The sequence below is a fragment of the Sebastes fasciatus genome, chromosome 8 (assembly GCF_043250625.1).
Source record: "Sebastes fasciatus isolate fSebFas1 chromosome 8, fSebFas1.pri, whole genome shotgun sequence".
Taxonomy (NCBI): Eukaryota; Metazoa; Chordata; class Actinopteri; order Perciformes; family Sebastidae; genus Sebastes; species Sebastes fasciatus.
The window spans coordinates 6452207-6593925 of record NC_133802.1 but is presented as its reverse complement, the minus strand read 5'-3'; the positions used below and the strand labels follow the sequence as shown (position 1 = coordinate 6593925).

The 141719-nt window shown below is 41.1% G+C and overlaps 3 protein-coding genes across 5 annotated transcripts; 1 reads left to right on the top strand and 2 right to left on the bottom strand.

The window, feature by feature from the left end:
* Window positions 1–4986: 4986 nt before the first annotated feature.
* LOC141771952 (SRSF protein kinase 3) lies at window positions 4987–16934 on the bottom strand. Its single transcript, XM_074642501.1, has 12 exons — window positions 16843–16934; window positions 16411–16502; window positions 14253–14361; window positions 13068–13155; window positions 12714–12801; window positions 12236–12342; window positions 11053–11215; window positions 10395–10471; window positions 8240–8347; window positions 6878–6947; window positions 6627–6719; window positions 4987–5654 (listed from the first exon to the last, which is right to left on the bottom strand). The coding sequence occupies exons 1-12, from the start codon at window positions 16932–16934 to the stop codon at window positions 5470–5472; spliced, it is 1272 nt and encodes a 423-aa protein (XP_074498602.1). The 3' UTR covers window positions 4987–5469.
* Window positions 16935–33014: 16080 nt separating this feature from the next.
* plxnb1a (plexin b1a) lies at window positions 33015–123059 on the bottom strand. Of its 3 annotated transcripts, XM_074642990.1 has the most exons (40): window positions 122732–123059; window positions 101554–101641; window positions 85235–85325; window positions 83693–84563; window positions 83271–83513; window positions 81240–81422; window positions 75691–75819; window positions 73613–73713; window positions 72709–72841; window positions 72379–72535; window positions 70976–71084; window positions 70102–70210; window positions 66780–67571; window positions 64593–64691; window positions 64107–64229; window positions 62259–62352; window positions 61127–61296; window positions 60580–60731; window positions 60380–60485; window positions 58749–58888; window positions 56859–57032; window positions 55251–55488; window positions 54894–55133; window positions 53289–53465; window positions 52054–52202; window positions 50408–50508; window positions 50081–50298; window positions 48665–48843; window positions 48500–48566; window positions 46864–47010; window positions 46272–46446; window positions 44666–44769; window positions 44475–44559; window positions 42545–42717; window positions 40618–40778; window positions 39393–39540; window positions 38016–38080; window positions 36690–36765; window positions 36389–36463; window positions 33015–35915 (listed from the first exon to the last, which is right to left on the bottom strand). In XM_074642990.1, exons 3-40 carry the CDS (start codon window positions 85267–85269, stop codon window positions 35811–35813), a joined length of 6603 nt encoding a protein of 2200 aa, XP_074499091.1. In that variant the 5' UTR covers window positions 85270–85325; window positions 101554–101641; window positions 122732–123059; the 3' UTR covers window positions 33015–35810. The 3 variants fall into 3 exon arrangements, with proteins under 3 accessions (XP_074499091.1, XP_074499093.1, XP_074499092.1); XM_074642992.1 differs by lacking the exon at window positions 85235–85325; XM_074642991.1 differs by lacking the exons at window positions 85235–85325; window positions 101554–101641 and having other exon boundaries at window positions 122732–123058.
* A 5181-nt stretch (window positions 123060–128240) lies between these two features.
* On the top strand, window positions 128241–140883 carry LOC141772218 (mitogen-activated protein kinase 14A). The gene is made up of 12 exons (XM_074642989.1): window positions 128241–128501; window positions 130299–130428; window positions 132764–132822; window positions 133100–133211; window positions 134800–134829; window positions 136708–136755; window positions 137004–137118; window positions 137247–137318; window positions 137968–138047; window positions 138262–138340; window positions 139628–139801; window positions 139938–140883. The coding sequence occupies exons 1-12, from the start codon at window positions 128368–128370 to the stop codon at window positions 139997–139999; spliced, it is 1095 nt and encodes a 364-aa protein (XP_074499090.1). The 5' UTR covers window positions 128241–128367; the 3' UTR covers window positions 140000–140883.
* The last annotated feature ends 836 nt before the right edge of the window (window positions 140884–141719 follow it).

The window sequence follows — 141719 nt, the reverse complement described above, 5'->3', positions numbered from 1 at the left end:
GCCTGTGTGTGTGTGTGTATGTGTGTGTGTGTGTGACAGAGACCCAGAGAGCTACAGCAGCTTTCCCCTATGGGTCTATCATTTTGACCCTCAAAACTAGGAACTTTCTGACTTTGCCCTTAAATATTTGAGCCATTTTTTCCAGATGTCAGACTCTTCAAAGTATATACAGCAAAAAAAAAGAAATATTTTACATACTTTCTTGGTAATATTGCGGTCTTTACTTCATGCTATATGTACTGCAGCATATGTAAACAGTTTAAAGCAGAACATGTTTGTGCAAACCATGACACACTCGTCATTTTCTTACTCTGTCTGAATATCCACTGACTGCAGTGTAAATGTATCTGCATGAATATGCTACGCTCAGAGCTAGTGATGCAGAATAAAAAGTGAGAGAGATTCTGCTTACGGTGCTGCCTAGATTGGCCGTTTGATCAGAGTTCGCGAGTGATTGACAACTGCTCAGAGATGGCAAGGCTCCAGCTCGGCTCTGACTGGTTGTTTTCCTCTGGTTTGTGCAATCTGGAAGAGCTCTGTGCAAGATTGGAGGATGACGAATGACCTGCAGCTTCTACTATAGTCATATGTCATATTCACATTTTAACAACATCCTTTTTTTTTTTACTTTGAGCACAAAATTAAGATATTTATCCCCCCCCCAAAAAAATGGTCAAATAGTGTGGCTAATCAACTTAGTCAGGAAATGACTCAAATAAATATGAAATATCATGGAAAAAACAAAGTTTATTGTTATAAGAGAAAAATAGATTTTGAAGTTTGTAATGTTTTTCATGGATTTTTGATGTTCTAGAACGCAGTTTTGTGATCATTTGACTTGAACCAATTCCTTTCACACGAGGGACAATGTCAGCACAAAGAGTTGTTTTTCGACAATGTCAGCAGTCATAAAAATAGGTTTAACTTTAATAGTCAGCATCTTTGTATCGGGAGGTGGTGGTGGTGGGGGTGATAGAAAGAGGGGAAAGGAGAAATGTGTATGTTAAAGATAAATTGAGTGGTGTAGATGGTAAACACGCTGAGAAAAGATGTCGAGAGAAACCCGAAAAGCTGGTCAAACCACTGAACCACTGAACCGATTGACCATCCTGTTGGAGCGCCGGCCATCCTCTCACCCACGCAGGCTTACGCACCGAGCGAGAGCCAAAGGTAGTATTTATTTATACACACCTCGCTCCGAAACAAAAGTTGGACGCTGGGAAGAAACCAGGGAACTAAACATGTGGAGATGCTTTTTTCTCTCTCTCTTTCTCTCTCTCTCTGCCCAGTAGTGATGTGAGACTATAAATATTAGCCAGTGTCTACTATGCCATCACAAGGACTTTACTGGACTGACAATTGAACTAGTGAAAGTCAGGATTAGTTTTTACAAAAACAGGTTGGAAGACTAAATAAATAATATATTTTTTTTTACGATGTTACATTCAATAAGTAACATTCATGGATGCTCTCTATCCCTGGTGTTTGCTTTCTGCTTGTCCCTCATCCTCCTGTTGAGCACCGGATACTCCGAAGCCTCCTTGTACCACAAAAAAGGTAAGAACTACTTCTGCTTCCCTGTTTGTGTGCCCACAGCACAGTCCTAGGCGTTGCTACTTTCCGCCCGGGGGAGCATAATTCAACACTTGTGACTTACCTCTAGCCATTAAACCAACCCCAACTGGCTGACCGCAAACCATGTCCTCTATACCCTGACCTTGCATTCAGACCCATGGGGCTCTTCACAGCAGATCAGAGTGTTCCTATTGATCCCCCTCTGCAAGGTGACTGACTAACCCCCATGGGGATAGCACCCGCAGCCTGCAGGAATGGGAGGATGCTAGATTTAGACATTAATGTGCCTGACCTCTTGCAGCAGGGCTCTATTTATTTTGCCGCGACGGCAGACATTTATAGAATCTGCAAAGTTTTGAGGTAACCTCCTGTAAAAGATAAATGCTTTCACCTAGAAGGGTCATACCTGGAACTGGAAAGGAAAAAAATGTGGACCCAAAAGAGATGGATATGTCATTGTGGTGCTTATTTCTTCCACAGGCATCTGTTCATATAGAGACAAGCACTACAAACCAGGAGAATCTTTCCAGAGAGGCTGTGACAAGTGCTTCTGTCACGACTTTGGTTTCTACTGCTTCGCGTGAGTGTTGTTATTCACTTCAGGTCATATTAATTGATTTCAATTATGTAAAGCCTTGCTCATGGGAATTCTGTCATTGTGAATAGTTCTCATATTCTAACCTCTCCTATCATTGTCTTTTCTCTGTCCTTTACAGGCCAATGAAGCCCACTTCCTGGCCCAGGAAGTGTCGTCAGATCAGGACACAGTGTGGTTACACAGTGGTTTATAAAGAGAACCCACTGGTGGAGTGCCGAGCCTACAGCTGGATCGGTTGATATGCCGGAATTTATCATCAACTTAACTATTATCTAATTACTAATTAATAGAGCTGTCAATGGATTGAAATATTTAATTGTGATTAATTACGATTGTCCATGATTAATCGCAAATTAATTGCACATTCTTTTTCTGTTCAAAATGTACCTTAAAGGGTAATTTGTCAAGTATTTAATACTCTTATCAACATGAGAGCGGGCAATTATGCTTGCTTTATTCAAATACAAATAATATTTTTATTATTGGAAATCAATTAACAACACAAAACAATAACAAATATTGTCCAGAAACCCTCACAGGTACTGCATTTAGCATAACAAATATGCTCAAATCATAACACGGTAAACTGCAGCCCAACAGGCAACAACTTTAGTTCTGGACAGCATAACCTTGATGAGATTATTGTAATATTTTTTAATAAGGACAAGTCAAATCATACTTTGATGCTTAAGGTCTTCCTGGAAACAAGGAGAATGAAAGAGGGGTATCGTCTCCAGCTAAAGGTCAAGTCACCATTATTTGATTTCAACCTTGTCTGTTCCACTTAACAGTGTTATATGCAGTTATGTCTTCTGAGTGGTGTTCTTGGTAGTAATTCAAATGGGTAAAAATACAGCGTAGCATAACAAACATAGTGGTCACAGTTTATACTTATCAGGTGAATTTAGTCTGATGATGATCAATTTTATCTGATCTGAAATTTACACCTCAAAGGCTTTGCTTCAGAAGAGATTCAACATATAATATACAGTAGTAAAGTAGTTGTGTTTGAGAATATTTCATATACAGTACTGTATGGTGCATGAAAGTGGAATGAAATGAACTGTATCAGTAATAAAGGAGCTAATGTTACCAATAGTCTGAACTCTGATTGCCTGTTATAATAGGCTAATAGGACAAAATCACGGTCCTGAGAAAGTTGCTGTTATGTGAAGTATTTAGAGGAAGCTGAACTACAATAAAGGTAGCATGTGATAAATAAATGTGGTCATGAAACTAACAAAGACAAAAAAAGTCAAATAGCAATTTCAGGGTGCTTATAGCACAATAGTCAATCTATAAAGGATGGTTATAAGGGGGGTGGCAGTAGCTCAGTCCATAAGGACTTGACTTGGGAACCGTTCGAGTCCCCGAACGGATCAAGTACGGACTGTGGACTGGTAGCTGGAGAGATGCCCTTGAGCAAAGCACCAGATCCCCAAACTGCTCCTCGGCCGCTGTATATAGTAGCTGCCCACTGCTCCTAATATACCAGGATGGGTTAAATGCAGAGACTGAATTACACTATGTGCTGTGCTGTGTACAATACAATATGTGACAATAAAAGCTGATTTACATTAATATTTACATGGTTGGGTGTTTCACTAAGTTGCAGGATATTTTATTTTAATGTCAGTTGTCACTTGTTTCCATAGTAAATATTCATGTATTCTGCAGCCTGATGGAGACACCAGTGTCAACCCATTTGCCATTTTTTCCCACACTAACTGGCAACTCGATCACTGGCAACACAGAGATACCACACAATAATGTTGCTATACTATTGGCTCACAAGCCTTGTTAGAAGTAGGAACCAAACATTAGACATCTTCCACAAAGTTAAATAAAACATTCATTTTGAACACGTTAAAAGTTTTTTGAACAATAGCAATACTTTTATTCGGCACCTTTCTAGAAGCTTTGTGGATGTATTATTTTGTTTTTAATTATTTGTCTAAATGTTCTCAATAGAGTGCTACAGGAATGAGTCCTAAAACCCAGAAATGAGTTAGCATTTAAGCACTTCCGGTTCCCTCGTCTGGAAAGTCCATGCTTTTTTTTTAATGGATTTTTGGGTAGAAGCCTGAAATAAGGTTAGCACAAGCTGAAGAGATTTTAACATTTTGTTCTACGATATAAAATACATCAATAGATACCCAACTCATGAATTATGGAGCTTTTATGTGTCTTAAAAAAGGCGGCTGCTAACAAGAGGCTAAATGAGACTACTAAACGTCGTCACGGCAACTCGTCCGCCTTTACAGCCTCGTTGTGTATACTCAAGCTCGTGCGACCGTGGTGCAGTTTGTTTATAGACTAACGTTCGTTTTTTACTTATGTTGATTGCATTCACACTTCAAAAATCATAAAGTGGTGTTCATTTGTGAAAATTATCTTGCTGAACAAAACGTGTTTGTCACAGAGCTTATTTTCTGCAATAATCCAAAACCCAATGGAACAATCTCATTGTTTTTTTGTCGAGGGAACCCAGGGGGTCTCTAACTTCCTGGCTTACAAAATAAGTCATCCCTGGTGCACTCCATATAACCTTTAAATAAATCTTTAAAAAGCAGTGTGTCCCTAATAAGTTTATGGTTATGATTAAAGGGTTTTATGGGGTTTTCCATATCCAAATCTTGTGGGTCTTGTATATTGTACAGATGTTAATGTAGTTTTTGGGCTATATGAATAAAGTTGACTTAATGTGACTTACATTTCATTACACTGTTCAAAAAGAAAAGCAACATTAAAGTACATACAATATGAAAGATCATGAAATGTATACATTTTTTTAATCATTTTAATCACTAACATTCAATCACACAGAATAATAGCTGCACTCAAAGTTTGCGTCAGATTGACAACTTCACACTGGTTAGCAGTGTCAGGCCTCTCAGTGTAGCAAGAGATGATACAGAATCATATTCTGCAACTTATATGACTCATATAAGGTCTGGCAGTCAAAGACTTACAGTAGCTACACTAGAGAAGATCTATGTAAAAAAACAAAAGCCATAGCAGCATAAAGTGCGTAACGGGGCACCTCTATCTGGTGTTGAATAATGACAACACCACATTCCACAGGAATTCACAAATCAAAGTCAGTGAAATACAAACAGTCTTCTAAGTAGCTCTTTGGATTCCGCTAGTATAAAATACTCAAATATGCCCTGTGCTTTTTTTAACATCTCACATATTGAGGTTGTGGCTGGTATGTCCTGAAATCGGCCAGGTCGAGCTGCTGACAGCATCGGGCTGTGAGGACTGCAGATGGGGACGAAGCCTGTTGGAGGTTATCAGGAGGACAGCCAAGGGTGGTGGAGGCACTGTGCAGCCGTGGCCCTCCTCTCCGGATGGTAATCCAACATGCAAAGAAGGAAGTCTGAGAATCCAGTGGCCTCCTCCAACAGGAAGTGGTATTTCTCCACCAGAACGTCATAGAGGCTCCAGAGCCTCAGTGCACCGACACGACGCAGGTCACCTGAATGACATGCAACCAGTATTACACAAGGGTGCTCACAAATAGCAATTATGAAATGATTTACTAGGAAGATATCAATAAAAGTAAAATCATACTATCACAAGAGGTTGCGCTAACTGAATATTTTCCATCATTGACTGAATTTTCTTTATCAGTGACGGAAAAATCTGAAGACCGTCCGTCATTTTGACGAGGGAGTGTGTGTGAGTGACAGAGTGATGGTGAGATGGAGTCAGCCATAACTAATATAAATGTGAATGTGAATAAATGCTACAACTCCTCAAGACACAAGCCAAGTTCCAGTGTCTTGTAGGGTTTTTCCATACATGACTTGGCGTCAGCCTAACACAGCAGGGATTTACGTCTCCATTACAACAGAGATACCTGCTAGCTAGAGGGTGTGTATAATCATGGCTCTGTGTGGTCGAAGATGCGGCTATAAAACGGTGATAAACACATTTAATTTCCTACATTCTTCACAATAAAAGCCCCCCCGTTAATTTGGTATAATTTAACAAAAAGCGCATTGGATTAGAGTCATAGACTCTGCCTTTAAATTGGCCTGTGTATTATTGTCATTAAAAATTTTTTAATTTAAATGACGGGTAATAATAGATTACGACAGAATTTTTAAAAACCTGTCCCTCAAAATGACGGCCGACAACGAGAACAACCTGTCTCACTCCCAACCCGCCAAATACCGCCGTTTGGTCAGTGCCCCTTAGGATTGGAAACCGACGCATGGAGGTACCCTTTAGCAACAGTATGTGATGAACCAGGCTTTCAACTCACTCTAATGTAAACCCACCCGCGGTGTTATTCGACGGTCGGTCGAAGGTCCCGTCTGAAACTAAAAGTAACGTTGCGTCAGTCTTGAGTCACGTCGGTATCGTCAGTCCCGTGAGTCACTAGTCATGTGAGTCGTTGATCAGTGAAGCTAACGTCAACCATGAAGTGTGGTTGCAGACTTACCTCTGCGGCTGAAGTACTCTGCAGAGAATTTACCCGACAAGGCAACAACTGGTGGGATTTTACCAAGCAGCTCCATGATCTGAGCTATATGGTCTGAGGTGGATGGGAACACATACACACACACACACACACACATGCAAGCATGAGATATACAAATTTACAGTACACATTAGCATACATTGCATCATTACAATGCAGCCACACAGTGTAATCTCATTTAATCCGGTGTCAGCACATTGTACTAAACGTACCTTCCTCCAGGGAAATGGACTCGCCAGCTTTGGGTTCAAACAGGGAGTCTCCAGTGACCAACTCAAAGGCCTGAGAGAACGCAAGAGGAAATGAAATGGTGAGATGTGTGGCCAAGGAAGCATCTAAAAAGAGGACCAATATCAACCACACTAATTGGAGACTCCAGCCTTGTTTTTTTAATGTCTGCATCATAAAGGCTAGGCTACAGGTTTTTTTTTTTAGCCATGCTAGCGGCATGACTGAAATATCTCAACAACAGTTGGATGGATTGCCATACAATTTGGTGATCCACTGACTTTACACATACTTTTGTACAGACCGTAATAATTGTCAGAGGATGAATCCAAATGAGGATGTTGAACTTTGTACTTACAACACTCTCACAGGAATAAAGAATGTAATACCCCTTACCAAAAAGAAGTTTATTCAAGTGTGCTATTAGTATACTTCTTTTAAACTTAAAACTTAAGTATACTTGGCTTCTACTGACAAGTATACAGAAAAGTCTAAATATACTTGGCTTATGCTTACTTTTTGTAGCCTATTAGAGGGTGTGATAGTTTGCAAACGTATGTTTTGATGTTAATTTACTTTAAATCTTCAAGAATTTTCTACGTTTTCGCATTTTCCGTTCACCATGGAGGCGTGTGAGAAAAACTTTTTTTTTTTTTTTTAAATCTCATCACAAAATATCAAGTCAAGTATACTTGCAGTAAAAAGTAATAAAATTGTAATTTACTGAGAGTATACTTTAAAGTGTACTTTCATAAACTAAAAAGTTAGATAAAGTAGTTAGTAGTTGATAATAACTAGTAAACTAACAGCAAACCTATAAGTTCACTTGTAGTATAGTTCACTTGATAATATAGTTGCAGTACAAAATACAACTTAGATGTAAACTAGTTGTGTACTCAAAGTTTACTATTCTTACACTTAAAGTACACTTAAAAGTATACTTTTATAAACTAAAAAGTGGGCCAATTTAGTCCCAATAAGTATTGAAGTAGTACACTTACAAGTATACTACTAGTACATTGATATTAGTATACTTACTTCATAAAGTATACTTAAAATATACTTGAACTTTACTTAATTTGACTTCATAAAATAAACTTGAAGTATACTACTTTTTCCCCACATTATTCATGTTGATGAGACCGACAAGTTATATTCATTAAAGAAAGTTGATTTAATAAAAAAAAAAAATTTTAATTCACTTTATTCTAAATTCTAATGAATGTGTATGATATGATTCACAAGACTTTTATTTCTGTTTTATGGAATGGTGCTGCCAAAGAAACCATGGAGTCTTGGGTTTGAATAGTTCACACATTGTAAACATCGTATTGGTTTTCACTCACCATGCAGGCGACACTCCAGATGTCAGCAGGCGGGCCGTACTCAGATCCCAGTAAAACCTCCAGTGAGCGATACTGACGGGTCTGAATCTCCTCACAGAAATGTTTGTACTACAGGCCACGAAATAGAGAGAGACATAACAGACAGAACATTTTAAGTCTGTTGTTATGTGCAACAAATTTGGGTTTATTTCAGACTCGCAGGAGGGTCCATAGTAATAAAAGAAAAGAAAATATACAAGATAAAACCACAGCAATTCATCGTTCAATTAAAAAAAACATTCATATGTAGGCTATTTTGCCAGTGTTTTCTGAGCCTGGATGAGAACCGAGTGCAGCTCTTGGTTAAAACCTCTATGATGCTGTTCTCTGACTCATCCAAGCGACACACAAAATTGTACATCAGATGTCTGAGAAGTGTGTCACACATAGGAACACCAGAGGACACAACAGCATTGTAAGCCACCATGAGCCTCCGTATACTACTTTTCCTGTAGCTATACACCAAAGATGATCTGTGTATACATAGGTGTGCAGAATGTTATAGTGAATAATAAACATTTTACATTGACATAACATATACTAAACTTATGAAGCAACATATTTGCTTGAGCATATTGTTTACAGCACTGCCGATAGATATCTTTGTCATCATTCAAATATCAGTGGCCAGGTTATTTTATTTCCTTGCATGTCATGAAAGGAATATCGTACCGGTGAAACACCAGAAAAAAACTACTTTGTTATCCTCTCTTCTGACTATCATGACATTACAGTATTTGGTCATTAAATCTTTGCTTTAATGTGAGAACACCTTCAGTAATTGCTGCACCCCAGCACTATATGGACTGAGAATTACCAGGTCATCATCAGCATACATATGATGATTGATAACAGAGTTTCCAACAAGACGGCCTGTGTTACACCCATTCCATTGTTTCGATGTATCATCCATATACACACTGAACAAAATAGGAGACAGAATTCCACCTTGGCGAACACCATTGTTTACATGAAACGGGGCAGATTCAACATTGTCCCATTTTAACCTGCAGTGTCTGCAGGGAATACCGGAAGGCTGGTGTTTCTAAGTATATACTTCATCTTCAAATTCAGGAAAAAATTTTAATGATTCATTCTGTCAAAGGCCTTGGATACATGAATAAAACGCATAAATACAATGGAATTTTGGCTTCCATATTTAGCAACTATTTCCTTTAGAGCATATGTGTATTTATTAGGGCTGTCAAGTGATTCAAATAATTAAACGCGATTAATCGCATGATTGTCCATATTTAATCCAGATTAATCCCAAATTAATTGCACATTTTTTTATCTGTTCAAAATGTACCTTAAAGGGAGATTTGTCAAATATTTAACACTCTTGTCAATATGGGAGTGGGCAACTATGCTGCTTTATGCAAATGTATGTATATATTGATTTTTAGAAATCAAATAACAGTGTGCTGACTTGACTATGACTTGCCCCCAAACTGCATGTGATTATCATAAAGTGGGCATGTCTGTAAAGGGGAGACTCGTGGGTACCCATAGAACCCATTTACATTCACCGATCTTGAGGTCAGAGGTCAAGAGACCCCTTTGAAAATGGTCATGCCAGTATTTCCTCGCCAAAAATTTAGGGTGAGTTTGGAGCATTATTCAGCCTCCTTTGCGACAAGCTAGTAGTACATGTTCACCAGCTAGTCTCTAACTTTGTTTGTTTGCTGCTAAGCAGGTAGCGTACGGTGGGTTTTTAGAGCTTTTCACTGAAAACAGCTGACTACTGCAGCCAAAAACAATGCTATGAGAGAGAACCTCTGTAGATTCATCACTATGACTGAACCCTTTCACATTTCAATTGTTTTCACATTGTCATCTGATACATTGCTATTACAAAAATATTGATTATAGTCAATAAATACTATATTCTAAAAAATGAGTAAACTTTTAAACTTGAATTGTTGCTTGTGTTTTATTTCCAGAGACATACTTTGAAATCAGGTTTTCAGCGGCTTTGAGACCATATGAGACCAAATGTCTTGTAAAGAGGGAGCCTTCTTGTAGGTCTAGAAATTTAAAGCAATTTCAGAACTCGGCTAATGTAATATGTCCAACATTATAATGTCTGCGTGTAAAGTGTAGATTAACTACTCACGACCCAGCAGGAGCTGCCCAGGTCAGCAATCTTCACTCTGATTTCCTTTAAACTGTATGGGTTCACCTGCTCCCTCTCTGAAAGAAACAACAAGAAACCATGTATTAACATCTTATTCATTCCAAGAAACACATTTGTATAAGATATTCTAACTGTCCATGTCTGATATTTTGGTTAGGATGCATTTGCTTGATTACATGTCAAAGCAATACATTCTCATCCCAACTCGTCATGACGCTTTGTTATACCCCTTGGCGTCACTTTTCGGACGCAGTAAACACATGCTTAATGTTGTGAATTTAACAAATACACTTGCTTAGGTTTAGGCAACAAAACCACTTAGTTAGGTTTAGGAAAAAACATGTCTGGGCAGTAAATGAATCGTTACACCCCTAGATAATAAAATATGTATTTTTTAGATACCAATATAAAAAAGTCCTTAACATTTACAATATACTGTAGGCCTTACAGGTGTACAGAACAACTGTATATTAAAAGCCGAACATTAGCACACAAGTTGGCTCCAAGTACATCTGCTCTGTACACACATGTGATGAACCCTGCACGGCCGCTCAGACAGCTCAGCTGTAAACTGTCCAGCTTTGAGAGTCCACTCTTAAACAATCTCCAGCATCTGTAGCTGTAAAAAATACTGTGCCTGTGGACTTGGCCTCTCTCCCAGCCAGTAGAGAGGAGGAGCTGCTGCCCCCTGCTGGTACTTTGTGCAACTGCTCCTCCAGACACAGCAGGATGTTCTCAGGCTTGATGTCTGTGTGGATGATCTTACGCTGAGTGTGAAGGTAGTCCAGGCCCTGCAGAACCTAGAGAGAAAACAAACAAAAGAAAAACAGAATAATTGTGCAGTCTAACCACATATTTATCAGCTGCCTTTGGTTTCCAGTTGTGCAAAATCCACAATGTGGGAAACACTGAACGTTTTGGCAAAAGAGAAAATAAGCATGTTTCCCAAAATATTGAACTTTTTATTAATAAACCTCAAGGGAGACAATTGTTACTAAACTGGGCATAGATATTAATTTGAGTCTACAAACGGCATCTAAAGTGCACCAAATTGTTCCATTTAAAGTGGCAGAAGGCAGAATGCTTTTGGCATCATTGGGCAAAAATTCCATAATAACCTTTCAGCATATTTATATAGCATATTGAAAAAACTAAACTTCTGTACCTACTCATAGCCCTGATTTCGGGCTTTAAAAAATCTAGAGACTTTGGCCAATCACGGGTCATTTCAAAGAGAGAGCGTTCCTATTGGCTGTTAATTCAACAGAGGCAGCTGTCAATCACTCGCAAACTCCGATCAAACGGTCAAACTCTGAAGCCTATATCGCATAAAATGTTTTCAGAAACATCTTGTAGTGTACTGTTTAGCTGTAAAATGAGAAAGTGTGCTCTGGCTGGTGGGCGGTGCTTGGTATTTCCTCAACTGATCTCAACATGGCTGCCGGGTCGCAAAGTTTCTCATTTTACAGCTAAACAGTACACTATAAGATGATTCTGAAAACATTTGAGGAGAGAAATAGGCATTACAGTAACAGAACATTGATTCATATTTGATCAGCGCTGCCTAGTTTGACCGTTTGATCGGAGTTCGCGAGTGATTGAAAGCTGCTCATAGACGGCAAGATTCCAGCTCAGCTTTGATTGATTGTTTTCCTCGCGGTCAAATTACCTGTCTCATGCAGTACTGTCAGGATATAGCGACCGTTTTTATAAAACCAACTTTTTTAAAATCATATTTGCTCCATTTCTACCCACTGCTGCTTTAAATGAAGATATGTGTTTGCATGATCTTAATACCTTCGGTCTCCGCGGTTCTTTACCTGAGTAAGTATTTGTTTGGCCGAATGCGGCGTCAGTCCAGGATTCCCAAAACACAGCTGCCAGCCTCTCAGGTCAGGCCCCAACAGCTCCAGCACCAGACACATGTCTAACCACCAGGCATTAAGGTCAGTTACATGTCTGCAAGCTGTTGGCTATAGCAGTATTCACTGTATGATGCAATGCAATACTGTCTTCAGTGAGCCAACATAATGCTATCTACTGTTACATCTCTGAAAACAACGCTCTTTTTAGAGTTTGCAGAAGTAAATCATGTATGAGATGTATTCATCATAAAGTTAATATTGATGTCCGACCATTTGATATATATATACAGTATTTACTGTATGTATATATATACTATATATATATATATCTTTTAGACACACAAGCATAAACCTCCACACGTGAGAGCTTTCCAGTCTTCGGTGTCAGGTTTAGAACGCGTGCCCAAGATATTATAGTCTGTAAAAAGGATACGGACCCCATTGACCCCGGCCAGCTTGAACTCATCCAGCAGCTGAACGATCCTTTGACTGGAGGGATGACGGCTCGTAGGACCGCTAGCCTGATTAAAGAGAGAAGAGGAGGGGGGAGCGGTGAGAGTAAGAAGGCTGACAAAAAAAAGGACAGGGGGACAAATAAAGAGGGAAAGCATTTTTATAAATAGCTAATGTAGACAGAAAGGAGGTGGAAAGGGAGATGGTTGACAAGGGAATGTGAGAATGCATTACAATTTAGAATTGACCAAAGACAAAAATCAAGAGACATAACATTTGACAGACAGAGTAAGACATGTTAGAGAGGAGAAACACAAACAAACGGGTCACTGACGCATCGTAGGAGAGCGAGTTCATCTTGTCCTGCCTGGGTGAAGCTATCTCCGCTCTTCAGCACCTTCACGGCAACACGTCGACATAACCTGCCAACACAGACACCGGATCAGATCTGCTTGGATGCGATAATAACGCATTTATACAATCAATCTTTCTGAGGTTGTAGCGGGCTCAGTTTTAAAGCTAGTGAAGATACTGCTATCGAATGAAACTAGAAAACCTAAGGAATCCATTGGTATGTCACATTAGCTTGTTGCTTTGTATGGTTAAATAATGCTCCAAACTTCATTTTCAAAGAGGTCCCTTGACCTCTGACCTCAAGATATGTGAATGAAAATGGGTTCTCTGGGTACCCACGAGTCTCCCCTTTACAGACATGCCCACTTTACGATAATCACATGCAGTTTGGGGCAAGTCAGAGCATTTTGTTTTTTTACTAAATGCCATACCTTTGAGGGTTTCTGGACAATATTTGTCATTGTTTTGTGTTGTTAATTGATTTTCAATAAGCAAGCATATTTGCCAACTCCCATGTTGATAAGAGTTATAAATACTTGACGAATCTCCCTTTAAAGGTCCAGTGTTTAGGATCAGTGAGGTGAAGAGATCGCAACAGTGCTCAAAACAAGTGTGGATCAAAACAAAACACCTTAAGAATTAAACCAGTCAATTGTGGGTGCCAAGGAGGTTCTAAAAAACACTCTGTAGGTAATTTTGTGCCAAAGATTGTCTTTTTTAATCCGAATGTAATGAATGTGGTGTCAGGTTATATAACCTAGTCATAAATGTAGACATGTGTTCCCAACTTTGAGAAACATATAGCAGGCAATGTGAACCAATGAGAACCAAGACTTTTGAAAAACAAAACAGGAAGTGGAGCAAACAAAGAGCGCTTGGTCATTAATTCAAGCTCAGCCATTTTATTATTCAAAAATAGAGAATGGCTGAAATGTTCATAGTTTTGTTATGTTTGCAATCAATTTCTAATTCCAATTCTAATATACACACTGGTAATTGTGAATATACCATTAATATAATAACATTCAAATCAGATTACTTTTCTACGTCAAGAGGAGGGTCCAAAGAAAATGCTAATACTACCAAGGGTCTTGCTTTTTTACAAAGTGAAATAAAAGATTCTCCTCCCCACCTCAATTTTTGTATAGTCCCTAATTAAACCTACCTGAGGTCCAGACACAGCCAGACAGTGGAATAATATCCCCAGCCAAGTTTAGAAACCACCTGGTATCTTCTGTTGAAGGTGTCACCTATCTGGACAGGGTGGTACCCACCTAAGAAAGGACAAAGTCATCTATTATTTAACTGTCTATAATAGCCCACGACTGAAATGTGAAACCTTTTCATCATACAGTATACATTTTCCATCCGGTGTTTAGAGAGAGAGGACTAAAACGTGGCACTACAGCTATTTCTGGCATTACAACTTCCTCTCAGCTATAACATGTCCGCAGTGAGTAATACATTCATATCTCCCCTGCGGGCACTGAAACATTATGATGCATAAGCAGTTCTCTTTCAGCCAGCATGACACAAAGGTCTCGGACATTGTCAGAGATCTTGGAATCTCTATTTGGATTAAAAGTGAACATGATATATGGTGGTGTGTGATTTATTACTGTGTCAGGTATATGTGGAAACACATGCTCAGCAGTTTATCTGCTGTTAAGAGGTGCACTCAGAGAGCTGCACAGCTGGCAGGAAGGGAAAGAGGTCAGAATGGCAGGTTCAAAAAGACTTCAGGTCAAAGTGATATATAATAAGAGAGGAATAAAAGGTTGACTGGGCCGTGAGAAGGACTTACAGATCACAAAGGAAGCAATTAAGACTGTATTTTTAGACCATAAAATGTCCCGCTCAATACATCTTGGTTGCAATTCTTTAATCACCGATGGCAAAAAATGACCATCAGTACGTACAATGTCATGTGATTTTTCAGCCATGCTAGCGCTGTGGCTCTAGGGATAGCAAGATTGGTCAGTCCGCCATTCAGTTCAATTTATTTTTATATAGGGTCAAATCATAACAGAAGTTATCTCAAGACGCTTTTCATATAGAGCAGGTTTAGACCCAACAGGAAATCCCCCATGAGCATTCATTGTTATGCGACAAAAACTGCCCTTTAGCGGGTAGAAACCTTGGGCAGAATCAGGCTCTGGACCACTGGTCCAAACTGAAATATCTCAACAAATATTGAAATTTTGTCCTGACATTGATCATCTTTAATGACTTCAAACTAGGGCTGTCAATCAATTAAAATATTGAATTGCGATTAATCGATTGATTGCCTATGATTAATCGAAAATTAATTGCACATTTTTTATCTATTCTCAGTGTACCTTAAAGGGAGATTTGTCAAGTTTTTAATACTCTTATCAACATGGGAGTGAGCAAATATGCTGCTTTGTGCAAATGCATGTATATATTTATTATTGGAAATCAATTAACAACACAAAAAAATGACAAATATTGTCCAGAAACCCTCACAGGTACTGCATTTAGCATAAAAAAAATATGCTAAAATCATAACATGACAAACTGCAGCCCAACAGGCAACAACAGCTGTCAGTGTGTCAGTGTGCTGACTTGACTATGACTTACCCCAAACTGCATGTGATTATCATAAAGTGGGCATGTCTGCAAAGGGGAGACTCGTGGGTACCCATAGAACCCATTTTCATTCACATATCTTGAGGTCAGAGGTCAAGGGACCCCTTTGAAAAAGACAATGCCAGTTTTTCCTTGCTAAAATTTTGTGTAACTTCGGAGCGTTATTTAGCCTCTTTTGCGACAAGGGCAGATACCAATGGATTGTTTTGGTTTTCCTGTTTCATATGATACCAGTATCTTCACGCTAGCTTTAAAACTGAGCCCGCTAACACCTAAAAATCGCAAGTTGCGTTAAAGAAATTAGTGCCGTTAAAACAAATTTGCGTGAACGCGTTATTATTGCATTAACTTTGACAGCCCTACTTCAAACCAATCCAAATTTATCCAATTATTTTCAGACACATCTGGACAGTCTTGTCTTATTTGAAGCAATAAACTGTAGTAACAACTTGATCAAGAAAGAAAATAAATTGGCGTAGAAATTTAACAGCAACCTGTTCTCGTATAGATGAAAACCGTATAGAGGTTTCCAGCCATTTCCTGCCTGAGCCTGCTGATACCACAGTTTCTGCATTGTTGATGAACAAATTATTTAGCTCTATGCCTAGCAAGGGCTGCTCTTAGGGGACGGAGAGGCCTAGGATAAAAGTGTGGTGACATTGGCGGCGGTGAATGAGTACATCGGCAGATGATGGAGTGAGGCTCTGATGTACCGTAACAGTATTCTCCGGGGTCCTCGGAGTCCCGGCTGTCCTTCGAATCCAGCTGCTCGTGGCATCCCAGGGCCTCAAAGTTATCAGACGACCTACAACTACACACACACACATGTCACATAAAAACTTGATTCTATAATCTCACTGTGCATCCTCTGCATACAGTACGTGCATGTGTGTGTCAGTGTTGAGTTGCTGGGGGCAGCCGGGAGAGTTGAACTAATTTTAGAGTTTCACATGGACTCGTCTTGCCATGGAAACTTGTCCCACTGCCTGGTTCTAAGAGTGGACAAGCAGCATCGGAAGTTGCACTATTTCTGACTCAACTGAAAATCATTTTGCAGAATGTTCACACAACCTGATAACTCTGCATCCCAGCTGCTTTGGCTATCTACCGTAGTGGCGGTTGGGTCACGTCATGTCTGAGAATACCGAACACGGGTCAGATTTCTGGGTGGCTTGCCAGACATACAGTAGAGTTTGATGTGAGATATGGCACCCTTGTTCTTAGATTTACCGAACATAGTGGAATGTGCAGGATTTCAATTTTTTCAAACGATGATGATGATTGATGACTTTCTTTTTTCCTGTAAAATGTGTGATATTAAAGCAGCGGTAGGCAGAATTGGAGCAAATGTGATTTATTTTTATAAAACTGTCACTATATCCTGACAGTAGTGCATGTACGACGGAGTATTAGGGCCACATTGAGGAAAAAAATCAGAGATTTCAAGAATAAAGTCGTAATATTACGAGAATAAAGTCATAGGTTTACGAGAAAAAAAGTTGTAATATTATGACAATAAAGTCATAATATTATATTATTATACATAATTTTACGCGTTATTTTAGAGGGGAAATAGAGCAGCGTGCCGCCTGTGTGAAAATGAGGAACATGGAGCGTCTTGTGAAGTTATACTTTAGTAAAGGTTTCACAAATAACAAAATACTTCATCTTTTGGCTCAGTAGCACCACATTATCATCAGTATCAAGACCTTGAAAAGATTGTGCAAGAAACTGTGTTTATTCTGAAGAAAGAATCACACGGACCTGGGGGAAATTGCCTCTTTTGTGGAGAAGGAAATTACTTTTTGTTCTCGTAAAGTTATGACTCTATTCTCGAAATCTCAGATTTGTTTTCCCTCAATGTGGCCCTAATGCTCCATTGTATGCATGAGACAGGTAATCTATAAAAAATTATGTGCCTCGGTGTCCTCCGGTGCTCCTAATGTCATCTACCTTCAAACGGTCAAACTAGGCAGCGCTGATCAAATATGAATCAATATTCTGTTACTCTAATGCCTATTTCTCATGTAAAATGTTTTCAGAATCATCTTGTAGTGTACTGTTTAGCTGTAAAATGAGAAAGTTTGTGACCCAGCCGCCATGTTGAGATCAGTTGAGGAAATATCAATAGCTAAACAATACACTGAAATATGTTTCTGAAACATTGTAAGAGTGCTACAGGAATGAGTCCTAAAACCCGGAAATGAGTTAGGTCTTCCGATGCAAACTTCCGGGTTGGCCTCCAAAAATACATCATCCCTGCATCAGCACTCTATAGGCAATGCAGTAACAGAATCTTGATACACATTTGATCAGCACCGCCTAGTTTGACAGTTTGATCGGAGTTCACGTCCTTCGCGAGCAGTGATTGACAGCTCCGTTAGAGACTCCTCGGCTCGGATTGATTGCTTTTCTTCGGGGTGTGGTGGAAATACCATTAGGAGCACTAAAAAGGAGGCAGAGTTTATTATTAACTTTATAAAATGTATTGTAAGTAACTGTAGCTTTAAGGTCACCTCTGTGATGTCTAAAATAATGCCGGTATGCTTTATTTGTGGATGGCCAAACTTAACTGCTCCAAACTGCATTGCTGTGGCCGTGGAAAACAACGCTTATGAGCCGAGCTGCATTTTGATGAAATCAAACAAGAATTCAAGTTGGCATAAAAATATGAAAATGAAAATGCATCTACGGAAAGCTGTTTTCCACCCAAAAGTGAAACATACTGAAAATCTTGTTTACAGCTAAGAACATTTGTGCTGCATTTTGTGTATTTCAGGTTTAAAACACAAAGCTTTCTAGAGTTAAATTACCCATTTGCTTCCAGTGTCGAGTGCCATGAGAATAATTTCTACAGTATCCCAGATAAAAGAAGTCCCATACTTACGTAGGATTCTGCTGAGCAGCCATATTCACAGAGGGGGGACTCCTGTGCATGGTGTGGTTCAGACACAGCAGCCAGCGGAGCGATCAAAGAGAGCTGGTAGCTTCAGTTAAAAAGTGGTGAATATCTGAAGCCTGCAGAGGTCAAATCTTTGTCATAAAGCGAGAAGAGAGACAGATACAGTAGCAATAGCAAATGAAACTGCAACACCTTTAATGTTGCACCACAGTCGAGCTGCTGGGGGGTGGGGTTGGGGGGTTGGGAGGTGTGGGGGAGGGGGGTCCGGTAGATCTCTCAGGAGGCTGGGAACGCCAGCAGTAGTCAGCAGGGTCTAAACATGGAAATCCCCCAGCAGCCTCCTAATCCACTGCCTCTACCTGCTTCACTGTGTCACTTAAATCCGTCACTCTGTCCTGGTCTGCCTGTTTGTCCATCTCTGTATCTCTATGCCTCGACTTCTCTCTGTCCGCTACTGTGGGAAAGCCATAACAGAGATCAGAGGGGCTTTACCATGAGAGAATTGTAGCGTGAGGCCAAACACCAAGGGACGAGTGAGAGAGAGAGAGACAGCTGCTGATTTTTTCCCCCGTCTCAAGGGGAGTTTAACCTTTGGGCCATACAGGGATCACAGATTGCTAAACCTGGCTGGAGAATGGGATCCCCGTCCTCCAACAACATATAAAGTATCCCAATGAAGTCATGAGAACGAAGGTCAGCTGAGGAGGTTATTTTTTATTTATTTTTTTACTGGACATACATTACTGTCGTTTTCTTATCAGCGATGTTTACCTATTAGATATTGACACTTGAGGGGAATAGATCCAACACAGTCGCCAGAAAATAATGTTGGGATTGGACATTTCTGCAAACCACGGGATATGTTGAAAGTCAACGTTTCTGAATCGAAGATAAATAAGTTTCATATCAGCCTCATATCACGCTTCCAGAAACGCACAATGACTCGTGGTTAACGTTGTGAAACGATTGGTTAGATTTAGGCAAATATCATGGTTTGTGTTAAAATCATAATGGAACAATGTAACGGAACAACGGAACGGGACAGCGGAACGCAACAATGGAACGGAACAACATAACGGAAAGGAGTCAACGTTACGGAACAACATTACGGAACAACCATAATGGAACAACGTAAAGAAAACAACGTAAAGAAAATTACGTAACGGAGACAATTTAATGGAACAAGATAACAGAACAAAACAACGGAACAACGCAGTGGAACAACACTGCGGAACACGTACCTACGTAACTAGCATAAATACTTACCACCCGTAGCTGACTTTCTTATGTAACGTTACGTAACAAGCGTAACAACGTAATGTATCAAGTGTAAAATCAATGTTTACTTTTGGTTTCACACAGGACACAAACAGCGGTCTCCTGGGTGAAAGTCCTGTGTTTGTTTGACTCATCCACCACCTCTCCCTGACATCAGTGGACTTCCTCACTTGTTATGCTCGTTATTATACCACGTAACTTTCATACCAGGTGACTTTCATAATACATGACTTTCAATAACTGCCGCTCCCTATACTGTGTCACCTGCTCTGACCGAATGCAAAAACGTCTACATTCAACGTATACGGTTTTCAGAAACGTACAACATCAGCATTTTTTCCTGGTGACTGGGCTGGATAGATCACAGTTGTGAATGTGTGTGTTATCTAAATTATAATATAAACCACTTTGCTGCTAAATAATAGCATATGTACTGTACCCACAACACCCCTATATTTAACATGCAAACTATCAAAGAAGGTTTCTTTGGAAGTGGCATCCTGTGAAAAGACGTGGTGTAATCTTTCTAAATATACTTCCACTAGTTCCAGCCTTCATCACTGATGTGTGTGTGTATGTGTGTGCACATCTTCAGAAAACTTTCCACATCCCAAAGCCTGATTCCCTGCCCTCTGTTGTCAACACCACACTGACATGGCACAAGACTCCATGGCTGCTGGATAATAAAGCACAGAGAGAGAGAGAGAGAGAACTGATGGTGTTGAAAGGGAGAGAAATGAGAGGTGAGATGAGTGTTATGTGTATGTGTGGGGTGTGAAGGGACTTAAATGTGAGAACACTTGGCCTCCACCTCTCAGACACTGAGGGCCTCTCGACCTCACGTGAATAACTGTTCATAGTCAGATGACACGTTATCACAGGTCCTTATGTGGGCCTCTTAACAATTCGGACTATAGAGCACACTGTGGCTGAAGTGGTGTACTGGCATTGTACCAACATGGTTTGAATTTAAAAATAAATAAATAAATGTATCCCAAACTCAGCATTATGATTAAAAAAACTGACAAAACAAGTTTAAAAACAAGTTGATCAAACTGCTGAATCATTTTGAAGACCCGTTTAAAAGGCACATGTGCATTGTATATACTGTAACAGATAGTTCTGCTGGTCCAAAAATAAAATAATAAAAATGGCCATTGAGAATTTTGGCAGGCACTCGTATATTAGGGAGGTCATTCTTTAATCTAAGGGCCACAATAAAAACGGGACTCAGTCCCCTTTGTGTTTCAGCCAGAACAGCCAATAGCTTTATGTCAGTTGAAATTGTTAGATATTTCAGGAAATGTGCCTTTTCACGTTCTTGCCGAAAGTTAGGTGAGAAGATCATCATATCTGTCCGAAGATTTTACACATTACAATCTGTTTACAGGTGTTGCAGATTACTGCTGCATATGTGAAAAAAAAGTTGAATAAAGCCTTTTGCGGCTCCAGAGGGAGCTGTGTGAAAAATCCGATAAATTACCTCAAGTGATGTCACTTCAATCTGCGTCGGTTGTGTCTGAAGACTACAGGTTTGAAAATGAAAAAAAAATGCGGGGGTTGGAGTTAGAAGAAGCCTGCTCCTCATCTCTGTTTGAGGCTAGAGGCTACATTAGCCGCTAGGCCGTATCTCCAACTGAACTGTCGGCCATCAAGTTGCATTGTGGTTACGGTGACCAGACGTGGAACGTCTTCAAGCTGTCCCGGTTTCAAGCTGGGTGTCCAGAGTCCCGACAAACACTCAAATGTCCCGGTTTTCACTACTCTTAGCCATCGGAACTTTTTGTGTTGCAAAACTTTTTGACATAAATATTTCAGACCTGTTGGATAATGATAAACAGAAACATTTTTCAATTTGAATCATGTTAATACCAATGTCCTAATGAATCCACACATTTAAAATGACCAGTTTAATGCTGACTTTCAGTGAGTGCTTCAACTTTAAAACAATGAACATATTGCTCCTTAATCAAATAATTGTCAGAAAGCTCTGAAAAATCATAACAGAAGTTATCATGACAGTGTTGCAAAACACATCATAGTAATTAAGCCTATATTACTTCAGACAGAGTTTCTATCGGCCCAAAGCTAACATGGGTGGTAGTAATAGACACAGTGTGCTTGTTATGCTGAAAATGGTCCCAATCTGTAGATATGAACTTTTTAAATGATACAGCACAATTTATAGCAAATTATTTTGCGGACCCCCTGGCAGACTGCCATGGACCCCTGGGGGTCCCCAGACCCCACTTTGAGAATCAGTGGTGTAGAGACATGAGTGATATTGATTTTCTCATCTAACAATTGGCAAGAAAAAGGCATTACTTCCGAAAATGTCAAACTTATCTTTTAAAAACAACCAGTAAAACTTCAAAATCAACTTTATGCCACAGTGGGGGCCAGCGGGGCCGGCGGTCATCTGATCTCCCTTTTTGGTGTCAGGGGGAAGCCAAGTAGCAACATTTTGAACAAATCTTTGTGAGACAACAACTAGACTAGACGGAGCTCCTGAGGCGATGATACTTTCAAATGATGATAGCTTTCATACATCGTCGACCCTACCTTTAAGTGGTGGTAGGCCTACATTTGCACTGGACAACCTCGATGATACAAAGTTCCCAAAAGAGATAGATGCTAAAAGCTTCAACACAGTAGTATTTGCTGTTGTATTGCATTAGAGTGTGCAGTTTTTTTTTTTTTTGATCAATCCTCCTGTGTTCAGCTATTACTGTTTAATGTTTGTCCAGTCTTAAACTGAAAAACCTGTGCTGGCTGTAACTATTTTACATTTTCAGAGAGCTGTAATAAGACACTTCCCACAGGAGCAGGAAGTGTGTGTGTGTGCGTGTGTGTCTGTGCACGCGCTGAGAGACATCCAAACAGCACCTGCATGGATCTAGATCACTGGGTTAGTAGGGGATAAATATCAGGTGATAAGAGGTTTGCATTACAACATATCTCTGTTCCAGTTTTCCCTCTGAAACGTCACACTAAATTCATATTTCACCATATAACCAGACATTTATCATAAACACTAAAATGAAACCCAAGGCGGCTGGTTGATTCATCTTGTTGTTACTGTATTTATAAGTTCCTCAAACCACAAATAAATCATTAGTGTTGTTCGAAGAGCAACATTAGAGAACAGCCTCAGGCACACTTCAGGATACATAACCCAAGTTCACACACGTGTAGCCTACACATTTCCATATACATGCCAACACATACACACTGTCACAACCCTGACTCAGGGAAAGCAACATACAGTAGATGAGTTAAACAACACCTACAGTATGATTAGCAAAATATGGTTTAATGCAAACAAGGTAAACAAAATAAACAGAAAATGGGGACTGGTAGCAGGTGCCGGAAATCAGGAATCATGGAGAGTACCTCACCTTCAGTTTGGCCCCCCCCCCCCCCTCTGTGAAACGCGACCTGCATTCATTTGCTATGAAGTTGCTGCTAATTTAAGACACACACACACACTGATCCCACTTTAGCGCTTGAACATACACACACGCACACACTGACACACATTAAACACGTTCAAGGGTTGCCAGATTTGAGGTTTCATCACCCTCCAGCCACAAGAAAAACAAACACACAGTTGTCACCTGACATTCACACGTTGGATGGCAGATGAATCTTTAGCTGGTTTTACCGACAGTCTTCTGACATTTAAGACAACAGTTAAAAGTATCAGAAGTGTCAGAAGACTATCGGTAAAGATAGATTTCTGACACGTACGATACTTTTAACTGTTGTCTTTGCACAAAAGTTGACATGGGATTTGAATTGATTCACTCCATGCATGGTTTAGCATTACCAGCTCTGTGTGACAGGTGTTCATACTTTATTGGCCACTGAGAGAGAGGATGCACAAATATGGAGTTCCCAGTCTGGCTCATTAAAGTAGTGTCCTCTGGTGTCCTCTGGTTTCCTCAGGTACTCCTAACAGGATCTGCAAGATTTCACAGACCGGAGGAAAAACCAGTCCACTCAGAGCTGATCTGTAGTCTGCCGTCCAGCTGCCGTCTATGAGAGCTGGCTGTCAATCACTCATGAACTCCGATCAAACGGTCAAACTAGGCAGCGCTGATCAAATATGAATCAATATTCTGTTACTGTAATGCCCATTTCTCTCCTCAAATGTTTTCAGAAACATCTTGCAGTGCACTGTTTAGCTGTAAAATGAGAAAGTTTTTGACCCGGCAGCCATGATGAGACCAGTTGAGGAAATACCAAGCACCGCCCACCAGCCGGAGCACAGCCAATAGGAACGCTCTCTCTCTGAAATTACCTGTGATTGGTCAAAGTCTCCCGTCACAGGCTAGATTTTTTAAAGCCTGAAAACAGAGCCATGAGGAGGTGCAGAAGTCTAGTTTTCTCTCAGAACACTTGAATTACAATATGCTGAAAGGTTATTATGGAATTTGTGCCCAGTGATGCCAAAAACATACTGCCTACCCTCACATTAACACCTTGAAATATTGACTTGATTGTGCTTTGAAGTTGTTATGGTTGATACAGGCTGTGGATGTGATATCAGATAATCAAGATCCCAACACTCCCGCACTCAATAAATAGCCAATAACCCATTTACCCAGCTGAGTAGTGTATATCCTGATGAGCCAATTTCAATTAGTGGCCTATAAAAGTACAGCTGGGGAGTATCAGAAGTAGTCATTCAGAGGAGGAGGGTACGACTGCGGAGGCTCATAGCGTTGTGTGCACAAATGGTAAGAGGATGCTGATATGGGTAAACATAGATCACAGAGCATGCTTAAATTTAACACGCCATCAAAGCATTACTGAAATTGTTCCTGCATATCAAATGTGTTCCTATGTGCTGAAGTTCACCTTCAGGGCTTTCTGCCAGAAACTTGGTTAGGTTTTAGGTTAAGATCCCGATGTGGGTTAAAATAAACCCTTTCTGGTAGAATGCCCTGAAGGTGAACTTCTCCCATGCACTTGCCTTACATAACAATAATGCATGCATTAGATTAAAAAATTAAAAGACAGGAAATAACAACACAACCCTTGACATAGTTGCTCCTTTAATAACCAAACATAAAACCACCGCCTAAATGGATGAATGAGGACATCCGTAGCCTTAAAAGAACGTATAGAAAAGCTGAACGCCGGTGGAAGTCCAGTAAACTACAGGTTCATTACTTGCTGCTCAAAGACCTGCTGACATCACGCAAATGTAAGATAAAGGTAGCCAGGGACCAGTATTTCTCACAGCCAATCTCTACCAACCAACATAAGCCTGTTTAATACCATCAACCAGCTTGTAAAATCCTCCTCTTATTGCAATTTTTTTGTTTGAGTTGGGGAGTTTAGCTCTAAAACTGCACAGACTAATCATGGTATTCCTCAAGGATCAATCCTGGGATCTGTTCTTTTTTACCCTTTACATGTTGCCCTTAGGACACATAATCCGTCGACACAACATCTCCTTCCATAGATACGCAGATGATACACAGCTCTACCTGTCATTTAAACCTTCTGACACCAATAAATTAGCATCCCTACATAGCTGCCTACAAGACAGAACAGGTTGGATGTCCCAAAACGTCTTAAAACTTTACTCTGACAAAACTGAAGTACTCATCATTGGCCCGGACCACATCTCAAATCAAATACTGCCTCTCCTTGGCCCCCTTACTCCTAACGTAAAGGTCAGCCGCAAAAAATCTGGGTGTTGTCCTGGATAGTAACTTGAGCCTGGAGCAACATGTAAAGAAAGTAGTCCAGTCGTGCTTTTATAAACTCAAAAATATCTCTAAAATTAGAGCAGTTCTCTCTTTCAGTAACACAGAGAAAATTATACATGTTCTCACATCATCCCGTCTTGATATTGTAATTCTTTGTATACCTGCTTAAACAATCGAGCAACAGAGCAGCTCAAAATTGTTTGGAGCTCTGCAGCTAGACTACTGACAAACTAAGCGATTCTCTCACATTACACCAATTCTGGCCTCTCTATATTGGCTCCTAGTCTCTCTTAGATTTCATTTTAAAGTGATTTTAATCACATGTAAATCTCTGAATGACCTGGCACCGGAGTATATAACTGAGCTCCTCATATCTTACTGTCCGAACAGGCCCCTCAGGTCTGCCAGTCTGGGTCTTTTAACTGTTCCAAAGACCAGTTTGAAAACAAAGGGTGATCGAACCTTTGCAGTACTGGCTTCCCGACTCTGGAACATCTTCCACTGATCTGTCACCACTTTGAAATCCAGTCTTAAAGGGACTATTTGTAACTTTCAGAAATGCTTGTTAACAGCGACACCTGTGGCTTTGAAGTCAACGAAAGTCAGCGTCGGGCTCGCGCTTGCTCGCTCTAAAAAGACATGAACGAGCATCGCTCAAAACAGTGAGGTACAACACGTCAGCTAAAACCACAATATCACTCTGTATTTCACCTGCTTGGCAGTAATGTTGGCTGACCAGACGAAGGTCTCCATGAATCAATGCTGATCCTAGTGTTGGCTTTTCCTGCCTCAGTGCAGGCTGAGGCAGCGGGGCTCCGCAGGGTGTCTCCCTGCTCTCTCCGCCCGCAGTCGGAGAGAGCAGGGAGACACCGGCACCCGGTCGGTAACGAGACGACAACGTTTCTCGCTACGGAGCCCCGTCATTTCACAAGACACGGGAAACCTCTGTTGGTCTGGAGGAGCTGCAGCATTTATTTCTGCACAAACGTCCACTGTTTTCACTAGATATTCTCAGAGCTAAACGAACTCTCCTGCAGTGTGGAGTGAGCATGCGTTCACGTCTAGAGGTGGAGCGAGTACGCGAGAACATTTGCGCGCTCTGTATGAGTGCAGGCAAGCAGGCAGAGGAGATGAGGATCCGGACACACGCGAGCGCGCATTTGTCCCAACCCGGTACATTTATACGCTTAAAAAGTTACAAACAGTCCCTTTAAAACTCACTTTTGTTGAATGGCTTTTCCAATCGGCTGAATTTGGGTCTTGTGTATGCTTGTGTGCTGACGTACTGTGTATGTATGTGCATATGCAATTGTTTGAATATGTACAGTATATGCTTGTTTCTTTGCCTATGTAGCCCCAGGGCAATTTGTTCTGCCCCTGAGTGCCATTGTGGCTGGTTTCCTGGTCTACTACCAGTTTCCTGGTGGTTCTGCTCAGAATAAATATGTTTTGGTAAATATTTACATGTTCAGTTCAATATACACATACAGTATGTTGTGTCACTTTAAATAGGTTGGTTGCAGTGTACTTGGTGAGCATGTGGTTTACTTTGAGTACAACCTACGTTGTTTATTTTTATTACATGTAATTGGTTGTTTATGTGTCATGTCACTTTACCTGGTTGTGATTGGCTGTGGGGCGGGACAAGCGAGGAGCGGGTGGTCAAGCGAGAGAAGTGAGGGAGCGGCGCAATGGAGGAGTTGGAGAGAAGCGAGTGGAACGAAAAAGATGTCTGAGAGAAGTAGTAATTAGAGATTTACGGTGTAAAGTGTGTTTGCAAGTTATAGTGCTGTAGAAACTAGAGCATAGGACTGCAAGCCAGTGAAAAGCCGAATGTATACATTGCGAGTAATTAAGTGACTATCTACGCTGTAGCTGATATCGCGCTGTTAGCCTTTCCAGCTAACTAGTCAAGCTAACTACCGCCGAAGGACACTCTGGACTGCCCAGATAGCGCTCCAGACGACCTGGATAAAGCCTGGTAGCTCCTCTGGCAGCGAGGGAGGAAGAAGATTTCGCCCGTCGGACTGCCACGGTCAGCTATCAGCCTTTCTAGCTTTTTGCACCACTACTGGAGGTGCAACATTAGGACTCTGTGATACAAACTCTGCTACGCTACTGTGAGTACTCAGCTCTTATTGTTTTGGCCGGTTAGAGCGAAACGGTCTCAACCGTTTTTTGGCCACCAAGTTCCCAAGCATCGGCCAGGCCTGCAACGGGGGGTTGTCTTCACTAATCGTCCTTTTCTGTTTGCCGGCTTCTGTTTGTCTGTTTGTGTGTTTGTGTGTGTGTGTGTGTGTGTGTGTGTGTGTGTGTGGGCCCACCAGGTTATTTTTGGTGAAGTAAAAGAAACCATAAGAGTTCATTGCATATCCTTTGGTGTTGTTTTATGGTATTTTTGGCTAGACCAAGTACATTAAAGGGTGACATACATGCTAGTGACCCCAGAAGGTTAAAGAAACATAGAAGATTGATTTGGGTTTATACTGACTTGTTTATCTCTGTCAAAGGTCAAAGTACTATTTTCTTGGTATACTATTATTGAGAGTATTGTGAACCTTTTTTATTTTACATATTTTTGATATCATTCCCTTTTAGTTAATAAATTGAGTAAATTGTTGGGGACATATTTGTTCTGTGATTTTTATTAGGTATAAACATAGCCACAGTGCAGTCACATATAAGAAATAGGGAGGAAATAATTATGGGTTATTAAAATAAAGCAACAACAGGAATAAGGGTTTAACTAAAGCCAACCTGGGAATTAAGTTTGACGAACACAGGGTGCTACCTTTATGAAAAGGTGCAGAAAGCGCTACACCTATACTATTTTTTAAATTTAATTATTTATGTTTCATTTTATTCTGCTGTCAATGATGTGAATTTCCTTGGAAAGCACTTTAGGCTTGAAAAGTGCTCTACAAAAAAAAGTTATTACTATTATTATCATTAATAATGTATTTACACTTTATTTTGTAATTTACAGGAGAGGAGCAAAATATATGCCAACCCCAACACCAATGTCCCTCTTGTTCAGATCTATTTAGATGCATCAAAAGACATGCATTTTGACTACCGCCTGTGTAGGCCATCTATTGAAGCACTGATAATCCTTCTCAGGAGGGAGAAGACCCCTGGCTGGGTGCAGCATATGGAGATCCTCCTGGTGGTCTACTGGCTGGCACATGGTCTGTTGTCTCCCTGGTACTCGATGCGCCAAAGACGACTGTGTTTGACATTGTACATTGAATGTGCGATTCAATCCCGTCCGTCCTAGACAAAGTGGTCCACTTCCCCACACTGGCACAGTGTGCTGAAATTGGCCATGGCTTCCAACATCTTGCCAACAGCCCAGACTTCAGCCACTGTGTGGGAGCCAATGTTGGATGGCACGTGCCGTTTCAAGGCTCCCCCATGGTCCCCATGCTCAAGACTACCTGAACAGGAAACTCTTCCACTCTGTCCAGCTTCAGGCAATCTGTGATGGCACTGGCAAATACCTGGACACAGTTGTTGGTTACCCTGGATCAGTCCACAACACCAGGGTGGTAAGAAATAGTCCATGTTCGTCAGGGGCTGTTACCCGCCAGCTGGTTACTTCATCGTGGGGGGATACCTATGTCTGACTGCACCAGTCACCCTCATTACCCCATGCCGGGAACCAGTGAGGAGAAGAGTAGAGGTGGGCTTCAACGCTCACCATGCCAGAGCCTGATCCACTATAGAGAGGACCTTTGGCATTATGAAGGCAAGGTGGTGAGGGATCTTCTTCAAAGCCCTGGAAGTGGATCACACCTTTGCTCCGAAGGTCTTTGCAGTGTGTACAGTGCTCCACAACATCTGCATCACTGTTGGACACATCCTGGAGATGGCTGAGGAAGAGGATCCCCATTTTTTTTTGTTGCACATTAATAAATCTAGAACTTGCCTTTCTCTCACACAGTGTTTGTCATATTTATTACAGTGGATCATTCTGTGAGATGCAAAGACCATGGGCTGCCTAAGAAACACTCAACTCATTCACTCTGTAAAATTAGTGGAAAAGTATTACAACTATTCAAACTCAGGCAAACTAGTCTAAATAATAAATGTAGTGTCTGGATGTAAATGGAAGTATTGAGTAAATAGGACATGGCCTGCATTAATAGCGTACATGTGTTGCTGGACTCATTTTTTCATGTGTCATTGTATTTCTCTTGTACGAGTAGGTCGGTCACTTTGGATTCGGGTACTTCTACCTTTACTCATGTGTATCACAGTTGAAGCTAGAGTAGGCAGATTGGAGCAAATATGATTTAAAAAAAAGTTATTTTTCATAAAACAGTCAATATATCCTGACAGTAGTGCATGAGACAGGTAACCTGAAAAATATCATGTTCCTCTGTGTCCTCCGGTGCTCCTAACAGCATCTGCAAGATTTCCCAGACTGGAAGAAAACCACCAATCAGAGCTGATCTGGAGCCTTGCTGTCTCTGAGCAGCTGTCACAAACTCCGATCGAATGGTCAAACTAGGCGGCGCTGATCACATATGAATCAATATTCTGTTACTGTAATGCCTATTTCTCACATAAAACCTATTGTAGTGTACTGTTTAGCTGTAAAATGAGAAAGTTTCTGATGAACAGCCAATAGGAACGCTCTCTCTCTCTGAAATGACCTGTGATTGGCCAAAGTCTCCCGTCACGGTCTACATTTTCTAAAATCTGGAAACAGAGCCATGAGGAGGTGCAGAAGTCTAGTTTTCTCTCAGAACACTTGAATTACAATATGCTGAAAGGTTATTATGGAGTTTTTGCCCAATGATGCCAAAAACATTCTGCCTACAGCTGCTTTAATAACACAATTAGTATGAACAGTAGAAATCTCACGTGTTTGAGGCGACAGTTCTGGAAGAGGGGCTCCTGACATTTATTAGTATTCTTGTAAGAGGTGGGAGGAAGAGGATTGCACAGTACAGCGAGTTAGGCAGTGATGAGAGCAGTGTCCAGGCACAGCTCTGACACGTGGGTAGCTTTAGTTTGTGGATCGGAGCAATGTGTTGCTCAATACTATGCTTCATGCATTAACTTAAGAAATGTGCATTTGATTTCTTTCAATTAACACAACAGGACTCCACATCTGTGATCCATATGCAAAGCTCTTCATTTGTTTTAGTTTTTTACTAGCTCTGCAAAAAGGCCAAGGAACTTCTAATTCTGTTCCATTAGAGCAGCATCTCTGGCTTCCTCCTTCTCAGCCTGCTTTCTGCCAACATGCCATCTTGTGCCTTTTGGTGGGTGGCTGGGAGAGGAAGGTGGAGAGCATGGACTCTTCCTCACTAGATGTATTTAACCAGCAACCAACAGGTCGCCAGTCTATCAGTTAGGAACCTTCTTAAGCAAAAAAAAAAAAACTTTTCAACTGCAGCCCATGAGTGGAAAAGGGTGTAAATGCAGCAACAGAGAGCAAAAACATCAACCAAAAACCAAATGGGTTTCTCAGGGAGGAGAGAACCAGCAACTGAGCTCCAAGAGGAGTTTTAAAGCACTGGCACACAGTGCCCAGGCGTTGCTAGTGTTGTTGATGAGCCCAGGCGTGGCCAGTTTGCTGATGGCCCTCTGCCACGCCCAGCTCCAGGACCTGCAAAGAAAGCAGCCATAAAAAAAAACAAGTAACAGGCAGACAGGGTGGAGAGGGTTGTCACAATATACAGTATAGGACAGGAATTATGCTGCTTGTAGACGAGGAACATCAGAGGCCTGTACGACGAAGCGAGTTCAACATACCCAGGGTATCTTCTCGTTAATCCGAAGAAGTTAAACACATAATACAGACTAAAGTAACACAGTTAAAGCTGCCAAAAGCAGGAAGGACAACTGGCAAAAGAAAAATTGCCAATATGTGAATGCGTAAATTAACAGACTTATTAATTTAAGGTAATACTCAAAAGTCGGATATAGCCGTCGAGATAGGACAGTGATATTATAAAAAGCTTTCAGAACATAAGGGATGAATAAATTACACTTCTGTATGCCCTTTGGTAATGATGTAGCGTGTATGACTATTTCAGCCTTCTACCAGCTGCGTCCCGGACTCCGGTGGTGTGAAACGGACTTGAGATTAAATTAAAAAAATATATATTAAAACCTATTCAAAGCGGTAAGCACCCACAGCGTACAGCCAGTCAGTTTAAACTGTGTTGCTTTTAGCCTGAATTATAACTTTAACTTCTTCATATTTGTGTAATATTAAGATACGATCTGCACACCAAGGCACTGAAGTTACCGCGCTAACCCCAAATCCTGTGTTGTAGTACAGGCCTTTGGTCTGAAAAGTGCTCTCATCTCACTTTACACCATGCTGTGAGGAGCATTGGGTGCAGCTGAGCCTGCCCTCTGCCACTCGAGGGACGAGGACAAGGATGTGAGGGGATAAAATATTTCTAAATACCCCAACGGCTTGCTGCAGTACTCGCGTTTCTATTCCCCCTTCCATGCTGATCGTGACCCTGCTCGAGCTTCTCAGACAATCCCAGCGCGATAAATGACCTGCCTTCCATAAATTCTTCTCTTACATGCATGTATTTTCTACTTACATACATACACACATACATTTTTTTCTTACATATACAGTACATATTATTTATAATATTAAATGTATTTGATGTATGAATGTGTGAATTAAATATATGAATATGAGAGTGAAACGTATGAATGTGTTAGTTAAAAATATATAAATATGAGAGTGAAACATATGGGTTGGTTAAAAATGTTTGAATATGAGAGAAACGTATGAATGTGTTAGTTAAATATATATAAATATGAGAGTGAAACATATGAATGTGTTGGTTAAAAACATGAATGTGAGAGTGAAACATATGAATGTGTTGGTTAAAAACATGAATGTGAGAGTGAAACGTATGAATGTGTTTGTTAAAAATATATAAATATGATAGTGAAACATATGAATGTGTTGGTTAAAAACATATGAATGTGAGAGTGAAACGTATAAATGTGTTTGTTAAAAATATATAAATATGAGTGAAACATGTTTTGGTTAAAAATGTATGAATCTGAGAGTGAAACGTATGAATGTGTTAGTTAGAAAATATATGAATATGAGAGTAAAATGTTTGAAGGAGTGAGTGAATATATATAAAAATGAGCATGAAAATAAGTTAATGTGCGAGTGAAAATATATGTATGTGAAAGGAGAATGTATGTGTGTGTGAGAGCCAGAATGAATTATGGCTTGTACGGCCTCTCACTGCCACACGTGCCCCTTTGGATTATTGAGTGTAACACTGACAATGTGTTGATTCAAAGGATTAAAATTATTTCTGAACTTGACCAACAGTGGACTAACAAAAAAAGACATGCTACTATCAACACTTCCCACTGTATGAAGTAATAGCAAAACAAATTTAGACATTCATTAACATCAGTACCACTTTATTGCATCACATTAAGTTGTTGTTAGGTTCATCCTATCAATTAGTAAGAGAACACTAGAGTCAGGATTACTTAAGAGCAGTATGTATCTACAGGGAAATGGTAAAACATCAGAACTGAGCTTTGCATATGCTAGTAAGCCACAAGAAACACTAATGTGCAAAGAATGTTTTTTTCTGAATGTACAAAATAATCACTTGCAACATTAAAAATCATAATTCGCTACTGCTTCTAAAATTGATGTAAAATACAAAAGGAGAGATTGAAACTGTTGATGCTGATGTGAATCTGATTTTGAATTGTAGTAACTCCTCACTACTGTCTTGAGGGTAAATATAAACACCACAAAGTAAAAAAAAAACAACAACACATGATGTAGCATCTGATTTCGAGGGGCATAACCACTACTATTTCATATGTCCAAAAATAATAACCAACAACATATGCAATAAAATAAATAAAAAATAAATTAAATTGAAAAAAAAAACTAGTAAAAGACTTTCACATGTGGCATCACAGAGCGACGGGGAACACCGGCACCTTTGTTTAATAATTATATTTTCTGATTTAAGTCTTGAGAGAAAGGGAAGATTTTTTTTTAAAGATAAAGAAGTGCAGCTTCGCTCCGCTGTAACACTGTTCAAATCTTGCATCCACTTTGACACCAAAAACTTAAATGCTAATTAAAGCTTAAAAGTGGCGCACAGCCGCTCTGTTGGCGTGTAATGTTTTGTGTGAAGAACTGGCGTCAATCCTGCTCTAACAACCATCCAGTGGTGGAGGCAGTTTCCTTGATTTCCTTCAGCATGAAAAAAAACATAATATTGGAGGGTCTTAGTAGTAGTTATGGAGACTAAATTGCCATCAATCCATTATCTGTAATCGCTTATCCTATTCAGGGCCGCGGGGGGTGGGAGGGGGGGGGGGCGAAGGCGGGGTACACCCTGGATAGGTCACCAGACTATCACAGGGCTGACACGTAGAGACAGACAACCATTCACACTCACATTCACACCTACGGGCAATTTAGAGTCAACAAGTAACCTAACCTGCATGTCTTTGGACTGTGGGAGGAAACCTGAGCACCGGAGTAAACCCACGCTAACACGGGGAGAACACGCAAACTCTGGAGACTAAATTTCAATTGCAAAATGTGACTTTGGTGTATTCAAATGGGGGAAGGGATAACAAAGCATTTGGGTACCGGCTGCGTGGATAATCCAAAAACAGAACATAATGTATAGACAATAGCCAAAACGTCTTAGAAATATGGAAGATCGAATCTGACTTAAATAAAACAAAAATGAATAAAACATGAATTGGACAATTTAAATACATGTATGAAATGCACATATTTGAGAAGTAACCTTATAAGTATGTAGTAATCTAATTCCACATAATTTATTTACACATTCAACTTCAGATTTACAATCCATGAATAGGACTGCTTTTATGACAACGTACTTACGGAAAAAAAAATACTGTCAATCATACACATACAAAAAACATCCTGTGGAAGAATATTACACAAATGGAAAATGGGGAAGGGAAATAAATACTGAAGTGGAAGTAAAACATAAATATTTCTCAGTTCCTCTGTGCATTTATTTCCGATAAGTCAGGCTTGGTCTTTCATACATGTTAAGATCTTTTTTTTTTTCATTGAAAATTAGTACAGATTACAGTAGTGCTTATGGATTTTATCTACATGTTGTTAAAGGTTTTACTTTCATGATTTTCTTAAGGACGGATCAGTTAATGAGTTAGCTAGAAGTACCTCTGCCAAATTGTCTTGGGTAATACATAGAAATACAATTGTTTACAAAATTTGATATCAACATTTGTGCCTAAGAAAAGGAACATTCACAATAAGCAGTAGGTCATCATGAGAAGAAAGCAGGTACTCACGTACTACGTCCTCGACAAAATAAAATCGACACTTACAAAAACACTGGTTTTCAGTTCAAACTACGAGGCAGCATCTAGAAATTGCAGTAAAATGGCGATGTGAAGCTTAAAAAAAATGTAATCCTGGGAAACCGTTTAAACAGAACAACAAACCGTCCAGTAACAGCTAATTAAAAGTCATAGAGTAAGACTTGGTAGAATGATTTAAGGAAGCTAAAAGCAGAATGAAAACGTCCTTCGAATAAGTGGTCGCTCAGGCCTCTCCAGCACTTTGTCATTATGTGTTTTTACTTTATGTAAGACTTTGACATAGCGCGGTACAAAATTCCACAGACATTATTAAAGTCCTCCTTTTTTTTCCCTTTTCCTCCTCGTCCACGGTTTCTTCATCCAGCACACCGCATACAGCATCTGTTCCTCTGCAGAGGACTAAGAAGTATCGCTGTAAACTTGCAGGAATGTTCAGTGCAGTTTGTCAAGAAAAAACCTTCCAAGTCCGCGTAGAGTCGGACAAAAAAACAGAGATCTCTTTTCGTGTTGTGTCTCCCTTTAGTGAGAATGCGACTTGGCAATTTCTTACGAGAGATGTCAAAATTCAGAGGAATTTCCTTTGTTTTTAATGTGCTTCATTTCACATTTCCTTATTTTTTCCCCCCTCAGAGCAGTGCCACTTTACTCCAAAGTGTTAGGAAATTTCAGGAAATATGGCCAACGTCAGTGATCCTCGGTCAAAATGACAGCGAAATCACAGTATGTGCCACAATGTTCCTTTGCCCTACTTCAGCTTTTTTTTTTCCTCCAGGAGACAGAACCTTCTCCCGTCGTTTTCCTCTCTTCAAAGTTAAAAGAAAAATCCATCCCGTCCTTTGGGTCATAGATCTGTGACTTTGTTTTCTACAGCAGCTGCAATCTGTTGGAGCCTGTAACCGAGCTGCATCTTCTGGGCTGTGGGGTCCTCTTCCAAGGCCGTGATAATCTGACGGAATATGGAAATCATTACAATTTGACTTGTTTAGATTTGCATGTAAATATTGTGTAATCATATCCATTAAAATATTTAATCGCCATTAATCACATGATTGTCCATGATTAAACGCAAATTAATCGCACTTTTTGCATCTGTTCAAAATGTACCTTAACATTTTTTTTATCAAGTATTTAATACTCTTATCAACATGGGAGTGGGCAAATATGCTGCTTTATGCAAATGTATATATATATTTATTATTGGAAGTCAATTAACAACACAAAACAATGACAAATAGTGTTCAGAAACCCTCACAGGTACTGCATTTAAAATAACAAATATGCTTAAATGATAACATTGCAAACTCAAGCCTAATGGTAACTATCACTTACATTATACAAATTAATATTCAACATAGAGAGATTCAGTCAAGATAGATCTGAAACCAACGGTCGTGTTTTTGTACTTTTCGTCATACTCACTTGATCATAGTATTTGTTGATGTACTTGTACAGCTCATGTAAAGCCACCAGGCAGTTGACCTCAGCGGCGTAATTCTGTTTTGTGAGAGTAAAAATAGAGAGGTGAGGAAACTGTCAGGCTCTTAAAAACTGCATCGGTTGCCATTCATATTTCATTTCAAACTCCACATCTAGCTTGTTCGGCAACCACCCAGATGGAAAACTTCCGGGACCTGAAATGATTTACGTGTTCAACCTTGCCTTAAAAAAAAAAAAAAAAATTATTCTTGCAAAACGGGAAAACAAAGAGTGGGTAACATACACGAGAGAGTTCTGCTAGAGCTGAGTTCATCTCCTGGTCACTGGCGGAGATGGTCTGACGGATGTCTGCGTAATACCTGGAGAGAGAGTGTAGAGTATAGAGTTATATAGAAAAGAAGGAAAGAACTGCATGTAGGTATTGGTGAAATGAAAACAACGTGATAGCAGGTACTCTTTCTATTCCTTTCTATTGTATTTTGTAAATTTTCACTTCGCCATAAATTTTCCTAAAATTGCCAATAAGCCATGCAGGTATTTTTTGCGAACTATAAATTTTGCATTTGTTTGCATAGTGCATTTTGGCCAAATCAGTACGTACTGCTAGTATAGTAGGCAGTTTTGAATGTCAAATGCAGGCTCATTAGAATATATCGCCAACAGCTTCCTTTGCAAAGGTGCACTACATTTTTCTCACGAGCCAATCACAGCAGGCTGTGTTTTTTTCCTGGAGGGGGGCTTAAAGACAGAGAAAGAGAGAGAGGCACAGGTATACTCAGACGGACAGTATGAGAAAAATAATGTGGTTTTGGACATTAAAGCTGCGGTAGGCAGAAGGTTTTTGGCATCATTGGGCAAAAAAATCCATAATAACCTTTCAGCATGTTGTAATTCAAGTGTTCTGAGAGAACTTTTGCACCTCCTCATGGCTCTGTTTTCAGGCTTTAAAATATCTAGCCCGTGATGGGAGACTTTGGCCAATCACAGGTCATTTCAAAGAGAGAGAGCGTTCCTATTGGCTGTGCTCTGGATTCCTTAGGTTTTTCTAGTTTCATATGATGCCGGTATATCCACTCCAGCTTTAAAACTGAGCCCGCTACCACCTAAAAATCGCAAGTAGCGTTAATGTGTTAAAGAAATGAGTGGCGTGAAAACAAATTTGTGTTTATGCGTTAATAGCGCATTAACTTCGACAGCCCTAGTAATTATTTACCATCCCTAAAAGATGTTATGCTGTTTATTCTGATATGGGGAAATGGGAGAGATCTATAGCATATCAATGGGTAAAAACATGAAGAGATAAGACTAATAAGTCTTATAAACCAGGCATAATTATTACATAAAAACCCTGCTAAGCGAAGCTTTAATACATCACCAGTGTAACCTGCAGGGTTTAATGCGCAGCAGACAGTAGTAAGTGTAGCAGTCTGCTCTCAGACCATCCATGCATGGAAGCCTCGCAGGCTTAGTCTACCCTCTGTCTGGCACTGACAGATTGTCCTAGGCCTCTCTCTCTCTCTCTCTCTCCTCCCTTCCCTCCCTCCCTCTCTCCTCCAGAATGTTATTTTATGCCTGGGGTCAGTGGGGCAACTTGCTGCCATATTCTTACCGCTCCACCATCTGTTTGTAGCGCGGGATGTCTCTGGCGTACAGCAACTTGTTGATGGGAGAGTCCTGTGCAAAGAAAGACAGATGGAGAAGCGTGACCTGAATATCACATAAAACAGGTAAAATATAAAGCTTTGTTGATTTAACTATGCTTCTGGTTAGGGATGTTAATAATTAACCGACATTAAGAATTTTAACCGATTAATGCTATCCATTAAACAGTTATTATTATGTTAAAAAATAGCTAAAAAGCTGAGCAGAACTCAGAGGAGCAGCTTGTCACTTAAAGGAGAATAGCTGGTCCACCTTGGCTGGAAGTTGGCTTGGAGGAGCTGTAGCATTTATTCACCGACAAATAAACTGTACACACACTGCTGCTGCTACGTTCACAGCTAAAAAACCACCGACAACCCTACACTCACCGCCGCCACACACGGTCTCTCGGACACTCGCTAACGTTACGCCGCGCTGACAGACCGTATGTGTGTGACAACGGTGAACATGATGCCACCAGCAATGCTACAGCTACAGCTCCTCTCTCTAGGTTCCATGGTGGAGAGGAGGTCGTGTTGCTCTGGCTCGATCTATTCGGCGTGGAGATGAGGTTGTGTTGCTCTGGCTCTATCTATCTGGCGTGGAGAGGAGGTTGTGTTGCTCTGGCTCTATCTATCTGGCGTGGAGATGAGGTTGTGTTGCTCTGGCTCTATCTGGTTGGCGTGGAGAGGAGGTTGTGTTGCTCTAGCTCTATCTGTTTGGCGACGCCGGGAAGCTGCTTGACATCCTCCTGGATCCACCTTCTCACATATGTTCACATTATATGTATCATTTTTTGACATATGGATTGTCTATGTTGTATTTTCATTACGCTGTTACTTTATACACACGACATCTATTGCACGTCTGTCCATCCTGGAATGGGGATCCCTCCTCTGTTGCTCTTCCTGAGGTGTCTTCCATTTTTTTCCTTGTTAAAAGGGTTTTCTTTGGTTAAGTTTTTCCTTATCCGATGAGAGGGTGTCGTATCCTGTACAGATTGTAAAGCCCCCGAGGCAAATGTGTGATTTGTGATTTTGGGCTATACAAATAAAATTTACTTGACTACAGCTGTGAACGTAGGACATCCACGCACGGTTTGTCGGACACTCGATAACGTTACGCCGGGCTGATGCACAGCTGAAAACCGCACAGCTTGACCATTATGAGATGATTTACAGTATATTATTTGGTTTTCCATGCACGTGTAGAGATGTGATATAAATGTCGTTATCATCTCACCCTATTGTGCTAGTATAGAGTTTTTGGATTTGTTTATTTAATAGCACAGCCATTATATATTATGTTCATAACACTGGCAGTGCCTTAAAGTGATTAAGCTCACCCGTCCCAGTTTGTGGTCAGCGATGGTGCAGGAATCCATGAAGGTCTGGGCGATGACGGACAGCACGGCGTCCACGTGGTCTGAGGTCTGCACGTCAAAGATGAACTGTGGGTTCTTAAGGATATTGATCCAGAACCGCAGCGGTAAACTGTTTTTTGACGAGACAAGAACGTATGTAAAACAGTGATCCACTGATGGATTATAATGTATATCAAGACAGCATATTCATATGTCAGAGAGAAAAAAAAAGAGACGCTTCGATGAACCTTTTGTTCAGATTACTTTGGCAAACACCAGAGTTCTTTTGATGGTGTTTTAACACTGACTCTGGTGAGGGTTGTTTATGGGGCCAAACAAAGCAGGTTAACCACAACATTTTATGATAGTAGATATGTGCTTTTAGCATGAATTCAAAAGATAAAGATTTTGAAAATGGGTTTGATTGGTACCCACGAGTCTCCCCTTTACAGACATGCCCACTTTATGATAATCACATGCAGTTTGGGGCAAGTCATAGTGAAGTCAGCACACTGACTACACTGACAGCTGTTGTTGCCTGTTGGGCTGCAGTTTGCCATGTTATGATTTGAGAATATTTTCTATGCTAAATGCAGTACCTGTGAGGGTTTCTGGACAATATTTGTCATTGTTTTGTGTTGTTAATTGATTTCCAATAACAAATATTGACATACATTTGCATAAAGCGAGCATATTTGCCCACTCCCATGTTGATAAGAGTATTAAATACTTGACAAATCTCCCTTTAAGGTGCATTTTGAACAGATAAAAAAACATGTGATTAATTACAATTAATTATGGACAATCATTCGATTAATCATGGTTAAATATTTTAATTGATGGACAGCCCTATTTCATAGTTTTCTTAACAAAATGAACCAAACTACGAAAGTATGAAAAGGAGGAACCACTTAAGAGATATCTTTGATATTGTTAAGTAATGCACAAAAAGTACTAGTAAAGCTCTGGTATTTCAAATGTATCTCAACATCAGGTGTAAAACCATGTGATCAGCTGTTGTCCACATGTTCTGAGTGGCTTTACTGACACAAGATGTTCTTAAACCTTTGGATGATATTCCCCGTGAAGCGTGTTTATAATATCTCTCATATGTCGGCCCACCAGAAGTTGGCCTGTGACCAGTGCTGGCTGCCAGCCCTGCGTCCCAAACGCTCAAACGTTTAGCGAGCTGCTGCTGGCCAGTTACCTGTTGGTTTTCCAGATGTGGATGGTCTCAGGGTCCGTGATGTTGTGCAGCAGAGCCTGCTCATCCAACAGGTCGAAAAAGTATTTGACAGCCAGAGGTACGGGACGACTGGTGCTGAGGATCGCAGTGAATAAATCATCCACAAACTTCTGCAGTGTGCCCTGAGATGGAGCAGAGGAAATGAAACAGATAAATAAACCAGATCTATACACATAATCTGCACACGTGCATTCACATATTCACACTCACGTTGGGTTATCTATTGATTTACAGAATTCTTATTATTGTCATTTTAGCCATTTGCTGTAATTGTGATTATTACTTTTCTACTACTGGCCTTTTTTCCTTTCCCCTCTACATATAAACATACTGTACAAGTGCAACTCATTAATACATTCAGACACACACACACCTGAATCCAATGTCTTCATTCTAGAGACACACCGATTGAAATTTTCTTGGCTGATTCAGATTTTTTAAAAGTCTGACCTGCTGATCCCGCTTTTTCTATCTTTCTAAGAACTATAATTGACAGCATACACATTCATTTCTGTAACTTTACTTTCATGTACAAATTCAAATTCAATTGTATGTTCATAATAAAACATTGTGAATATTAAATAACGTACATTTTCTCAAAAGAAAAAAAACCTCAGCCAACTAGACTGTTGTCAGGCTATTAAATAGGCGTAGTCAGTCACTACAAGCCCCATAGATGTGGGTCAGTAGGGGCCTACTACACCCACTAGTAGGTTTTACTGTCTATTCACGTAGTAGATTACCGAAAGAAGGTATAAAAGGACACAACAGCAACCTCTAGCAATCGTAGTAAATATGACAGGAGCAGAAGTGGAAGCCAGGCGCTGTAGTATAGACATTGTGAAACTCTATGTAGGGTGGAGGTCAGGGACAATGGATTGGACACAAAACACAGAGTTTTCACCCAGGAAACCAGAGTTAGCATCCCATGTGAAACCAACAACGTGTAGTTGTCTTTGTGTTCGTAGTTATTTTAACCCAAAACATGATGTTTTTCCCTAAACTTAACCAAGTGTTTTTTTGTTGTCTAACGCTAAAGAAGTTGTAGTTTTGTTGCCTAAACCTAAAAGAATTGTAGTTTCATTGCATAAACCTAAGTGTTTATTTACCTTAACTTAAAGAAGTTGTAGTTTTGTTGCCTAAACCTAACAAAGTCTTTTTGCTTGTGTTCAAAACGTGACGTTTCATTCAGTTTTACAACATGAGAACGTGTAACCTTTAATTTTCACTTTCACTTTTCCAACGTAGTAGGCGTAGTAGGCCCCTACTGACCCACATCTATGGTGCTTATAGCGACTGATAGCGCCTATTTAATGGCCTGATAACAGTCGAATCGGGAGAAAAAACTTACAGGACCTTCTCTCTCTCTACCTCAAACAAATCTCAAAATAAAAATACTGGACAAATGAAATCCAGCTAAAAAATGGATTGCAGTATATCCCACTTTTGCAAGATTTACGTCTTATTTACTCGCGCTGAAGAACTTCCACACCGACGACATGATGTATGTGTGTGGCTGTACTGTGTGCGCAATGTGCATGTTGTGTGTGTGGCTGTGACATTACGGTCTCTGCTTCTGTGTGTGCGACGCAGGCCAGCCATTAGGAATTATGGAGAGTGGGGACGGACTTTACAAATTGGGCCCTTCATCCACCCCGACTCCAGGTCGTCTAGTTTCATATGATACCGGTATTTTCCCTCTAGCTTTAAAACTGAGCCCGTTACAGTGGGTTTAATTTGCTAGTCTGCCTAGCTCCTCACCTTTGTACGTTCAGCGTCACCTGTCATACCTGGTGCTTCTTCACACTTGTCTTTTGCCAGAAATTTGGCCGTGCAAAAAACAAATATGAGTGAGTGAGTGAGCACCACCTCGATTTGACTGTTTTACCTTCATGGAGAGCAGCCGTGTCAGGTAGATCTCTGGGATAGCCTTGGCCCTCTCGCCGCCTCTCTCCCTCAGACTACCTCTCCTGTGTTTGGGCAGCTCCGACTCCTCGTTGGCTTTCACCAGATGCCAAAGCCTCACTCCTCCCTCCTCCCCGTCATCCAGCATGGGGGTCTCTGGTAGGAGGGGATGAATGAGTGGAATGAGTATATTTTCGTTGGCTTGATTCAGTACGGCTGCAAGCTAAGCGAGGTATTGTTACAGTTCTGAACATATTACAGTACAGCACACGATGGTCCAACCGAATACAGCTGTATTCAATAGTACTGCCTATTTCTCTGCTGTTTTACAACTACCTTTATTGCTCTCAGCTTCCCACTTCATCCTACCTAGTGCAACATAACTGTATGCATACACAGTCAAACAGTGACCTCTCCTGGTTATTTACACTCTGTTCAGCTGTTCAGCTAACACATGGCTGCATGAAGATCAACATTCACTTATACAGTAGTTACATCTGGATACAGCTACCCATGCACACACGTGGATATGAGTGTGTGTTCAGGTGAAGTTGTTAAAAAACGCCTAGACGGATTACTTTTCTGCGTTAAATTGTTTTCTACTGCTCCTACTCCTCATACAGTACGTATATGTAGAAGTTTAGCTGCTCACAATATATACTAAATAACATAAATTTGATCCCTGTACTGAAATTCATCACATAATCATAAAGCCTGATTTGTATTTGAATCCCACCCTCAATAAAAAAGGAAAAAGAAAACGGAAGTCTGAGGCCCTGTCTACACGTATACACATATTTTTAAAAACGGATATTTTCCTCTACGTTTTGGCCTTTCTTCAAACAGACCTTCTAAGGTGCAGATTTTGAAAAACTCCGGTTACTTTGTATCGGTGTGGACGTGTAAAATGGAGCGTTTGGGAAACGATGATGTCCTCTCCTCATTTCACGCATGCCCACATTGTTGAAACAATAACAAACATGGCGGACTACCGGCCTTATTACGTTTTGTTAGCACTGCTCAAACTAATTACTACTTGAAAAATGCTCCAGTCACAGGAGGCCAAAGCAGGGAACATATTAAACACGTCGAGGCCGATTGAATGTGCTTTTGGGCGATTAAAGGTGAGGTTTGGAGCTCTCCGAAGGGCTGTGGACATAAACCTGAATGACCTCCCCTTTGTCATTTATGCATGTAAAGAGACCGTTGAGGACAGCAGAGTGAGTGGGGTGGTCACCAAATTTCTTGACCCTTAACTAGTGAAAACTTACTAAGGGTGAACCTAGCTGTCATACCACTTTGGCTACTAGAAGTTCCTTTTCATATCTGTTCATATCCGAATACAGTGGAAAGCGCTTATAGTGATCACGGTTACAGTGATCAACCGCTTATATGGATCAAAAAGCTTGGGACAGAATCATTCCTATACAAATGTTGTTTAAATATATTGATTGTAGTAATCAAGTAGTCCGCTTACAGTGTTCATTTTGGGTCTTTTCATACATGACAACATATGGAAAACAGTTTAAAACTATTTTAGACTAATTTAATTTTGTTTTTTACTTGACTCCTTTGATACTTTGCCTTGCGGATCGTCTGATTTCCGGCCGGATGCACATTGATATCGAGACGGGAAAAGGAAAGTCATCTCTGAATGGAAAAAGACTGTGCACGGGGGAAACGTAATGCCCCCACAGTGAAACTTTTTCCGATCCTCAACCGGCTCTGCGGCTCACATGCAAACCGACAATCTCCCTCCACGCTGCTACAGAGTGAGAGAGCGAGGAGCACCGGCAAAAGGGGCGCCGTTCTGCATGCACGCTTGTGCTGCTTTTTTTACTATTTCCACTGCAATGCATTTGTGTAAAACTCTAGTGTGTGTACAATCCACAAAAAAAGTGCACAAGACTCACTTTCTCCAGGCATGTAATCGTGGCTGTCATGGAGGTGATTTTTGGTGTTCCTGGGGACGAGGGCAACCGTCGCTCCGTCGGGAACCTGCATTGCACAGTTACATCAACAACTTTCACACTTCCTGCCCGAAACAATCATGAATGGTTGATGTGTGTGTGTGTGTGTTAGTGTTTGAGTGACTTGCCGTTACCTTGTAGTGTTGCAGTGTATTAAGACGCTTCCATAAGCCTTGTACTACCGATGTCAGGTCCTCATCTGACAGGATCAGGTGACCTGCAACACCTGCACGCCACTCTGGAGGGAAACAAATATTCATGTAACATTATGCTACTGCTTTCTCAAGAATACTGCAACATAGACATATATGTCACATGTGTGTTGCTCTAAAAATAGGAAGTTTTCATCTCTTTTGGTAATCCGGGTGCACATGGAAAGGCTTCCAGGTAATTCTTTGATCAAAAGATTTCCCTGTTTTGCGTTTGAATACTATAATCCTACTTTATAATATCAACAAACGGATTGTCTGCAGTTTTATAAGTGATTTGTGTAGAATAAATATTTGCTGTGTGGCCTTCATAGCTGCCTACCACTGTAGAAATGTTGAACATTCACACTGAAGATATTCTCATCTCAAGAGAGAGACTATAAATTGTCTCCGAATACAAATATTTAGGAGTACACATAGATTAAAACCTTGGCTTCAAAACTAACATAAAAAGGATCTGTAATAAAGTAAAGTTCAGTTTGGCAAATTTCATGGTCAGACCCGAGGCTCATTGATGCACGTTGGGAGTGAAGGCTGGCCCGTGTTGTCCAATCCAATAGAAGAGATACTGTTGCTGAAAAAGTTAATGCTGGTTCTGATAGAAAGGTGTCAGAACACACAGTGCATCGCAGTTTGTTGCGTATGGGGCTGCGTAGCCGCAGATCGTTCAGGGTGCCCGTGCTGACATGTGTCCACCGCCAAAAGCGCCTACAATGAGCACGTGAGCATCAGAACTGGACCACGGAGCAATGGAAGAAGGTGGCCTGGTCTGATGAATCACGTTTTCTTTTACATCATGTGGATTGCGACGAGTTGAAGATGTTGACTCGGCCTCCAAATTCTCCAGATCTCAATCCAATCGAGCGTCTGTGGGATGTGCTGGACAAACAAGTCCGATCCACGGAGGCCCCACCTCGCAACTCACAGGACTTAAAAGATCTACTACTGACAGCTTGGTGCCAGATACCACGGCAGACCTTCAGAGGTCAAGCGGAGTCCACAATCCCACTCAGGAAAACTGCATTTAACCAGGCCGTCTTTTCGTTCAGAGCATCACACCAATGGAATTTAGTACCACAATCAATTAGAGTGTCTCCATCATAGTATTCTTTTAAGTGTAATGTCAAGAAATGGCTTGTTGAGAACCAACAATGTAGGCACTGATTACTGTAGGCTACTCGCACCGTACCGCTCATGCTGTTTAACTGTATTGTATATGCTTTTCTACCAATGTAGTATGTTCTTAACTATTGAACATATTGTATTATTTGTATTATTCCAGGATGCCTAACAACATCTGGCAAAGGGGCTGCTGATGAAAACTTGCCTCTTGGCTAACTCGGATACATTTACATTTGTTTTAACGTTGATTAATATGCATGGTCCCTTTTTCAAATAAAAAACGACATAAATAGATAAATAAATAAATAAAATGGAAACTAGCCTGCTAGTTATTGTGATCGACAGCCCACTTATCACTGCAGTCAGATACTGAAGAGAAGCGTGGTGTTGTAAAATGAACCGGACTTACCGAGGTGTAACGAGTCTATGTGTGGCCTCTGGGAAAAGGAGGTTCCCTTCCAGGTTTGTTCCACAAGTTTCTCCTTCACTTGGGTGATGGTGTCACAGTCCAGGACTTTGGCAGGTACCGTCTGGGTAGTAGTGCCTCCGCCGGCAGCTGCAGCTGGCATCACAACATTTAGGGTCTGGACAGGTGAACAGGATGGGCTGATTATTTGGTGGAAATATTGTAATATTGCTAAACAGACTTTCAGGAGGTGGGGAAGTGTTCAAGTGTGTGCTGTTGTCCATAGTTGTTTGAGTTAAACTTGTCCATCTTAAAGCTTCAGTAGGCAGAATATTTTTGGCATCATTGGGAAAAAATTCCATAATAACCTTTCATCATATTGTAATTCAAGTGTTCTGAGAGAAAACTAGATTTTTGCACCTCCTCATGGCTCTGTTTTCAGGCTTTAAATTTTTTTCAGGTCACCTGTCTCATGTACTACTGTCAGGATATAGCAACCGTTTTATAAAAATAACTTTTTTTAATCACATTTGCTCCAATCTCGCCTACTTCAGCTTTAATATACTTTATATTGTATCTGTGTGTGTTTTCTGACCAGCGTGCGGTACTCCACGTCCTCTCGCAGCAGCCTGTTGTCATTCAGCGTGTACTTGGCTTTCCCCGTCACGGCGTCCACAGGTCCCTTGTCCACCTGGTGCTTTATTGCTCGGAACAGCATGTAGAACGACTCCCCTGCTGATTCCTGGCCGAGCAGAAAGACGGAAGGTCAACAATGTCCTACCGTTACACAATTTCATTTAAGAGTCATTCAGTGAGTGACCTCGACAAGTGCTCTCCTTTACTTCTGAGCAGCCACCCTGCCTAATGAGGAACTGAATTTCATTTGTACTGGAGAGTTTTTGTGATGAGTGTTTTTTAACTGAACAGATGTGTCATTTGTGTATTGTAAAATATTTACATTATTGATTCTTGTGGAAAAATTGCAGCAACATTAAATGATTTAGTAAGAAATAGAAACAATAGTACATAGTTAATTGCTTGCTTTATGCAAATTTATGTATATATTTATTATTGGAAATCAATTAACAACACCAAACAATGACAAATATTGTCCAGAAACCCTCACAGGTACTGCATTTAGCATAAAAGAATATGCTCAGATCATAACATGGCAAACTGCAGCCCAACAGGCAACAACAGCTGTCAGTGTGTCAGTGTGCTGACTTGACTATGACTTGCCCCAAACTGCATGTGATTATCATAAAGTGGGCATGTCTGTAAAGAGGAGACTCGTGGGTACCCATAGAACCCATTTACATTCACATAGCTTGAGGTCAGAGGTCAAGGGACCCCTGTGAAAATGGCCGTGCCAGTTATTCCTTGCCAAAATGTATTTATCCTACTTCGCGAAAAATATAGTATATAGTATGAGATGGTTGGTACCAATGGATTCCTGACTTTTTTTAGTTTCATATGATGCCAGTATCTTCACTCTAGCTTTAAAACTGAGCCCGCTACAACCTAACAATGCGAGTTGCGTTAATGCGTTAAAGAAATTAGTGGCGTTAAAACAAATTTGCATTAACGGGTTATTATCACGTTAACTTTAATAATCAGGGATGCACCGCTACTGATACCAAATCAGATATCGGGCCAATACTGTCTCAAATAGCTGGATCGGGTATCGGTGACAATGGGGCCGATCTATTCAATTCAATTCTATGTTTAAATACTTTATACATTATGTACTGGAATTTGAATTCCTGTTTAAGTTTTGACAAATTTGTTACTGCACTAAAAAAAAAGGTTTACACTTGAACTGTATTTCCTTTTTTTTACCAAGTTGCTGGTGTATGATTTATTATTTTAATTATAAAAAAACAATTCAATAAATTATACTTATGTATTTATTTATTACAATTTGCTTAACAAAGTTAGGAAAGGAATGTTTACATCAAGCCGCATCGGTATCGGGACTGAAAAAGTTGGATTTGTGCATCCCTAATAATAACATATCATCATTTATTAGCTGATTATATTTTGTTTTAATAATCTGAATCTGTAAAGTAACTAAAGCTGTCAGGTAGTGGAGTAAAAAGTACAATATTCATCTCTGAGATGTAGTGGAGTATAAGTATAAAGTAGCATAAAATGGAAATACTCTAGTAAAGTACATGAGTAAATGTACTTAGGTCAGGTGGCCAGGTGTAAAATACTAGTGTAATACATACCCTCAGAAAGGTAAACAGACAGATGGACATCCAGTTCGTCAAAAGCTTCTCAACCACTGACTCCGTTCTGGAAAAGGAAAAAAGTCAGCAAACAATTTATGGATGAAGAAAGCATCTGAGGGGTAAAGACACCTCGATAAACTGACCAACTGACTTCACCCTCACCTCCGGAGCATCAGCTTTGGGTTCTTGGCCACATACTGTTCCACTAGGTCGTTCAGCAGCGTCTTCAGGATGTCTGTGAAGTACTCCAGTTTACCGTGCAGCGCTACAGTCAGCAGAGACGCCACGTAGGCCCGGTCCCTCGGGGAGAACGTCCGCTGCACCTCCAGAGTGTGAATAAACTACAGAGACGACAGGGATAATAAGAAGATGTGAGGAAAAACTGCCTTGTCTACCTGTAACAGCAGGTTATTGGGAAAGATGGTGTTCTGGAAATATTTGTGTTTCTACACAATCAAAATCAACTGTATGAGTGAGGGTGAATACTTAATTGTCCCAGATTCTGAGAATGGATGATGTGGTTGTGATGACTCTTCAGCGCATCCTTAAAACAAACCCTTTATTCAAAGCCCCCCCTCCAGTGTATTTTGGCTTTTCTATGATATTTCATATTTATTTGAGTCATTTCCTGACTAAGTTGATTAACCACACTGTTTGACAATTTTTTTTTTAGATGAACTTAATTTTCTGCTATAGTAGAAGCTGCAGGTCAGACGTCATCCTCCAAACTCATGCTCGTTTGAGTCTGAGCTGTTTATCCGTCTGTCTTTGTAGTTAGTTAGCTAGTTAGCTGTAGTTAACTAGCCCAATTTGTTGCATCAGCTAACTGAGACTTTTCATTTTATTTTTTATTTTCCTCCACCTTAGTTTAGTGTGTTTATTGTCACAATGGCATTTGTGTGTGCGGTGAACGGGTGCAACAACGCAGTAGATTACACAAAATCCCATCGGCAGAATTAACACAACACACTGACTGACTCTCTCACTCGCTCTCTTCTTTACCGTCTCCTCCTGCTGGAGATAAATTAATGGAAAGCAGCTGATACCGAAGGTTTGCGGGCCTCGAACAGGTCCGAACGACGGGGAGAGAACAACTTTCAGCCCGAAAGAAAACAAGAGAAAAGTCCCGTTGGAGAAATAAACCGATCACAGTGCAGCCCGGTGTGGTGTCGATGCTGGGAGCTGAGGCGAGAGCGAGAAACTACATTTCAAATGGCGGCCCTCAGAACATGTCTATCCGTCCTCCGGTGCACTGTGGCCGGCTTGCGGCGGTGCGGCTCCTGTGCAGCAGCAGTCAGACGGCCGCCTCGCCAGGAGAAGACGGTAAAAGAAGAGTGCGAGTGAGAGAGTTGGTGTGTTGCGCTAATTCTTGTCTAATTGGTGGTCTGATGAACAGTAAATTCATCTAAGCTGGTTTCATCTAAACTGGGTTGAAAAAACAATACAATCTGGTTGTCATCGTAAAGAATTGTCTGACTATTAACCACACCCCCAATTCTCTGTTTGAGAAAGAACGTTGACCAAAAAAAAACAGGAAGTAAAAGTGGCTGGAAGAAAAAAAACAAACTGCTGGCTGACCTTGGTGAGAAAGAGTTTACTGTTGAGCAGATTGGACAGCTGATTCAGCCCTTGCTCCACAGTCTGCCTTCGACTCTCGGGGACATCCAGGTCTCGTCTCAGTGGCGACTCCTGGTGGCCGGGGAAGAAAATGCGCTCGGCATACGCCCGGTAATCCAGGAAGGGAATCCCCGAACCCACCAAATCACTGGACATGTCCATCATCTCTGTCATCAGGTCTGAAGGAGGGGGAAAGGAATGAAAGCCTCAGTTTGTGTTTCTTCCTTATATTGGGACATATGTGGAGCTGATTTTCTAAAAGTTAGTAACAGAAGCTTTGGATCGTACCTGTGAACTCCTTCTTACAGCGATCTCTCACACTAGTCTCCAGGTTCTCCAGCTGGATCTGCACCTTCTTGTAGTCCCTCATGGCCTGTTTGCTCTTCCTCCTGACAAACAACAACGATGCAGAAAAAACGTTTAGGTAAAGAAATAAAGCAGCAGAGAAGCACAGAAGAAGAATAGCAGCATATGACTGAAAATCACATCACGTGTTCATTTTTAAATGAAAACTATGATGAAATATGTTCGTCAACAACCTTTTTTTTCCATGACGAGACGATGACGAGACGCAATCGACGTCATTAAACACTAATGGTGACGACATCAAACAAGCAGTATCGTTCACGAAAATTGACAAGACTAAAATGTAGTTTAAAAACATAAAAACGTAACCAAAATCTCTCTTTATTTCTGTCACCTTCCATCTTCTCTCCCCCTCTCTCTGTCTCAAACACACACACACGGCGGCGACAGCACTCAGTCCATCTCTGTCCTTCGGGCTGTGCTACCATAATGCATAGAGTTGGCTGTTTGCAGGTTTGAGTAACGCATATTTTTACATGTTGGGTGGGCGGATTGGCTCTCATAACGACTGAAATGCGGATCATTAATGAGCGCAGTCAGGAGGGCTCAAACTAACTGCAAAGCTGCATTCTTAATCATTCAACCTGTTGATAGAGGCTCAGGTAGATAATGATAAGATAACATTTTAAGTGAAATAATTTTGACTAAAATGACAGAAATGTTCAATATAATCTGATGACTAAACAGGACTAAGATTAAATAATATATATATATAAATAGCTGACAAAATTAAGAGAGAAAACATTTTGACTAAAATCGAATGACTTTTCGGCGACTAATCTGGACTAAAACGTTTTGTGTTGTCATCGACTAAAACCATGAAAGATAAAATATTACTTAAATCTGCAGTAGGCAGAATGTTTTTGGCATCATTGGGCAAAAATTCCATAATAACCTTTCAGCATATTGTAATTCAAGTGTTTTGAGAGAAAACTAGACTCTGCACCTCCTGATGGCTCTGTTTTCAGGCTTTAGAAAATCTAGCCTGTGAGACTTTGGCCAATCACAGGTCATTTCAGAGAGAGAGCGTTCCTATTGGCTGTGCTCCGGCTGGTGGGCGGTGCGTTGGTATTTCCTCAACAGATCTCAACATGGCTGCCGGGTCACAAACGTTCTCATTTTACAGCTAAACAGTACACTATAAGATGATTCTGAAAACATTTGAGGAGAGAAATAGGCATTACAGTAACAGAATATTGATTCATATTTGATCAGCGCTGCCTAGTTTGACCGTTTGATCGGAGTTCGCGAGTGATTGACAGCCGACTCTCATAGACGGCAGCTGGACAGCAGACTCAGCTCTGATTGGCTGTTTTCCTCCGGTCTGTGAAATCTTGCAGATGCCGTTAGGAGCACCGGAGGACACAGAGGCACATGATTTTAATCATATTTACTCCATTTCTACCCACTGCAGATTTAAATTTGACTAAAACTAATAAGCATTTTCGTTTCAAGACTAAGACTAAGACTAAATCTAAAATAGCTGCCAAAATATACACTGCTGTTGAGGACTATAAGGTAAAGTCAGTTGAACTGAAGTGAAATATCCGTGTGCTGTGCGTGTTTACCTGTATATGAGGACTATGATGAGCACAATGAGAGCCACGATGGAAGCTCCCACCCCGACTCCAACCTGAGCCTCCAGAGGAAATGTAGACTGGGCCTGGCTGTCGTACTGCACTCTGCCCAGAGAGAAGTTTAGATTCCCCATTTTCACCTGAAAAGAACAATTACAGACTTTTTACACGATAAAAAGGAGAACAAGTCAAAGATTTGAGTTAAACACCACACAACGGTGCAGATAAAGATTAGACTAAACTAATATAACTAGTATTATACTATCTATAGAATTACATTCCAGCGGTGGCTGCCTAGGCTTGTTTCCGACTCGTGTGATCCAAACATTTCCAATAACTCCAGAGCGTTGTAAAGTCCAACATTTATTGAAAAACGATAGATGTAATAATTTCCAAAATTCACTTTTTTATCTAACAATATATTCTGCTTCAATCCACATTTGTTGGATTTTAGCCTTTCAAAAACATATTTTTCACAAAACTGTTTGCTCTCCCGCTTGCAGCACAAAAGGGAGGCACGAACCTGTATTAACGGTGCGGTCTAGCAGCAATCTAGGAGCACCTTAAATTAAATTCATATAACCACAGTAACACAAAAATCAGTTTTTCACATTTCATGTTTTTTTTTCCGGGTGATGTCGCCATAAAATATGACGACAGACATTCTAAGCTTCATTTGGAAACCTTCATAGAAGCTTCGAATGTAAAAAAAACCCCTAAATAACTCCCGGGCTGTAGTACGATACGGAAGCCCTGAAAGGCAAGCAAGATTTTTTTCTTTTTTTCTGGTGATCCATTTTCTAAATATGATCTAAATTATTTTCTCTCCTGTGTTTATGACTTCAGAACAGGTATAGTTACACAAGTTCCACTGCCCTCTACCCGGTTAAACCACTGCCACATATCTGGAATATATCTGTCTGTTTTACACTCTTTGACCAATAGGTGGTTTCGTGTGCACATGAAGCCTCGAAATGAACTCTTTTGCGGTACAATTTGCTGGAGAGCTTCAGTGCTTCATGAAGCTTCATCTCACCATCTCCATCTCTTTTTCAACTGTTCTTCAGTCATAAACACAGGAGAGAAAACAATTTAGATCAGACTTAGAAAATCGATCACCAGAAAAAAAAATTCTCGCTTGCCTTTCAGGGCTTCCGTAGTAGGGTCATAGTGAATGTAGTAAATGTGCGACTTGAATTCCAGGTTTCACAGTAACATTAACTCACTGTGAACTCAGGCAGACTGTCCATGCCATCCTGTTTCTTGCTGGCTGGGACTGAGGGCTGCTGAGCTGGGGGTTCACAGTACAAGTGGTTGTGGGTCAGGGTCTTCACCGAACACACCCCCGCCCCTATCCGAGCCTCCACCTCATGCTTGTAGATGGCTAGATCCAGGTTCTCTCCCTAGAGGGGAAACACACAAAATGAGTTAACCCTCTGAGACCCGTGGGATCGCGGCGATTTAACTTTACTCTTTCAGAGGCTGTAGCAGGTTCAGTTTAAGAGCTATAGCTACAGATATCATATGAAACTAGAAATACCTAAGGAATCCATTGGTACCAACCGTGTCATAATAGCTTGTCAGCAAGGAAGCTAAATAAGGCTCAAAAAGTGGGCTAAATTTTGGCGATGAAAAACTAGCATTGCCATTTTCAAAGGGGTCGCTTGACCTCTGACCTCAAGATGTGTGAATGAAAATGGGTTCTGTGGGTACCCACGAGTCTCCCCTTTACAGACATGACCACTTTATGATAATCACATGCAGTTTGGGGCAAAAACTATGCAGTTTTTTTAATGTAGTATAAATGTGTTATTTTCGCCTTATCTAAAAATGTGTTTGAATATTTCTGCATACTGGGGTCCCTAAACAGTTTTGGATTACATAAATTGGATCTCACTGTAAAGCTGAGACATTTATAGATCCAAAGAATTTTTGGAAATTTGACCTCACTGTATAAAATGACCTCTGGTGACCTCTAGGATAATCACAGCCGCATGAAACTTTATAAACACAAACTAGAGACCTAGAGCATTCGGAGGATGGAAGGCTTTCCAAGCTAGATTGACAATAAGGGGGTTTCTGAGCAGTTTACACAACAGAAGTGCTCGCCATCTAATCGCCGAAAAATGCAATTCTTGCAGAAATCTCCAAATGTTAAAAGTTTTTGACATCAAATCACAGCATGGCTTTTTCTATGGTGTTCCGCAAGGTCTTGGTGTCTTAATGTGGTGTTTTGGAGAGATTATAGATCATTTTTATCAATTCTCAAGTGGTAAAAAATTGTTAAATTTAGCACCAAATCTATGATAGTATCAACCTAAAAATTGCTGCAAGAACTTATTAGATATAATAGAACATGGGAACAGGCATCATATACTTCTATCATAATGTTCTAAGCCCTTAAATGCTTTCAAAATGTATTTAAAATAATTAATTGATTAATTAATTCATGTTTATTTCTGAATAATGACTAGAAGAACTTGACACACAGTGCTAAGCTGCATCTCAAATTAATCTTCATGTTCCCAGCTTTCAGATGATGTACACCACTTCTATGTGACATCTACTGCTGACCTGCTATCTCCTCTTAAAAACCCACTGTACACCCCTAAAAAAGACAAAAACTGGTCTATTGTGGGTCTCAGACGGTTAAATGCAATATTTACTATTTCTGTAGGGGATTGCAGTGTTGATAATTATAACACTGTAACTGCAAATTAGTTTGTTTTCAAAGCTGTTCTGAAGGGACTGATCTGGGACTATTTCTTAAACACAGTTTGGAGTAGAAAGAAGAAGTGAAGTCGGTTTCACCGCAGGATGTTAGCGCCCACCTCGACAGAGATGATGCTGCCAGGTTTGTGGTGGTACGGTTTGCTGGGGTCGTCCTGCAGGAGGTAGAGCTTTGGGTTGGGCTCGTAGCTGAAGGCTTCATTCCCCACGGTGCTGAAGTCAAAATGGAGGCTGTCCAACAGGAAATTAACTTTGACCCTGGCCCTCCTGGCTTCCGGACCCACCGCCGGAGTGGGACACAAGATGAGGGAGGAGCCGTTCACTGTGCATCGAGACTCGTACTGGAAGGGGGAGTAACATGAACAATGAAGTGTTAGTTCGTAAAGGAAATAAAAAAAAAACATCAATATGCACATAATTAGAAGAAGAGTACATTTCTCTTTCTGTATGAAGCACACCTGTTTGACGTGACAGAGTGTACCCTCGGGGCATTCGGCCTCTGGGACGATCCTCCTCCACCTCTTCAGCGGACCCCGACGATCCTGTTCTCTGTTCAGGGTTCCTTCGTTCCTCCATTTGGTGCTCCTCCTTCTCCTCCTGGGAGGGAGGGTATCAGGAGGACTGAGGGTGACCCTCATCTTCGGCTCCTGGACCACATCCAGGTTCTGACCAGAAACTCTGATGATTCGGCCTCCACTGCAGGCGAAAGTAGAGGGAAAGAAGAAAATAATATTTATTTATTAATTATATTTTATGTTAAGATTAAAGGGCATATTTACTAAGCCTGTCACAAATGACCATCAGGGGTATTTACTAAGACTACAGATGTAATTGCAGATGTAATTGTGCACAGCAGCAGTTCATCTGATGGAGATGGTCTGATGCCGGGCTGTCTTGAGTTCTGACTGGAAAGTAATGGAGCACAAAAGAAAGTATTTTCTGCTGCTGAACTGGTTGAAGAGGAGACACTTATTGAAACATTCGTGGTCGACATTGCCCCTACTGTTCCGGTGTGTGGCCATTTGCGAGAAAAATATCAGAAGATCAAGGATCAATAGCAAATGTTTTGTCCCCATTAGATGTTTTCTAAATCTTTAAAGCTGCAGTAGACAGAATATTTTTGGCATCATTGGGCAAAAATCCCATAATAACCTTTCAGCATATTGTAATTCAAGTGTTCTGAGAGAAAACTAGACTTCTGCACCTCCTCATGGCTCTGTTTTCAGGCTTTAGAAAATCTATCCCGTGACGGGAGACTTTGGCCAATCACAGGTCATTTCAGAGAGAGAGAGCGTTCCTATTGGCTGTTCGATCAGCGGAGTCAGCTGTCAATCACTCGCAAACTCTTATCAAACGCTCAAACTAGGCAGCGCTGATCAAATATGAATCAATATTCTGTTACTATACCTATAACAGTACACTACAAGATCTTTCTAAAAACATTTTATATGAGAAATAGGCATCACAGTAAAAGAATATTAATTCATATTTGATCAGCGCTGCCTAGTTTGAGCATTTGATCGGACTCTGTGAGTGATTGACAGCTGCTCAGAGACGTCAAGGCTTCAGCTCGGCTCTGATTGGTTGTTTTCCTCCGGGCTGTGAAATCTTGCAGATGCCATTAGGAGCACCGGAAGACAAAGCGGCACATCATTTATTTTTTTCAGATTACCTGTCTCATGCACTACTGACAGGATATAGTGACCCGTTTTATAAAAACAACTTTTTTTTAATCATAGTTGCTTATTGTTGATATGGCACACTGATCTGATTAACAGGAAAATGTAAAAATGGCACTTAATTCCAAATAAGTTGCCGACCCCCTGCTCTAGATGAAGGAATAATCAGGACAGACATTATAAGATAGATTTCAGCCTAATGTCTCGGTTTAAACTCAACTTTTAACTGTATTCAGGTCACAAGCTTAAGACAGAGCTGGGATTTTATTGCTCTAAAAGGAATATCATCACCATAGCAGTTATATAATGTATATTATGTGCATGGATAAATTATAAAATAGAAATATTTGAATGTCTCAAGAGAGCTGTATTGAGGCTGATAATCACCTGAGAAAGCTTTTCGACGGAGCAGCCATTGAGATGTTGGGGTTGGGGGTGTAATGATAGACCAGACCCTGTAGGTGGCGCTCCGTGCCACCGAACCGCACAGTGATGCCATGTTCTCCTGTTCTGTTACTGCCTCTGGTCAGACAGCTGATCTCATCCTCCTGGATGTTTGGCCTGAACAGGGGGACACATTTTTTTTATTTTTACATTTTCTCCCACTTTGTACTTATTTTATTCAAAATATAAATCAGTCTGTTCACACACAAAGAGAGAGTTTACTTTTATAACTCTGAGGTAACCCAGATTAACTCCCAAATCCAATCCGGTCCTTACACCCTCTCCCTACCCACTTCCACTCCGTTTGCGCGTTCATGTGGAGGGTTCGACATATTAAATGCCACCCCAAACCAATTATCAGGGAGTGGAAGTGGGTTATAAAACCCTCCACCAGCGAGCCTGCATCGATGCCGATTTAACCAGCCGCCCTTACTGACGACGTGCAACGCCGTTTTGTGTTCTTCATGGAACACGATCCAATATCAGTTCCATGTGACTACAGGTACAAACATTTACTCGTAAACTGCTCAAACTAAGATAGACATTTAATTTATTGTACTTTATTGTCATACAGATGTTAACAAGTTAAAGTAAATACATTGTATTTAGGATGAAATATAGTCTTGTCTTGTCTAGAAAACAGTTGATGTGCTCATTTGATTGTAAAGTATGTTAATACATATACAACATATATATAATAAAAACAATATTTTTTTATATCTTCAACTGTGCAATACTAACTTAACAGTACAATAATGTAGTGCATAATTCAACTGTGCAATAATCTGGCATTAACACTGCTTTTATTTATACTGTGTATTTACACTAATAATCTTATTTATTACCTCCACCAAGGCCGAAGGCCTGGAAGGAGGTTATGTTTTCACCGGCGTTGGTTTGTTGGTTTGTTTGTTTGGAGGATTACTCCAAAAGTCCATGATGGATTTTAATGAATTTGTTTGGAGGGGTGGGGTGTGGCACAATGAACAATCCATTCGATTTTGGTGGCGATCCAGATCCTGATCCGGATTCAGGAATTTCTTTAAGAATTCCGATCACCCTGTGCATTAAGACCACAGGGTATAACACATGCCCAGTGTGACTGATGACGCGTTGATGAGGCATGGCCAGATATGTATGTGGATCTTAATACATCCAAGGTGTGGATGTGTGTGTGGGAGCTGCTGGCTGTCCGCGGTGAGAAAGAACTAAGCGGTAGATGACGGGATGACAAGACAACGTAGTGTAACGTTATACAGACATAACAAGGCTGCTGAGTGACAGAGGCATCCGCCGATACGTTACACGGAAACACACCGTGTTAATAATAAGCCGACCACCTCACGGTACCACCAGCTGTGAACTGTGTTCTGTTTTTAAAGTCATGCGTTGGCGGAGGTCTGCGCTCTCCGAGTGCCATTCTAGTTTATACTATTTTTATATTTTATAAATTTATATTTCTACACACTTAATGATAGATCCTATTTTTCAGCATTATCATTTGCACTGTTGTTATCCATATTTCTTATTTATATTTTCTTATAATTTCTCTATGTTTATTTCTATTCTAGAACGGGAGCAAAACGTAACTCAATTTCCCCCCGGGGATCAATAAAGTATTTCTGTTTCTGATATTTATTTCCTTGCCGGAGAGAGGGAAGTTCGTCCCTGAAGCTCGCCGCTGTATTTATACCCTTCATTGAGCTGCGAGTGTGACTACAAAACGGAGTTCACTCCACCACGGAGTGGGAGGGTGTAGGAGCCAGATTGGAATAGGGCCTTTAATGTTAAAACTCACATAGTCTTAATTCACGATCGATTAGAGACACTTACATTACCACACACGGCTCTCCTCCGATTAGGACGCTGACTTCACTCAAGTGTCCTGTCCTCAGTCTCCGGCCTCTGATGGTGAGAGAGGAGCCCCCCGCTTTGGGCCCTCTTTGGGGGAAGATGCTGCTTAGTACGGGATCCTGGTGACAGAGAGATAAGGAGGAGAAGAAGAAAGAAGATAGGATGAGATGCAAAGATGCACAAGAGAGAGAGAGAGAGAGAGAGAGAGAGAGAGAGAGAGAGAGAGAGAGAGAGAGAGAGAGAGAGAGAGAGAGAGAGAGAGAGAGAGAGAGAGAGAGAAAAAAAAGTGTAATCAATAATCCGATAGTGAGCGGATGATTTATTGGGAAGATAAAAGAGACACCGGGGCATTCTGGGAAACACTAGAAGGATGCTTCACAGCCAGCTAGTATAACAATTAATTTGGATGTCACTTGGGTTAATTAATTAAGGCTGTTGTCGAACCTACGCTGTAATATAAATAAGGAGACATGCTGTTTCTTTATCGCGTTGCTGTGGTTCACTTACATTTCACACGGCACAATTTCAAGTGAAGCCTAATTAACGAAAGCCCTGCGGGAGCTGTCGTTTCCTGGACTGGTCAGAAGTGTTTTTCTTGGATAAACAAACACGGACATTAAACAGCTATACATTTGTGGAATGTAACAACCAATCATTCTTGATGCTTCCTGTCTTCGATCGCGGTCGTATCACATTTACCGAATGAGGCATTTCAGGGTTAGTTTAGAAAAAAATACCAAGGGACCCCCCCCCTCTCAGCGAGGTTCTCGGTGCATCTGTTTTGGTCCACACCCAAGAGCGATTACTGTGTTCTCATATGTGTAACTGAGCCAAACTCAGGGGGGGGGAACATGCAAGGATTCAAAGTAACCGCTTGCTTGTGAACTGGGTGTGAAAATGCCCCAGAGATATTCTTTGTTTTTTTAAAATGCTTGTTAGCTTGCTTCAGCATAATTATACAATCCTGCCAAGAACGAGGCAGGCTTGCTGAAAAAGAGTGTAGCAGGAGTTTCTGTGGATGTTCGCTGGATTTACAAGCACGCATCCTACCAACATGTTTAACGTGCAAGGACCACCGACTGGGGTCCCCAAGAATAAACTAGAATCCCCTAGGACCCCAGTACATCGGTATTAAAATGATTATTCAAAAAGCACTAATCAAAACAGAAAGAGAAAACAATGAGTCATGAAAAATTGGAATGATAAGTTAAAACACCTCTGAGATATGACAGAAAGTATACCTCTGGAGTCTGCGGGTACCCCAGTTGGTAGCATGAGGGTTAAATAAGCAAGCCTTTTGTGGCAGAGGGAGCTGCATGAAGTTTGACAAATGTCCTCAAGTGATCCCTTGAGTCAGCGTCGGTTGGGGTTTGAAGACTACTTAGTTTCTACAAAGTTTAAAAATGAAGAAAAAAAGAAAAGTAAAATATTCACGCTGTGAGGACAAGCTGTGCTCTCACTAAGAAAAGCTTCCAAATCAAGGTTGAGGGTTAGGGGAAAACTGTGAATACAGATCTGCAGCAGTTTTGCAAATCTGCATTAAGAAATGAAGGAGTAACCTGTTGGTTTTTTCTGTGCACGTAAACATACCGACTGGTTGAGGCGTTTACCTGGAAGCTGAAGATCTGAGCAGACAGTCCGAGTCCTCCTCCCCTCACTTTGACCGAGGCCTGGCCGCTCTTCTCTCCTCCACTGCTTGTCGTCTCACACACTATCCTACAACGTAAAGACTGTCAGAGTTAAAAAAAAAAAAAAAAAAAGGGGGAGAAACTTTACCATCAGTTTATGTTCAGGTGGACCGACAACTTGCCTTGAGGAGACTTCATATCTACTGTGGATGACGCTGCAGGGGACCCCGGCTACTGTGACCGAGTTCTGAATGTCTTCAGCTCTCTGGCCGAGGTTAGAGCCTGAAATAGTCACGACTGTCCCTCCCTCTACGGGACCGGACACTGGGTCCAGCTGAAACACAGGAGGAGCAAAAGTATGAAATATTGTTCTGACATAATGCCTCAGATGCCATGACAGCGTGACATAAAAATGGGTTTCCAGTAGGGATGTAATGATTCAGTCAGCTCATGGTTCAATACAATGTATGATGGGTTTATGGTATGATTGGCCTGGGGCAGGCCTGTTCAATTGTTTAAATCAGTTACAGACAATGGATGGATGGGCTGGATCCGACCCTTTGATAATTTATAAATATAATGAAAAAAGTGTTTAACCCTCTGAGACTCGTGGGATCGCCGACAATCCCGGCCGACATTACTGTCTTTAAGAGGCTCCCTCTCAAAGCAAAAAATATCCTGAGTGTCTTAGTGCTGTTTGTGCTCAGAAGGAAGGTAAATAATTCTTACGAAGTGAATGACGGGTGCAGGACAGGTGTGTTTGATCTCCTCGGAGCAGGAGTCCTGGTACACACAGCGAGAGCTAGCAGCACCACCACACCAAACACAGCCGTACTTGGGCTCGGCAGTACGACATCGGCTGCAGTCGGACCGCCCCACTGAACAATTGAACAGGGTCACTGAAACAAGGGAGAGAAGGGGAAGAGACTGTGAGGAAAATACATCATTATATGTCAAACAACAATACAATATGTACCAGTATCTATAGGGATGGGAAAAAAATCACCAATGTATCGCAATTTTTTTATTTATTTTGAAATTGATTTTTTAATGCCAGAACCGATATATTTGCTTAATTTGAGTGTATGTGGAGTTAAAAGGAAGTTACCACTTTTTTTTGGTGTAGTCTGAGTAACGTGACTTTGTATCCGTTCCGTATCCGTTCCGTATCCTTCAACCAAAACAAACCAGGCGGCCGCCGCGAGCCGAAATGAAAAAGTAGAAAACGGCGGATATGACCTGCACCCTCACATTTTAAATCCAACACTACACATCCAGTAAAGTATGGAAACACTTTGGGTTTCACACATTGACAGGAAAAGCAGGGCTAGACATCACGGCAAAAGCTGCTTGCTAACTCTGTCATGGGCAGGAAACGTTATCGAGAACGAGAAGTATAAAACATTACATGTCCCTTATAAATTAAAAAATAAAATACCACTAATTTGTGAGGGAAATGTCTTTTTTCTTTGATTTTTGAGTTGCTGGAAAAAAAATGTAATAAATAATTCCTGACAATGACTGACATATTTGACTTCAGGACATCTCTGACTACATACATGCTGAAAATCAAACATTCTTACTGTATAAATTTAGATATTTTTCAAAGTAAAAGTGTTTGATTCAACTTTTTGCCCATGGTCTAGTGTTAAAAAAGTTAATAAAAATCGCAATACATATCGAATCGGCACCAAAGTATCGTGATGGTATCAAATCGGGAGATAGGTGACTCGTCCCAGCCCTACTACCCTATGTAATCAGATCAGCCTCACATCTCTCACACAAAAATACTTCTCTAACTTCTCTCTATCTCACACACACATGGTCTCACATAGAGAGACATACTAGCAAAAACACCCACCATACAGATCCTCAGCGCTGTCGATGAGGAAGTTGTTCTTTCTTCTCACGTTGATCATGGCCGGGTATTCCTCCATCAAGGCAGAATAGGCATACTGAAACAAGAACGGCAATTAAGAGTCAATCCGGCACTATTTGTGATATGGTATATGAGTTGATGTTATGCACATCCATGTGCAGAGCAGTTACAGCATGTGTCAAATTATCTGACTGTGAGAGCTAATGAAACACACTCATGGAAACGCAGGCGTACATGGTCAAGAGACAGCAGTTTATTGATCTTTTTTAATGTAGCATGCCGCTGGTTTATTGGTGTTGGTTATGACCTTTCTTTTTGTTGATTTATGGTGATTTGCTGTCATTACGATGGGTGGGGTTTACGCCGTCAGATTGAGACAGACAAATAAGTTGTCAATCAGCAGTTTGTAAAAGCAAATTCTTGTATTGCCGCTTCACAATGGTGACTCAAACTAGGCAGCTCATGAAAGGTGGTGTCACACTGGGAGGGATGAATGTGATCACACTGTTTGAAATAAATGGAAGAAGATCTGGGTGATTAGCATTGGACCAATTTGTGATAGAAGCCTGTTTTTCTGAGGCCTGAAAACCTGTTTTCGCAATCAACTTATTACAATGATTCACATATCTGGAGGTCAGAGGTCAAGGGACCCCTTTGAAAATGGCCATGCTGGTTTTTCCTCGCCAAAATGTAGCATAAGTTTGGAGCGTTATTTAGCCTCCTTCGCAACAAGCTGGTTGGTACCAATGGATTCCTTAGGTTTTTGTAGTTTCATATGATGCCAGTATCTTCACTCCAGCTTTATAACTGAGCCCGTTACGACCTGAAAATTCGGAAGTTGCGTTAATGCCTTAAAGAAATCAGTGGCGTTAAAACCAATTTGCGTTAACGTGTTATTATCGCATTCATTTTGACAGCCCTAGTTGTTTCACATTACATTTTTGTCCTTGTTTTTCTCACTGTGATTTAGGGGTGTCGCACTATACCGGTATTAACGATAACCGTGATATTTAAAAAAAAAATAGATAAATATTGACATCATGTTAATAATACACATATGATATTGTGTAAATAACTTTATTTATTACACGGCTCTGTTGAATACTCGATTCTGATTGGTCCATAACGGCATTCTATGGTGTTATTTCTTTATAGCAGACCGTTGCTATGTATAACAGACCGTTGCTATGGGCGCAGTTCTGATGTCGGACTCTAGCGGACTGTTTTTGTGTCAAATTATTGATTTCTTAAGTAAGTAGCCGTGTATTAAGCGGGATAATGTACAACTTGTGGGTCACTTTGTAAAATAAACGCCTTCAGGATGATGCAAGACCCCTGTCGGGGTTTATTTCACAACAATGACCGGCTCGCTGTACATTATCCTTTACATATATTGAAGTAGAATGTGCAATGCACAAGGCACATTCTATATATATTCTATATACTGTATATATATATATTCTATATACTGTATATTATGGTTACCGACTCTCTCTCCACCTTCTACACTTGTATTTTTAGCGTAATTTATTTGTCAAAAAAGAGACAAAACGCAAAATAAAATTGTTATAATTTTTTAATTTTCTATGGATAACGCGATAATGTCGTTATCGTGAATCCTTTTTGGCCATGATAATCGTGCAGTGAAAATCTGATATTGTGACAGCCCTACTGTAATTGTTGATTATTTTGTCATGAATATCTAATGTTGTCGAGAAATACTTTCAACAATCTGGAAGTTTCCAGACACCATTATTTCCAGACTTGAAGAGTGTCGACTAAACACGACAACATACTGATATGAATCACTGTACTGAGAGATGTTCTGACCTGGTGAGGTTGACAGGTGATAAAGAAGATTGATTGTTGTGTGGCATCCGGCTCCACGGAGGCATCCACCACCACTGACTGATTCTCAATGTCCAACACACACTCGTAGTCCAAATTGTCATCCTAAATGAACACAACACATACGTTTATGTGCACAGACACACACATTTCAAAGTTTTGGGGCACAGTAAGTGGTACAAACTGATTTTCATCCTACTTTCACAGTCATAGACATATATACATAGACGCCGCATTGACTCCTGGAGCGTACGTCAACGCGGGGGTTTGCAAAGCTGCTCTCGTACTCACTGCTGGTGAAGAGACTTTAAGACTTACTTATTGATAACAACAAACAAACCTTTTAGCTGAAGCTATACAAAGGATATTTTTTTCAAGATCATATGAATAACCTGCATGAATACAGCTAGAATGTAGTCTTGCCCTACTAAGACAAAGGGCTGTTGAACCTATGGATGGTTACGTTACCTGAAACAGGTTTAGGTGTTGTCCCACCAGAGTGACTTTCCTCTCCACATTGACAGGGAGAAGAGAGGAATCCTGAACTTTCTCCACACACGGACATTCCTGATGACACATTATTAACCATTATAATGAGACATATCTATACATAAAGGGAAAAGAAAAATGTAGCTATGCTTTATAAACCTATATATATATATATATATATATATATATCCTACTCAAAAGGATCTCAGAACAGGTGTCCATTATCCAGTATAATCATGGGCATTAGTTGACAAGTTATCTTGTCTGAGACAGACTTCCATTAGATGTTTGAATAAGTGGCATTAGGGTTATGCCTGGCTCATGTTCCAGTTCATACCCAAGACGTTCAGATCATGGCTCCATGCAGGTCACGCAACTTCTTCCGCCTCGATCTTAACAAATATTTTTTTGGACATGCGGGTGTTGTCATGCAACAACATCAAAAGAGTTTCACTGAACTGTTGCTATTTGCTTTGACAGGGACTTAGCGTGAACCATAGACTGTATATAAAGATGGACGACATGACAGCTCCCCAAAAGTGAAGCCAAAACATCTTGATCGCCCCCTGGTGGCTGGCTGCAGTATAGATCCTAATTCCCACCCCTTCCATGTTAGCGGATGGGACGCAAAAAGTATGGATGGGGTTGTCCACCAAACCTAGATTTACCTGGAAGACTGTCCACAAAAACGATCCAACTAAAGTCATCGTTGTTTTAGGTAAAGAAAAGTCCGAAGAATCCTATAAAAAAATTAATAAATCCAACGTGGGAGTAGCTATCCCATCATATACCTAGTCTAGCATAAAGTGAGAAATGGGAGATTATGAAAACAAAGGAACTGCAAATATACATGAAACTTAAATAAAAACAATAACTAAGTGACCACCAACACGAAAACACACAAGGAGGGAGTTGACTTGAAAATGTCATGATCAGGGATAGCAACCTGTGAAAATGCATCTATCATTGGGTGAGATGAACAGAAATGGTATGGGGAGGGTCGACAAGTCAATAAGACCTGTCAGGTTAAGTGCCTTGAATTTCTCAGTTCCGTCCTTACATCTGAGAAGACTGATTTTGCGTCAGTCATTTGTCTTTCTTGTTGACAGGAGAGTGTAGTATTCAGTATTTCTCATGGTTTGCATTGCTGTAGAATGTGGACCAAGTAGTTTTATGTTCACTGCAGATTAAAGCTTAGATGTCCCTGGGTTAATTAAGCAGTATTTTTTAAAGGAAAATAAAATAAACCACTCTTATATCTGTCAGGCTAGCTGATTTCCCCCCCCTGCTTTCAGTCAACAGGATGATCGACCCACAGTATAAGGAAATATTTATATATATTTAGCGGCTATGCCTTAAAACTAGTGACGCAAGACTTAGTTACGGCTCTAAATTGCTGTAACGGCGGGGGAAAGCTCACTCTGGTATGCTGTAACGTTACATTTTGAAGGGAAGACGTCTGGTAGTCTACCGGAGTAGTCCACTCATCCTCAGCGGTCACAACAACAAGCGGCCGTGGAAGCTAACGTTAGCTAACGTTCGTTTAAATTGTAATCGGACATATCAGCATTACTGTATTGACTTTTGGCCTTAAGTTTCTGACAGAGGGCTAACCGATAACGTTAGCTAGCAGCCAGCAACACTCTATTTATAAGAGAGCCGTCCACCTGCCCGACATACAAAGAGCTGCTGTGTGACTGGTTGTACGGATAACAAGACCAAAATCCAAGTCTCCAGTTTTATATTAACGTTATACCTGTTGAGGAATGGCTAAGGAAAAAGTGTCTTGCGGCGGCCATCGGGAGGGGCTCACGTAACTTGAACTGCGATGGGAGTATCAACCAAACAGACCCTGGTCCCCTGAGTCAAATCACACTTTAATGTCTGATCTAATGCTACCCATTTTATAACAGTCGATAATAATAAACAAATTTCATACTAATACATATTATGCTAACGGTATTTGGTGGTCGGACTCTGAATGCGCACACACCCAGTAATGTTTGTATATAAGAAACCCGTCTATATGAGAGTGGTATCATTCTTCTCGGCAAGAAAGCAAAAAATAGTATTTCCCACAACTTTTCCTTTAAGCGGTTTCTCGTGGCGACTGGAGCAACAGTACGATTTATAGACTATAGCTGCACACGTGGCTTCTGCACTCACCGGAAAATAAGAGTCAGTCGAAGAATCTGATTGGTAGTTTGCTGCAGATACAGAGTTGGGGTCAATAACTGTTTCGGGTGATTGTGTGTAGAGGAACGGCTTTTCGCTGGCGCCAGAGTCCACGTCGGTCTCTCCCCCTGGCGTCTCCCACTCACTGAACAATGGATGTGAGTCATTCTCTGCAGAGCCGGCCAGAGGAATGGACTCCGTATTGTCACCGATAGGGATGTCTATTAAAAGGGACACTTCGCTGGAGGTGGTTGAGCTTACATCAGAGGAAGAGCCCACCACTTCACCAGATGGCTCTAAAAATATCAGTTCGGGGTCTACTTTGCCACTAGTGCTGCTGGGTAATGTAGTGTGGGGAGTTTCGACAGTGATATTCAAGATTTCAGTCTCTTCATCCTCTGAGAAACCTCTTACAGGGCCACCGTTTCCCTCCGTCGTCCCCTCCACATCAGGGAGGGACCCGCTTGTGGTGGTTACATCGCTGTGTATGGTAGTGGCCTGGCTGAAGAGTCTGACAAAGGGGGAAGTTGTGGCCAGGGTAAGGGGAGATATGGGTTCAGCATTAGGGGTGGTGGGTGGTGTCACTGTGGTGGGAGTTGAAGGGACAGCTGCTGTGGTGGGGGTAGGTGTCTCTGTGGGTGGTGGCTGTGTTGTTGTTGTTGTTGTGGTTGTTGTTGTGGTTGTTGTTGTTGTTGTTGCTGTTGTTGTAGCAGCCCGGACAGTGGGAAGTAAAGGGGTCAAATTTCTGGTGGGTGGTGGGATGGTGGGTGTTGGCGGTTTGAACTTGACGATGGAGTAGCACAAGTGAACAAGCGAGGGAAGGGGAGGACGAGAAAAAAGCAGGGGGAAGACAAAATTAGGATAAAACAGAAGGGTATGCAAATACATTTAGGCCCTGTCTACACGTGTACAGATATTTGTAAAAACGGATATTTTCCTCTACGTTTTGGCCTCTCGTTCACACGCAAACGGAGTTTTGGGTCACAAATACGGATATGTTTTAAAAACACCTTCTAGGCTTGTTGCGGTAGTCGGTGTTACCGGTGTCACACGGTGGTCGGGCACAAATGGGTTACATTACGTCCCCACTGTCCCCACCTTTGTTTCGCTTTTTTTTTTACAGAAATAAAACCCATTTAGTTTATTTTGGCGTATCAGCGGCATGTTATCAATAGATAGTTGGACGGCGGACGCTTCAAACTGACAGTGAATGCATCTGCTCCATACCAAGTCTCAGCTCAGAGTAGCAGGTGTCATATTTACACTCATTTCACACACGGGACGAGAGGGAGTTGACAGACCGAGAGATGGCGAAGGATTTGGAGTCGAAGCGAAAAAGCAAACGTGCTTTTATATTTCAGATTTAAAACCAATGCTATAAGAGAACCGTAACGTTAATGAGGTAATCGCCACGGGGAGGACGGAGCGATCACTGCCGGTGTACGCGGCGCAGCAAAGCCAGGTAGGCCCCTGCGGCACCGCTACAAAAGCTCTATCGGAGAGGCCAGACACACAGGTCAGATCAAAGTAACCGTGCTACACATATTGACCGTCATATTTTCTTGTAAAATGTCCGGTGTAATCAGTTACACCGTTGTTGTCACAAGTTTATCAACCGGTGGGGAATTTTCGTCACCCTCACATCCCTAATGCCTTCTAAGGTGCAAAATTTGAAAAACTCTGGTGACTTTGTATCTGTGTGGACGTGTAAAACGGAGCGTTTTGGAAACGATGACGTCCTCTCCTCATTTTGTGCATGCCCACATTGTTGCTTTGTGTAATGAGCATGCCCAGAAAAAATAACAAAGATGGCAGACTAACAGCTTTATTACGTTTTGTAAGCACTGCTCGGACTAATTACTACTTTACATTTGAAAAATGTTCCAGTCACAGGAGGCCAAAGCAGGGAACACATTAAACATGTCGAGGCCGAATGGTGATGGAATGTGCTTTTGGGCGATTAAAGGCGAGGTTTGGAGCACTCAGAAGGGCTGTGGACATAAACCTGAATGAGCTCCTTTTCGTCATTTATGCATGTAAAGAGACAGTTGATGACAGCAGAGTGATGAGTCATGTAGTTCGACCAGGAATCCCAGCCCCCCCCACTAACAGTAACTGTTATCCAACTGACTGTAATGAAGCTGAAAAAAAGGGAGTGAGAAGGGTGCTAACAAAATTCCTGGACCCTTAACTTGTGATCTCACTTATGGTGACAAGTAAGGGTGAGCGTTTGGAGTTGTTTTCCCGTTCTAGTGTTGATGGAGATATTTTGTTAAACGAAGGCCATGTGGACAGATTCATTTATTTTTTAACAGAGGGGAAAGTAATCGTTTTTAATTAAAATATCTGTGTACGTGTAGACAGGGCTTAAGAAGCAACTTATGAGAAAAATAATAAAGATTCATGGTAAAACGGCACTTAAAAAATACAAACAGAAAACTACACCAAACAAAGCAAACAGACATGCACAACAGACTAACGTGCAGCATGTTACACAATGCAGTATGATATATGACCAGCAAAACAAACCTAGTGCCTTTAAATTACATTCCACACAGTGTTTTTCAGATATTTACAGTATGCACTCAGTTGTAAGATTATTGGGTACACCTAACTAAAACTAATACAGTCTAATACAACTGTCCTGCAACAAATCCTACCTTCATGAAGGAGGATTCATTTTTGTTGAAACAGTTTCAGAGAGGTGTTGACTCAACTTTGTGGTTATTTTGGAGTTTGTGGTGCTGTTGATTTGTATAGGGTTATACTCTATTAGGCTATATTCTAATTAGGGCTGTCAATCGATTAAAATAGTTAATCGCGATTAATCGCAAGTTAATCGCACATTTTTTATCTGTTCAAAAAGTACCTTAAAGGGAGTTTTGTCAAGTATGTAATACTAAGTTCAACATGGGAGTGGGTAAATATGCTGCTTTATGCAAATGTATGTACATATTTATTATTGGAAATAAATTAAAAACACAAAACAATGACACATACTGTCCAGAAACTGAAAACTGAGCCTGCCACAACCATCGAAAGATCGAAATGCGTTAATGCGTTAAAGAAATTAGTGGCATTAAAACGAATTTGCGTTAACGTGTTACTATCGCGTTAACTTTGACAGCCCTAATTCTAACAATAAGTACTCATTGATGTAAATGAGGTGGACAAAATATAAAAAATATCTCTCAATATAATAATCAACGGCACCACAAACCTCCAAAGTGACCACAGAGTTGAATCAACGCCTCTCTGGAACATCTCTCAGTGCAATCAAAAGCCTTCCTTTCCAGACTAAATGATGACTCACATTTTGGTTGTAGATGGTGACTCCTTGGCTGCAGGTGTGTTTGTGTGTACAGACATGCTGGTGGATACACCAGTTACACCCCCAGCGACTGCTAACACACCCTTGGCATCTAGTAGAGCACGCAGCAGGGGTACAGGCAGAACAACAAAAGAAAAACATGATTAAAATTAGTGGCAATAAAAATGTTAGAAAGCCCTTATGGCAACTCCTACAAACTCATTCTCACACATCCTCAGATGATCTAAGACTGTATTAACTATACTTTGCTGTTGCACGGCATCTTGCTCAGTAGTTTCAATTGGTATTAAAACATGCTGAACTACTAGGGATGCACCGATCCGACTTTTTCAGTCTCGATACCGATAGCGATACCTGGGCTTTGGGTATCGGCCGATACCGAGTACCGATCTGATGCCAGTCTTTAATTAATAAGCTGTATGCCTCACTGTGTGGAAGTGACTGGGATCATTCTGTTATGTGTAAGACAACATCAGGCTCAACTTAATCAATGCTCTCCTAACTTTGTAAAACCAATAAATATACAGATATGAATTTATTTAATTGTTAATTTATATTAAAATAATAAATTGTACAACAGCAACTTGGTAAAAAATCTTCAAAATTAACAGAAATTACAATTCTATATAAACCTTTTTAATGCAGCAACAAATTGGTCAAAACTTAAACAAGAATTCAAATTCCAGTATATAATGTATAAAGTATATAAACTTCATACCTTATACCTTATATTTATAATATATAAACATAAAATTGAATTTAATAGATCGGCCACCGATATCTGATGCTATTTGAGTCAGTATTGGCGCATCCCGTGTGTGCGTGTGTGTGTGTGTGTGTGTGTGTGTGTACTCACGGCCTGCGTCCAGAGAGCTGCTGGACCAAGCTGCAGTTGTAGAAGGTGAATTCTGTCTCTGCTACTGTCACGTTTGTGAAACGCAGTGAGAGGGTCACCATCACAAACTCTGCATCAAAACAACAACCAGTTGTCAGTATATGTCAATCTCAAATGTCATTCTCATAAGCATCATAGCGCTGCTTTGGTAGTTTTGTAAATTTCACATTTCTGACTTGCAATAAAGATATGATAAAACGATAGTCCTCGTTGCACCCAACTTTGTGTGTTTTGCGGAAGTGTCACGATTTTGATTCTAAAATCGATCGAAATGAGCTCTCGATTTCGACCCTGTATTTTTTACAGCAAGACTTCAAAGATGACACAATGTAGATTACAGGTACATACTTGCCAACCCTCCCGATTTTCCCGGTAGACTCCCGATTTTCATCGCCCTCTCACTTTTTTTTTTCCTTTTCGTTATTTTAGCCTGTTTCTGGAACTGAACAGTGTGTATAATCCCAACTGTTTCCACCCGGACGACAATATGGTTACACTAACTGTCATTTCCCGCCGGAAGAGAGCAGTCTATGCTCGCAACACAGCGCAATTTGACCTCATGTTTAAGCTATGCTCGCCCAAAGTTGGGCATTATCAATATACTAATATAAAATACTGTAATCTGTTTATCCATTTTATTTTGAAAGCTATTTATATATCAAAGTCCCATCTAGACGTATCTATCTGACTTTTGAGTGTTCCGTTAAATTAATAAGTCTCGTATTTGTCTATTATTCTCTTGGTTTGTAAAATGTGCCGTTCTGCTGACAGAATTCTTGTCGATGTTTGTGATTAGTCACATGCTGCAAACACCGCCCCTTTCATGTGGCTGGCTCATAGCCAGATTGAGAAACCCTGGTTTGGTTTACCGAGTTGATAACCGCCTTCGTAGGACCACTTAGCGGGATCCCACTTGTTAGGGTTAGTTCAGCCAGATAACAAGAAGATACCCTGGGTATGTTGAACTCGCCTCGTAGTACAGGCCTCTGGTGGCTTTTTGCAGGAGCAGGAACTTAAGCTGTTAGCGTAAAGTACCCTTCTGCCAATGGTGACTCACCATATGGCCTTAGTGTGGTACATTCCGAAAAAGATATGGTAGTAATATCACACTTGATACCATGGAAAATCTTTTTAAAGAAGAATTTGAAAATGTAAAATGACAGTTGTCAAGGCATTAAAACCAATGATCTGTTGATCTTTACGAATCAACACTCCATAGTCTAACAATGGCATAGCCGTCAGTGCTTGGAAACATTTTTTCAAATCGAATCATCCACTCATTTGGAGAATCGTGACATCATAGGTTTTGTATAAAAAGTTGACTCATTGGGTACAATTGCTGACCTAATACAAAAACTACTCACCATCTCCATGGCCAATGGGGGGCAGACTGCTGGCATCAGGAGTGGAGCATATCACACCGGTGTTAGTGAGTGAGGCAGGAGCTTCTGTATCCTGGAAGAAGCAAGAGTAGGCCTCTCCTTTTCCTAGGCTTGGGAGGCCCTCTACTGACACTGTGATCTGAGGGAGGGAGACAGAAAGGGAAAGGGACATCAATAAAAAAGGATGGAAAAGGAAATGATGTGAGCAGAAACTGATAATGTGTGAGATGGAGGGAGTTAAGAAAGACTACAACTGGCACACAGTAGACTATTATTGTGCATCCGTTCCCCACTCTTCCCCCCCTGCATTACATCAGTTCTCTCCCCACGGCTGATGTTGTAGAGGCTCAGGCGCTGGATACTGAGGCACTGCTGCACCTGGTTGAAACTCCACAGCCACTGGCCTTGCACAGACCCTCGCTGGCACTCCCAGCGCTGGCCACACCTGAAATAACACAGAGGGGTAAGAGAGACAAGGAAAGAGGAAGCAGACAGGAAGCAGAGTTGCCAAGTCTGCTAATTACATTTTTGGGGCTTCTAAAGTTAGTCTAGTTTGTCCTGTTGCAAGATCCGCACACAACCCCCTGCAACCGCCACCACCACTCAGAGTGTTGTTGTTGTTGTGAGACAAATCTTCGCGGGGTTGATTGAGCTAACAATGCCAGGTACTAAGTTGGCAAAATATGGCAAAAAGTACAACAAAGACTGGGAAAAAGAGAGTGGACATAGAGATTGGATTCACCCTCAAGTTGGGGATGATTCGAGGGGCATTTTGCCATTTTTGTAAGTGTGACATACGAGCACATCATGCCAATCTGGTTCAACATGCTAGCACTGGAAAAACAGAAACGCAGCATCTTTCTCTTCAATGAGGCTTGCTCTCATTGGATTCACAGTCTTTGCAAAAATACAAAAATGAAACGAAATGCAAAAATTAAAAGTTCAACTTTAAGTTTAGTTAACAAGAAAAATGTAAAGTTACAAGCTAAAAAAGGATGCAAAAATGCAATGCAATGCAGGAATGAAATTAAATGCGTCCAATCCCAAATAAATTCTTGCATATATATGAAGTGATCAAGTGTGCGCCTCTCTCTCTCATACTGTGGTAGGTGGGTAAGGTTGCTTGTTTCTTTCACGAGATCTGGCAACACTGACAAGGAGGGATGCAACAGAGCATTCGCAGTAGCCCCACTATATTATATGTACACTGACTCACCGTCCCTCCAGGACACACCAGCCACAGTAGGGGTCTTTGGCAGACAGACAGGACTGACAGTCCAGGTGGTCTCCACATTCTGCCACCGGACGCTTCTCTACCTGAAAACACACACAGATAAGGGAGTGCTCAAAGACAAATTCACGTGGTGAATTAGGTGGATACCAGGTACTAGGTCGAGATCTTCTGTTTCACCTTCATGTTCTCCTCTGTATAATGGTTTTAAAAATAATAAATCACAAAAGAGCTGCTGTTTTAATTTCAGAAACTCTCTGGCCAAATTTCCCAGCATGAATAAGAATAAAGCTGTTATTGCTCAGCACACACAATCAGTGTGTCTACAGGTCAATAACTGTGGTAAGCAATTCAAAGAAATGTGAGTCCTTCATTAAGGCACGAGAGACCTTATAAAGGATGTTTAACTACACCAGAGTGCCTTGGATTTCATTTTATTGCCAGCTGCAATGTTATAGACTTACATACCGACCGAGTAAGCAGAATAATCATTGCTCTATTATGACCGCTTGCCAAATCCTAAAGAGCACTTAATTGTTTCAAGACTATCCTCCATGTTTTATGTTTTTGTTTTTATTTTTTGCAAAAACATAATTGATGACATAACAATATAAATGACTTTGAATCATTTGTTTATGACAGTTGCTTTCAAGGTAGCCAATGGGCTAACTAGCTTACCTGGATAGCTACAGGCAAGTAATATAATGCTAACATTATGACTTTTTTAAAGGTCCCATATCATGCTAATTTTCAGGTTCATACTTGTATTTTGTGTTTCTACTAGAACATGTTTACATGCTGTAATGTTAAAAAAAAACTTTATTTTCCTCATAAGGTCTGTTTAAATATACCTGTATTTACCCTCTGTCTGAAACGCTGAAACTGGTTCATTGGCTTTACCCACACTTGTAGAATTGATTAAAATATTTCGGAGTCCGAGAAACTAAACTTCAATCTGCTTTTGACACACAAGCTTTCTGACAATTGCAGTGTTTGTAATCTAAAAATAATAAAAAATAAAATAATATTTTTAAATATTTTTAAATAAAAATAATTAGTATTTTTGTTTGTTTGATTTACAATACTAAATATATACATACATTTGCATAAAGCAAGCTTATTTACCCACTCCCATGTTGATAAGAGTATTAAGTACTTGACGAATCTCCCTTTAAGGTACATTTTGAACAGATAAAGAATGTGCAATTAAGTTGCGATTATATATATGTTTTTCTCTCTTTGATTAAGTAATGAGTGCAATAGAACAGTTGGTTTCACATCATCTTGCCTTTTGACTCTTTATTTTATTTTCTGATAACAATATTTCTGACTTCAAGAAACTAAAGTTCAATCTGCTTATGACACACTACCTTAATGGCAATTGCAGTGCTTGTAATCATAATTAGTTTATTTTAGATTAATGCATTTTAAATATAACTTGAGGCTTAAAGCTCTACATTCAGATTGAGGCTTTCAGTGGTCCAGAAGTGAGACAAGCCATTCAATGTATAGACAAACAGTTTCCCATATCCATCAGCATCTATGGCTACCCACACAGACACTCTGTAGGGAGTGTGCCAACACAATGGAGGCCACTTTCTCTGATCAATACCATTGTTATGTCTGACCTTACACCTCCTGCCGACTGTTGTACCCATCACAGCAGGGTTAGTGACCTTTGACCTCGCCAGCCAGCTGGCCTCTCTGTTTTTCTCTTATGTTCTTTGCCTCTTATTCTTTTATCCTATTTTTCTGTGAGAGGGACACAGCTTGAGGAAGTATCAAAGCCTGAAAAACACTCTGACAAACGATAAATTGTCCGCCGATGAATGACGAGCCATGTTCAGTCTCGTGTATGGAGACATCTGGGTGAGTGGGTTCAGTGGACAGACGCGCCAAGAAGGGGTACGGTTCTTGTACATCTGTTGACTAGTTCAAAGATTTGTGGAAACCTATGAATGCTTACTTGCTAACATAATCTGCTGGACTCCATAAACCAGACAGAAAATTACATTTACCACCTCTAACTGTCCAAAACAGTGTTACTACATCTTTATACTTACAGTAGTTTTGGTCATGATGTAGATGTGTGCTCCTTTCTGGTCCAATAAAAGGTCACTGTTGATGGGTGAGTTGGGTTGGATCGTCATGTTCGCGTATACCTCCACCTGGCCATCTTGGCCCAGATATACCTGAAGAAGTGCACAAGAAAAACAACAGACACTTGAGAAAATGTGGTATACCTATGATATATATACTATATGTATATATATGGCTGTCAAAGTTGACGTGATAATAACGTGTTAACGCAAATTCGTTTTAACACCACTAATTTATTTAACGTAGCAGGCTCAGTTTTACTGATACTGGCATCATATGAAACTAGAAAACCTAAGGAAGCCCTCGGTACCAACCACGTCATACTAGCTTGGCGCAAAGGAGGTTAAATAACGCTACAAACTTATGCTAAATTTTGGCGAGGAAAAACTGGCATGGCCATTTTCAAAGGGGTCCCTTGACCTCTGACCTCCAGATATGTGAATGAAAAATGGGTTCTATGGGTACCCACGAGTCTCCCCTTTACAGACATGCCCACTTTATGATAATCACATGCAGTTTGGGGCAAGTCATAGTCAAGTCAGCACACTGACACACTGACAGCTGTTGTTGTTGTCTGTTGGGCTGCAGTTTGCCATGTTATGATTTGAGCATATTTTTTAATGCTAAATGCAGTACCTGTGAGAGTTTCTAGACAATATTTAATAAATATATACATACATTTGCATAAATCAAGCATATTTGCCTACTGCCATGTTGAAAAGTGTATTAAATACTTGACGGATCTCCCTTTAAGGTACATTTTGAACAGATAAAAAACGTATGATTAATTTGCGATTAATCGCAAATTAACTATGGACAATCATGCGATTAAATATTTAATCGATTGACAGCCCTAATATATGTATATGAATATATATGAATATATAACACATTTCACTAGGAAGGAAATTGGTAAATTCCTCACACTGCAGGACTAAAATGAGGAGCTGACAAAAAAGGAAATAACGCGAAAGGAATATCTTCTTCAGCTTACAACTCCAACGCAAATCAAATCACACTTGTGCAGGATCGCAGCAGAAGTGGCCATGAATGTGATTACGGCACAGTCAAATCTAATATGAAGCACAGGAAGACACCTCTGCCTTTAGTGATTCCCAGGCCTTCAGACTCTCATGTTACCTCATGCTAATGGGATTAGCAGAGGTTTTCATGCCTCTTTCCAAAAGGCTCTCACTTGATCACTGCGAACAGGACGGAGAATCAGTTGTCCCATTAAGAGGATGCACTCAACACATAATGGCATGGGGAAGTAGCTCTGTAATGCTTGGTGACTTGAAAAAAATTAATGCAGTTTGTCGTTTTGCATGTCAGATTTTGTAGAGAATGCGACGCCGTATTGAAGATGCAATGTCTGTGCAAGAAGTGTATCTGAGATTAACGCCTTAAAACTTGGGCGCGGCCACTATTCTGTCTTTCAGAGAACATAGCGGGCTCAGTTTTCAAGTTTTCAGGTGAAGATACTGGCATCATATGAAACTAGAAAACCTAAAGAATCCACTGGTACCAACTATGTCATGCTAGTTTGTCGGGAAGAAGGCTAAATAACACTACGAATTTACGCAAGATTTTGGAAAGGAAAAACTGGCATTTGAAAACTGGCAATTTTCAAATGGGTCCCTTGACCTCTGACCTCTAACCCCAAGATATGTGAATGAAAATGGGTTCAATGCAGGGTCTGAAATTAACTTTTATCACTGCCTGCCACTGTGGCAGACAAGTATTTTTTTTATGTCTGCCGCTCAGAAATTTTATCTGCCACTTTTGAAATCTCTGCACTAAATGAAGGAAAAACATTTTAGATCTGATGTCATTCAATGTTTGATATATTTTACATTAAAAACATTATATACATGGTGAATTACATTAAATTCGAATTACACTGTAGCTTCCGGGGAAGCCCTATTTTTCGGGGCAGTGAGGGTACTCTAAACAGTACTGTACTGTACTTTGTTATTGTCATTTATAGTGATTGTTTGCATAAAAACATTCAAATGATTATGATTATTTAAATATTTGCTTTGATTTAAAAGAAGTTAAACACGTCATAATTCCCTCTAATATCTATTTTATACTGCCGTGAAAACATCTCTTTTAAAAAACTGGATTTACTGAGGTTTCCCGCCATAATCTTTATTTTACAATATTACATTTGAACACATCATGATAACGTTGTAATTTACCTTCGCCCAATAGTTTTTTTCCCCGAGCAGCGTGTGAACGCCTCATAATAATAACTGAATGGCACCTCCATTAATGTTGGTAACTCCATTATTTGACCAAGCAGGACTGTGCTGCCCACCGGCTGCTAACAGTTAACGTTACTAACTCTCCACCTGCAGATTTCAACACAGATTTGTTGCTCACAGTGTAGCATTATCAGGTAAACAAACAGGGTGTGTTCCCTCATGTTTAGTAGCGGCATGCCTTTTTTCTCTCCGCCCAGTCTCCGGTCAAACAAGCTGAAACATAATACAGCATGCATATGCGTCATTGTGCATGCGTAACTGTTGGAAAGCAACTATACAGAGCAATCAATAGTCACAGAAGCATGGGATGCCAAGGAATTGGACAAGTAAGAACCCGTTCTTAATGGGAACCGGTTCTCTATTCCCATCACTAGCATTTTCCCTGTCTGCCAAAGTTGCGTACAGCCTGACGATTTTACCCGCAACTGCCAAGAATTTACCCGCATTTGGTGGGTGACAGGTGCTAATTTCAGACTGTGGTTCTATGGGTACCCATGAGTCTCCCATTTACAGACATGCCCACTTTATAGCAATCCTATGCAGTTTTTGGTAGCAGTACAAATGTTTTATTTTCCCCTATTTAAAAATGGTGTATCTGAATATTTCTGCATACTGGGATCCCTAAACAGTCTTGGAATTGCATAAATTGGGTATCACTGTAAAGCCGAGACTCTTGTGGATCTAATGAGCCCAACTGTAATCATGTGTGATGATGTTAGTCCCCATAGTAGACATTTCATTGTATTGAGACCATTTTTTTTTAAACTTGACCTCACTGTAAAAAATGACCTGTGGTGACCTCTAGGATAATCACAGCCTCATGAAACTTTACAGCCACAAACTAGAGACCTAGAGCATTCAGAGGATGGATGGCTTTCCTAGGTATATTGACAATAAGGGAGTTTCTGAGCAGTTTCCAAAACAGAAGCGCTCGTCATCCAATCGCCGGAAAATGCAATTCTTGCAGAAATCTTACAAATGTCAAAACATTTTGATACCAAATCACAGCATGGCTTTTTCTATGGTGTTCCTCAAGGTCTTGGTGTCTTAATGTGGTATTTTGGAGGGATTATTGATAATTTTTATCAATTCTCGAGTGGTAAGAAATTGTTAAATTCAGCACCAACTGCACTGAAATCAAGTTGGAGACACAAATTTTGTCCCAAGTTAAACCAAATACACTGGTATGAAGTTTAAAATGGGCCATCACACACACCCACACACACACACGCACACACACGCACACACACACACACACACACACACACACACACACACACACACACACACACACACACACACACAGAGAGTCCTGTATCTGGATGCTGTGGAATTTGTCCTGCTGTGATACGATAATCCTGTTACGATAGCTTACTTCAGATGGCTACATGGAGTGCCGCTTTGATCTGCTACCTAAAAGCACCATGTCTGACTCTATGTCTCCCTCCCTTTCTTTCACACACACATCAAACACACACTCACACAGCAAAACAGACCTACTACACGATAACTAGCTCCTCGAATACCTCGCAGCAGAGTTGTGTCTACAATCATCCTACATGTGACTATCAGATCTGTGCAGATGTTGCTGTGGTGACACACAGCAGCTTTTGGACAATACTGTAGAAAGCCACACCTTGATAAACAAAGCGAATAAAAAAATATTTTGTCTTCCAAAAACTGCCTTAAAACACTTGCTCAAATAAATGTCTCCAATAACCACATTCTGCACTCCACAGAACAAAAAGCAAATGCATTAGGGATGGGATCACAGTGGTATGCTAGTCTGTGTATGAAAACTGTGAGTGCTGGAATGAGTGGAATCTTCCAGGCTGCTAGTTGCGTAGCGATGTAGAAGTGTATGGGAACTGGCACAGACTTCCCATGAAATTGGTTGCAAATGTTTTATGTAGAGGGAGGTGTGTTTGCTTTGCTCGAAATTGAATCCATAGACATCCCTTAGAAGGGTTAGGCAGTGGGCAGAGCTGTACGGTTCACAGTATTAAGTAAACTCTACTGGTGTGATTGTCTTGAATGGAAAAAAAGTGGAAACTGCGTTAACCCCTTAACATTCATTCTCAATTAATTCAAATAAATTGTGCAAGTGTATAAGGGCTTAGAACATTATAATATAAGTGTGTGATGGTCATTCCCGTGCTTTATTATGTCTCATAAGTTGTTGCAGCATTTTTTGGGTTGATACCATTTGATACACAGATTTGGTGCTAAATTTAACCAATTTTTACCACTCAAGAATTGATAAAAAAAAATTATCAATAATCCCTCCAAAATACCACTTTAAGTCACCAAGACCTTGAGGAACACCATAGAAAAAGCCATGCTGTGATTTGGTATCAAAATGTTTTGACATTTGTAAGATTTCTGCAAGAATTGCATTTTCCGGCGATTGGATGGCGAGCACTTCTGTTCTGGAAACTGCTCAGAAACCCCCTTATTTTCAATCTATCTAGGATAGCCATCCATCCTCTGAATGCTCTAGGTCTCTAGTTTGTGGCTGTAAAGTTTCATAAGGCTGTGATTATCCTAGAGGTCACCACAGGTCATTTTATACAGTCTCACTAAAATAAATTGGCTACTATGGGCATTAACATCATCACACATGAATGCAATTGGGGTCATTTGATCCACAAGAGTCACAGCTTTTCAGAGATATCAAATTTATGCAATTCCAAGACTGTTTAGGGACCCCAGTATGCAGAAATATTCAAATACAGCATTTTAGAATAAGAGAAAATAACACATTTGTAAGACATGTACTGTCAACAACTGCACGAGTTTTGCCCAAAATTGCATGGGATTATCATAAAGTGGGCGTGTCTGTAGAGAAAGGGACTCGTGGGTACCCAGAGAACCCATTTTCATTCACATATCTTGAGGTAAGAGGTCAAGGAACCCCTTTGAAAATCGCAATGCCAGTTTTTCCTCGCCAAAAGTTAGCCTAATTTCATAGCGTTATTTAGCGTTCCTCCTGATAAGCTAGCGTGACGTGGTTGGTACAGTAACAATGAATTCCATAAGTTTTTCTAGTTGATACCTGTATCTTCACTCTTAGGTTAAGGGGTTAATAAGAAATTAGCTAAATATTTCCATGACACACAGATCTTTGTTATCCCTCTGATTTGTCCAGGGCGTCTCCCTGCCTCCCGCCTAGTGCATGCTGGGGCAGGCTTTAAGAGCCCAAAGAAACTGGCACAAAAATCCAAGTATGACACGGGCTGAGCTACCTTGTGCAGAGTCCCTTTGGAGTCTCCGAGGAAGGCGATGCTGTGTCCCTCTCTGACACTGACAGCCACAGCAGTGAGACGGGCGGCCGAGGTGTGCCACGCCGCTTTAGCTTCCAGCGGTGCCCGGCTCGCCATCGGACTCGGGGTGTGGTCGGAGCCGCAGGGATAAGCCTTGATGGTATTCTATACAAACACATGACAGAAAGTTTCATCAGGAGTTATTTATTGATTTTTATGCATCTATCTGAACCGATTGCTTTTGTTGGTAATATTTCAAGCTTCAGGCGAACAAGTTCGTGTTCACGTCTTTTCAATTAGTCTTCCATTCTTTCCTACTCTTGCCTCAGAGCCTTTGAATCCTCTTAATTCACCGTAAGAGGATTGCACCACAGATTAAAGCAGACTCGTACGGACACACAGCCAACTCGCTCTTTTGGTTTCGCAAAGTAACCACTCTAAATCCTGCTTTCTGGTAAGTCTCCGAGCTCTGGCTTCACGTAATTGGCCCTGAAAGAGGAAGTAGAATCTTTTTTTAGTCTACTCTGAGTTTGTTTATTAAAAAAAACAAGATGGGTTATCGTTGTTGCGAGGGGAACTGTGATCTAATACATCCTCTCTTCATTCAATCATCCCTTTTCTTCCTCTAGATTCTTTTATTCCTTCTGCCTGTCGCTCTGTATGCTAGTCTTTCTATTCCCATGTTTCTACACCCCCACCCCCCTTCTCTCTCTCTCTCTCTCTCTTACTCTCTGTCTTCTATGTCAGTGGATTTAAAAAAAACTCCTTCCTTGTCAGAGCTCATTAAGCAGCAGCACAGCTGATTCAGGGTTAGCTCGGTTTATTGATCCCTAGCGTTCCCATTAAATGGTTCTGAGGGCTGGCAGGACCTGAGCGGCTGAAGGGCAGCAGAGGGGGTCACTGGAGGGCTGCAGCTGGGCAAAGCTACTCCTGGGGCATCTGGGAGCTTTGGGCTTTTCAGCGAGGGCCTCATTACAATGCCTTCATTCTTCCCGTTACTGAGCTTAATCTCGGCAATCCAGTCATCCCTCGTTACCGTGTTGTACCTTCTGTTTAGTCTTTCTGCGACCACTGAAACCAATTGAGATGATATACTGAAGGTACGTGAAGACAGCAGAAAATAATCCATGAGGATGCCCTACTTTATGGCCATTATCCGTGCAGTAACAAGCACAAAAAAATTATGCTAAAAAGCAATTCTGCAAACGGGACCAAAAATAAACTGTAGTGTAAGGCCCGGGCCACACAGGGAATGTCAGCAGCACGTGGCGGCTGAACTGATGTGTGTCCCATGCGGGGTTGTCCACACTGGCAGCGTTTCTGCTGCTGCTGCTGCTGCCAGCCCTTTCTTTCTACATAGAGTTTGCCTTTCATAATGGCCATTTCAATTCATTATAAATGGCAATTATATCTACTTTTAGACAGATAAAAGGTTAAGAAGCATGTGGTAATTTGTAAATAATAGTAATAATCCACAATTAAAACCCTGTACTATATTCATTCATGGAGCCGTGCAAGTCGCTGCATGTTCTTCAACACTGTCTTGCAAATATTTCAGAATAAAAGCCTCATGTTAACAAATGAAGGAATTCTGTCCACAGAAAAAAAAAAGCTTTATGGCTTTTATTTTGAAATGAAAGCAGGAAGTGTTGATTTTAAAATAAATCTTTCCTTTTTTCATGTCTGTGACATATTCTACAGATTTGTAGACATCTAAACTGTAGTAATGTTGCTGGTATGATGTCAATATACTGTCAAACGATAATTTTCACACATTTCTGTGTGGCTGCTCGAACCTGTTATCGTGGACACCGAAATAAAAAACATCAGGTTCTGACGTTCCCTGTGTGGCCAGGGCATAAGAGTCTCATATGAGCATGTTATTGACAAAATCATTGCTTTAAAAGGCCCATTGCTCCAAAAATATTGTATCTTCTTCTGTCAGAGAAAAAGGTCAGCTTCAACACCAGGTTAAACATTTAACCCCCCTTCCTTCATCTGCTGCATCCTTACCTTGGGCAGGTTGGCACAGCTGGACTTGACCTCGTACTCTATGTATGCCACATTTCCTCTTCCCTCCACCCGGCCGTTCTGGGTGTAGCAGAGGTCACGGGTGGAGTCGATGTGTCCGTCGAGCTCGTCCAGCGGGTAAACGCACAGAGCCGAGGCATCCAAGGGAGTGTTGTTTGTGGAGCCGACGCGGGTTGAGAAGACTCCCAGCAGATCCTCGCCTTCCCGGCCTGCACCTTGTCCCACCTGTTGCAACAAAGGTGCGGGGGGAAAAAAAACTCGGGAAAGTTAAACCCAGCCAGCATCAGTGTAATCTTGATGTGAACCCATTTCTTAGAGCAAAAAATTAAACTATATTTTTTAAATTTTTGCTCCCTACAAGTATTTGGAAGGTCTCCTGTTGGTAATATTTAGGGAGAAAGTACCTGGGCAGCCTGGAGCAGGTTGTAAGTCCTGGAGGAAGAGGAAGGGGATCGGCAGACAAGAGGAACTTCCACATAGGAATAGTAGGAGGTGTCGTCCAAGCACACTCTGGCAGCGTAGGTCCGGTACTCCCTCGATGCAGACTTGATGTCACGGCGGTAAAACAAGAAGTACACATACGTGCGCCGCGTGAACGCCATCACAAAGTGGTGGTCGTATTCCGACAGGCGCCCGGCCACAGCCAGCTTGGCCGTCTCCTCGTAGGAAAAGACGGGCTGTGATGAAAGGTGGCGGGTGGAGATGGGCGGGTGGCTGGCGGTATAGCCCCTTCCCACATACATCACCGTCCTTTCCCCGCCACGGAGCCCCACCACCAGCCCCACGGTTGACACCGACGGGTCGTTGGCCGCGACATACTGCGTATCCACGGGCTTCTCGGTGGAGAAGAGAACCTCCTTGATCGACGTGAGGTTGCGTTTCTGGCAGGTGCCCTGGTGTATGCTGCCGCAGGTGATCAACTCCAACGCCGTCGGATCCACCAGGAGCAGTTTGTTGTGGTTGCTGGTTCTCCTGGCCTGGGGACAGTTGAGCTCAGTGACCGGAGGAAGGCAGTCTTTGCTGTCGCTCACGGGGCCGGTCTTCTCCTCTTGCTCCAGCCGGAGTCCATCTGATCCGTTCAACTGGAAGAGGTGGTCCCTGGCCCCCACGTACACCGTCCCCACGAAGGGGTCTGGGTGGAGCACCAGGTGCTGGAATTCAGTGTCATTGCGGGAAAAACGAGCGTAGGAGCGACCATGGGCTGCGGCGAAGATGACGGGGACGAGGAGTAAGAGCAGGGTGGAGTTCAGAGCCCCATGTAGCATGGCAAATATTCTGAGGGAAAGAAACAGAGCAGGGTTAGAGAGGCCGGCACTAGCAGATGTTTGAGGTTAAACATCAACATTCGAGAAGGCTAAAAGCTGCTTCCATATTGCTGAGTAAGTGCAAGTTTAAGAGTTTTAGAGAGCTTAGGTTTAGGCTGAGAGAAATGTTAAGATGTGGGGAGAACCTCTTAAGAATTTAAGCTTGTGAGAAAATGTTCTTTTTTTTCACTGTTGCTCTGGCCGACATGTTCCATCATTACCATGAACACACACTGTGGTATAAATGCACTATTTACTCCTGTTTGAGTAGTGTCTGCTTAAAACAACAGTGCCCTGCTATTTTAGGAAATGAACTAGTCGTTTAACGAGGAAAAAAAAAATGGAAACATATATTCAAGATTTGTTTTTGTCCTTAGAAGGAAATCCTCTCTCTCTCTCTCTCTCTCTCTCTCTCTCTCTCTCTCTCTCTCTCTCTCTCTCTCTCTCTCTCTCTCTCTCTCTCTCTCTCTCTCTCTCTCTCTCTCTCTCTCTCTCTCTCTCTCTCTCTCTCTCTCTCTCTCTCTCTCTCTCTCTCTCTCTCTCTCTCTCTCTCTCTCTCCTTTTTAAACTTACAATTTGTTTCATGTATTCTTTAAATACAGTTTTCAAGGTTCAAAAAATCTTTTGGAAATAACATCTCACCCATTTATGTTCTTTGTTAAGCTGAAGACTTTCATATCCCATTCCTTTCCTCCTCTGTCTGGGAATGTTAGCAACACTGATGATTACTAATCTGCATACAAAGCAGAGAGAGAGAGAGAGAGAGAGAGAGAGAGAGAGAGAGAGACGTGACTCAGAGATAGACAGAGGCAATATTCAAAATGAATGTCACATTATTCATCACAATTTCACAACACCTAGTGCATGATTAGCGTTTAGAACATTATCTATATGTGGAGTGTCGCAATCAAAACAACAGCAACAGTATCCCTTACTCCCTTACAGCCGGAGCATTGAAAACAACTCATTTCACCATTTCCACATCCATCACTGAACGCCTCTAAGAAGAGTGGTTTGCGGACACTGAGAGCCTTCGCATTAAGAGAAAAAAAAAAGCCTTCAATTATTGAACAGTTTCCTCAGACCTTTCACTGACCTCACTGAGAAAGGTCACTTGGAAAAATAAATAACTTGTGTACACCATAGTGTATGAAGCAAGCTTTAAACTGAAGCTCTATACACAATGAGATACGCAGAATATTAATTAAAATTGAGCCCTGGCAAGTAGGTATTATTTATGCCCAAACAACACTCATAATGACAGAGAAAGAGAGAAAGCTATGTGTATATATAAGACTGTGATATTAAGAAAAAAATGCAATATTGTGCACCATTACCTTGCAGTGTGACTAGATTGCTAAGACATTAGACACGCGGTGCCATCTCACCTAACTGTCGACCCCCTGGGGCTGCAATCAGGACAAAGACGAGGGGTGTTGAAAGGGAGGAGACCAGGGAATCGCTGTGTGTGTGTGTGCGTGTGAGTGTGGAAGGGTGTGTATTTGGGCGTGTGTACATGACCGGGGGCCATCCAGGAGCAGGTGCATGTGTCTTAGTATGTGTCTGGTAAGTGGGTGAGTGTGTCTCAGTCCTCCTCTTTACTTATTCATGAGCAGAATAAGAAGTATAATAAGTAATAACCTCCACGCCCACTGTCAGAGGATTTGAGTCGTGCGTGTGCGTGTGTGTGTGAGTGAGTGAGTGTCAAGAGGAGTGGCCGTTACAGTCTGTTAAACAGGGCTTGAAAACACATCCTCGTTTGACGCAGGGGAGGAATAGTCCTTATGAAATATATATATAAAACAAACCAACTCAGTGTGCCTCATGTTTTATTGAGCCCAAATCTCCAGAGCTGTCAGATATAAGTTCTCTTTAGCCACGTTACCGGTGTGGCTCTTCAACGGTCAGTCTAACACTCCTCAGGGTGAATTGTTACAACTTGGGTGATTCCTTATAATCTTTAGCACAGCCATCAACTTCACGTTTTCATTTGTCCAATACAGTACTAACAGTACAGTACTACAGTCTAATGACATTCCCCATCAGCCTCAGCTGTACTTTGTGTTTAGTGCTTATTTGCAAACTGTTAACATGCTAAACTAAGACGGTTAATGTGGTGTTGTTACCACTAAATAGCATACATTGGACCGGCAATACGTCATCCAGCCCTCTTTTTTGGGGAAAACAATCCTGTGTCCCCTAAAGACGGTAACAGAGTAAAGAGAAGATGTCTCCAAAGTCGTCTCCAAACTTCTACTTTAAACAAACCGGTAATAGTAATAACGCTATGCCGAAGAGTTGCTGTGTAGTTGGTTGCACCAACAATAAATCCAAAAACGCTGAGCTCGATTCGTTCCCCTAAAAAATATCTAATAGAGGGGCTTTATGGCTCCAAGCTATAGACCAGACCAGCATCACGTCATCGCTGAGGCTGCGCTCCCTTTTCGGGGAAAGAAAGCATTAGTTTAGCATTAGTTTCCATAAACTACTTGGTCATACCAGACCAAGTTAGGCTGTTGTAGGAAATCCCCTGAGTGTATTACAATGAGGAGGGATATTACTTAGGAATTAAAAATAGCATTTGTAAGAGGAAGAATGGATTATTCCTTTTTTGAAAAGTCTTGCCTTAAAATGTCTGAAGTCAGTGTGCTAGATTAGAATTAGTTATTTTTTGACACAAAATAGGCCCATCAAGCCACTGACAGCAACTACAAATATGTTGCTTATTTCTGTTTTACAGCTGGATGGAATGAGATATATTATATTGTACACTCTTTAAAGCACATCACCCTTAATTCAGGACTTGTCGTGAGCTGTACCTAGACTTATAACTTTTTTCGCTGGATATTTTCTTCCTCTTCCAGCCTCTGTAACAGAGAGCCTGGGAACAATTCTAGACATATTCTCACTGCTACTCTGAGCAGGCGTCCTCGCCTACTCTTTGACCTACCAACATGCCGCGACCGACATATTTATAGCGTGCGGCGACCCCATCGCCATGGGAACTTCCTCTTACCAAACAGCTATGATGGCTTCCTATGAACTACCATGAGATCAGACTTGATGACTGTAGTATGGGAAAAAGTGGAGATGGAGGGGAAGAACAGAGGAAATACAGCTGTGGTTAATGTATAAAAGCCAAGAGGGGAAGTTATTTATTTTTCGATATCCGAGACCACGGATCACTTAATTTATCAACTAAATGACCACTCTTCTACTTAGATAGCTCTTTCTATAATCATCCATTTAGTGACTCTTGAAAACAGTTTGGGGATTTTTTAGTGGCATAAATCAACAAACATACTTTTAAGGCTTTTAAGCTAATAACAAGTTGTTTCTTCTTATAAGAGTGTGGATCCGAGAGGTTCATCTTCACTCGCTACATCTGGCCTTTGCCACAGTCAGTCTCCTGATGTTGTGAAACATCCACATTTACTCCCACTTTGGAAGTGTTTGGTAGCATAATAAAATACCACCGCCACCCTTTAGAGAAGCAGAGGGGCGGTTTCTCTCATGCTGTTCACCAACAATCTCCAGAGTTCATCAGTTGTGTCTGGTATGCAGCATGTTGGGCCAGGGGGCACAGTCCACCAACCTATAAACAACCTCTAGTAGACCATTAGACTGTCAACTGAACTAGGGAGGGGCACTGGTGGTCACAAAGCAACTATGGAGCAAATATTCACATGCAAGAAAACATATAAACATATGTGTGATTTCTAGGGTTGGACCCAAATCTGGATTTTTTCATTCAAATTGGATGTTCAATACGAAGTTTCGGCTATTTTTTCCTTTTTTCTTTCATTTTCTTTTCTTATAGACTATCTGGCAATCAGAAAATCCATTTGCATGAGTTTCACTAATGATTTTGGCCACATTAACATAGTCAAATGTGGTCAAATATGACCCGCCACAATGAGCCAAAAATATTTTTACTCCTCTCAGCAGAGGGATCCACGCGGCCTGCCGGGGAGATTCAACTTGGCGGGTCAGGGAGGATCCCCTTGGGGGTCGTGAGCTTTACAGCACCCCTCACCCGGACTTCAACGCTTCCCGGTGTCATGGATCTATAAGTGCTCGCTGTGCCCTCTCTCCCTGCGAGGAGGGAAGGGGCCCCCTGTTCCCGGCGCCACTCTCAACCGAGCGGACTGTCCTTAATGCATCAGGTGTCTGCGGTGATGTAGGCAACCCACCCGACCCGTCTTGAAACAGGGACCCCGTTTTGTTTTCCATTCTTTGCGGATTACAAACGTCAGCAGCGTGACGAGGCACTGAGCATCTATTCTGCGCTGAGCGCTGCACATATGGTGTTTTCTTTTTTTGGTCGCAAGGAGTTGAAAAATGTTCAACTCTGGGGCGGGGCAAATACCTCAAAGACCAACCGTCACATCCAAGCGCCGGAAGAGCGCCGGTCGTTGATGTCAATTTCCGTGGTGGCCAAACGGGGGGGTACTAGAACGTCCGTGTCTGTCACGTGATGCCATTGGGCCCAAAAATACTTTTTCCCATAGACTTACATTGGGAAAGAGACGTCTGTAACTCAGCGGATCATTTTTTTGAGGTCAATCAACTTCCCAGTACGAACACTTGAACAGCCCTTATTAAATCATTAGGTCCTGACGGCTGTGACCCCGTGGAGGAGACAACGGAGGAGAAATTAATACACATTCACTCTCCGCTACCTGCTTCAGCCTTCCCTTCATCCAGAGCAAGTACTCTTAACTTGTGCCGACATTTTTTTACTTCAGCAGATATTCCGTATCATAGCAACCGGACGCAACCAAAGCGTCTCAGCTGAAAAAACGCTGCTCCTCAATGTCCCTCTGTTTTCTGCATATAACAGAAAAAAACAAAGTATTTAATTAGTTTTAAAACTGTCATCTTTGTCATTTAAAAAGCAACAATATACCTAATAATAGCCTAACAATAAATCTTATTTATATAGCACTTAAATCAGGAAAAAATCAATTTTCAAAAAATAATAATACCGCTGAGCGATGTCGTTAAGCCAATCATTGTTACCGCTGGGGAAATTCCTTCACCGCGACCGCTCTAAGGTGACATACCCATCCCAATCAACAGTAGTAGAAAAGTTGATATGTGTGTGTGCGTGTATATTTATAGACTCTATAAACTTCTCAGAATGTGGTCTCTTCAATGAACTTTTGCCCTAACCATTCCTATCTGTCTTGCTTTCCCTCTCTGTCCATGTTTATTAATCACAGAGAGAGTCTGCTGTGCAACTTCATTTCTAAAGCTCCTAATGAGCCGTGACAGCCCACTGAACGCCTAAGACCCATACAATATGTGGGGTCAGCAGCATAGGGACAGTGAGGGGGACATTGGGCCCGGAGCCATGGAGCACTGCTTTGCATTGTTATGTTCTGGTGGGTCGGCCGGGTCTCGCCCCGGGCCCCCGACTCTGCAACGCTGGCATCTGTGGATCCCAAACAGAGAGGACAGAAGAGAGAGCAGCAGAGTGTCTGTTTGAGATCAGCAATGACCACACGCAGGCAGGATGATACAGAACAGGCACAAACGTTTGCCAGTAAACGATTGCGATTGATTTAAAAGTAGGGAGAGGAAAGAGTCGGTGTGCTGTATGTGTTCGGGCGACTTTTATGAGACTGTTAAGTTGACAACAATGTTTTTGAAAAGACTGAAAATGCCATTCTTGGTGCCTCTACAAAAAAAATTTAGGCGTTTGCTTTGTTTTTTCCTACAAGTTTCCAATGCTAGAGGAGACTGTTGATAGTAGGGCTGGGACGATACACCTATCTCCCGATTCGATACTATCTCGATACTTGGGTGGCGATTAGATATGTATTGCGATTCTACAAGTATTGAGATTCAATATTGCGAGTTGTGTTAACCTTTTTTAACACTCGACCATGGGATAAAGTTGAATCATACACTTCTAGGGACTTTTATTTTGGAAAAGATCCAAATTGATACAGTAAGATTGTTTGATTTTCAGCATGTATGTAGTCAGAGATGTCCTGAAGTCAAATATATCAGTCATTGTCAGGAATTATTTATTAAATTTTTTTCCAGCAACCCAAATATCAAAGAACAAAGACATTTCCCTCACAAATTATTGGTATCTTATTTTTAATTTATAAGGGACATGTTATGTTTTATACTTCTGGTGAATATAATCCAATCAATCTTATTTCCATATATGTATTTTGTGTATACAGTTCCCTTTGTTAACACCTTATTTTGAATGCCGGACGTAGTCGCACATGTATACTGCACGTGTCAGCTCCATCGGGGTTCAGTATATGGGTGCTCTACAGTTGTAGCGTCGGCTGATTTGACCACAGAGATGAGAGTGACGGCTGGCTTGACCGCACGTTACCGCGATACGATAGATTTCCTGTCCATGACAGAGTTAGCATGCAGCTTCAGCCGTGATGTCTAGCTCTGCTTTTCCTGCAATGTGTGAAACCCAAAGTGTTTCCATACTCAACCCGATGTGTATTGATTACGACTTTGGATTTAAAATGTGAGGGTGCAGGTCGTATCCACGCAGACCCTCCACCGTTTTCTACTTTTTCATTTTGGCTAGTGGCGGCCGGCCGGTTTGTTTTGGTTGAAAGATACGGAACAGATATGACATCACGTTACTCAGACTACAAATACAAATAGAAGGGGCAACTACCTTCTTCCTCTGCATAGACTCAAATGAAGCAAATATATTGATTCTGGCATTAAAAAATACATTTCAAAATTGTAAAAAAAAAAAAAGGTGAATCAATTTCAATTTCACTAGTTTCATTGTAGGTGAATTCAAAATCACCGCAACAGTCTGCACATCTGGTTTAGCTCGGAAAGGCCCGGGGGATGAAAGTGGCTCGCCGTTGAGTGACGGCTCGCTGTCCCCTCTCTCCCTGCGGGGAGGAACAGTCCTCGGTGTGTCAGGGGTCTGTGGCGATGTTGGCAACCAGCCCGTCTTGAAACACAGGCCCCGTCTCGTCTACCATGATGCTTTGTGGCTGAGACAACCTACGAGTTCATGATTAAATTGTTTACTAGAGCACAGTGATGGAAGATGTTCTCAGATCTGTTACTTAAGTAAAAGTAATACCACAGTGTCAAAATACTCTGCTACAAGTAAATGTCCTACATTCAAAATGTTACTGAAGTACAAAAGTATTAGCATCAAATATATACTTAAAGTACCAAAATTAAAAAATAGCCTCTACTCATTATGCAGAATGGCCCATTTCACAAGAATATATATTATGGTGTATTATTGTATTCTAATTATTGATGCATTAATGTGTTCATCACTTTAATGTTGCAGCTGGGAAACATGGTCATTTTAATTACTTTATATGTTTAATAATGATATACTACTTAATAATACACCACAATTTATTAGTGGATTATTATTTAGTATTAAGAATCTGAATCTGCACATCGATCGATTCTCTTAATTTTGCTTTTAAAGTACACCAGATTGATGCATTAACTTTAAAATGTACAAAATGTTCTTCTGGTGGGGGGAAAGCCCCCTGGACCCCCCTAGAGGGTCCGAGGTCAGGATGATGGTATCACCTCCACCTCATTTGGAGCCAGGGAAAAACCCTGTCCCTCTATATATTTAGATAGTTAGATCGGTGAAAGCGCTAATATTATGAGAGGCAGATGTACACATGCTTGGCCCCTTTCCACTTCCGTCGCCTTCTCTGGGGTCAATGGCCGTCTCTCTCCCCTCAGTTCACATGCAGACACAGAGGGTGTCTCTCTCTCCGTCCCTCCGGTGTGCTGAAGGGGCTCTCTGTCTGCCGCTGGAGGGAATAGTGTCCCTTTCACAGCTCCTCGAGCAAGAGGCTGCACTGAACGGACACAGGATAAAAGCCACTTCCCTTGGAAAGAGAGTCTACACACACATCAGCATAACACAACACACTTTTTCATGTGTGCACACACACACGCACGCACTTGGCTCAGCCCGTTTTATGACAGGATCTTTTCACCCTGGAGACAGTAAAGCTCTCCCTGGGAAAAGCAGGTGTTAAGCCGAACTGCTTGGTACAGCATGACACACGACCTGAGATCAACTGTAAGACCAATGGACTTTCAAGATGTCTATTCTTTACACACGATCATCATTCAATACACGGAATGACGGACACACCAGCTCATTTTTTGTAAAAATGAGCTGGTGTGTCCGTCGGATTTTTAAGACTGTGTTTTGGAGAATCGATACAGTGTCGCACAACATAATATAGCAATACTCATGTGTATTGATATTTTCTTACACCCCTATTCAGGATATCATGACAACTTCATCAATATGCCAATGTGGAAAAAGTAAATAATGTACTTTTAACTTGAAGTTTTATGCTGCCCCAGCATTAAATAATTAAACGGGTCAGAAGTGCCATAAGGAAAAATGCCGTGATGAAATGGAACCTTCGAAATAACATGACCTCAAGAAACATGAACCAGAATGATGCAATAACATTTCATAACGATGAGTTGAGTTTTATTTTATAAAATTATTTAGCAATTTATTGGTTCTTTTAAATATTTTATTTTATACATTTATCATATTCATTTCATAATGTCATTTATTGTTTTTAGTAGGGCTGTCAAAGTTAACTCGATAATAACGCATTAACGCAAATTGCGATTTTTAGGTTGTAGCAGGCTAGATTTTAAAGCTGGAGTGAAGATACTGGCATCTTATGAAACTAAAAAACCTAAAGAATCCATTGGTACCAACCACTTCACACTAGCATGTAGGCAAGGAGGATAAATAACGCTCCGAACTTACGCCTACAAGATATGTGAATGAAAATGGGTTCTATGGGTACCCACGAGTCTCCCCTTACATGCCCACTTTATGATAATCACATGCAGTTTAGGGCAAGACATAGTCAAGTCAGCACACTGACACACTATTGGGCTTGAGTTTACCATGTTCTGATTTGATCATATTTTGTATGCTAAATGCAGTACCTGTGAGGGTTTCTGGACAATATCTGTCATTGTTTTGTGTTGTTAATTGATTTCCAATAATACATACATACATGTATTTGCATAAAGCAGCATATTTGTCCACTCCCATGTTGATAAGAGTATTAAATACTTGACAAATCTCACTTTAAGATAAAAAAATGTGATATTAATTTGCGATTAACCACGATTAACTATTTTAATCGATTGACAGCCCTGGTTTTTAATATTGAACACTTTGGGGCTTCATATATTCACATCCTGCTAATTTTGAAATCTTTATTATAATTAATTTGTGATACTGGAATATATATATAAATAGACCTGACTTGACTATAGATTGATAATCCCTCTGTATTATAATGCAATGTGGAAATTAATATTTACATTCTTAACTTTATATGGAGTTAAAAAATAAGAGGAGAGTAGCTCTGAGCATCTGACAACAAGGCCTTTGACCTTCTGACCTTGACTAAGAGGGAGAGAGAGAGAGGAGACTACTGATGTCATGGAAATATATGACGAAACTGGAACTGATGCTTGCCGTAATTCTTCAGTTCAACATTCAACAGGCCTGGGGATGAAAGAGCAGTCAGGAAGAGGCAGGCGGTAGACCGACTCCATGAGAGGGAGAGCGAGGAAGAGAGAGAGAATGAGAATGATTGACAATAGCAGCTGAGGCCCGATTTAACTTTTTAACCGGGGACAGGCAAACGTCTGTGGGACCCAAGCGGCCCTGGAGTGCAATAAAATATGGCCACTTAATAAGCATGTCTGTTATAAATCTAAAAATGCATGTTTGAATATAGTGCTGGTTGTGTGCTTTCATTATCTTTTGTGTGTGTGTGTGTGTGTGTGTGTAAGACGGAGCGTGTTAAGTGGCCGGTGGTCAGATCCTTAGAAAGAGCCCCTGTTGACAGGGTTGGAGCTGCAGCAGCAGCGCAGGCAGCAGCCAACAAATCCTGCCACAATTACAGACCTCAGCTCTCTGGACACCCGTAGGAGAGTCAGCCAGACGGCCACACTGAATGACAACGTCAGAAAAAGACGAAGAGTGGATGACGAAGCAAAAAACATAATAAAAATCATAAACTTAAACTTGAACTTGTACAAAACATCTGGAAGTACAGTTGCTTATGTTTGCTTACTGAGCCACGCTAATCCAAGCGGCTGCTGGCTATAGCTTCATATTTAATGGAAAGATATGAGAGGGGTTTTGATCTTCCCATCCAGCCTAACTCTGGGCAGGAAGGCGAATAAACATATTCCACATAAAATGTTGAACAATTCCTTTATTCTGCACCTCCTCATGGCTCTGTTTTCAGGCTTTAGAAAATCGAGCCCGTTACGGGAGACTTTGACCAATCACAGGTCATTTCAGAGAGAGAGAGCGTTCCCATTGGCTGTTTGTGAAGGTTCTCAGTCATCCAGGTCATGGTATCCGAGTAAGGGTTGTATCAGCAGCAACTGGACTTGGTTTAGGTTCTTGAAGACGTTTCACTTCTCATCCGAAAAGCTTCTTCAGTTCTGGCTGAATGGTAGGGGAACCCAGGAATTGTTCCTGCGTTTATTCCTGGGTTCCCCTACCACTCAGCCAGAACTGAAGAAGCTTTTTCGGATGATAAGTGAAACGTCTTCAAGAACCTAGACCCAGTCCAGTTGCTGCTGATTTAACCCTTACTCGGATTCCTATTGGCTGGCTATTCAAAGCAGGCAGCTGTCAATCAATCGCAAACTCCGATCAAACAGTCAAACTAGGCAGCGCTGATTAAATATGAATCAATATTGTTACTGTAATGCCTATTTCTTACATGAAATGTTTTCAGAAACATATTGTAGTGTACTGTTTAGCTGTAAAATGAGAAATAGGCAATACAGTAAGAGAATATTGATTCATATTTGATCAGCGCTGCCTAGTTTGACCGTTTGATCGGAGTTTGCGAGTGATTGACAGCTGCTCAGAGACGGCAAGGCTCCAGCTCGGCTGATTGGTTGTTTTCCTTCGGTCTGACATCGGAGGACACAGAGGGACATTTCTTTTTTCAGATTACCTGTCTCATGCACTACTGTCAGGATATAGCGACCGTTTTATAAAAAATAACTTTTTTTAATTCTCTTTGCTCCAACTTGCCTACTGCTGCTTTAAGCGTCAAACATACCAGGACTTCTACTGATCTGAGCTGCAACTTCTAATGTAAAAGAAACAAATTTTGATTCGACTCGTCAGTGATTGAAGTTTAAAGCCACTATCAAATACACTGAATGTATCCTGTTTGTTTCCAGAGCTATTACCATAGTAAGGAGAAAATAATCTCAAGCGGGCAAACTGAACAGACAAAGGCCTGTGCATTCTGTCTACAGAAAAAAGACAAAGCCAGCTTAAATAGCTTGTCTGTGGCTAGTTCGGAGGGGCCTGGCCATATGCTCGGGCTGAAGCATCACGTCATCGAGGACGCTGGTATGGTCATTGTGTGGCAGAATGCTAAGGAGGTGGCAGTGGGACGTGCATGCGTATTCATGTGTTTGTGGATGGTCAGCATACATTACCACCTACGGCTTGTACAGCCACATCTCCCCTCCAAGTCACACACACACACACATAGACACACACACACACACACACACACACGGCCGCCTCTTCTTTCACAGCACTCAATAGCCGAAGAAAGCCCTTTGTCGTCCTTCGTTGTCGTGACGACGTGCCTGGGTCGAGTGAATAGAGAGTGGAGGTCTAGCTCTCCCGGTCTGTGGGCATTTTAATCAGCTTGTCACACTGTCTGTGGTCTAACAACACTTGTGTGCTCCTCTGTCCCTTGTTACTTGTCACAAATGCTTCTTTTTTTTTCGGGAGTGAGCATATTTTATGATTCTGAGAGCTCTGCGAAACATCAAGCCTGATTTTCTGCTCTATTATTGAATTAGACAGTAGACACTGACAGACTCCAGCCAGAGTATCGTTGCTAATATTCCTGGGCTGAGGGGTAGAAAATCTGGTCTGCTCTCTGCCCAACCTCCAGTTTAATAACTTTCATGGTTATGAAACATGCAGTATGCTTTCTCAAAAGCCCAGAATAAGCCTCAAAGATAAACTCTGTGTATTCCCAGGAGAACTTATTGCTGGGTGTTTGAGTTTGGAACAAGAATCTGAGAACATGATTTGTTTTATTCATGAATGAGCTCGCAGCTCATGACCCCTGGCGAACCTTTGACTCATAACACGCTAAGTGGAGGCCCGTCCTGCGTCCCCCTTCTGTCTCACCCTTCTCAACAAATCCTCTCGCCCGTCTCTCCTTCCTCCTCCCCCTCCCCTCTCCCTCTGTCCACTGTGCCTGGTATCTCAGGCGCCTATCTGGATGCCATGCATTTTCTAAATGTTTAGTCAGGGATTCTTTGCGGCTGTTGTCCCTGCACGCCTGGTAGTGATAAGCGCTGCAGAATTATATCATTACATCATTCCTTAACTAGGAAAATATACTCTAGAGGGTTAGACCTGACCGTGTAACTCTTTAAAGCCTTCCCCTCCAGCCAGCTTTAGTTCTTGTTATTTGGTTCTTTCTCAAACAGAGAACGGGAGTGTGATATAATGGTGCCTTCAAATGAAACTCGTGAGCTTGTGTTTACAACACGGGAAGTCGTGTACACGATATGCTTGCCTTTCAAGTGGTTAAGTCATGAGAACACCGCTGCTAAGCAACGGCCATATTAACGTTACTGTCGCCGTTTAGAAGCCGCAGAGGCTAACAATTGAGCAAGCTAGCAAGCGGATAACATCATGCAGGAAATGCAAAGGTATAATGACAGAAGAGAACAATGAGGCCGTTGGGAATATCAACATTTTCCTCAGACATATTATAAATTACGAAAAATTACAATATATTAACTTATTATGCACTGAAAACTTAACTTCCATGGCCTCCTCCCTTTCTGACAACGTCAAACACGTCACAAGTCGTGACCTCAGAGCTTTCAGAAACTTTCCACTTACGAGGTTGTGAATACCACAATATGGTTCTTATGGGCTCCACTCGTGAACACGGTAAACACGACCCCATTTGAAGGCACCATAATAGTCACATGTAATTCATTACCATGACAACCATATTGCATCGTTTTTCACCCCATGTTTAGATGAATTTAATGTTCATCTGACCACAGATGAGACAAGAATTAGTGCAATACACCGACTCTCTCACTCGCTCTCTTCTTCACCGTCTCTGGCTGTCCTCTGGCTGCTGCTGCACCGAGGAGCCGCACCGCCGCACGCCGGCCACAGCGCACCGGAGGATGGATAAACATGTTGCCGTGATCCGCCGTTTGAAATACAGTTTTGGGATGTTTTGGAGGTGCACCGTCCACCAGCACCGGCCGCTCTTGCCTCAGCTCCCAGCACCGACACCACACCGGGCTGCACTGTGATTCGTTTATTTCTCTAACGGGACTTTTCTCTTGTTTTCTTTCGGGCTGAAAGTTGTGCTCCCCGTCGTTCGGACCTGTTCGAGGCCCGCAAACCTCCGGTATCAGCTGCTTTCCGTTAATTTATCTCCAGCAGGAGGAGACAATAAAGAAGAGAGCGAGTGAGAGAGACAGTCAGTGTGTTTTGTTGATTCTGTTTTGGGGATTTTGTGTAATCTACTGCGCTGATTTCACCCGTTCACCACACACACAAATGCCATAGTGAAAATAAACACACTAAACTAAGGTGGAGGTAAATGTAGATAAAATGAAAACCTTCAGTTAGCTAATGCAACAAGTTGGGCCAGCTAACTACAGCTAACTAGCTAACTAACTAGAAAGACAAACTGACAGATAAACAGGTTTATCAGTTTGCTGCTCAGACACAAACGAGCATGAGTGCACCTGCGCAAGCTTAGGGGATGACGTCTGACCTGCTACTATAGTCATACATCATACTCCCAGTTTAGCAACAACCTTAGTTTTTTTAACTTTGAGCACAAAATTAAGTTATCTATCCAAAAAAAAATTTGGCAAACGGTCTGGCTAATCAATTTAGACAGGAAATGACTCAAATAAATATGAAATATCATAGAAAAGCCAAAATACACTGGAGGTGTCCGGTGTCTGTGCGTGTGTGTGAGTGGGAGAGAGACGCACACAGACGACCAGCTGAGAGAGAGATCTCTCCTCTGGATTGGAAAATGAAAATGCATCACTGACGAATGTTTTAATCTTATTACAAATTAGAAACAGAGTTTGTGAGATCAAAGGTGCAAGATAACATTTATCTCGCCTAAATACTGTAAATAAAAAAATTATTTTCTTAATTTCTCTAATACCGACAGCAGAACTGTTAACGTCGGGGCTTATCAATACTACGGTCTTGAAAAAATGTGTTCCCCCGGGGCTTTGGTACCCGTCCCTACTTATTAGCTTCAAGCATATTGAAGTAGTGTCCATCGGTGTCTGCAGTCAGTTGGGAGTGCTGACCTGAACTTGCTGCCCTAATGGCAGCCTGATGAAAGAGCTGTTGTAGGGTCAGTTCTACTAACACACTGACTGTTCTCTGTCTGTCTGGTGAAAAATCAAATATCAGTGTGGGCGTCTGCAACCTTTAAGGTCTTTTGTGTATGTGGGCCAGCCTTGAATAAACGTTCTAATAACATTTCCATCAGGATTAATATAAAACATGATGGTGACTCTTTCAAAATCAAGACCGTGCTATTGATTTAGTATCTCTCTGTTGCCCGAGACATGTTCTAAAAGCACCTCGCAGCATTTGTTATCTAATCCTTGGTTGTTGGGGGCTACCTGACTGTTAAACCCCCAAGAAAAACAATACAACAACGCTTGGCCTAAATACCTCATTGGCGTGGCCGGTCAACTCGGTGTGCATGCATGCAAAGACTGCCTACTTTCATCCCAGACGTGTTTCATCTGCAGCCAGGGCACCCATGCAGACATAATCCCACTGAATCCCTTAAAAGGGACCAGTGACAGGCGTTCCTAATTCACATTTCATTCCGGATCGCACTCTACAGTCCTACGGGCTCATTGGGTAGCTACTGGCGGGTACTTCCTGGTCCCAGTGTGGTCCTTACATAAGGTAGAAAGGGCTGGTTTAAACAGCTTTAAAAATGATAATGCTTTCATGGACGTTAACACGGGCCAGCTGGGAACGGCTATATAGGTAGAGAGAAACCGTTGATGAAGGAATCATAAAGTACATTTGCTCACAAGTCGAGTGGAACACCGCATTTAGAAAATCATTAGATTCTCCCGATGTCACGGATGTCACTGACGTCACGACGTTGTTGAATCAGAAATGGAGGAAAAATTGCAATCTCTGGGCACCGAGAGCTCTATGACAGTATCTCATATCTGTACAGTGACCTGACTGCAAAAGGAGATTGTAATGAATGAATGATTAAAATAAATATAAAATAAATACTGCCATATTTATGCCTAATTTAGATGACACTATTTTTTTGAGTGTTGATGGAGCAGCCACAATGTTAGCATGACATAGCCCTGATCGATCCAAACTTGTTTGCTGGTCGTCTTGCCGACAGACTTGACAAAACATGAAGTCAGACTTTTTACAAATTGAATTAAATAAAATTAGGGCTGTCAAATTTAACGCGATAACGCTTTAACGCAAATTAGATTCAGCGCCACTAATTTGTTTAATGCATTAACGCAACTTTAGGTTGTAGCGGGTTCAATTTTAAAGGTAGAGTGAAGATCATGACATTATATCAAACTAAAAAAACCTGAGGAATCCATTGGTACCAACCACGTCATTCTAGCCTGTCGGGAAGGAGGCTAAATAACGCTCCCAACTTTCGCTAAAGTTTTGCGGGGAATGGCCATTTTCAAAGGGGTCCCTTGACCTCTGACCTCAAGATATGTGAATGTAAATGGGTTCTATGGGTACCCACGAGTCTCCCCTTTACAGACATGCCCACTTTATGATAATCACATGCAGTTTAGGGCAAGTCATAGTCAAGTCAGCACACTGACACACTGACAGCTGTTGTTGCCTGTTGGGCTGCAGTTTGCCACGTTATGATTTGAGCATATTCTTTTTATGCTAAATGCAGTACCTGTGAGAGTTTCGGGACAATAAATGTCATTGTTTTGTGTTAATTGTTATAAATACATTTGCATAAAGCAGCATATTTACCCACTCCCATGTTGACAAGAGTATTAATTACTTGACAAATCTTCCTTTAAGGTACATTTTGAATGGATAAAAAATGTATTAAATGAATTTGCGATTAATCGCTGTGGACAATCATGCGATTAATCGTGGTTAAATATCTTAATCGATTGACAGCCCTAAATAAAATACACTCTAAGGTAACCACAGATTTTGTAAAACATTACTGGAAATCTATTGAAGTGCAACAATTCAAGTCACATGGTCACTTGATACTTGTCTATCATGTGGCATTTTACTACAAAAAAAACGAAGTATGACTGCTCAGTATGAAGCTTGTCGCGGGATGGAGTTGCACTCCTGTGGAAAATACCCCGCTGGTGAGTGACCAGTGAAACAGTACGAGTACAGCGGAGGCTGAATGAAGACGACAAAATGCTCCAATGATAATATTTTGATCAATTCCTATTTCCACTTTCTGTTTTTTGAGATTCAAAATGACCTCGGCCCGTTTAGCTCCCAAACCGGTGGTTTTAGAGTGGCAGGTGGGAGTGATATATCCTGGCCTTCTGTCAACAAGCCGTGTGACGGACAGCTTCATTAGAAAGAAAATGGACGCCCCCCGGAGACACGCCTTTGTCCCCCCCCTGCCACCACCACCACCCCTTAGCTTCCTGGGATTTGGAGAGAGGACAATCTGAGCAGGTCTTTTAGAGTGGGAGGTCTTCAATTGTCAAATGCTTAATAGACTGTGCTCTCTCCATCTTGCTCAGGAAACACGCATGTGAGAGTCGGCCGTACGCGCAATGAACACACACACACACACACACACACACACACACACACACCTAGTATCCCTAGTCGCAGACATTACCCCTGTATCTGAATCTCTGGCAGAAAATCAAAGATGACTGATGAGTGGAGCCTGGCTGTGTTGAAGGTCTGAGGTGTGCGATTGTGATCTGGGGACAAAGGAATCATTGCCAAAGGTTAAGCATGCGATAAAACCCTCAGGGAGGGTAAGGGAGAGGATTCTAGATGTCATTAATCACATGGACTTGCTCTTTTCATTCAGTTGTCATCTTTTTTCTTTCAATCAATAAAGCAACAATGTCATGTCGGTGTGATGTGGGCATCAGCTGTAGTAATATTTACTGTGGTAAAATCCACCTGGAGGTCAAGTTACATTAAAGCAGCAGTAGGTTGAGCAAATATGATTAAAAAAAGGTTATTTTTATAAAACGGTCGCTATATCCTGACAGTACTCCATGAGACAGGTAATCTGAAAACAATCATGTGCTTCTGTGTCCTCCAGTGCTCCTAACGGCATCTACAAGATTTCACAGACCGGAGGAAAACAAGCAGTCAGAGCTGATCTGAGGTCTGCTGTTCATCTGCCGTCTATGAAAGCCGGCTGTCAAACACTCGCGAACTCCGACCAAACGGTCAAACTAGGAACGAAGAACACATCAAACGGGACCTGTCTACAACGCACAGAAACGCTGAGGTTATCCTCCAGTTTACAGTTCATATGAAAGCGAGGGGCTTCATTAGGACCATACTGCAGTGCCAAAGAAAAAAACTACGTCAAAAGTACCCCCCGCGATAAAATGAGAAAAAGCGGGGAATCCGCTGACATAAGAGACACATGCCCCTTTTACGACACACTGGACAGTATTTTGTGTGGAAGCGCCTGTGCCGGCACTGAAAATGTCATTGAAGGGGGAAAGCATTGACCAGCAGTGATGAAGGAAGGAACTATAGTGTGAACAGAGAGAAGACTGAGGGTCCATCAGAGCTGAAGTGGACCAGAAACAGAACTGAGTCCTCCTTTTTGGTCCACTTTAAGAGGACTGAGTTTGGTCCGTTTAAAAAGTTCTAGATGTGAAACACCCTAAATCAACCACATACGACGTGCTACGTTACGAGACGGCCACGCTGCCACCGCCGACTGCGTCTTCAAGAGGGTGTGTGGCTATAAATGAGTAAATCTAGACAAACGCCAACCAAACGGCTCCACAAAGCATTGAGAGGTCTTTGTTCGAGAAGGGGCACGGGCACGGACCCAACACTAATATGGCTAATGGCTTAGGGAACCCCAACTGCTTCTTTAATTGAAGCCGGCTCTCCTATGTCCAGTGGGGAGAGAGAGGCAAGGGCGAGATAAGAAACAGCGAAAGAGAGAGAGAGAGAGAGAGAGAGAGAGAGATTGGGGAGAGGGCAACGAGTAAGGTTTAACTCTGATCTTGAAAGGCAAGGAGGGGCTGTGAGGGGGATGCAGAAGGTGTGTGTGTGTGTGTGTGTGGGGTGGGGTGGGGTGGGTGTTGGGAGGTAGCCAATCAGGATTTCCCCAGAGGTCTCAGGACACCTGGGATCATCAATGATTGATCAAACTCGAGGGTTTAACCAAGGGAGAGGTGGGTAAAAAAAACAAGAGACTGAGGGGGCAAGAAATACAAAGGAGTGTGTGTGTGTGTGTGTGTGCGTGTTTGTCTGTGTGTGTGTGTGTGATAATGAGAAAGAAAAAGCGAGAGGGGAAGCAAAGTCGAACAAGAGAAAAAAGCAGAAATGGACAGAAAAAAAACATAAAATTGACCAAAGAGAAACAACGAACCACCCCGAAAACAGACGAGTGTATAAACGGACAGATTCAGTTGACTGTATCTGAAACTGAGAGAGGGCCGCTGTGGAAGCAAACATCCCGATCAAAGCTCTGCAGAGACCCTGCTGCCTGCCCACATGGTTTTGGCTGTGCTCAGACCAGCGAAAGACAAACAGAATCTCAAAACCGATCCACACGGACTGGAACATAATTCTTAGGTACACACACACCAGTGCTCTCACAGTGACATGCTGCCATCTTTAAAGGGAAATGTCATTATTTAAACCACCGATTTTAGATGCTTTACTTATCAACATGGGAGTGGGTAAATATGCTGCTTTATGCAAATGTATTTATAACAATTAATACAAAACAATGACATGTACTGCATTTATCATAAAAAAATATGCTCAAATCATAACATGGTAAACTGCAGCCCAACAGACAACAACAGCTGTCAGTGTGTCAGTGTGCTGACTTGACTATGACTTGCCCCAAAACTGCATGTGATTATCATAAAGTGGGCATGTCTGTAAAGGGGAGACTCGTGGGTACCCATAGAACCCATTTACATTCACATATCTGGAGGTCAGATGTCAAGGGACCCCTTTGAAAATGGCCATGTCAGTTTTTCCTCACCAAAATTTAGCATAAGTTTGGAGCGTTATTTAGCCTAAGCTAGTATAACATGATTGGTACCGATGGATTCCTTAGGTTTTCTATTTTCATATGATACCAGTATCTCACATTAGCTGTAGAACTTGCGAAATTAGTGGCGTTAAAATGAACTTGCATTAACTTTAACAGCCCTAATTACTGCAAATTTTGTTGGCAAATTTTGTTTCTCTCCTACCCAACTAATCATCACACAACCCCTCAGATTCATCTTGTGACCCTTTGAAGGGGGCCTGAACCCTAGTTTGGGAGCCACTGTGCCAAACTACCAAACAGTAAGTAAAGTAGTTAAAAGTAGCTCCACTTCAATCAGCTACAACAATTAAATACTGCTCACACACTGATGCATCTGTATTATATAACAATTTAATGTAATATATTATAATATTTCAGTCACAGGGGGCAATTTTCTGTAGAACCACTACTTTTAATTTTGATATCTGTGAAATCTTGCAGATGCCATTAGGACATTAGGACATTAGGACATTAGGACCCCGTACGACACAGAGTCACATGATATTTTTCAGATTACCTGTCTCATGCACTACTGTCAGGATATAGTGACCGTTTTATAAAAATAACTTTTTTCAATCATATTTGCTCCATTTCTACCCACTGTAGCTTTAACCTGCTGTAAAGCTGACTATTCATCAGTGAACAAGGATGTTCATACCACTTTCAGTTAGGGCTGTGTAATGACAAGAATCTGGCGATACGATACGTATCATGATACAGGTGTTACGATTCAATATATTGCAATTTTTTAAATCTAATTTTAGGAAAACTGTCATAGTATAAAGAACACACCGCCACATGCATAAAATCAGAGTAAAATAAAATGTACTTTTTTATGCAATCAGAACAGTGGGATCTGCTTTTACATTTATCACAGTCCCTGTAACATCAGACATCATGGCACTACTTTAAAGGGCACATACACTGAGAGGACGCAAATGAAATAGTGTTGATTGAGTTAGTCTTTGCATGTAAACCTTTAATTATAAATCAAATGTGTATTTGAGAATTGATACAGTATCACAAAACATAATCTCGCGTTCAGGGCTTGAGTTTAAGGACGTCCCGGCGTCTCGGGGGCCGAAAAAAAATACAATCGGGGAGGATGAAAATTAATTTTGGGACGAGAGTTGAAAGAAAAATACTCCTTACATTAGAATGAACGGCGATGAAAATGACTGCATGTTTTGTGCAGCACACCGTTATTACTTTATAAATTATTTTATACAAAATTTACAAAATCAAAACAAACATGCAAATTATAGATAAAAAACAAACAAACAATAAAATTACTTTTTAAAATAAGTCTTGGATAAATAATAAATTCATGAAAAAAAATAAACCACTTGATGATTAACTAATGATAATGTAGAAAAAAAAAGTACCAATACAGAAAAGACAGCAAGTCAGGCCTGCAAATTGGACCAGGAAGTGGTTCTTCAATGCATTGCACAATTGGGTACTGGAATGGGTGATAGCAGTATCAGGGAATAGCTTTACCTTTCAAGAATTCTTCATCACGGCATTTCCTTTTAATTTGATTTGTTTATACATTGTAATGAAGACAGATTATGCACTGTAATAGATTTACCTCTGTTCTTATTCTTTCAAACCCTCAACATGGTGAAACATGTTTTGGGTTTTTTGATTGCTTGCTTTTGGGAGAAAAGCAGATTGGCTTCGAGGGGTTGCCTGGCATTGTTGCTGAATCTTTGAATAAAGACTTGAATCCACTCCCCATGTCAGGCCTGCTGCTTAGAAATGCATTATTAATGAGAATAGTCTGACTGATGCTTGGGATTAATTACAGTAGCTTTGAAAGCAGCCACCCCCTCACCCACACCCCGTTTTTTTTATTTGCTCAACACAACCAAGCCGACAATATTCTCATTCAACATCAAAATTAAAGTGTGTATGAGGTTTGCACACTTTAAAGTCTTGATGCTGAAGACACCCTAACAGACGTTACTGTCCGGGTAAATCATTTCTACTCCACACTCCAGCAACAGATGCACCGTGCTGTTGTCACCTGCTTGGTCACACAGAGAAAAAGCTAAAAGGCTAAGAGCTTCTTCTTTATCGCCCCAAATTTGAATCCTCTTTGTCAATAGACTCGTTTACAAGTGCAGCTGGCTAATGCAGCGCAACCAACACGTGTTGCTCCTTTTAATGAAAGACTTCTCTTATATCACTTATTCGAGTGCTTCGTGCATTCATGAATGATTGAAGCACATCGCGTCATTTAAAGGACCAGTGTGTAACATCTGGAAGGCATCTAGCAGTGAGGTTGACGGGGGGTTAACTCCAGAGCGAGTAACGTTATCGACTTCGGCCAGAGGTTTGTCCGTTCTGGGCTTCAGTAGGAACATGGCAGCCGGCACCGTGGAGGGAGGACCCGCTCCCTCTGTATATTAGAGCTGTCAATCGATTAAAATATTTAGTTGCAATGAATCGCATGATTGTCCATAGTTAATCGCGATTAATCGCAAATTAATCGCACAATTTTTGTCTGTTCAAAATGTACCTTAAATGGAAATTTGCCAAGTATTTAATACTCTTATCAACATGGGAGTGGGTAAATATGCTGCTTTATGCAAATGTATGTATATATTTATTATTGGAAATCAATTAACAACACAAAACAATGACAAATATTGTCCAGAAACCCTCACAGGTACTGCATTTAGCATAAAAAACATAACATGGCAAACTGCAGCCCAACAGGCAACAACAGCTGTCAGTGTGTCAGTGTGCTGACTTGACTATGACTTGAATAAAACTGCATGTGATTATCATATAGTGGGCATGTCTGTAAAGGGGAGACTCGTGGGTACCCATAGAACCCATTTTCATTCACATATCTTGAGGTCAGAGGTCAAGAGACCCCTTTGAAAATGGCCATGACAGTTTTTCCTCGCCAAAATGTAGCCCAAGTTTGGACCGTTATTTAACCTCCTTCGCGACGAGCTAGTATGACGAGGTTGGTACCAATGGATTCCTTAGGTTTTTGTAGTTTAATATCTTAGCAGGATCTTCACTCTAGCTTTAAAATTGAGCTACACTACAACCTCCGTAAGATCGTTTGCATTAATGTGTTAAAGAAATTAGAGGCGTTAAAATTAATTTGCGTTTATTATTATGGACTTTGAGCAGCTTTATGGTTATTTGAATTAAATTACATTATACTTTTATATGCTGCTATAAGCCCTATATGGTTCTCAGCTAAATCTTAAAAAAGGAAGAAAGAAAATTCATAAACTGGGTTATCTGACAACCGCAAACCATTCCTCAATATATTTAAAGCACATATGTAAAATCTACAGAGCCCTGGTGTTTTAAAAAATTATTTAACCTTTTTTTTTTTTTTTAAATGACGATATATTTATGACCTGTTTTTAAATATTTATATCTTCCGTAGTAATGGATGTTCTTTAAGTAAGATGCCATTACTTTTTTTTTTTCGATCCATAATTCTCAACCCACATTCATCTTGCTGACATGATTGCGGCACAATTTTTCTCGCTAATCTTGCAAAAACCGAGGTCTCAACAATAGCTGAATGAGCGGGTGATCACCATGTGAATGTGGCAGATCCTCCATCCTCCTCATTCATCAATCCGACGCACACATGCACGAAAAAAAAAAAAAAATGGTCATTGTCGCTCACCGTGGGTTGTTGTTGGTTTCAATTAGTGGACCGCAACATCTGACACCGGGCCACACGAGTCTTTATTGATTGGCCGAAGCTATAGAAATGTATGTGTCAAGGGCAACTGGGGTCAAACTGTGGACCCTGGAAAGAGAAACGACGTGAAGAATGACAGGAGGGAGGGACAGAGGGAGGAGAGAGAGAGAGGCAGACGGACATGGCCTAAAGTATCCAGACATGCCTCTGTAAGAAGCGGGGGGGAGAGGAAGATCCCATTTAGATGGGACACAAAGACTGAAGGCCACGTTGGGTGTGTGTGTGTGTGGAGGGCAGGGTCTGAAATGAACTTTCCTCACTGCCTGCCACATTTTTTTTTGTCTGCCGCTCACACAAATCTCTGTGCTAAATGAAGGAATTACATTTTATATCTGTTGTCATTCAATGTTCGATATATTTTACATAAAAAACATTACATACATGGTGAATTACAGTGATGGAATTACACCGTGGCTTCCGGGAGAGCCCTATTTTTCGGGGGTGGGATGGTACTGTACACGGTACTGTACTTTGCTACTGTCATCTATTGTGGTTGTTTGCATAAAAACACACAATTCAAATGATTATGATTATTTAAATATTTTCTTTGATTAAAAGCAAGCTGCTCAGAGCTAGTGTTAGGAAGTTAAACAGGTCATAATTCTCTCTCTAATATCTATTTATATTGCTGTGAAAACCTTCAAACAACTGGATCTATTCGAGTTTCTCGCCAAAAACTTAATTTTTACGAGACATTACACGACATTTGAACACATCGTGACAACGTTGTAACTTACCTTCGCCCTTGAATGCCTCGTAAAAAATAACTCCGTTAACGTTCGTAATCTCCGTTATTTATCCAAGCAGGACTGTGCTGCCAACCGGCTGCTTAAAGGTAACGTTACTAACTCTCCTCCTGCTGATTTCAACACAGCTTTTGTTGTTCTCAGTGTAGCATTATCAGGGACAAAATAAGGTGCGTCCTTCAGGTTCAGTAACAGTACATGATACAGCTTGCCTTTGCGTCATTGTGCATGTGTGACTGTTGGAAAGCATCAATACGGAAGAATCGATAGTCACAGAGGTGTGAGATTCCAAGGAATTGGACAAGTAAAAACCCGTTTTTAACGGGAAAACAATTCTCTTTTCCCATCCCTACTGCTGCCAAAGTGGCCGATGGCCTGACGATTTCACCTGTCACTGCCAACGATTTACCCGCATTTGGCGGGTGGCGGGTGCTAATTTCAGACCCTATGAGGTGTAGGATAAACTGCTATGTGAAAACCAGACATTCAAAGTAATGACATTTTTGTAAAGTGATTCTCAAAAGATTTTTTTTAGGTTAGTCAAGGGTTAAAGTTAATGTTTGTTTAGGATCAGGAATGAAAGCCGGTGCAAAAGTGTGTGTGTGTGTGTGTGTGAGCCTGGTAGGGGGTGAATCAGCAGCTGGACAAGCAGACTTGATCCGACTACTGTTCAACTAATGGACACCACTGACGGCCTGGAGCACACACACACACACACACACGCACACACACACACACACACACACACACACACACACACACACACACAATAACAACAACTTCTGGTCTGTTTCTCATATTGCATTCACCCACTTTCATGTGAGAGCATGATGTTACAATAATAAGCACGATGCCTAGCTTGTGGGCTGGACCTGGTGGGAGGTATCATTTTGTTTAAACACAGAACAACGGCCGGTTGGGGGGTGGGGGGGGGGGGGGTTGCCACCTGGAGATGGACGCACAGTGAGCAGCTGCCATCTGTCCAATGAAACCAATGCCACTGTGTAGTCAAGTTCAGTAAAAATAAATGTCTCTACGGCAACGAACTTGGGAGAAACTGCATGGCTCCGTCCAAAGGGAACAAAATCTCCATACCAACAAAGAGCAATATCACGTCAGTGTAATTAGTGGGGATGTTAATAATTAACCGGTTGACCGTTAACCGACATTACGAATTTTAACCGATTAATGCTAACAGTTAAACGGTTAAAAGATTTTTTTTTTTTTTAAAAAAAGCTAAAAAGCTGAGCAAAACTCAGATGAGCGGCTTGTCACTTAAAGGAAAATAGCTGGTCCACCTTAACAGCCCACCTTAAGAGAGTCTGAGCAGGAGTTGCAAGAAACAGGAAGTTGGCTTGGAGGAGTTGTAGCATTTATTCACTGACAAATAAACTGTACACACACTGCTACTGCTACGTTCACAGCTATAACGCCACCGACTCCCCACACTCCCCGCCACACACACATGGTCAGACAATCTCTGGCAACCTTGCAGCTAAACCAAATAATGCAGTGGAGACTTATTGGGACAATCATGAAGCGTCATGGCTGTTACAGTAACTCTCCCTGACGGGTGAACTGGGGACTCAGTTGTCTGTTGTGCTCATACACTGCAGCTGGTGATAAATGATGGACTTAACCTGGCTTTTCGTTGCAGCTGGGCGACTTGTTAGGCACTAAAAATAGCACCGCTGCATGCGACACGCTAATCTTGTCGGTTAACGATTAATAATCAGTTAACAAGGGTCGGTTATCGGTTAGAAAAAAAATTCTAAATTAGCATCCCAACCAATTAGTGAGCTTCAGAGGTGCTCGTGAGGGGATTTTGTTACCTTTGGACAGAGCCAGGCGAGCTGTTTCCCATGTTTCCAGTCTGTACGCCATGCTAAGCTAAGCTAAGCTAAGCTAAGCTAAGCTAAGCTAAAGGGTTGCTGGTATTGGCTTTGTATTTAGCATACAGATATGAGCGTGGTATCTAACTCTCAGCCAGAAAGTGAGAGTATTTCCCAAAATGTGGAACTTTTCCTTTTTCTCCATTGGGGGAAAACACTTTGATGTAATATTCTCAATGTAATCTGGATGCATTTGGAGTTTTGTATATATTAATATCCTAAAATCAACAGAAATAAAAAAAAATCAATAAGTAGAATATCTTAACTTAACTTTTCACCGTGTCATCATCGTGGTTCGACAATATCTTTTTTAAGATTTTATGATTTTATGTATATATATTGGCATGGCAACTTATAAGGTCAGAGTTCAGTACTGTAGTTTCTAGTACATTTCTCTCACTAGCAGCCGTCTTTAAAGCCCCTCATTTTATTTTGATGTTAACAATGCAGCTAAATTAAATTTAAAAAAAAAAAATGTATGTGTGAAAAGTATCATTTGGTCAAAAAAATAAGATTTTGTATATGGGCCCCCAAAAAAGCTAGAACCGGCCCTGCTAGCTGGTGCGTCTTAAAGTTGGAGGAGCTGCTGGACAAGATGCTCCTGTCACGGGGAGAAACGCAGCATGTTGCCACGGACAAAATGTGATGGAGAGATCTCACTGCGGCCTTAATACCCGTAGGAGATAAAGAGGAGTAAGTATAGTTAAGGTTAACATCAGTAACATGATTTGAGCTGTTGCAGAGTTTTGACTCCTCTTAGTTAACGTAACGTTATCGTTCCAGAAGGTTCCTGAAATCGGTTGCATTTCCTTTCATACATTGTCTAATCTGTGTTATTCTGCTGCAGCGGTTGAAGTAATGCTGAAACACGTGAAGATGGAATGGGACAAAGTATATCGTCAAAATCATACAGGCCGAATGAGTCGTTTCGACCGACGTCAGAACACAGAAATGTCAAACTGTCGCACATTCAGGAGGACTATAAAGATCTGGTTACTGTGTTTGTGTCATTTCCTCCTGTTCCCTCACTGTGTGGTCAGCTGTGCTGTAACCACTGTGAAAATCTATACTCCCCTTCTACACCCAGACACACTGTACTCTGTTTGGTTAGCCTCCCCCCCCCCAGACTGCTGGACCTCTCCTTCTGTTACATCCGGAAAATCTAAACAAAGCACTGAACATTAATGTCCTACTTTTCTTTAAACAGGAAATAATATTTCTGCTGAACCTAATTTATATTTCATTAGAAGGTGACGGAGCTGTTGATCAGTACCAATGCATTAACATCCAAACTAAAGCTACCCCCTCTTAGTTGATTAGTCGACCATTCTGGTCTTAGTCGACTTAAGATTTCTTCAGTCGATTAGTCATTTTCTAATGCTTTTTTCATGCTGAATGACTTATTTACAAGAAATGTATGAGCACATCTCTGGTAAACACAAGATTTAAAGTGGTGCTTTGTGTGATTACTTGAGGAGAGACGTAATTTTAGAGATCTGTCGATTCAATCAACGAATCGGTTAGTCGTCAAAATCATATTAGTGTTAGTCGACTAAGAATTTCTTTGATCGAGGACAGCCCTAGTCTAAATCACCCACTGATACCCCTTTTCCACCAACATGGAATGGGTTCTGTTTCGATTTGTGCAACTAATTTTGAACCGTTCGGAGCATATATTACTACAGGAATGAGACTTTTTTTATTTTTTTACTTCTGGCGATTGCATTCATGCTTTAAAAATCATAAAAGTGGTGTTCATTTGTGGAGATCATCTTGCTGAACAGAACATGTAAGTATCATAAACATGTGTTTGCCACTGAGCTTATTTACTGCAATAATCCAAAACCCGATGGAAAAATCCCTTTGGCTTTTTGTCGAGGGAACCCAGGGCGATGCTAACTTCCTTGTTCGCCTAAAAAAATACGTCATCCCTGGAGCACTCTATTTCGACCAAAATTAAATTCGGAACCCGATAGGTTGTCTCCCAGCTGGAACCAAGAAATAGCAGGTTTTCCTTGACATGAAGTGTGAACCGTAACGACATCAGTGGGCATAGCATATTCTACAGGTTAGAAAGAGACGATGGAGGAAGGTAACAATGGAGAAGCCAAGTGAGAAATTGTCGGGAAAAAGAGCGTGCAGTGTTCTAACTAATAGTTGGTACAAACAAATATCTGTAATGACAGAACAAAAGCTCGCAGGTAATCACTGCTCTCCACTATCTTGCTACTGCCGTTTACTTCCTTTGCGCATTGTGCAACGCCATCCGTTGATGACGCATCCCTGATTACAATGTTTCCGCTCAAAACTGGTGGAAAAGCGGTCTGGTTCGCTCGGATACCTTTGCGTGGCAGTTTCTCGGATAGTTCAGTTACAGTTGTTTTCATCTTAAAAAAGAGGGTAAAGTTAACTGTATTGGTTTCCTGTGCAAATTAATAAGTCTTTGTACTTGTAGAGTGAGCCAGCCCATTGCTGTTGTTTAGTGTTTCAAAAAAAGGATTGGTGAACCAGCATTAGACGCAAAAATGTTGTCACTAATCAATTCCAGGAACAGTTCAGTCAAATCCAGCATAGAAAACAATTTCCACAGGGGTTCTAGGTTACTCATGTCAATAATCTTGGCTTTAACAAGCACGCATGTTTTTTATTGTGGCTCGCTGCCAACTGGATCACAGAAATGAGGCAGACTTTTCGACTGCCGTGGTCAAACCGGTCAAAACAAACCATCTAAATGATTTCCTCCTCTTTCTAGCTGCAGCTGGGGCAAACACACACAGAATCATGGTTTTATCTGCTGCACTCTGCCTACGGGCCAAGGTCCTTTACTAAATTATACCGTTCAGCACAGAACAGTATCCCTCTCCTCTCATCTAATAAAAACAGCGAGTGAGCAGCCACTCAAAAAAGGCTCGGAATAGTTTGGCAGAAAAGCATCTATACGTCAATTTCCGTGAGCCGGAGAGCAGGGTAATTTAAAGCCACTTTTCAGGTTCAATACCAACCTTCCGGATAAATCTCACATAGAATGAGTTCAGCATTTCCCGTTGATCGACTGTTTAGCAGTAAGTGGAATGCCAACATGTATAGTGCAACTCAACACAGTGTATTAGGAAGACAGTGAGGACTTTTCCAATTACATAATTTTATATGGTTAAGAAAGGGTGACTGTTTATTGATTAGCTGTGATTGATTCTATAGCTCTCATTCTCGTACAGTAGGAATTACACAACAACATTTCTAAAATCGTACAGTGCATGCCCAGCTTCAGTTGACAAAGAATTCCTTTGGTGGAGGACAGCCCTAGTACACAGATGTTTCTATTCATAAGAAAAAGCAGAAATAGAGCCAATTACTTTCAATAGACTCTATTGAGAAAAGGGGGCACTGAAAGGATAACAAGTATGGCTTCATGGTTTAAGTCCTACACTGCAGGGTTTCTGCAGTAATCATTAGAAACTTGAAACCCAAGTGGTGAGTATGACAGTCAATAGGTGTGTGCTGACAAGTAGTCAATTATCACTGCCAGCCAGTCATGTAGTGACAAATCTGTAACTTACATACTCTAACAAAACCACTCTGGGTCATAAGCTCATCCTGAACTATGTCAACGGCCTGGTGATCACATCAGCATTAGACGGCAACATTTTGCATCAAAATTGTCACGATTAGTGGATTCGTTTGCAGGGGCAACGTAAATCTGCACTAAAGGCTTTGTGTCAAGTTAAACTATGGTGATCTTTGATCTGTGAATTTAGGCCGTTGAACAATAGCAAGCAGTCTTCACAATACTGTCCTTTGAGGGAACGGGGAGCCGGAGAGTCCACAGTGACTATAAGTTGAGAACTAAAGTCATGCACTTTAAATAGATATCAGTGCATCAGAGGAGTATCATTGGTACTCTGTTGATGGCATGGACTGTAAGAAGTGGACGAAGTCACCGTTACATCACCCATTGATTTGTGGACTACGGTTTTGAAGCCTCGAGTTCATCACTTTGGCTATTGCCATCTTGGTTTTTGGCCGTCATGATCTTGTTTTTTTGGAACCAGAAGTGACACGAGAGGGTGAAGCTAAGTACAACCGAGGGCTAAATATGACATTTCTTTGGCAACCAAAATGTTACAATTAACATTCATGAACTGAAACCACATTGTGAAACGGTTTAAAGTACTAAAACGAAAAGACGAACAACACCCAGACCGGACAACACCGTGGTGGCAACCTGTCAATCACAAGGTAGCCACGCCCTAAAGCTTCCCCTGCTTTAAGGTCTATTTGACTCTACAAGGGACCATAATTTACTAAATGAAACATCATGCAGCATTTAAGAAGACTTGAAACTAGCGATTGAGACCATAAACTCCTGTTTACAATGTTTACTGATGTAATAAATCAAGTGAGAAGTACTTTGCATTGGCGTTACTTTTCAGAACTGAAGGTTGCCGCCTCGTAAAACCTTGCATGTTTGTTCATTGAGATATGTTTTTTTTATGTCGGTTCTTGCATCCTACGGTTTGATGGTGGACAAATGCAGATAACAGTATTATCTTAAATAAATTCAAATAAAAATTATATATATATATATATATATATAATAAATAAATTGATTTTGGCATAACAAAAAGTACCTAGACATTGGTTTGCATGTAATGCTTTTAAATTAACCAGTAGCCAGCGTTATCCGCCCTAGACAGTGAGTGGACTTCATACTGGGTGGCCGGCAGACTCGCCCTGGAGGTATTATGGTTTAATCTTCAACCTTATTACTTTCCCCTTAGCTTTTCATTAATCAGGGGGAGACTTAAGAGGATTTTACTTCAACTAACATCACAACATAAAAATCTGAAGTACTGAGTGCAGCTGATTCCACAGTGTAAACAATACAAGAGTCCTCTTAATATATAAGTAACTTTAAAGAAGTGAGAAAGAAGCCGAGTAGATCAATTCAATATAGTAGGCTGATAGAATGAAAGTAATGTCCTACACTGGAAGTAGTAGAGCTACAACTAATATCTTCGAGGTTACATCATCAGCAAATATGCAGCACAAGAAGAAATGAAAGTGGATAGTGTAATTCACAGCGACAATGTCAAATAGTAAAAATAGAAAAAAAAAAATTTTTTACTGTAGAATCCTTCCAATAGTCATGGGTCACGAAACAACATTAATATAAGTGACTGTTTAACACTGACAAAGTAAATGCAGACAACATGGTTTTGCAGATAATTAATGGGCTAATCAAGAGTTCCGGACAGATAGAACCCTCTCTCTTGAGTAGCCTAAGGGGATTTAACCCATCCTGTCTATCAGGATCTAATCTGACACCATCAAAATCCCCTTCCCTGCTGATAAACCTCAGGATGAGCCCCTGCAGACAATAAGAGAAGAAAAAGCTGACTTAGCAGTAGCCTCTGGACCTGCTTTCTGTGTGTATAAACAAGTAAATCCCAAATCCATTAACTCGATCGACAGCGAAGTAAAGCAGTTGAGTCGGGTTTGTTTTGATCAATCGATTCCTAGAATGTTATCTTGACAAGTGTGCAAATGATTATTGATCATCCATTGACATCCACTGGAGATTCTCGGTCCTTGTTAGCAGGAGTAATTATTTCAAGGCTGGTCTTGAAAACTAACAATGAAACAAATCACACGTCAGTGGGGGGTGTTACTTTCGGGCTTACATTTCGGGGCATTCGTGACAGTTGCCTGTACCACCTAAGCCGCAGCCCACACCAGAAACTCCAACAGACAAATGCGGAGGCATTTCTTCAAGAAAGGGAATGCTCCACCTGTGAGTCAGTCGGATCACTAGCATAGCTCTACTGGGTCAAAAGGCAACTGTCCAGGGGGCCTGTGGCTGGGTGTCAGGGGGGGAAAGAGGGTTTATGTTTCTGGCTACAGGCAACTGGGCCCACATATGTAATATGTATGCAGCCTAGGCAGTAAGGGCTCAAATGTAGACAGAATGGGAACTCCTATTCAAATTAACAAATGGTTGGTCATTTGGTTAGCACGTACAGGCTCACCAATCAGTCAGCCAATGCAAGGTCATCAGTGATCATTTTGTTTACTTCCATTGTAGTAGAAGTTATGACTGTCATCAAGCAAAAATCCGCAGTCTGAATCTGTCCCAAAAAAAACCTGAATGACTAGTTGATATGTTAATAACCAGTTCAGTGTAGTGCACTCAAGTGTTTCAGTTCCCATAGCAGCGGCATCAATTCACTGAACTTTCAGTGTAAAATCTGCTTGGAACTTGTCAGTCATTGTGAAACATCACATTGAACATGAAATATTGCAGCTTCCACATTAACAAGATCAAGACTCCATTCCAGGTATCTTAGGTGTTGCAATGACTTACCCCGACTACACAAAAGGAACATCTACTGTATACATTCTGATTCTATAGTGGACAGGGCCTGAGGCAGCTGGGGGTGTAAGGTTTTGTCTATAGGCTGGGCAGCGAACCCGTTCTCGCTCCCAACTCGTCAAACACCGCCGTTTGGTAAGCGCCCCTCCGCATTGGAAACTGACGCACGGAGGCACCCTTTAGCAACAGTATGTGAGAGAATGTAAAATCCACCCGCGGCGTTATTAAAGTGACGTAGCATTAATAGCGCAAGAGTCCGTTGAGGGCGGGCGGGAGCGGTGTTGGATGGGTAAAAAAAAACACAAGACTTTCAACCAGGAGACCGGTGTTTCGCGTCCCGTGTGAAACTAAAAGCAACGTTGACTCATTTTGTCACGTCAGTCACATGACTCGTTGGTATCGTGAGTCCCGTGAGTCATGTGACTCAGTAGCCACGCGATTCGTTTAGTATCGTCAGCTCTGTGAGTCACGTGAGTCGCTGGTCAACGAAGCTTATCTTAAATAAACTTGAACTACATACCCCCAAGTGACCTTAGTACCTTTAAACACATCAAGCAACTGTTAACTATCAGGAACTACTTTGTGGATCCAAAGATATGCATCTGGTCTCATGAGTGAGATGTGTCATGATAAATGTGTGTATGATTCTCATGTCAAAGGTCCACTCATCCTGTACCTCTGTTTTAGAGTGTGTTTGTACAGTAGGATGAGAGGATGGAGGGGGTTTCTATTTAATTACAGTGGATAGAAGCTTGCTGCTAATGAAAAGAAATATTTATTAAACTGGGATCCAATCTACTCAGCAGATAGCAGGCATGTCTGAACCAGGGTCAGCCATTTGTGAAGCATTTCGGATTCGCACAATGCCGTTCATTATCCTTATCTTCTCAGGGATGCCTGTGGCTTTAGTGGTGCCCCAGCAAGTGTTCTCTGCAGAATCTCCAGTCCCACACCCCATTACAGCATAAACTCAGCCCACACACACACACACACACACACACACACACACACAAAAGAATGCACCATGAGGGACCACCAGCTGTTGCAGTGACCGATATGGGGAACGCCCAAAATACTTCTATCATCAAAATCTGGCATGCACATTCTCTCTCTCGTACATTTACACACCTAAGATCAACATGGCTCTTTAGTCTCTGCACTCCATGATTTCTTTCAAGATGCCTTCCTGCTGGTTGTAGGGGGTTAAGCTAATAATTACAATGAAATCATACCGGACTCATCCGACAAGTCACCGACATAGTCATTCATTGACAAGACAAGAGCTCATCGGAAACTCAGCAGGTCATCGTATCCCATCATTCTGACAATGCACCAGCCAGCTGACGACATGCCTGTACGACAAAAGTGCCAAAAATACATCTAGCATCCTACTGCAGTATGTGACACCTGAGATGAAGAGATGAGAAAGCTGAGGAGGGGTTCACTTGTGTCAGATTTTTCAAAAAGCATTTAACACTCTTCTCCCATTATCCCAACGTTCCCACTCGTTTCCCATTCTCACGCTGTTGAAAGGCAAACTACTTAACCTGCAGCGTGCCCGACACTTGACACCTATGAATCATAACAACCCGTCCTTGTGCGCATACGTGCCCAGCAGTCTTACTTTTATGATTCGTAGACAGGGCTGGGAAATAGTCGTTTCAACTGCAGAGCGTCGCTTTTCAATGACCAGCTGCAGCTGAAGTGGCCTTCGACCCATTCACCCTCTGTGTGTGTGTGTGTGTGTGTGTGTGTGTGTGTGTGTGTGTGTGTCTGAGAGGTTTGAGGTCCGGATAGTAAACCTAACCACTTCCTGCATGCCACCTAATGAGAATAATCACCCCCACAGTTTGATTTTCAAAAGCGCTGCATGCAGAAATGGCAACAGTCCTGCAATATTTGTGTTGGATTTTGAGGCAGACAATCTCTGGTTACATGGAGCCCCGAAACCGACTGATGTAGTAAAAAACAAGTCAGATATAGTAATGACATAAACAGATAATACTGTTAGTTAAATGATTATATGGAGAGTGTAAAAAAAAATAAAGCTTTATACTTTTCCTTTAACCTTCAATCATTTGGTAAAATAAATCAAAATGTATTTTTAAAATGAATTCAAATTGAATTCATTCATCATAGTCTTTCATCAGCTCATTTTATTTTCCTAACCACATTATTACATTTTCTGAATGCTTGTGATAATGAGATGAGTGTGCCGATGTATGTCCAGAGCAGTGATTGGTCCGAGAGGTGTGTGTGTGTGTGAGTGTGTCTCAGAACCTCCGGTGCTGAGAAATGAAGCCAACGCGGAAGTGCCAAAAACTGCAGTTCTTTGAATGGCCACTTGAGAATGGCGCCAAAAGCGAGTTAATGCCCATAGACTCCCATGTTAACATGCCCAACGTCACAGCAAAAATAAACATGTTTACAGACTGGTACAAAAAAACGGTTTTGGTCTCTATAACTAATTTCCCCGTACTGTACGGGGGGTGAGTTTGTATATAACTCACCCGTATAAATTATAATAAGGCTTAAAGTTAGGCATAATTGAGGGTGTGGCGGTTTTGAGTCACAGGTGGGTGCAGTACCAGGTGCGTTACGTGAGCCCGCCTCAGCTCCACCAACAATCCACCTTTTTGCCCATTTTTGGATTAGGCAGGAGTTGGGCTTCGACGTCACTGCCAAGATGGCGAAAGCCAGAGCCACCCAGTTTGAGCTTCACAACAGCTCTTCAGAAAACAATAGGTGACGTCACGGAGACTACGTCCATATTTTACACAGTCTGTCACGGTAGCATCACCGTATAAACTCTTGTAACAGGAGCAAAAGTATTTTAGCCGGCAAGTAATGCTAACAAAGTTAGCTAGCTAACCTTACTTAGAACGTTTTCGTTCAGTTTCTTTGACATTATGAAAAAGGATACAAAAAAAAATATCACACACATATAAAAAAAAATGTCAAGGATAACACGATTAAGTCCAAGATGTATTTTACATTGTGGCCCTTGATAAAGACAAGAGACGAGATAATGTCATGAAGCTAGAAGCTGTGTCTGTAAACTTCCAAGCGCCGTTAGCTAGCTAACTTGGTTGACCTTAGCTTCCCAGCTAAAATACTTTAGCTAACTGATGAGATGTTAATGTTTTGTTCTACTACATTAAATACGTCACTAAATACTTGTGAATTTTGAAGCCTTTATGAGTCTTAAAAAGGCGGTTGCTAACAAGTGGCTAAATGAGAATACTAAACGTCATCGCGCCGACTCGTCCGCCGTTACATTCTCGCGTATACTCGCGCTCATGCGAACGTGGTGTAGTTTGTTTATAGCCTAACGTTAGCTTTTTACTTCTGGCAATTGCATTTACGCTTCAAAAATCATAGAAGCATTGTTAATTTGTGAAGATTATCTTGCTGAACAAAACGTGTAAGTATCATAAACGTATGTTTTCCACAGAGTTTATTTTCTGCAATAATCCAAAACCCAATGGAAAAATCCCATTGGCTTTTTGTCGAGGGAACCCAGGGCAATGCTAACTTCCTGGTTAGCCTACACAAATATGTCATACCTGGAGCACTCTATATGGATGATTAAAAAAGGAAAAAAACTATAAAGCTTTATGTTTGTTCATTTTTTTAATATTCCATTTTAATTGTTTAACCAACAATATTATGTATTTATGTATTCAGTTGTGTTTTTTTAATGACAAATAGGACTGAAGTCTGTGAACAATCAAACTTCTCTACACACCACAGTCTCTGATAATGCCATAACCACGCACACTTTCATTCATCCCCCCACAGTCAAGTGTGGGTAATGTGATATCGTGCTTCTGGAACAGACCCCTCAGAAAGCAGATGGCCAGCCATTCAAAAATGTCTGGATGCTGGGACCCCGAGCAAAACCAGAGAGGAGATTGAGGTTGAAGGCTTGGCTAATGGCTATACAACCACAAGAATCTTTACAAAGATAAGGTTGTATATGAAATTAAATATTTGGCCCTCTTAAAATATGTCCACAGCACATTTTTTTTTGAGAGGCTTTGATTTTGATCGATTTCTAAGCTGCTTCTCTTTTCCAAAATAAAATCCAGCAGCTGTTATAGAAGAGGGGGCACGACCAGCTGCCGATATAAACTCAATCTTCCTATTTTAGCCATTTCAGCAAAATCATGAACACCTCCCACACTAAAGAGCTTTGTGACTTCAGATTCAGCAGTCTGATGAGGTGCAACACATAGACTTGAGGGGGAACCTCTGAAAGCCAAAACCTCACCTAGTCTCTGAACAGCTGAAATCGTAGCACATGCCCGTCTCTGAACGCATACTCCCTCTGTGACAGAAGCATTTCAACTGTTCTCTGCTAGGTCTATGGGTGAGGCTGGCCTGGCTACTAGGGATGCAACTTTTTCAGTCCCGATACCGATAGAGATACGTGGGCTTTGGGTATCGGCTGATACCGAGTGCCGATTCGATACCAGTGATAAATGAACAAGCTGTACGCCTCACTGTGTGGAGGTGACTGGAATCATTCTGTTATGTGTAAGGCAACATCAGACTTAAACATTGCTTTCCCATCCTTGTAAAACAAAACGTGACCAATAAATAGATAGATATGCATTTATATAATTGTTTTTTATTATTAAAGGGACTGTTTGTAAGAATCAGAAATTGGTTGTAACAGCGACACCTGTGGCCGTTAAGTCAACGAAAGTCAGCGTCCTGTTGATCGCCCTCTCCCGTGTGCATGCGCTACCTGAATGTGAGCGAGCATCCGTCAAAACAGTGAGGCGACGCACGTCAGCTAAAACCCCAAACTCCCTCTATATTTCACCTGCTTGGCAGTAATGTTAGCTGACCAGACGAAGGTCTCTCCATGAATCAGTGCTGATCCTAGTGATGGCTTTTCCTGCCTCAGCCTCCAGACCGCGGCCGGAGGGTGAGCTGAGCGAGCGAGAACGAGCGTGCTATGTGAGCGAAGGCAAGCAGGCAGGCAGAGGAGCAGAGTACAGCAGAGACTCCGGCCCTGGAGACCAAAGCTACGGTCTCCCCCGCGTCCTCTGACCGCGGCCAACACTGCTTTGAAAGACCGGCTTCACTACATATAACTTTGTGGTTTTGGTGCTTCTGTGTAGTTTGTGTTGGAGTTTGAGTCTGAACAGCGTAGCCACACGCAAGCGCGCAATGGACACCGACCCGGATTGATTTATACGTGGAAGAAGTTACAAACAGTCCCTTTAAAATGATGCATTTTACACCAGCAACTTGGTAAAAAAAAACTTTAAAATTGAGTTGGCTGGATCGGCCCCATTGTCACCGACATCCGATCCAGCTTATTTGAGTCCGTATCGGCCCGATATCCGATCCAGTATCAGTGCATCGCTATACTGGCTACGATGTTCAACTTCATCATTGTCCATCACCACCACCAATCAATGACAGGAATTCCAGCAAGTAATCACTCATCTAAAAGCAACTGAACTCTTATCAAGTTCAATGAACATTGTCAAAGCATATCCTTTCTGGGGGTTTTTTGTTTTTTTTATAAATGAAGCAATAAACAGCTGTGTTTGTCCAGCAGAATGCTAGCAGGTGAATAAGGCATTTGACATTTGGCTCACACACATTCCTACATCAGCTGACAAAAGAGTGTGAGCATAGTGTGTGTGTGACCTGAAGCCCTGTGCTCACAGTCCAAGCTACTGTGTTATCTATTGTAGTGAGCAGTCTAGTCGGGTGTGTGCTTTGTTTTGGGGTGCAATAAAGCTTCAATAAAAAGCTTTTTCAGATTTTCCGTACCCACCTAAAAGCAGAGCTCACCCTCCATGTCAGACTAATACAATACTTTGATATTAATTGCAACGTGCCTTTTGAATGTAACACCAAGCATCACACTAGCAAGTGTCAAGCTGAGCCAGTCAATATTAGGGTCTTGTCTTTAACAAGCAAAACTGATGCTGTGACCGAAAATCATATTTTTTCCCATTTTAATAAATGCTCTTGAACTCACCTGTGAGGTCAGTGGAGTGTGTGAATCAGCCGTCCATGGTGGTGATTGAAACAGAGCCTCGCATCCGCGCTAACGAGCACAAAGTATCTGATGTGGTCCAGCTTGTTACTTCACGATACTGCTGGTTTTCCCTCAAAAACCCGGAGAAACTCTGAGGAAGTAACCAGCTCTGAGAGGAGAAACAAACTCCGTGTCCACAAAGTGTCTGTAGGAGGCTGTATCTGTGTGTGTTCCCATCAGAAGAACCGGAGGCTGTCTCTCTCTCTCTGTTGTTTGACCGCAGCCAGCTCTCAGCTCAGGACAGACAGACAGGAGAGCAGCGCAGCGCGGACAGCTGAGACAAGATGCACGGAGTCAGACAGGGTGGGACAGGAAATGTCATGGTGTGGTCTTCAAAATAAAGTCCCCAAAACCAGTCGCACCCGAGAAGGAAAAAATGTGTCAATAAAATAAAAAAAGTGTTGTAAATAAGTACATGTAAATATGTAAATAAGTGCTGTCTTTAAAGCAGCATTGGGTAGAAATGGAGCAAATATGATTTAAAAAAGTTGTTTTTTATAAAAAAAAGAGCCCACTATATCCTGACAGTAGTGCATGAGACAGGTGATCTGAAAAAAAATCATGTGCCTCTGTGTCCTCCAGTGCTCCTAACGGCATCTGCAAAAAATTTCACAGACCGGAGGAAAACAACCAGTCAGAGCTGATCTGGAGTCTGCCGTCCAGCTGCCGTCTATGAGAGCCGGCTGTCAATCACTCGCAAACTCCGATAAAACGGTCAAACCAGGCAGCGCTGATCAAATATGAATCAATATTATGTTACTGTAATGCCTATTTCTCGCATAAAATGTTTTCAGAATCATCTTGTAGTGTCTGTTAGCTGTAAAATGAGAAAGTTTGTGACCCAGCAGCCATGTTGAGATCAGTTGAGGAGATACCAAGCACCGCCCATGCTCAATAGGAACGTTCCAAATGACCTGTGATTGGCCAAAGTCACCCATTCACGGGCTAGATTTTCTAAAGCCTGAAAACCAAGCCCCCAAGAAGAGCGCCGGTCGTTAATCCCAATTTCCGTAGTGGCCAAACGGCGGTACTACAACTTCCGTGTCCGCCACGTGATGCCATTGGGCCCAAAAATACTTTTTCCCATCGATACATTGGGAAAGAGACGTCTGTGGTTGTGGTAACGTTGTGAGAACACCGCTGCTGAGCAACAGTATTAACGTTACTGTCGGCGTCTAGAAGCCACAGAGGCTAACAATTTAGCAAGCTAGCAAGTGGGTAACATAATGCAGGAAATGCAAAGGCATAATGACAGAGGAAAAAGATGAGGCAGTTGGAAATATCAACATTTCCTCAGACATATTAAATTACAAACAAAAACACATTCCACTTACAAGGTCGTGAATACCACAAGAGGGGGGGGCGTTCATATGGACACTTCTCGTGAACACGGTAAACACGACCCCATATGAAGGCACCATATTACTGTATTATGGTTTAAATTAGTCCCACCTTTATCGGCTGCAACATTTGCATATTTTCACACTCCCACGTTGATAAGAGTATATTAAATACTTGACAAATTTCCCTTTAAGGTACACTTTGAACAGATAAAGAAATGTGTGATTCATTTGCGATTAATTGTAATTAACTATAGACAATCATGCAATTAATTGCGATTAAATATTTGAATCGATTGACAGCCCTAACATTAATGCATCTGTATTGGAAACCAAAAATGTTATATGATTATTCTGAAATGCCGTTATGCGTAAAAAGAGTACTTTCGGTATAGTTTACGTATATTTTGATGCCAATACTTAAGTATTTTTTTCTTTTTTTTACCTTTCTTTATAACATTTAGAATGCATTTTAATAGCCTATGTCCACACTGTGGTATTGGTACTTTTAGTGAAGCAGAATATCTGGTACTTATCCTGACATTACAATAAAAGACTCAAACAAGTGAAGTAGCCTACAAAAAAAGAGCTCTCTTTTACTTCATTTAGTATCAAAATAAAAGTGTTTCCCCCCCAACACTGAGACAAACAGGAACTGTTTAAGAAACTGTTTAAAGCATTTTCACTCTGTCTCTGTTTTTCTCGGGGGGGGAGGGGGGTGTTCCCTCACTGTACTGTAACGTCTACGACTCAAAAAGCGCTCCACCGTAAGGGTTTTATTTTGAAAATACTACCGAGACATGTTTCTCTGCCTCTGCAGGCTTGACACTCTGCTGGAGCTTTGCGCACAATGCTCAGTGTGACCAGTTCAGACAGTAAAGCCCCAGTTTACCAGCAGCACTCTGGATTAATTATGGAAACATAAACACAATTAAAACTCATTGAAATATAAAACTTGGCTCTGTGGTCCCGTTCACACTGTAAAGTGCGTTTCAACCATACAACACACAGTAAACAATGGACTAAATGCACGCTGACAGATTTACAGTATTTCATGTTTCCCCCTATATGGATGGTGGTGTATAGCCTTTCTGTTTGACCGTACATGTCCAATTCTGATGATCATTTTGCTTTTTTTTATAATCAAACCAAATATTTAATTCCATACAGCACAATATGCTCTCTGATAACTACAGTCTGTTGACATTAATGGTCATTTTGTTATGTTGTTGCAAACAGATGAAGATGTTTTTTTAATTTGAAACTCCAGCTTTGAAATCCTTCGAGATGAAAATGAACAATGACTTCGTTGAGAGCCGAGACTCTCCTCCTTATCTAGCCCACCGGAATGTTGTGTGACTGCCCTCTGCTGGTCTATGGTCGACTCTGTCTCCCTGAAGTTGTGAGTATATCCTACTGTTCAGGCCCCCAGTTCAATTACATGTTTTAGCACTGAGCTACTGTGTATGATGATAGTGAAGATTAAAAGATAGCTAAAAGTTGAGTTGATTAACTAGATCCACATGATTTGAGTCAAGTGATTCACATGTTTTGTTATTTCATTTTGTTCTTTTTGCCATAGTTTTTATTTTATAAATGGTTAAATTTAAAATCAATACATAGGCTTGATAAGACCTGAAACCCTTGAAATAACCTTGTTTATTTTCTTTGAATAAGAGTGCATTTATACATTAACCACCATTGTGGCATGTCTTGATAAACCTTTCAGTGAAAGTGTCATTAAATAAATAGTAAATGATTACAAAAAAAATTACAAAAGTGATCAGTCAGGAATAGACGTGGTTTTAAATATTAATCGCTACTATTACTATTAATCGCTTTACAGACTGTGTAGGCAAAAACGCACTAGAAGCCTGATTCTCCATTACAATAATTCACCACATGTTTACAATCAGGCAGGCAAACTCATTACAATACGCAATAATTAAGATCAGTGTATATTATGATTGCATTGTAGCATAAGAATGTGCCAGAGGAACCAAATTTGGGCTTTTATTTTTTTTTTCCAGGGATCGGGCATTATGGCCCTGGACCCCCTTTAACTGGCTACTGTTCCCCACTGGCTGGCTACTGTTCCCCACTGGCTGGCTACTGTTCCCCACTGGCATGATACTCAACATCCTTCTGGAAAGCCCTGATCAGAGGCTCCAAAAAAATAAAAGCCAGGCTACAGAGAGAACAAGAAAATGAAAGGATCAGAGAGGCAATGGCCAAATTTCTGGCCAAAGAAAAGTGTGAAGAAGCGCCAGGTGTGACAGGCAAAGCTGAACGTACAAAGGTGAGGAGCTATATGCAGACTATAGCAAATAAAACCAGCTGTAGCGGGCTCAGTTTTAAAGCTGGAGTGAAGATACCTGTATCATTTGAAACTGGGTGACCTGGAGTCGGGGTGGATGAGGGGCCCAATTTAGAAAGTCTGTCTCCCTGCCCATAATTCCTAACGGCTGGTCTGACTGAGGTCATGGTTAGAGATGGTCTTCATTATATTCAGAGGTGTTTCCAATATTCTGACTCCCTCATGTTTGTAAATATGGAGGACAAAATATTATAAACACCTCTCAATATAATGAAGTTCAGAAAACACCATCATTAACTAGAATGGCACTCGGAGAGCGCATACCTCCCCCAAGGTGAAGTGGTCGGCTTGTTATTAACACGGTGTGTTTCCCTGTAACGTGTCGGCGGATGCCTCTCTCATTCACCGGCCTTGTTATGTCTGTATAACGTTACACTACGTTGTCTCTCATCCCGTCATCTACCGCTTTTTTCTTTCTCACCGCGGACGGCCAGCAGCTCCCGCACCTCGATGTCTCGCCACACATCCACACACGTATCTCTCTGCTCAGAAGAAGGAAGAAGGCGAGGTCATGCGTCATCAACACGTCATCAGTTACACTACGCATGTGTTATACTCTGTGGTCTTAATGCTCAGGCTGATCGGAATTCTTGAAAAAAATCCTGAATCCGGATCATGATCCGGATAGCCACCAAAATCTTCTTGATTATTCATTGTGCTACACTCTACCCCTCCACAAAATTTCATTCACATCAATCACAAACTTTTGGAGTAATCCTGTTAACAGACAAACAAACAAACAAACAAACCAACGCCAGTGAAAACATAACCTCCTTCCAAAATTGTATTTACACATTCCCAACAATATCAACAAAAAAATTAACATTATAGTTGTTGTTGTTGTTGTTGTTGTTGTTGTTGTTGTTGTTGTTGTTGTTGTATTGAGTTGTTGTATTGAGTTGTTGTATTGAATAGCATTATGTTGTACAGGGGGCTGCACGGTGGGTTGCAAGTTCGAATCCAGATTCTGTGTGTTTGTCTGGAGTTTGCATGTTCTCCCCGTGTTAGCGCGGGTTTTCTCCAGATGCTTTGGCTTTCTCCCACCGTCCAGGTTCATTGTTGACTCTAAATTGCCCCGTAGTTGTGAATGTGAGTATGAATGGTTGTTTGTCTCTATGTGTCAGCCCTGTGATAGGCTGGCAACCTGTCCAGGGTGTACCCCCCACCTTCGTTCAATGTCAGCACCCCGCAAACCCAAATGGGATAAGTGGTTACAGATAATAGATAATGGATGGATGGATTTCTAACAATTTGTACACAAGATGTCAAACAGGGAGTTCAACCTCTCTGAGGTGTAACTGACCCCCAATATAAGTAATGCCACTATAGATAACATGCTGCAGCCTACATCTCTCTGTCTGTGAATGAATCTTTGGCGAACAAAAGAAGAGTTTTAATAAGGTCATGAAGAAAAGGAAACATATATTTTAAATATTGGCCTGTACATGTAGTTTATTTTCTTTCATCCATGATCCAGTTGCAAGTGATAACAATCAGTAGGCTATAACACCCAGAATAACTCTTCTCACTCATCAATATAACAATATGCAGAATTGATGTATATCTACATTGTCAGTGCACTATTTTCTCGTGATTTATTGAAGGGTTAGAGTTTATTTAACTCAGCTCTGATCAGATGTGTCAACATGTTTTTGACAGCAGATGGTGGAGGTAATGACAGCACGCCCATGTGACGCTTCGAGGGGGGGTGCAGGCAGAACGGGGGCGTGTCAGCGCGCTGCTCTTTACCTTCAGTGAGAGGTCTCACCTGTCAGGTTGAAACTCCACAGCTGTACACTATAACAACGTCTTATGACTTAAAAACACGACTGGACAAATCTAAGCAAATAAACCTTGCCATGGAGTCTCCAGCGAAGGATCAGGCTGTCAGACCGGGTTTCCACAGACTGGAGGTCCAGAAGACGACGTGGGACGTCCCGGTGAGATACGCGACGCTCAAGTCGATCGGCTCCGGAGCCTACGGGACCGTTTGGTGAGTTTACCCGGGGAGGGGGCGCACGACTTCGGCTATACTGACGAGCAAATAAGCGCCACAGGGTTTATCCCAGTCTTTTCGTATATTGTGTACAGAAATGTGTAAGGTATCTGGAGGTTTTTAGTCTAATAAAGCCTATCATAGGGTGAGTTAATTGCCGTAAAGTGGTACACTGCCTAAAGTGGGACACCTATATAAGCCCCAGTGGGTGTACAGCAGGTCTGCCTCAAACAAATAAAAGTCAATAAAACTATTGATATTTAATGTCTTTCTAATATGCCTACATGATACAAAACTATTATATTTATTATTATTTATTTATTATTATTTATAGTCTTATTGTTTGTTTGATTTATCATGTCACATCCACACACATAAGGCCAGGTTTTATAACAGCAATAACATTGTAAGTGGTAAAATGACTGAACATGGGATTGCACATTTAGCCTTGACTGTTTCATACATTAAATAAGGTGATTTTTTTCAGTGTCCCACATTTCAGACATGACTGTCCCACATCAGAAAATCAAGATTTGTCTGAGAAAACTTGGCATTAGAGTACTGTTATGTCTACCATTTATTTTATGAGTGTGATATCTGCATTTTTTTCTTTTGGTTTGAAAAGGGTGTGGATTTAATGTACTGGCTTCATATAACAATTTATTCCAGAAATTTGAAATGCAAAAACAAATGTCCCACATTAAGCTAATTCACCCTACGTGATAATCCTGCTGTGTGGGCTGAAGTCATAAAATAGCCTACTGGGTAAAAAAAATATTATAAGGCCTATTAATTGTAGGCTACTTAAAAACGAATCCCATCCTAGGGTACAACTATCCCCTGTAGGAAAATCTAAATATTTGATTTGACATAATATATAGCACTTCAAATTGCAATCACCCACCTCCAACACATTATTTTAGCAGTCAGTAACATTAGCTAACATAAATGTGTGATAATATAGTGATGGTGTTTTGTAAATGGTCAAAGTTACTTGCCTTTGTGTTGTTCACAGTATCAGTGTTTAAGTGCTCGGTGTCACAAGTGATTTTCTACATGTAAGCCTTAGGTCTGCATTCCATTCCCAGACTGTGCAGTCCAAGAGGCCTAGATTACTCTGCAATCTTCTAACAGAAGCACTATTGTCCGCCTGAGGCAAGTCAGCATGTCAACGCAGGTCCTCCGATACGACAAGAATCTCCTCACCCAACATAGAGAAACCCAGCCTACAGGAATCCAAGATATCTCAGACACAGTTTCTATCTAATGCTAAGCCACAGACAGACAAGATCGTATTACTGATATTATCATGTTTGGCTATAGTAGGCTTCCAGAGGGGACATCAACCCTGAATAGTTCACTAATTTAAAAGTTTTTCTACATTATTACAGTGGATCTGAAATGATTAGTCAATCGATGGATTAGTCGGAAAAAAATAGATTGCACACAGATTGATAATTGATTGAATCATTTGTCATTTAGCAAGAACAAAGAGCCAACTGTTCCAACAGTTTATGTGATTCTCAATTGAATATCTTTGGGTTTTGGACTGTTGGTCGGACAAAATGAGCTTTCTGAATACATCACCTTGGGCTCTGGGAGGTTGTAATGGGCATTTTGCACTATTTTCTGACATATTATAGCTGAAACGATTCATCAATTAATCACAGTTGATCAAAAAAATATACTAATAATCGTTATTTTGGTGCCGTAGATTAGGAGCCATTTCATGAGCGCACTGATCCTCCCACTGTGTGTGTCATGCCCTTTACACTGTGTCTGATTCCCACATAGTTCTGCCATTGACCAGAAGACCAAGGAGAAGGTGGCCATCAAGAAGCTGTATCGTCCTTTCCAGTCCCTCATCCACGCCAAACGGGCCTACAGGGAACTCAGGCTGCTCCGCCACATACAGCATGAAAATGTAAGAACTTGACTAAAAAAAGTGGGCATGGATGGAATTTGGAGTGAGCGGTTTCTTTTTTTAGTCAGAGAGGGGACACAATAAAATGAGAAACTTAATTGATTGATATGACATAATCCAGTACAGTACAATAGCATTCCAAAGGTACTTTTTTGGTGAGACTCCCTGTCATACAATGAGTTGTTATCTCAGTGTATTTTGAGATGAGATGATTTTTAGGATAAGCAAGCTTTGCTGGCCATTCAACAAAAGCCCATAATATCATCAATGTTCCCTGACAAGCTTGGAGTGTTGTGTATTGTTGGAACCCTCATGATTCTGTATTTACGCTTGAAAACCTTTGAGGAACTATACGAACACTTACTGTACATAACCTCCTTTACTCGGCAGATCTTTGGAAGGCATCAAATTCATTGAGGTTTTGATTTTATTAATATAGTGTTTCGTTTGTTAAATGGAGACGTGTCAACACAAGACTTCTTTCTGATCAGGGCGCCCTGGTAGCTCACCTGGTAGTGCAGGTGCCCCATGTACCAAGGCTGAGTCCTTACTGCAGCGGCCCGGTTTGAATCCGACCTGCGGCCCTTTGCTGCATGTCATTCCATCTCTCCCCCCCTTTAATTGCTATCACTGTCTCTATCTCCATTAAAGGCATAAAAGCCTTTAAAAAAAATACATCTGATCCAAGTATCTTGTGTTGTCAGTTTCAGTTTTTGTATTTAGAATAAATAGAGTAGCTAACTTTTTAGCTTGAGCCCATAGACTGTATAAGAAGTGGACGTAGTCGACTACAAGTTCGGCATTTTGGCTGTCACCATCTTGGTTTTTGGCTGTCGCCATCTTGTTTTTTTGCAACCAGAAGTAACACAAGAGGCTAGCTAAGAAGCTAAGTACAACCAAACGCTAAATAAGACATTTTTAGGCAACCAAAATGTTACAATTAACTTTCATGAACTGAAAACACACTGTGAAAGGGTTAAAGTTGTAAGACGAAAACACGGACAACTCCCAGACAATAGACAGGCGACGTCCCTCTCCTTCCGGTGGACCCCATGGGACCTTATTTCGGAAAAAAATGTACGTCAGTCAACGGCGAGAGACAAATCATTTTTTTATCCCGTTTGAATTATGCCAGGAATTATACATATGTCTGCCAATTTAAAACATAATTTTGCAAGCCACAGTTTGTCGTAGGTTTGTCGTAGTATCTTTTAGTTTTGTGTGAATCCGCTCAGTGAACTACATCTCTCGTCTCGCACAACATACGTCGCCAACACTAGCTAGCTAGCGCTAGCTAACTTAGCTATGTTCCACGCACAAATGAAACGTTATCTTACCTGATGCGTTTCATCCAGCGACTCCTGGTGATTTTATCTGGGATGTACTCACACCAGCAAAATCTGTTGCCGGTGTGAGTACATCCCAGTACGAAACACACAGGCATCGTAGCTTCAGAGAGAGAGACGTCACCTAAGCGACTTTTGGGTGTGTAGTCCTTCTAATTACGTATTTTCACAGTCTTGTACTTCGACAGTTCCACAATAAACTGCGACTTCCTTGACTTGCAAAATTATCTTTTAAATTGACAAATATCATATGTGTGATTCATGGTGCATTTCAAACAGGATCAAAAAGTTACTTCTACTATCGTTCATATTTTTTCCCGAAATAATGTCCCATGGTGGTCCACCTGAAGGGGCAAGACTTCGCCTCTCCTTGCCATGGTAGCGACATGTCAATCACAAGGTAGCCACATCCCGAAGCGTACCCTGCTTTATCGTCTATTTTAGTCAAAATGGGACCATAATTTACTAAATGAACATCATGCTGTATTGAAGAAGACTTGAAACTAGCGATTGAGACCATGAACTCATGTTTACAATGTTTACTGAGGTAATAAATCAAGTGAGAAGTAGGGTCATTTTCTCATAGACTTCTATCTGACTTGTTTTTGCAACCAGAGGAGTCGCGCCCTGATGGCCATTAGAAAGAATGCAAGTTTAAGGCACTTCAGCATGAGCCCGAACTTCTTAAACAGAAAATCCAAGGACAGTGATATCAGTTCTGGATGCAACGATTGCTTTAGAAGCAATCTCTGGGAAATGCAGTACAGAAATATAACAATGACTGTGATACATTAGAAAAATAGAGTTGCCGGAGCCACAGAAACCTCGACACTGTAAACATGACATTTATACAGGGTGTCACTGTGTTGTGCAGTGTTACTAACTAACTCTGCACTGCCTGTTGACAAATGTGTGCAAGCATTTCACATAGATTTGTGTATTAACAGACATATTGTATGTTAATGCCTTCCCCATGTTTTTCCTTGAAGGTGATCTGCCTCCTTGACGTCTTCACACCTGACTCCACACCGGAAAAATTCCAAACCTTGTGAGTTGGGATTCAGGAAGCACATTCTTCTGCTCGTTGTCGCAGCTTGTCGAGACCCTGTGTGCATGTATGTGCATGTGCGAAAAGTTCAAGCAAGGATGTGTGAGGGAGCAAGCTCATTCATGTTTGTTTTGGTTAGTTTGTGCGTTTGCATTTCCTCACCATAGCAATGAGCTCTTGTCATCTACAGCATTTAGGCCCACTTTATGTAACTTACCTATTTGTTGATTTTGTCTTTCTATACGTTCCTCCTCTGTCACTCTTCTTCTCTCTCTAGTTATATGGTAATGCCATTAGTAGCCAAGGATCTGGGCCACATTATGAAAAAGCGGAGATTAACTGATCGCATCATCACATACCTGTTCTACCAGCTTCTAAGAGGACTCAAGGTAAGAGTATATTCATTTATTTACCTGATCGTTACTGTAAACACTAAGATACATTTTAAAACCACTGTATACTATAGACAATAAAATTAGAAAAGGCTAAATTTTTGGAAGAAAATGTAAGTTTGCTCGCAGCAGAAAACTTGATTCTGAAATATCTGACGTAGTTGTTTTAAATGGCAACTTCACAAATGTGCATCACAAAGTGACGAATCTTGCCTTTTACAACACTTTTACTTGCGTTAAATGTGTTGCAAAACTCACTTGTAGCTGTGGACCCCCGGACCCCACCACTGCTTTGGTTTTGAAATCCTTTCTACTTTTGAGGTCTCAAGGGCGGCAAGTATGAACAAGAGGCTTTTTATTGGGTGCTATATTCTGCACATTTTTTAAATTCCTATATTTTCATATTTATTAGAGGCTACCAATTGTGTTGGCAAGAGACTTATCTGCCAGACACAGTTTCAATAATGTTACTCCAAAACAGCCCACAGGAAAACAAAGCCAGATAACCACAGGTTCCAATTTTATAATGGACATTTGTGTTGTGAAACTTAATGTGTAAAATATCGCACTGTCAACGTGGAAATAAAAGCTTATTGTCTACGAGAAGGTACAGCGATCCCCGTAAGCGCGTCTACGAGACTGGCCTCTTGAGCGAGCTCCAGCCAGCAACAGTGGGTTCTGTGAGGGTGACTAGCCGGGTGGCTGGCTGACATGCAGGCACGAGCTCGCTGTCGCGCCACTTTGTGGAGCTTCTCAACTCCGAAAACGTCAATCGATTTTCGTAAAACTGTCAATATTTGATATCTACACAGTTAATTTCTCGCGCCACAAATATTCTTAGGAGTGAATTTAATGATGAAACAACAACGTAAATTTTTCCTTCATTCTTCCGCTAAACGGAGCTTCGGAGCTGCCGTGGCTGAGTTAGCATCAAAGCTAGGCTACCTACTGTTAGCGTTAGAGAAGCTAGCAGCCAATCAGAGGCCGGGTATAGGGGCAGGTCTTCCCGCAAGGCATAGCCTACGCCTGCTCTCTCACTTCCACAGCTACAAGTGAGTCCTTTAAATACACAGATGTCTTACTGGCATGTTAAGTATAATGTTGTCAGTTTACTGACTGACTGCTTAACCCTTCCTTATGCCTTTCCACTCAACGCTGGTCAATGGGTAACCAAGAGTGCTCAATGGAAACGAAAGAGAGGGCACGTTTTGAACCGGAAAAACTCGTAAATGTCCCTTTGACTTTGAATTAAGCTTCGAACTTTTTCGATCCCGAGATGTTTTTCCCCTTCTTATCTGTGTATGTGTGCCTTTCTGTGCTGTGAGAGCAGTCTGTATTTGCCCTGAGGACTGGAAAATACACAAAACATAGCATTCACAATCGGCTGCGGGTGGAGACTTTGTGATGTGTGATGTGTTATGTGTTTTTGTTTTTTTAAATCCACAAGTCTACGCCATGCCATTTAGAGAGCCATATGCCACACGCGTGTGGGTCTGCATGCTCTGCTACACTTTGTGTCTGTGCAGTTTGTCCACGTGTGCTGTTTTAACCTGTGTGCTTAAATCTATGTTCTCCTTCTTTACAGTATATTCATTCAGCAGGGATCATTCATCGGGTTGGTGCTAGAACCTTTTTTTTTAATACACCACCACTCATAATTAATGTGTGTTTACTGTGAATTGTACACTTAAAGGAATAGTTCGACATTCACCATTGTGCTTATTCGCTTTCTTGCCGAGAGTTAAAGGCACAATGAGTAGGATTTTTCCTAAAAACAATATAGACTGATACAAAAATAATCCCTCTCAATCATCACTTATGACCCACTAAAAGTGTTTGGACCCTGCCCTCTGCCTGAATTTTCTCTTCGCAGCGATGTTCTCACAACTTAACCATTTGAATGCCAAGCATACTGTGTACACAACTTCCAATGTTATAAATACAAGCTCACGAGTTTCATTTGAAGGCATCATAGCTCTATGAAAACTAAAAAGTTAGCGATCAGGTGCCAGATCGTAAGCACACATTCAAGAGGAAGTTACGAAAATATGAATGCGAAACGCCAAGCGGACTAAGCTCGTTTAAAAAATGAGAGTGAATCACCATAGAGAGGCGAAGTCCTGCCCCTTCTGGTGGACCACCATGGGACCTTATTTTAGAAAAAATATTAACGGTAGTATATTTTTTTTATCCCGTTTGAATTGCGCCATGAATCACACACATAAGATGTTTGTCAATTTAAAAGATAATTTTGCAAGTCTAGAAAGTCGCAGTTTGTTGTAAAACTGTTGAAGTTTCAGATTGTTAAAATACGTAATCAGAAAGACGACACACCCAAAAGTCGCGTAAGTCACTTCTCTCTCTCTCTGAAGCTACGATGCCTGTGTGTTTCATACTGGAATGTACTCACACCAGCAACGGGTGTCGCTCGTTCTTTCTCTTCCCGGCTGATAAAAACACCAGGAGTCGCTGGATAAAACACACCAGTTAAGATAATGTTTCATTTGTGCGTAGAACATAGCTACTGTAAGTTAGCTAGCTAGCTGGTGTTGGTGACGTATATTGTCCGAGACGAGAGATGTAGTTCACTGAGCGGTTTCACACAAAATTAAATGATACTACGACAAACTGTGACTTTCTTGACTTGCAAAATTATGTTTTAAATTGACAAACATCATATGTGTGATTCATGGCGCAATTCAAACGGGATCAGAAAAATATTTCTCTCTTGCTGTTGACTACTGTACATCTTCTTTCTCAAGTAAGGTCCCATGGGGTCAACCGGAAGAGCCGGGACTTTGGCTCTCAATAACCCTCGTTGAGTCTGGGTGGAGGAGCAAACTTTGAATATGTGTGTTACGCAACCGACAAATCCCACTCATTGTGCCTTTAAGCTGAATAAACAGTATATAACCAGTTAGTTTAGCTTAGCATATAACAATGAACAAAGGAGTTTGATGAAGGTTTAATATGAATTAAAAGTCTCTGTGCGTTCAGTGTACAAGCTGGTCCGGGACGTGTTGGCTAGGAGTGCTGGAGGTGGTGGGAAATGTGTCTCCCAGTAACTCAAAACCGGTCTCATATACAGTATGTTGTGTGTTCTTAGTTGGGCTTATTAGCCTACATTCAGGAGTCACCTGGGTTTTGTACAGAGTTGTAAACTCTATACTGTGAGGACAGGACTTCTGGAGTTTTAATAAGTGAGTGTTAGCGGTGCTGGTAGGAGGATTTTGTTACCTTTTGACAGTTTGACAGTACTCGGTTAGCAGTTTCCCCTTGTTTTCAATCTGGATGCCGAGCTGAGCTAACCGGCTGCTGACTAGTAGCTTCATATTTAACGCACAATAGTGGTATCAGTCTTTTCCTCTAACTCTCTGCAAGAAAGCAAACAAGCTCATTTCCCAAAACTATTGAATTAACTATTTTAAAAGTATTTACTACAAGTCAAAGTAGTCTTTGTGCTATTAAGAAACCTCTTGTGATTGGATTTTAGGACCTGAAGCCTGGTAACCTTGCTGTGAATGAGAACTGTGAATTAAAGGTAAGTTAAAACAAAAACAAAAAAGACTCAAAACAAAACATTTTGCAAAATCAGATTGTTCAGGTCAAACGATGATGAGTTTTGGCTTTAAATCAGAAACCATTTAGACATCTAACTCTTTTATCCATGACTTGCAAAAAAATCGACGCAGGTACAGCAAATGTAACACAAATTGGAAAATCAATTACTCGTCATGGACATCATTTCAGCTTCGGCTTCATGATGAAACTAACTGTATCTGTTCTCAGATCCTGGATTTTGGCCTGGCAAGACAGACAGAGAGTGAAATGACTGGTTACGTTGTGACGCGCTGGTACAGAGCACCAGAGGTCATATTCAACTGGATGCACTACAGTCAAACAGGTAATAATATTACCGTCCTTTAATACAAGGAGTCATTTGATGTGTGTGTGTTAAAAATATGACAGAATATTGCAGTATGCTACGGCAAAGTATTACATTTTTTATTATTAAAATTCTCTCACTCACAGTGGATGTCTGGTCAGCCGCCTGCATCATGGCTGAGATGATTACTGGCCAGGTGCTTTTCCCAGGACATGACAGTATCCTCACACATTCAGCTCACGGTGTTTGTAATAAAGCCGTGTATGCTTAGTATCCAGAAACTCATACTTCCCGCCTGCATATTTAATGTTTAAAATGTTGAAAAGAGGTGCAGCATTGTAAGGTTTATGGAGTATGGTTTGGTTTATGATCAGCTTCCTCGTCACGAGAAGTACTACTCGAGCCGTGTTTCTATTCAGATAAAGGATTTTATGCTCACTTGTGCTAAATGGCATATTGAAACGCCTTTTTTCCGAAAAACATTCGGACATAGCAAACATTTACCTCACATGACTGAATATTTTCTACTTTCGACGTCTTCTCGGATATTTCCGTAACTCGCGAATGCTCGTCTTTGTCTCCGGACAGCATGGAACATAGCTAAATACTAGCTGACATGAAAGAATAATTAAAATGGGCCCAATTGTAACAAATTCCTAAAGACCTCTCTCCATTTTTCTATCGTACATGGGCCAAGGCGATTTTTGTTTTGTCTCTGGTTTGCAACCTCTATTTCCTCTACTCTGTTTACTAGCGGATTACAGCCATGCGTAACCTATAGCAACAAACCTACGCCGTAGCCTAGTTTATTTGCTCCAAACCACTGTATGTTGTACATTATGAGGCTTCCTAAACCAGCCTGTTCAGGTATTGATCAGCTGAAGAAGATCCTCCGTCTGACAGGAACACCGGACTCCTCCCTGGTCCAGAAGATGCAGAGTAAAGATGTAAGTTTATGTATTTACATGCCTTGTTATACTGTAGCTAACATCAGCACTTTGCAGCTTTCATATTTGGTATTTAAACCAACTCATAAAGGCAGTGTGTATTTCCAAACACACGTTTTTATTTCGCCTTTCCTCACTGTTTGTGTCATGTTCTTTCCTGTATTGTAAGCTCATGGTTTGGAATGAAATGTAACCACCCTTAACTGTTTTCCAGGCGCAATCGTATGTGCAGGGTCTTCCCCCGCAAAAGAAGAAAAACTTCAAAGACGTGTTTGCGTCCATGGATAAAAATGGTGAGCTGAACGGCTTCTGCTTGTTGACTTCAAACTGAAATTCATTGCATTTTCTCATTGAAACATATCACTTTTTTTTTTGTATTTACCAAATACCTCTTTGCAACACACTTTTTTTTTTACCATCATGTCCCAAATAGCCTTGTATATGAAAGGTGTACTCACCACCATTGTTCACTTTGCTATAGATTTATAACAAATAGGGTGAGTTGCCCTAAAGTGGGACACTGCTGTAATGTGGGACACCTATGCTCCAGTGGGTGTAAGTCTTCCTCAAACAAATAAAAAGGCAATAACATTTTTGGTTAATACAAGCTGTGGTGCCAAGTGATCAAAATCACATGACATATCAAATGTCCAATCCTAGATTAGAGTGGAGCAATCATCAAACTGGAAGTACCCTGTGTGAAGACCACCCAAAGGTCAATGACATAGTGTTTAGACAAACTTAATGTTTAGGGTATAATTTTCTTATAAATAAAAAAATCCTGCTAGTTTTTATCAGGATACGTTTATGATGTGTTCATCAAAAAATATGATAATATGGTGTAAATATACTCTATATTTGTTATTTCAATCAAATTTGTCCCACTTGAGGAAAAATGATTTTTTTTCTTTGAAAGTGGGACAGGATGATTTGCTTAATGTGGGACAGCATGAATTGTGCAATAACAATGATTATTTATGGTTGTTTTAGTCTTCTAATGCATTATTTAAGATATTTAAGGTGAAGGGCAAATTATATTCCATAATTGGGGTTGGCTGCATCTCTGTTAAAGTTGAGTTGAGTTATGAGGTTGTTTTTTTTCTTTCTAATTTCTGCAGGTTGTTGATTTTATGCCTACGCATTACAGGTTATTCAAGAATTATCCATAAAGCAGTGTTTGATAAGCAATGGTTTAATGCAGGTTCAGGTTCAATGTGTTGCCAAATAGGCCCGAATAGGCCTGTTACAGTTGTATGTGTTCCCTGTATAGTGAATGGAAACATTTTAATGGTTTGACATTTTAACTTTGCTTCTACCTGGGGGGCTTGATTCACAAACTGATGCAAGGTGCCCACCTGCCCATCAGGATCTAGTCTAAATGCAATTGCAAAGCAATTTGGGAGCAGGGGATCGAACCACCGATCTTCCAATTAGTGGACAACATGCTCTATCTCTGAGCCACAGACGCACAAATAGAAAATTTCAAGGCCAAGTAACAGTTGAAAAAAATAAAATTAAAAAAATGTCAATGTCGGCTGGGAGATTGAATTGAAAAGTGTTTTGTATCTTGATGCTTCCAGCTGTAGACCTTCTGGAGGGGATGTTAATGCTGGACCCAGAGACACGGCTGACAGCTAAGCAGGGACTGTCGCACCCTTTGCTGGCAGAATTTCATGACCCGGAGTGCGAGCCAGACTCTGATCCTTATGACGACTCTTTCGAGAGCCTGGAGCTCGCCGTTGGGGAGTGGAAGAGTAAGTTTTACAATGCACACAATGCCCAGTATATTGAAAAAAATAATCAATACTTGGTGCGAAAGTGCCAGAGTTAACTCTGTGCCATATTCTCCTCAAATAAATCATACTGCTTTCCTTTTTTAAATCCAATCAGGTCTTATCCACATGGAGATCATGACCTTCGACCCTGACAACCCCAGTAAGACAGCCATGTAGGATGCTGTGATGTGCTGGCGCCTCCCAATGTTTGGTTATAATACATATACAGACTGTAAAGGTCAACAACACTGTCAAGCTCAGACAGACAAATATACAACAGCATAAAAATTATTTAGGTGCATCTGATATGCATTGCAATTCAAATGCATTTTATAGGGAAGCTTTACTTGGTATGGTGGCCTGTACAGGACTATAGAAAGCTAAGACAAATAAGACAGCAGTAGCAGTAGTTGGCATGCACGTCAAACTTTATTTAAAATAAATTGACAAAATAATCTTACCTCAAGGTCCATTTACTAACTTTTTTTCTACTGCATCTCATGGTTTTCATGAGGACAGCATCTCACCATTCTTTCCGTGAAATGTTAGATGTCCGATCCATCCAGTGATGAAGACCACAAGATGCGGTTTGAAGGAAAAAAGTAATGTGGACCTCGAGTTAAGATTATTTTATAAAACTTCTATTTCCAAGGTAAAGGATAACTTGCAACTTCGACAAAATATTTATTTTATTGACTACTGCAAAGTAGATGGTAAAACAAATGTGTGAAAACACGAGTTGGGAAATTACAAGACAATTTCCATACATGTGGCTGAGATAGACAAGCTTTTTCTTGACTTTACAAGTACAGTATATAGTAGAAAGATAACCCTGGTTTATAATAAAAAATATCTTTAGTTACAATTTATTTCACAAGGACAGTTATTGTGCATGTCTCATTTTATATGTTTTTGTGTAACGTATTCATAATATGTAAAGGCTGTATGGTGCAATTTCACTTTAGGACTTATTTGGATAGATGTGGAATTTTATTTTTCATCATTATTTTTACTGTTTGAACACACTCGATTGTTTTCAAATAAAACGTTGTATAAAATGACATGTTTTTTAACTGAAAAGAATTCAATAATTGAAAGATGGATACTCAAAAAAATAGAACAGGCACAACGTGTCATAGAATAATCAATCACTAGAGGGCAGCATTATATCATAGCAAAGATTCTTTGACGAGTACGAAGATGGGTTGATGGTGCTCTTAATAGGAAAACTGTAAAACCAATAGTATGTTCATTAGTATTTTAAACAGTGGTACAATGATGATGTACAGAATAAAATAATAAAAATAGCCTACTATAGAATCCAAAGATTATTCAGAAATGAGCCTAAGTTTTGCCTAAGTGTGCAGCATTTTTCTTCAGAGATATTCGATTGGATAGTATTTCTTGTTGGTGGCTTTTCAGCGAATCAGGTTTGAGCGACAAAGCACACATTTCCTATTCTGTGGGGAACCTCAGGAAGCAGTTGCTGGTGGATGTGAAGCAGAGCTGGACATCACATTTCCGTCACTTGGCTTTTAGTGTACCTATGCACCCTGGTGCTTTACTTCTCCCCTTCTTTTCAGTCATAATCATTCAGTGGGAGAGACTGGAATTGGAGCAGCTTCATTTGTTCCTTCTTTCTCATGCCAGCACCTCCTCAAATGAAACTGTATACCTTCAAGGTCTGGGTATCATTGGATAATCTGTAATTCATTTGTAAATCAAAAACGGAAATACAATTGTTTTTTCGTTTCAAACCAAAAACGAAAAAAATAGCCGTTTTTCCATTTTTGGTTTCTGAATAAAAAAAACGAAAAATGATTCCTTTAATCATCATTCATTTTTGACTGAGGAACAAACCAACCATTTTTTTAGTTTTTGGTTTAAAACAAAAAAA

Coding starts and splice junctions, on each gene's coding strand:
- LOC141771952 (XM_074642501.1), bottom strand. CDS start 16,934: ATGTTCGGTAAATCTAAGAACAAGGGTGCCATATCTCACATCAAACTC. Junction 14,362..16,410: donor CCCCGGAGAATACTGTTACG/GTACATCAGAGC, acceptor GTCCTTTCTTAG/GTGGGTACCACCCTGTCCAG. Junction 12,802..13,067: donor AACTCGCTCTCCTACGATGC/GTCAGTGACCCG, acceptor CTCTTTAATCAG/GCTAGCGGTCCTACGAGCCG.
- plxnb1a (XM_074642990.1), bottom strand. CDS start 85,269: ATGAAAGTCTTCAGCTTAACAAAGAACATAAATGG. Junction 57,033..58,748: donor GGAGAGCCGTGTGTGGTAAT/GTAAGTGTCTCT, acceptor CCCCCTGTTCAG/GCCAAACATCCAGGAGGATG. Junction 40,779..42,544: donor CACGGCTGCTCTCCATGAAG/GTAAAACAGTCA, acceptor GCTCCATCTCAG/GGCACACTGCAGAAGTTTGT.
- LOC141772218 (XM_074642989.1), top strand. CDS start 128,368: ATGGAGTCTCCAGCGAAGGATCAGGCTGTCAGACCGGGTTTCCACAGA. Junction 130,429..132,763: donor GCCACATACAGCATGAAAAT/GTAAGAACTTGA, acceptor TTTTCCTTGAAG/GTGATCTGCCTCCTTGACGT. Junction 139,802..139,937: donor CGCCGTTGGGGAGTGGAAGA/GTAAGTTTTACA, acceptor AAATCCAATCAG/GTCTTATCCACATGGAGATC.